The sequence below is a fragment of the Mixophyes fleayi genome, chromosome 11 (assembly GCF_038048845.1).
Source record: "Mixophyes fleayi isolate aMixFle1 chromosome 11, aMixFle1.hap1, whole genome shotgun sequence".
Classification (NCBI taxonomy): Eukaryota; Metazoa; Chordata; class Amphibia; order Anura; family Limnodynastidae; genus Mixophyes; species Mixophyes fleayi.
Genome location: NC_134412.1, coordinates 7,223,193 through 7,350,679, shown reverse-complemented (window position 1 = coordinate 7,350,679; position 127,487 = coordinate 7,223,193). Strand labels below are relative to the sequence as shown.

The 127,487-nt window shown below is 42.9% G+C and overlaps 1 protein-coding gene across 8 annotated transcripts; it reads left to right on the top strand.

Annotated features, from left to right (window-relative positions):
• Nucleotides 1-14,188: 14,188 nt before the first annotated feature.
• GRAMD1A (GRAM domain containing 1A) lies at nucleotides 14,189-120,240 on the top strand. Of its 8 annotated transcripts, none has more exons than XM_075191653.1 (20): nucleotides 14,189-14,361; nucleotides 26,923-28,002; nucleotides 81,967-82,234; nucleotides 82,650-82,670; nucleotides 83,827-83,911; nucleotides 84,000-84,103; nucleotides 87,057-87,152; nucleotides 88,028-88,108; nucleotides 96,393-96,508; nucleotides 98,497-98,629; nucleotides 99,806-100,007; nucleotides 103,134-103,289; nucleotides 104,145-104,263; nucleotides 105,348-105,484; nucleotides 107,255-107,358; nucleotides 109,212-109,388; nucleotides 111,356-111,440; nucleotides 112,455-112,562; nucleotides 114,034-114,154; nucleotides 115,615-120,240. In XM_075191653.1, the coding sequence occupies exons 2-20, from the start codon at nucleotides 27,710-27,712 to the stop codon at nucleotides 115,699-115,701; spliced, it is 2,493 nt and encodes an 830-aa protein (XP_075047754.1). In that variant the 5' UTR covers nucleotides 14,189-14,361; nucleotides 26,923-27,709; the 3' UTR covers nucleotides 115,702-120,240. The 8 variants fall into 8 exon arrangements, with proteins under 8 accessions (XP_075047754.1, XP_075047753.1, XP_075047759.1 ...); XM_075191652.1 differs by lacking the exon at nucleotides 14,189-14,361 and adding an exon at nucleotides 20,984-21,069; XM_075191654.1 differs by lacking the exon at nucleotides 14,189-14,361 and adding an exon at nucleotides 21,569-21,675 and having other exon boundaries at nucleotides 82,653-82,670.
• The last annotated feature ends 7,247 nt before the right edge of the window (nucleotides 120,241-127,487 follow it).

Below are 127,487 nucleotides of genomic sequence, written 5' to 3'. Positions count from 1 at the left end.
AGCTGGAGAAGAATTGAGTCCTGGAGGTAAATGTATCAAGCTGAGAGTTTTCCAGCGGGTTTGAAAAACCAATCAGATTCTAGCTATCATTTATTTAGTACATTCTACAAAATGACAGAATCTGATTGGTTGCTATAGGCAACATCACTATTCGAAACCGCTGGAAATCTCTCGGCTTGATACAATTACCCCCTGGAATTTCTGAGTTACAGGTTCCTGGTAGACCAGATATATACTGGGATTTTGTTGCTTTACTTTGAAGCTGAACCCTCCATTCATGATCGTTGGCCCAGCCCCTGCCACTTTCGGTTATCCATTGAAGAAACTGACCCTCTGGCAATTTATTAAAGAACACTGGGACGGTTTTCATGCTATACCGCTACTGTCAAATGGACTTAACTAAAAACCGGTAATGTCCCAGTAATTGCAATACGTGCTAAGCTTGTCCCCCCTAAACCCTTCCCTGTTTCACCAGTCCCTATATTAAATTAAATAATATAATCTCCCTTTTTTTTCCCCCCCTCTAAAAGCATTTATTGGCTGCAAATTCAATCATCTGCCCCTGGAGGAGATACAGTTAAAGTTTAGTCGCAAACTCCATATTTAGCAAAAAAATAGCCATATAGTGTCGTCATCGCAACCAGTGAATCCAAAATCTGCAATAATGGTGTGACTACACGAAATAAGAATACTAAGCAGGAAACTGATCCTTTGGATTCACCTTTCACAATATTTTAAAGAACACCATGCGAGTAATAAAGATTCTTGGGGGGAGATTCAAGTTCAGCGTGATGTGTCCACGAACAGTTTGCAGAGACACGTCACCTCGATGTTCAAGCTGAAATCTTTTTTTTTTTCTTCGCATTTAAGAGGTGAGCAAGAAAACAAGCGGAGATTCTTTAGCACAATAGGTGGTGTTTGGTGGCACCATGCACTGCATTGAATTTTCCTCTTCACTCTTGTGATTAGTTTAGCCATCAATGAGGCCAAAACAAGTAGCATAGGAGAAAATCTAAATAGTTTAAGGGATGATTCTAAAGCTGATGCGATGTCTAGACTAGCCCTGTGTTATTTGTTTCTTTCAAGTATTCTTCCCTGTAGCTCTTCTGATTGCGGAGGCAGCACTTGAAATATACCGGAGGGACCATATAGCTGCATATTCTAATGCAAAACCGAGGTTTTTATCACTGAGCATCTGAAGTGCTTCATAAATCAGGTCTAGTGTGTATAGGCGGTATCTCAACTCCGGTCTGCAAAAGCTTTCAAACTGTTCATGGTTTAAAGATTTCCCGCTGTGGAAAATATTTTGTTTATTATGGAACGCCAAATAAATTCACTAACCTATTTTTTGAAAAGTCCTGAAAACATGTCATGCCAGGGACGAAGTGGACATCCGGTACCAACGTGGTGAGTGTGTCATCCTTCATTTTCTGTCATTTCCTGTCATTTCAGTGCTATTTTTTTTTCTTCACTAACAAAGAGTCTTCCATGTCCCAGCATTGTTTTCTCCACAGAAGTATAGTGTACAGCCCGCTCTAGTCTCCAAAGGCAGCAAATGATGTCGCAGACATGAAGCAGGATAAATGGGTTGGGTATGAAATGTCGACATTCAAAATGTTGACCATCCTATTGTCTACATGTTCATAATGTCGACAAGAGAAATGTCCCCCCCCCCCCCCCCCCCAAAAAAAAAAAAACAGCTTTACCAACTCTGGTGCTGCTAGCAAATTTGGGGGGACAAAAAGCATGGGATCTCACAGATTTTACTGTTACCAACTCTAGACACGTGGCTGCATTTCCTAGGGAGGTCAGACCCTCCCCCTCCCTCCTAGGTTTAAACAGCCCACGTTCTGAAAGCACTAGAGCTGGTGGATGTGGGGTAATAATAATTGTTTAATTGTAAAAATCCATTGTGTCCCTGATGTGATGCACTGCAGGTCCCAACATGCCTAGCCTTTCATTAAGTGTTTGGGCATGTTGGCGCTATTGGCACTACAAGCACCAGCAAAACCCATGGCTGCCAGGGCATGCTGGCACTTAGTGAACCACAAGTATCAGCATGCCCTGGCATCTGTAGTGCATCAAAGTATAATGGAAATTAAACAGACACCAGTGTAAAAATAACTTTATTTGAATTAAAAACACCCCTACACACTACCGTCATTCACTCTGTTTATTTCTCACGTAGATCCAGGCTCTTCATCTGTAATACATCCAGGGATCTTTGTCTTGGCAAAATAAAAAACCCTCATACTTGACGCAATACTAGCTCCTAAGACCTCCTGGCGCAAATGACAGTGGGGATTTCCAACGTCCTGACCTCATGCACAGTGTTTTTTTGTTTGTTTTTTACGTGTCTTGCCATTTTGATATGTTTATATCAGTTTATGTCAACATTCTGAAAATCGACTTTAGAACCATGTCCACGTTTTCACTGTTGACATTATGACCCTGTAGACATTATGACTGCCGTCTTTCCAACTACACTCCGGATAAATGTAACCATACATTTAATAAATAGTGCAGTATATGTTATGGGGGTAAAAGACAGATCTTCTGGGATAATCTGCTCCCCAGTTAGTATCGTGCGCTATCATTTTATTGTCCTTCAGTCTGTCCTTCACTTAAACGATGACTGAAAATTGTTTTGAAGAAGTCAAGGCCAGTTTATATGCAGCCCAAATAGTTTAATTCCCAGTTCTCCCATCTGTTCCTTACGCTGGCACGTATTAAAAGGACTATTATGGAAAAAACGTTAATGGCTTAAATTTTTATGATCGTTTCCTGTAGTCAAGTTAATCTTTTCATCTCTGTATCATTGATTTGGGGATAGCACTGCGAGGGATCACTATGTGACTATAACTGCCTTGCTCTGCCAGGATTTAATTGATGGAATAAAAGTTTATTTTATAATTCATCTGGGACTTGCTGACCGCTCTTACATAAGGACTTAATTAGTTTGATGTTGCAGCCGTGTGAACGGAATTTTTCATCGGTCGTTCAGCATTCAAACAGCACAGGACAAGTGAAACAATCATTATTCCTGTTTTACATTGTATACCATTATAAACGTGTATTTATGTAGCGTCGGAGTAATCCACAGCGCTTTACAATTGGGAAAAAAACAGTAATAAACAAAACTGGGTATTAACAAACAGACAAAGAGGTACAATGTCTCTGCTCACCAGTTTACAATCTATGGTCCCCTTGGGATGTCTCTTGCTCCATTTCTTTCTTAGACTCAATGAGCTTGAGACCTTATTGTCAACGCCGACTACATATTGTTTTGGAGAACAACATTAAATGACAAGACATTGAGAACCAATAAACGCTACAGATGAAGCTCCACTGACACCTGGCGGATGATGGCGGAAAACGCTTTCTCAGCCGTCGTTCCAGAACATCCCATAAATTCTCAATTGGGTTTAGATTTGGTGAGTGACAGGACTATGGCCTATGGATAACAGCAGTGTCATGTTTATCAAACCATTGGGTGACCACACATGCTTTGTAGATGGGGTCATTGTCGTCCTGGAGGACACCCCTCCCATCAGGAAAGTAATGTTGCAACATGAACTGAAGATGATTACTCGGTACTATTAAGTAGCGGTAAGCAGTGGCCTTACCTTCTAGGGTAATTAATACGCCCAAACCAGCCAGGAAAATGCTTTGTGAAACCACCAGAACCCTTCACTGTTGGAGACCCATCCATTTGTCAAGAATAACTTGATGGATGATTCATTTGACCATATCTGTCCATTGCCACTTCTGTATCTCCCCTGCCCTTCACTTATAGCATCTGTGCCCCTCTGTGTCCACCTTTACACCAGCATCTAGCAAGCACCCAGTGTCTCCCCTACGCCCAACATCTCTTCTGTCCTTCATTGTCTTCCTGCTCCGCAGTGTCTCCCTTACGCCTACTGTCTCCCTACCCTTCATTGTGTGCCCAATGTTACCCCAGCCCCCAGTATTGCTCTGCCTCCAAATCTTTTCCATGGCCCCTCTATCTCCAGTTCTTATTTGCAACCCCTTGACTCTCTAGGTCTCCTCTGCCCCTTACCCTGTATCAATACGTCTCCACAGTGCATCTAGGATATCAGAAGCCCGATTTCTGGAATAAAGTATATGGAAGGATGACCTGACAGTCCAAGGTAGGCTTGAGGGAAGATATAGGGAGGGGGGGTTCACTAATGCTGCAGATAAACTGATATTTGACGTGGAGGGCCAGCTTGGAGGGGTGATTCTATCAGAACCCCCTCATATTTGCCATGACCTTTCACCCACACCCCCAGAACTTTATTTTCATGCCTATCCATATACTAAATCCATGACAAGCTCTGGGCAGCGTTACTTTTCCTGAGTGTGGAGTTGGTGAAGCGATGGCTGGAGGTTAGAGATGCATTTCAGCTAAAGAGCTACAGAATTGCCCAACCTCATTAAAACCGTCCTGTCAGCTCTGCAAAACATTGGTATAAAGCTCTTATATCACCATAACCTCTAGAGATTTGCCAGAGATGCGATAGGAAATATGCTTTATTGGCTGCTATAATGAAATTAGCTCTGATTACTTGTCTTCCAGCTAAAAACTGTCCAGAACTGTTCAGCGCTTGCAACTGAGTAAAGAAAGGTCTACGATGATCAGTATATTGTAGCTGGTTAGTTATCACATGCACAAAAGTATAGTAAACATCTGGGGCTATATTTACTAAACTTCGGGTTTAAAAAAGTGGAGATGTTGCCTTTAGCAACCAATCAGATTCTAGCTGTCATTTTGTAGAATGCACTAAATAAATGATAACTAGAATCTGATTGGTTGCTATAGGCAACATCTCCACTTTTTTAAACCCGCAATTTAGTAAATTTAGCCCATAGATTTTCTCATGGAAGCATTGGAAACACTTTAATTTGTACTATGCAAGAAAAAAGAGGAGAAAAGAATATGCATTTTTATGCAAGTTGATCAGCAGTAGAGATATATCCCTATGTGTATTGTCCTGATATTATAGGAATATGCACAAGTGAAGTATGTATATATTTTTTATTATTATTATTATTATTATTACTAATAAATGTTTAGTTTTATTATTGTATAAAGGTTAACACAAAATATTTGTGTTTCTTATTTATTTGTATACATGATTTTACATAGTTTCTCTCCATCTTGGAAGCACCCAGTGTTTATTTAATGAAGCCAGTAATGTTAAATTAATTACATCTTATATCTTGTTTTAACCTATGTTGGCTGAGTGTGTTATTGATGCCTAAGCTATGAGAGGTATCTGGCATCCTCTAGCATAATAGCAACAAATTTTTTTTATACCCTCTGATTAGTTGACCAATTAGCACAGATGTAGTGTATTCTGTAATCAGCCTCACTATATCTTAGCTTTCAATGTTAGTGGAGACTTGTGTGGGGTCTGACTTGTGTTTGTGCACTTGGAGATATACAGTTAACCAACATCTGAAGACTTCTAGGAACAACCTATATCTGCTGTATCCTAACTCTGCGCTACTTCTCTTACTGCACTGGACATTGCAACTAGGTATTTCTTTAAATTCCCACAAATTTGTTGCCTTTTACTCTTAAATTGCAATGTTTAACAAATTGCTCTTATTAATCTCCTTTCATGGCATTATCTCTAGGACTGTATCATCCTTCACCCTAACTCCTCCTGTTGCCAGAAAATAAAAGAACACACATTTTACTCTCACTCATTGCCTAATCCAGGTCCCCCACACTTCTCCCTTACACATATATTTGAATGCTACCGCAATCCAGCAAACCTCAAATGCATCCCCTGTCTCCCCTCTCTTCCAAAGTCCTTTAAATGTGCCCTTTGGAATGCACGCTCTGTTTGTAACAAACTTCCCTCCATACATGATCTCTTCCTCTCAAACAACCTCAACCTTATGACAATAACAGCAACATGGCTCATGCAATCAGACACTGCATCACCTGCAGCCCTTTCACATTGTGGCCTCCATCTCACCCACACCCCCAGACCGGGAGGCAGACAAGGAGGGGGCGTTGGACTACTGCTCTCCCCATAGTGCATGTTCACAGTTCTCCCAAATGTCACATCATACACATTCACATCTTTTGAAGTACGTGCTATTTGGATTTTTAACCCATTCTATATACGTGTTGCTGTCATCTATCTCCTCCCACCTTCTGGGGTGCACCAACTATTTCTTGAGGATTTCTCTGCATGACTCTCCCTTATCTTCAGATATCCCCACCATCATCCTGGGTGATTTCAACATCCCCATTGCTAATCCACTTTCCAATGCTGCTTCCAAATTGCTCTCTCTAACCTCCTCACTTGACCTCTCCCAGTGGATAGAATCATCTACTTGTCAGGATGGCCACTGTCTTGATCCTGTTTTTCTCTAGACCAGTGTTGGCTAACCTGTGACACTCCAGGTGCTGTGAAACTTCAAGTCCCAGCATACCCTGGCAGCAATAAGCTGCTATATATTGGCAAATCATGCTGGGACTTGTAGTTTCACAACACCTGGAGTGTCACAGGTTAGCCAACACTTCTCTAGACTATGCTCAGTTTCTACTCAGTTTCTGATTTCCTTAACACACCTTTCCCCCTCTCAGATCATCACCTTATTAGATACATGCTCCCCCCACTGCTCAAACCTCGCTGTCTAACTCTACTAAGCCTCCTCATACCCGCAGAAATCTTAACTCCATTAATTAACAGTTTTCCACCTCTCTCCAACCCCTTCTCTCCTCAATATCTACATTTTACTCTGCTGATATGACAGTACCTCATGTTCACCAAACCATAGTAACAGTCCTCAATCAAGTGGCTCCAGCGACACTACATCGACTTTGATGTCAGCCGTGGCACACTAAGGTAACAATCTTCAAATACTTTCCCATAAAGCAGAACGTCACTGGCGTAAATCTTGTACCTTTAATGATTTCTTCACATATATTTAACACTCCTATCAAAATGTTCTGGACACTGCAAAACAAACATACTTCCAATCTCTCATCTATGCTCAGGCTTCTAACCCCCAAAAGCCTTTTTAACACCTTTAAATCTCATCTGATTCCTCCCACCCCAAACCCTCCGACTACTATCAATGCCCAGGATCTTGCATCCTACTTCAAGGACAAGATTGATAAGATCAGACTAAAAATGGTATCCGCTTCTTCGACAAACAATCGTCTCAATTCCTTCCCAGCACCATCTGACACCCTCTCTTCATTTCATCCCACAAATATCTACTCCCTCATCTTCCTACTCTACCCTCCTGTCCTCTTGATCCCATACCCTCACAAATAGGAAGATCCCTGTCTCTTGTGCTCCTAGACAGTAGACTTGGCAATAGTGCTCAATGTCAAGCAGCAGCTGCAAGTGCAAACAAAGTATTGGCATGCATAAAAAGGGGCATAGATGCAAGGGAAGACAGTGTAATTTTGCCACTGTATAAATTGTTGGTAAGACCTCATCTTGAATATTCAGTACAGTTCTGGGCACCACTCTATAAAAAAGATAATTTGGAACTAGAAAGGGTTCAGAGAAGGCAGACAAAATTGATAAAGGGTATGGAGTCATTAAGTTATGAGGAAAGGTTAGCCAGTTTAGGCATGTTTACTTTAGAAAAGAGGTGTCTAAGGGGAGATATGATTACTATGTACAAATACATTAAGGGTCAATACAGAGATTTTTCATGGGAAATTTTTACCCCAAGGACTATACACAGGACACGTGGTCACCCCCTAAGGTTAGAGAAGAGGAAACTTCACAACCAGCAAAGGAAGGGGTTCCTTACAGTAAGGGCAGTCAAGATATAGAATTCACTGCCAGGGAAGGTTGTGATGGCAGATTCAATAGATATGTTTAAAAAAGGGCTAGACAAATTTTAGCGAAAAAGTGTATCCAAAGTTATGACTGTTAATTAAAATGAATTAATAGTAGTGGATATAGGGTAAAAATAGGACTGCAATATTGGGTCTGGGGGGAATTTTCACAATTGAAACAGATTGGCGGTTGCTTACTCTGGATCAATTTCAAATATAAGTGAAGGATTGCAGGAGATCCAAAAGAGGCTGGATGTGTGTGTGTGTGTGTGTGTGTGTGTGTGTGTGTGTGTGTGTGTTTTCCAACCTCATAAACTATGTTGCTAACTAAAATCTGTAATCTCTCGCTCTCTACTAGTATCTTCCCGTCATTATACAAGCATGCGATGACTACTCCTATTGTGAAAAAACAAAATTCTGACCCAAACGCTCTTTCAAGTTGCGTTGGGCTCCAAGCCCCAGTTTAGTTACGCTAATACCAGCTCGCGGCTCCTTCAGTTTTATTACCGTGACACAAGGGCTCTCCAGCCACGGAACCTTGGTGTTCGTGGAAAAGGCAAAATAATCTAAGATACAGATATTCACTCCTGAGGAAACGGCGGATAACGCAATGAAACGCGTTGAGTGGGTACTAACTGATGTGTATTCTTCCTTATTGGATAATATATTTTCTACTTTTGGAATGATCTCTGATGGCGCATAGAACAAGTTGGTTTGTGCTGCAACTTTTAGTTATTCTCTGGTGGCTAGGACTTGAACTCATGACCCCAGCGCTGTGAAGCAGCAATGCTAGCCACTGAGCAACTGTGCTGCACATATATATATATATATATATATATATATATTTAATATTACTGGGACTACAAATACACTTGTGTATGATACTATCAACATTAAAACACTTTACAAATGTTGTATACATGATGTGGAAATATTTAATATTTAAACTATAATATAATACATATTGATATGTTTTTATAGCAGTTTGTGACTTATAATATTTTTAACAGCCGGCTGAATTATACATTAAGGATTGCTTTAATTTATTGTATTTTGGGAATTGCATTCGGCACTGTTTACAGGAGTAAATTAATAAATATATCTTATCTTAGGAGTTGTCACAGTCTTCTTTAAAATGTAGACATCTCAGTGGGAGTTAATTATTCCTTTCACGAATAACGGGTAGTAATAATGAAGATGCTTCACACTTCTATACGTAGGAATATTTGCATCTAGATTCAAGTGAATCATGTTTATATAAAGGGACTTTTAGCTTTTGTGGTCCTTTAAACCCCCTGTCAAAATAAAATGTAAAGAGGGGGATGAAGGATACAATTTATTTTGCTTTGTCACCTACCGAATGTCGCATAATTCAGGACGAGCTTTCATTATAATATTACACACAATTGGGCCTGATTCACCAAGAGATGCATTTTGAGCGCAATGTGCGTCTTGTTTCAGAACACACGTAAAGCTCAACAAGAAGTGGATCTGAAGACACCTGCGCTGATGAATGTGGGTGTAGCTCTGTACTACTCTAGTACACAGGACACTGCAGTCCCCGTTCAATACCTGTGGATTATACATCTTCAAAAGAACGCACAGAAAAAAAGAGGTAATGTCACCTGTCAGTAATATAGGCAATAATGACAAAACATTAAGAAATTAAAAAAAAAAAAAAAAATTCTATGAAATACATTTATTAGGATGTTAAGTCTACTGTTCATAAAATACTTTCTCTACTTGCTGCTGCTTGCATCCACATGTTCTAGTAGGCATACACAGCCGTCATCCATAGTGATCGGCACATAGATTAGACTTGTAGCTGGAGAAAGAGATACGACTGAAAAACTTTTGGTACAACTTACTGATTACGACCAAACTCCCTTTCTCCGTCCGTTCCCTCCCTTAAATCGTAGGCTGTAAGAGGTGTCCTTTGTGTTTGAATGATTGATGGTGGCTGCGCTTTGTGGCGTATGGTCACTCACAAGTTATACATTTGCTGAATCGCCCCCAAGCAGTGCTCTCGCACCTGTGATCTGCCGCCACCTATTTAATTAGGGCATTGGGATCCCCCATATACTGGCACACAAGGCTCCTTGTTACACACAGGTTAGCAATGCACACACCAGCAATCAAACGGTTAACACAGCAAAACTGTTAAAAGTACATGCTGGGGCACACTAGTCTTGTTGGTCAAATGGCAATTAGCACACCAGCATTCAAAGGGTTAACATGGTCAAGAATTGCTATTCATAGAAAGCTAATGGATTTGTTAGAGTATAAAGGACAACACTTATTAAGTTTTAGATTTAATATACAAAGGTTCAGGGCATTTGGATATAACAAAAAACAGGTAACAAATGACATACAAATAATACATTCCATACAGTTGTAAACACAAACGGGATTAAATTACAGACAATAAATTTACAGATGGTAATTTGGATGCCTGGGGCAAACAGAATGAGATGGACGGTCCTTCAATTAGATTGAGACCCCAAGAGCTGACAATCTGCTCTCTCCCACACAGGGTTTTTAAGCAGGTTGCAATGGAACGGCATTCAGAGAGGCAGTGTATATGCTAATGGGGGGGGGGGAGGAGTCACCGTCCCCTGGGTGTCAACTATCGTTTGACCAAAAACAGTCCAAAAGTTTTGACCTTTCATAACTTTTCTCGGACAGGTCACGGAGACCTAACTCCCTATTCAATTAACCAGTCATAACCTCCCGCACATTTAAATATCCAATATGATGGTGTTACAACAATATCAAATCGCATTCCAAAAGATGTGACTACTGTGGTGTTCCGGTACATTTGGTATCTATACTTCACAACCCTTGTGCGGTTTCTGCCCCTAAAATACAGAGTGGCACTCTAATATCCTAAAATATGAAGCCATGTTCTTTGATGTTAATACTATATACCTGCATAGGTAGTGTTCATATTTTGCACGGTTCTCAACTAAAGGGCCGCTTTGTTTTTATAATGTCTTAATTAAACTGTCTACTCTTAGCAGGAAAAGGGGAATGTAGTATGAAAGGTGATCCCGGGCTGTGATCTGCGCATGTTACATTAGCTTCCTGAAAGAATGTCTGAGCTTAACCTCATTACCTCCCACTGGCTGACTGAGCAAATGATACAAAGACTTTTTCTCTGAGCGGAAATCATTTATATTCCTATTTCTCAGTTCAATGTTTTATTTAGGCCCTCACCCTGGCAATTCATGTTTAGTATGAATGAAACGGTGATATAGAAGTATTTTTCTCCTTGCCGTGAGAATATTTGACCCTTGTAGCATCGTCCACGTTTTCTCTGACGGCTACTGTACCTGTTACCTATTAAATTCAGCTAGGTCTAGTGCACCTGCCTTGTCTGCAGCTGAGTCTATGAATTCTTAGCTAGGTGCCTGGGAGCTACAGTGCTCATTTGCCACTAATGAGATGTTACAGGATATCTAACACTAAGGCTATTGTTCCAATCGAGATGCAATTAACTCTGTGTGTCATTGAACAGGAGGCTTCAATGTCGGACTCTAGAGGTGAGGTCCGTTTGAGAAGTCTCGCTGGAGCTGTAATTCCACTACAGCCGCTGCATGAGCTCTTGTGAGGGGGCACTAACGAGCACCGTTGTTTAACACATTTTATTTGGCAATATGTTTTTTTTTTTTTTGTGCAAACAAGTAACCAAATGTCAAACTGTCTTTGCGTATCCAGGGCGTTGTACGATATACATTGTGGGGCCCCTATCCTACTGAGGGCAGAGCTTCAGGAACTGTGTGCTAGGGCAGTTATTCTCAGGGATCTTCCGTTTCTGGGAAATGGGGAACGTGTTATTTGGGCGGGTTAAAAATGTTAATCAACCAAATATGTTTGCCAGATGGGCGTGTAGTGCCATGGACCAATAGGAAGCTGCAAGCTCTCGGCTTGCAACTTCCTATTGGCGGTGTCCTGCTTCAGTAATATGGGACTTGTAGTTGACCAGATCTGGTAATATCACAATAGCATACCTACCACCAGTCCTGAATTCCTCCTCCTTCATATCTACCCCTGTACCTCTGCAACCCCATCCATCTGCTTCACTCTGCAACCTGCCCCCCCCCCCCCCAAGCCCTCTGATTCCACTTCCCCCCCCCCCCCCTCCCACATTTGACCACACTATATCTCCTGTTCCCCAGTCTACCAAAGTCGAATATCCCTATCAGAGGAGAATCATCGGTTATATAAACTGCAAATAACTTGGGATAGGTTTGGGACAACTATAAAAGAGGCACAAGGAAGAAAAGAGGATATTAGCCGTGATAAAGACCCCAGCCAGCGGTAGAAACGCGTTGGCTTCTGATTGCTTTTCCGCTGGTCAGTTCTAGGACATGAGGAAGGAGCTCGTTCCATAGGAATGTGGTGAAACAGCTGAGTATCCTCTACATGCTTTTGAACTTATTTTTTGTGGTACAGGCATTATCCTCACATGTGGAAAATGTTATGTTTGTGGTTTTATTAAATTAAAAATTGTAATACACTATGTAGTATTGTTTTTGTTTTTATGATAATGGCTGAGAAGAGATTCATGTAAGGATCATCGGTATATATCTTATTCAGATTATACAATGCAAGTGTGAAAGAATCAATCTTGTAAGCATACACAATATAGGATTTCGACACTCAGGGTGTTGAAGAACGTGGATTTCCTCACTTCTCCTTTTGGGAACTTTTTGGGAACCCTATAAAATAAGAATAATTTGTTGTAATATACTACACTATATATTGCTTTTTCTTTGTATATGCCATTGGGTTGATGCAAGAAGAACTCAGTCCTTATATGAACATCTATGAGCACCTAATGTATGTATCAAGTAACATTCTGTGTTATAGTCCATCGATCACTACAATAAACGTTACGCCATCTACACCACAAGAAATGGTGGTAATTGGGTGTTTCAGACAGTGTGCCCAAATTCCACACCTATTGTGGTTCCTGTGTAGAAAGCTGTAATCATTATGGCCCTAATTCATTTGGGAGCGTAAATGCAGATGCATGCTGTGTTTTGTGTAAAATCACTCTGCGCGTGCGCAGCATCGAACCATACGTCAAAGACAGCAACAACATCCAATTCACCTTCGAGCGCAAAGGACCCTTACTGCAGCTTACGATTTCTTGGGTAGAATGGTGAGGGAACTGGGTGTATACACGTAGTCAATGTACAGTAAGGGCGTGCCAAGCTCGAGCATACGCAGCAGTGTCTGATTGGACATCTCTAAGGTACGTGGTTTTCAGTCGTATGACTTACGCCAGCTATAGGTTGGGTGTAAGTGCCGATTACTGGTGGTGATGATGGCTGTGGATGCCTGCTATAACATGTGTTTGCAATCAGGAGCAGCTGGCAAATGTGCACGTCTGGATCCAAGTCTTTTGATGCTCTCCTGGAAAAATCTGCGCCTGTATTTGCAGATGGACGGATACAGCAGAAAATTGTGCAAATAGGAGAAATGTCAGTTTAAACCCAAACTCCTTCCACTTAAGCACTTGGGTGAGATTTGCACTGGAAAAGCAGGAGTGATGTAATTCATTCTTCCAAGTACTGATGGAATCGCGAGTCCAGGACTCTCAGCGGATGATCACGGAGGACCGTCTGCTAATATTGATTATTCCATTACAGCCTGTGTGCAGATTGGTCCCAGGTTAGAGAACATGGCTCATGTCTCTATAGCAGCGACCTTTTTATATCATCCACACACCGGACTCCATCAACCTGATACTCACACAACACAACAGGTCTGTTCTGGTACAGTGACTACATCACATGACTGCTCACCTTGCGGATGGATTGCAGGGACCTGATTGGCCAGAGGCAGCAGTGACAGATGGGGCAGGTGATTTTATTATAGAATGAAAGGGACAAATGAACGGCGATAAAGAGAGAACAACACAGAGACAGTCCGCAGACAATGAGAGAAATTTAATAAGTAAACAGGAGGAAGGGGGTTGAGCAAGTGGAAACTTGGATGAATATAAGCGGCTCTAAGTAGATTCTACACAGAAAAGAAACCAAGAGAATGATGATTTTAAAGAGTTAAATGGTAGAGAGAAGACGCAATAAGTACTTTTCTGCTAAGTAGTATATATTGCAGGAAAAAGACACACACAGCGAGTGACAGAGGAGGAAGCAACAGGAAAAATAAATGCAATTATAGAGAGAGGGGAATAGCTGTTGATATATAGAGAGCAAGTGAAGGGAGGTTGGAGGAAGGGATAAATGACAGAGAAGAAGGAGGGGAGGGAGAGATAATAAGAGAAAGTGGAAGGAAGAGGGGGGAGCAAGTTTCAAAGACAGAACAAACAGATAAGAAAACGGAGAAACATAAAAAATACCACATTGCATTAAAGCTCCCTGGTGATCCACTCAGAGGAAATGTATACGCGGCAGGAGGGAGAACGGGAAGAGACGTGACAGGTGCGACAACAATGAGAGATACCTGAGAGAGAGCGAGCGTGCTGGATATCCCAACAGAACGACTGCTCCTTGCAGAGACGGAGACAGGTGAGAGATGCTCCTAATGATATGTTAGACAGAGGTTCCTTTAAAGGACTATTAAACTACAATTAGAAGTATAACGGGGCTACTTATGACAGACATATATATATAGCCAGAGCCGTAACTTAGAATTCTAGCGTCTGGGGCGAGAACGAAAAATGCCGCCCCCCTAGCCCTCAATTTTAACCAAATGAACCTGAAATATTCCTAAATTGCGCCCCCCTTCAGCGTTGCACCCTCGGTGGTCGCCCCTGTCGCACAGCCCTAGCTACGGCCCTGAGATGAGCAACATTTTCCGTTCCGCTTAATATCTGCCTCATTCCGCATTTATCGGCAGAATTCTACATGTTTCTCCTGTGAAACTTCCATGCAGACATCCCCCTATTTGTTTTGTCCAACCCCCCCTCCCCCCTTAGAGCTCTCCCTTATTATAACCAAACCCCAGAGCAGAATGAATTGTCCGCCTGAGCTCGATTTACAGAGTAGAAATGACCCTAAACGTGGAATTTACAACCACAGCGTGGGAGAAACGCAGAGCGCGACAATTGTATTGACGGATTTTCACACCGCTGCCACGTGGCTCTTTCGGACACCTTTTCAGTTTTTCTTTATTCGGATTTCAAGTCCCGCAGGTAGTGGGCCGTTTTGGTGAAGCAGTTAATTGATCTGGATTATATGTCTTCATCTGTGTCACAGCACCAAGTGGGGGCTTTAGTACTTTATATCTGTATGGACAGACTTCAGGAGCTTATCAGAACTGAAGATACTTTACATACAGGACTCATTCATTTCTGCCCCACTTGAGGGGATTTGGGAGGTACATCACAAGGGTGTGTGGGGTCCAAGCACCCCAGAGGCAGATTCAAGGGTGTTTTTATTTTGGGGGGGGGGGGGGGCAATCTAGTGTTTCTGGAAAATCTGGAATGCCGCCTTCCTCACCGTTTTGCGGGGGAAACGTTGGGAGCTGACGGTACACAGGTCACGCTACAGACAGATTCTTTAACTCCCTTTGTAGGAAAAGAAGCTGATAACGGAGAACAATAGCCGACACTCACCTGAACAAAAAGTCAAAGTTTAGGCACTCCTAGCGGTGGGATAGAGTATTACAAGGAAAAAACATTTATAAGGTTATTGTAGATTTGGGCCAACAATGGGCGACCGCCCAGACAAAAGAAAGAAGAGATAAGAGTACAAAAGAGAAAGGGTTAATACTATTCTGTAATAACCTCATCTTCTATTAACACATTAACTGCCAAGGATGTCTTTGTCACTTGAACACATTAACTGTTGTGCTAAAATGTAAGTACAGGTTGGGTTTTAATTAAGTGACATTAAATCCCCAAAACAATTACGCTGTACAGATCTGTTTGCTCAGATGTTCATTCAGAAGTTGCTCACTGCAAGCTGCTATATTTCTGCGATAATCCATCCCACGTCAAAACTCACTGGCTTGAATCAGCGTGTTTCCCTATGTGAGAGATCACACAGAGAATGATTAAGATTTCTGCTGATTTAAGGTAGAGTCCACCCTTCTTATCAAATGCCGTATTACATTTTTATATATGCATAATAGGCGCATACGTATATACAGTAATTGGCAAGTGCTTATAACAATGATACTGTATATAACAATTCTGCTTAGCACAACATTGGTGGCTGCATGCGCAGCGTAGTCCTGTTTGGCTGTAGGATCTGGTGATACCGATTCCACTGCTGCGTAGTGTACAAACTACGTTGTAACTAAAAGAGAGTCATCCAGGGTTTTTTGAAGGGTTGCGCCTCCTGGTGGTGTTTTGAAACTGTTGTCCTGTGCCCCTCTGCTCTGATATAGAGTTGAACGTGAAGATGTTCCGTTTGTGTATGAGCACGTCGTTCCTGCACACTTGTGTTTCCATGTTTTTAGAGTTGCAGGCATCCTAAGCAGGGGCAAACGCAGGATTTGTAGAGGGGGGTTCTGTAGAGGGGGTGTGACCAGCATGCATGGGGGCGTGGCTATAATTTTAGACAATGCTTGGCTGCTCTCCAACTCTTCTTATCCCCATAATATACACGGACAATGCTGCGTACACTACTGTTAGGTGCACACAGCTCTCCCTTTTCAAGCAGAGCCGTGTGAAGTGGGAGCAGGGTCCAGCCACCTCTATTATACAGTGCCCCAGGCTTGGAGGGGGGTTTCCAGGCACTAGGACCCACCCCTCCCCCCCCTCCCTCCTTGCCTATGCTAGGGTTCGGAAACTTTAAATCTAGATGTGTCTGGAGCAAAAATTCAACAATTCTCATCATGAACTCCAACTTTGCATCTGGTTTAGGTGCTACAATGTGACCAACGTTGGTCAAGATCCTCTCCAAACGCAAAGGGCCGCAAAGAGCAAGATACGTGCAACTCTAAATAGCTTTATATCTAAGAGCGAAAATGTTGCACAGAGACACATGTTTACAGCACGCAAAATGCACTTATGTTCTACTTGACATCACTGAAAACCTCATCTTCGGGAGATCCCGATGGGGAGGTCCTGTAGCAAGTGCAGGACGGTTGCGAAACTGTGGTGCAATGCTGAAAATCACATCGGGATCCAGGAGAGAGGCTTGCACTTCTGGGAGTTTCCAAGCATGACTTGTGTACAAGTCTAAACCAGGCCCTGTGTGTGCACTGTACATATTAGTCATCCTAAACATGTTAGGACAGATGTGTAAGACGAGTCTTGCACGTCACAGTGAAGCCAAACACGGGTACATAAAAGCTCCTCCACTTTCATTTGGGGCCCTGTCTTGAAGCTCTCGAAATCTTGAAACTCTCTGCATCTTCTGTTCACGTATCGGACATTGATTAACCCCTTTGTACTGTGAAGGGCTGCGTAAACTTGAGTCCCATCAAGTCAGCGACTAAGTCAGTTCTGTGTAGTCCGGATTCGCTTCTCAAGTACTAAAAAAATCTTTATTTAATCAAAAATAACCGCATTCTATCCCTTATTTACATAACAGAACTATCGCCTTAGCAACCTACAGATTCCACATGACAACAACACATTCCCGGCGGCAAAACTTTCAGTTTAACCCTGCATGTGCTGTAGAGACAATACTGAATGACTATTGTCTCTTAATAATTTATGCATAATAAATCACTATGAACTAAACATATAGTTTACCAACATATATATTGATACTGGCTTCTGCTCTATATTCTGCTAGCTAATGTTCTTTTTGCATTGTCAATACAATTATTGATTAAGATTGATATCTCCATCTTCAATCTCACGCTGGTATGAAGACAGGTTCCCAGCGTCTTCTGAATAGCTGGATGATTGATTTGGCCGTGCTAACATGTAATCTCTGTTTTGGTCAATCCAAACGAATCTGACAGTGATACCAACTGCTGAGTAAATAATAGAACGTAGAATTGTTTCATTCATATCCATGTTTCTTGCATGTGACCTATGCAAATCATATATAAACAAATTATTTGCATACTCATCTGTGCAACTCTATACCCAAACCCCCACTCTCTACACACACACACACCAGCTTCTTCCAAAAGTTGCACAGTACACACATGGTTGTCCAATTATTCTCCTGTAGCATATTTGATCTTCTGTTGTCCACATAACCGGTATGCAGGTAACTAGATTAAAAGGAAAAACCTGATTCGGGTGAAATTCGGTTACAATTTTGCCAAGTTTTACCAACTTTTAAAGCTGCAGTACCGCTACGGAAAACGTTTACTTAAGGCCCACCCAGTTGGTGGCTTGGATTACAAGTCCTGACGTTTACAAACCCCCCCCCCCCCTCGCCCAGAGAAACGACGGTGCTCCAGAAAATATGGCAGCATGTTTCCTTAGGGTTAGTACTGCTTTAAATTGGACTTGTCACATGGCGTAACCTATAAACATGTTTTACTTTCACTAAATTGTACCATTCTTCCAAAAATATCCACTTTCTACAGGTCTATATGACAGTCAGTGATGGGATCTGTATTCTAGAGTGGTGTAAGATGGGAAGAAATCTAACCCTATGTTTTAATTTTCTTTTTGTATGTGTCTAATATAAATATTAAATGATATGTCCATTTATTATTGACTGGCACTAACTACTATTATGTATCACTGCAAATCACAGTGATACATAAGGAAATTACGCTGCTAATTATCCTGCCAGAGCTGCAGTGAAAGCGAAGACCCCCGTCCTACACGAGCACTTTTTTCTCACCCCCCCGCAGCCAACACTACTGGAAAATAGAGGGAGTGATATTCAAATTTGTGATGAGCATAACAATTTGACCGTCTGGATCCTATATTAAAACCCAGTAACGCCACCCTGAGGTAGCGCTACGTTGCCACCAAATGCTTTGCTTTTGCCCGATACCCTTGTCCTGATAAAAGTTAATGGAGATCATGGTAAGCGCCAGTAAATAGGTGAAGGCCAGAGAAATGTTTGATTTTTTGATAAAAGTATAGGACAAGACCCAATCTTCATCCAGTGGCGGATCCAGAGGGGGCATTTGCCCCCCTGGCACGAGCAGGTGGTCTGATGGTCGAAGGTCGGGCAGAGGACCGTGCCTGACCACTCCAAATGTGTGTTAAGTACAATCAGAGCGACCGGGCAGCGTCCTCTGCCTGCTTCCGGCCCACCTGGCGCAGCCTATCCACCAATCAGAGCGAAGGAGGGAGCGTGACCAACCAATCGGAGTGAAGGAGACGGGAAGGTTCTGCTAAATCACCCTGACTGTAGAAGTACTTATTATATCTGTGTGTATGACATGATTTTTAGAGCTTTCTGAATAACGATTTTCAGGGTAAGTTACCTGTATATCAACATAAAGCGGATTTCTAAAGTTTTGGTCACACAAAGGGCTCCCAGGTGTTTATAATTTGCGGGCCTCAACTATGGGCCACCAAGTCTGTCACACCCCTGTAGACTGATAATGGCTCTGACATATAACAGGGGTATTCAATTGTTAGCGAGTGGTTTTTTTTGGGGTTTTTTGACCGCGTTAAGTCATTTTAATGCTGTTTATTTATAATTTTTGAGCAGGTTAACTTTACCCGCGCTTCAATTCCATTTTTAATGCTCAGTTTCTTTTCATGAAACAGTCCTCTCGTGCTCCAGTAGAAGGTCTACTGAAAGCAGTGGCGGATCCAGGGGGGGGGCGATCGGGGCATTCGCCCCCCCTAGCAGCAAAAAGCTAGGTCCCAGCCGCCGATCAAAATGGGAGGGGCGGGGCTAAGCGCGAGCGGAGGGCGGGGCTAAATGTGGGCCAGCCAATCAGAGTGGTCCCAGCCGGCGATCACAACGGGAGGTGGCGGGGCTAATCGCGGGCGGAAGGCGGGGTTTAACGCGAGCCAGCCAATCAGAGCAAAGGAGGGGCGTGATTATGCAAAATCGCCCCCCCCTAAACATAAAGTCTAGATCCGCCCCTGACTGAAAGTATAGGGTGTGGAGAGGCAGCCGCGTTAAAAGCTATTTAATTGTTTTTTAAAGTGGCGCTTTAAACAGGCCAATATGCTGTTTTATCTCGCACCTCTTTAGGGTGTGTTAAAAATAAAAAACCTCTGAAAAGTATTTGAAATCCTGTAATAATGTGAAAAAAAGTTAAACTTATGGTTATCACTAATGCCTAACATGTAAAAGTTGATTTTCTTGTGAAAAAAATAATAAAATAAACATAATAAAATCACTTATTATATTTATTTATGTTTTTGGTACAAATATGAATGTAGTAATGTGTTTTGACATGGTGTAGATGTTTCTATGGTTTTTTTTTGTGTTATACATGACCGCGTTAAAACTCCCCTAAAATCTCGCAAACACAATGATTAATGTGCGGGGGCAGCGTTCCGTCTTTTTCAACTGAATTGCACAAGTTTTTGCGCTGCACTAACTAAAAACGGTCACTATTGCAGTAAAAAACCCGCAAGAGATCTTAATTTTTTTACGCTGCGGAGGAAAAAAAAACTTGCGGACAATTGAATACCCCCCATAGGGGTCTATTTGTCATTGGTGGTAAGTGGGCAGCAGTGAGAATCATTTTATGATACAAAATGTCCTGCAGTTGGTACTTTTGAAGCCAGTGCACATTGGCAAACCCTGGAGTAGAAGTCTATGTGGGACTACAGTGACGGGAATAATCTCTGGTTTATACTACTTTAACCCCTTGATAAACTAAAAGTAGAGCTGGGACCTGCCTTGACTTGTCTCTCCATAGGCCATTCGTAGTCACTTATTGCACTTTAGAGCTACACTCCATTACTTTAACATTTCTGAAACTCAAACAGGACATCCCAAATCTGACTGCCCCTGCTGCAAACCCCCCCACCCTGCTCTAGTATCCCAGATGAGACTCAGAGCCCTGGAAACCTCAGCACACTGCTCTCCATTTAAATACATTGCAGGTCTTTCTTTCCCTGCAGAGAAGCTAATGGACCAGTGATCACAGACAAGCTACTTGGCCCGTGGGGGGGGGATGGTTTCTCCCTGTGTGAGCTGTAGTGGGCTTGTTAACCCCTGTGATGCTGGAGATACAGCAGCTATGTCCCAGCAGTGAAGGAGTTAAGATTTCCCCTGGGTGAGACTGACCATGAGAACGTCTCTTGTTTTTTTTAGCTGTCTTAATATTTTATCAGCTACAAGGTCAGTCAGTGCAAAACTTCCAGCCCTGGAAAGAGAGGAGGCCCCAGTTACCTCATTCCTTCAGCGGATAATTAACAGCTCTGCAGAGAGGTAGGTGATACAGGAGGGGAAGCTGGCTGGTCACATCGCAGCTCATGTAGGAGAGCAGTGCATGCAGAGGGTATGGGATGGGGGCCCCAATATTCCTGGGGGTGTGTCACAGGTTTGGGAGCTCTTCAAGGAAGGTGATCAGGATGGAGGGTAAGAAAGTATCACCTTACAGCTTCATTACACCCCCCCTAATCCTTTGCTGCACCCTAACTCTGCACACACCCTACTAGCACTGTATCACCCGCGTGTCTCATCATTCACACCCACTCTGCACAAGCCACAAGCATCTTCATTCTGCATCTTTAAGCAAAGTTAGGAGGTTTTCTTCTTCTTCTGCCTATTGCAGAGCTTAGCTGTAGTCCCAGAGATAATTGTCCCCCCCCCCCAGGACACTGCCCACGTCTGACTGGTTTGGATACAAATGTTGCATGTTGCATTCTACAACATGTAAACAGGAACAGACAAACTGATACAAAAGAGGAAGTGAAGAAATATTTGTCCTATGATTCATAGCTGTCAACATTTACTGTTAGATGTTATAATTACTGGACGTTGTGATGAGTTTCTAAGACCTGTGATTACTCTTCTGTCTTCTCCAGAGTCGGGGTAAGACTCGCTGTACATAATTATATATTCTACTAAAGTGTTAGTAATAAGTCGTGCATGCAGTGGGGAATATTTAAAACTAACGTAAACAATATTTAAACAGAATAGTTACCAGTACATCTTTGTGATCAATATCAGGCTTGATTGCATAGCATAGTATATGCTATAGACAATATATACATGTGTATTGCACTTAATTTAGCAATTATTTTGCCCCAGATATTAATGCACCTCATGTAACAAGCGCCACTAAAGTGTCATAACAATAGTATCATGCCAGATGTGTTCATATATATTGATGAGTTTGTTCCTTTTTTTTTTTTTTTTTTACAGATGTTTAATAATATGTTGGGTTTGTTATACATTATGTTTGTGTGGGGTTTTTCTGCACCGTATTATAGCATTATAATACCATTGTGGAGCTGGCGAGTTAAACACATTAATGTCACTGGTTTACCATTGCACCAAGTGCATTTCAGGATTTGCGTCAGGTGTTGTAAATGTCTGACAAGAGCAGGTTTTGGGCCAGATAGGATTTTAAAGCAGATGCTCAATTAGTTTTTTTTAGATCTTCTAATTGCTAAGATTATTTAGATACATTGACATTCATTTGCATGTTGTCTTATGTGATGTATCACTTTCGGCAGTTGTGCCATGTTCCATCTGGAGTGTTTCCTATACCCTAATAACACCCCTTCAATGTCACATGGACCAGTGACATTGAATGTTACGTCAGTCAAGTGGTCAAATCTCCAACTGCCCCCGGACCAGGCAGAAGTCCTGATACTCGGGGTGGTATGACAGTACCGACTCCCCGCAAACCTGGACTGTTTTGCCTAAATCGGACAGTTGAGAGATAAGGTCTGATATATGCATCCCACGGAAAGAAATTCCCTGGCTTATTGGGCAGTAAGGTGGCTCAGTGGTTAGCACTTCTCTCTCACAGCACTGGGGTCATGAGTTTGATTCCCAACCATGGCCTTATCTGTGTGCAGTTTGCATGTTCTCCCCGTGTTTGCGTGGGTTTCCTTCGTGTGCTCCGGTTTCCTCCCACACTCCAAAAACATACTGGTAGGTTAATTGGCTGCTATCAAATTGCCCTTAGTCTCTCTCTCTCTCTCTGTCTGTCTGTCTGTCTGTGTGTGTGTGTATAAGGGAATTTAGACTGTAAGCTCCAATGGGGCAGGGAATTATGTGAGTGAGTTCTCTGTACAGCGCTGTGGAATCAGTGGCTCTATATAAATAACTGATGTTGACTGTTCTGCAGAACATTGTTGCAGCAAAGTAGAAAACAAAAAAAAAATAGTCCTGACTACTTGACTAGAGAGGGAGAGAGAGAGCACAGACGCTATATTTTCAAACCTATTAGATACCTGCCCACTGCAATTTATAGCACAGAACTAGAGAATATTAGACTCGTTGCAAATCTTCGGCCCATCAACTAGTTACCCCAAGCACAAACATTCTACAGGTTGAGGTGCCAGAGCAGAGGTGATGGGTAGACGAGATTTTTCATTTTAAAGGAGCATAACAGGAAGCTTTTAGCAGTGGAAGATTTGGCTGCTGTAGAAGGAATATATACAGTATCTCAGGTATACAGGGCCCTTTGTCTGCTCAGTTGCTGTTTACAGAAACAGAATTCATAATATTGGACAAAACTTTGGTCTTTTGTAAACCAATAACAAGAATATCACAACAACAATAATAATAAATATTATTATTATACACAAGTGATGTGTGTCTGTATATATATATTTTTCCAGTTAATCGCATCTGTATAAATGGTGATTTCTTATTTGTTGATTAGAATCGATGTGTTTTGATAGCTTCACTTCAGGGGGTAAATGTATCAAGCTGCGAGTTTCTGGCGGGTTTGAAAAGTGGAGATGTTGCCTATGGCAACCAATCAGATTCTGGTTATTTATTTAGTGCATTCTACAAAAACGATAGCTGGAATCTGATTGGTTACATCATGAAATGGACAGCCCCTTAGCCAATACATCTTCCCTCCAAATACCCATGCTATGCAGGTATTACACCCTCCCAACTTTCCCAGCTGCAGGATAAACATGTTCCACAGAGAAAATTGTGATCTGTACTAATTAGGAAAACTTGTTTGGTATAAGGAATAATGTAGTCTCTAATTTAAAATATTATGGGTCTTAGAAGTCACCTTAGAAGTCAGAAATTCGTTCCATGATCAAAATCTAACATACTTATAATTTACAGTAAGGAGAACATTATTCTATCTATTAAACTTGCATATGTGCCTTTACTTAAAGCAGCATAGTACTTTTTTGCATGCATCTGATGTAGCAATTATCCTACAAATCATTATCTCCTTTTCAAAAGCTCTCTGTTTGACAAACAAAAAAGGCTGTCAGACACAGTCAATCTGGTAAACGGACACAGGCTCACAGCTCGTAGTATGTCATATGAAGGAAGGAGAGGGGAGAAATCGAATGTTACACAGCAGACAGAGCTCAGAGGGGCTTAATGAAACGTCTCTGCTCACTACGTCATGTGCCATGTGACTGTGGTTGTCTTGGTAATCTAGAATAATAAATCATTATTAACAGCCTCAAATAAAACACCAAAGGAAATGGTAAGTAACAATATTCCTCTTATAGCCTGAGTCAGTGATTTATGTTTTTCACCATAGACTGCAAACTCTCATGAGCAGCGACCTATTCCCTCTCGTTTTCCTCCTCTGATGCCACTCTGATCCTGCTTGCTGCGCCAACACTCCTGGGCACAGGCTCAAATTGTGCTAATTTCCTCCCCCTGCCTCTAGTCATTGTTAGAGACTGTTCTCCACCAAGCACTTCATTCCATGCTGGATTGGCTACTCGTTTGCTACGTATCATACCAGTTCATCTATTTTGTAGTGCACTGTTTTTGCCGTTACTCTAATATTGTACTGTTTCACTGTATTTTCTGTGTACTGCCATGTGTACCTTTTTTAGTGGCATCTTATAATTAAATAATGATCATTAATATTTAATTTATTTCATATAATTTTATTATCTTTGTATGTACAGTTGCACAGTACAACTTCCCTCATTTTGTGGGCTTGGTTCAGTTTGGTCTTTGTTCTATTTATGTATACTAGGTTAGTGGAAATGTATTACAGGTGATGTTTTTTTGGTCTCATCCGGTGGTCTTGATTGGTGGTCGGCCATTCTCTTGACAATTATTAATACAGCGATCATTCAGACACTTCTAATCAGTACAGTATATCATTCAGATCGATCACAGGGTCTCTTCTTTTCTTGTCGGGTATTATTTCCTGATGAATAGATGGCATCTGTCACATGAAGTGCCGCGGTTATTGCGTGCAGACAGCGATGGTTGTATTAATGAACGCGGCTCGTTCTCTTTTCAGCAGCTGACAACAGCGCACAGTCCCGACGACCTCCGTCACCTCATCCTGTCGAGAAGCTCAGGGAATATTTATTGCTGTTAATTAAAAAATTCCATTATTAGAACGACCTGCGGATTCCTGTTTTCTAATGAATGCCTCCGCTGGATAGTCTTGAGAAGAGGAAACTGCGAATAATTCACTTGAACGGCTTTCTATAAATACCAGCTGTGACTTGACTTTATCAGTGTCCTTGTCACAGGAGAATAATTTGGTGCCCACAGATTTAGGAGTAGAGTTGGCAAAAACCTTCTAAAAAGAAAATGTGGAGTCGTTGCCCATAGCAACCAATCAGATTCTAGCTCTCATTTTCTAGAGTGTACTAGATAAATGGTAGCTAGAATCTGATTGGTTGCTATGGGCAACGCCCCCATAAATGCACCCTCTCATATCTGTTAATGATCATTTTAATATCTCGTCCTACAAAACTAAATTTACAGCGCATTCAATTAAAAAGGGTCACGTGACGGACATCAATAGCGCTGCAGGTCCACAATTTTGCTGTTTGGCAGTGATCCTTACTGTTAGTAACAAACTGTGAGTAGATAATATTGGGGGGGGGGGGGGGGGGTCCTTGGCTATCTGGGTCCACGTCTATGTCATACTTGCCAACCTTTGTTTAGTTAACTCCGGGAGGTCCTGGGCAGGGGGCGTGGATGGAAGGCGGAAGGGGGCGAGGCGTGGTCAATCGTGTCATATTGTTCCCGCCCCCACGACAAAACCGTCATATTGTTCCAGCCCCCCACGACAAAATGACGGTTTTGTCATGGGGCAGGGTCAAAGCGACACGATTTACCGTGAATCGCATCATTATGGCAAATAAATTCCAGTATGCGTGAGACCTACCCGGATTTTGGGAGTCTCCCGGACATTCCAGGAGAGTTGGTAAGCATGGTCTATGTCCAGACCGATGATTTTATTTCTGTGGTGAATTGGGGAGGAAATCATTTCGTATTGCTATGGAAGCAGAACGGGAGATTGGTGTATGCCACCCACAGGACGGTGTGGGAGGACAATTTAGTGTACACCACTGGCAGCAAGATAAGAGACCATTCCCCCTCCCTCCCCCCCCCCCCCCCCCCAGCCGACTGTCCACTCATCCAGCAATCACCATTCGACTCCCCCACTCCCCAAATCATGTGAAGTGTTGCAGATCCACCATCAGGAGAGCTCCGTTCCCTAATAGAGAGCAGCGAAGGGATCCAATCAGTTGTCACTTTCACTGCACACCTCACTTAGACAACCTCCTGAAGCTTCCTCCTACCTGCTGGTCTTCATAGAGCTAATAAAATGTGATCGTTCTGGCACCAATTGGGGGATAAAAATGGAGACTGAGAATCCTCTGTAGCTTCGTCCATCAGGCAAACTCATATTTAAAGGGTTATCCACCTTCTGACAACTTTTAATTAATGGCTTCTAAATGCCAACTTGTACCACATACATTACTTTATCTTCCTGCATTCCATCTGTGTTTTTCAGGCATGTCTTTATATGAGCAAGTAGAGACGTTTAGAATCGTCCCCCTGGATGACAGGACAGACCTGCGCTTCCTGCATTGTACACAATTGGGTCTGGAGAGCAGTTATGTGTCGTAACCCAACACACAATCAACTTTGCCTTATGATATAAAGATATGATATCTAGTAGAATATCCAGGAGGGCCTGTAGTAGTCCTCTAAAGGTTTTCGAATTGCAACACTCAAATAAAATTGGATCAGAAGGGACCACCCATTATTTTAAAATAATTCAGCCTAACTTTAAATAAAAGTCATTAATGTAGGTCATTTTCATACATGTTTATATGTTTCTCTTGTGTCTTTTAACAGATAATGTGGGACTTCTCTCTGGAGTGTAACAATACAGAAATGGCAATCGCTCAAGTCTGTGGTAGAAGAGACAATTACTCCACAAGGCATTGTGCTTGGGACACGATGTAATATAGCACGAAGACACTAGAACTACCGAGACTGTTTAACTATTAGTTGCCTTCTTCAGCTATTCTGTAGAACATTCATGTGCTACTCACAGCTTGGAAAGAAAACCTCTACATTTCTGAAATGATGGAACACCCATATAAACTAGGCCACATTATTTGACCAAGTATTGGAAATATCTGTTCGCTCTGAATTTTTTTTCTGGTGACATGACAATAATCTGCTCTTCCCTCTGAATCTTCTTTGTAGAAGCAGACGAGCGTCAGTGAAGAACTTAAACTAAAGGCATACGTTTGCACTAACGCTAATTAAGATGTTCCCAAGTAATTGCTTTTCAGAGTGTTGGAGCCTTTCCCCTCCTAATACTAAGATTATTGCATCGACGTCCCGCACTTCACATCTAACGACGGTCGTTTGAAAATCAAAGCAAGATTGAGTTGAAGCCAAATGTGGACTTTTGTACTGGATGCAAAAGCTTAAATTAGTGAAAAAGTTGGATGATTTTGTGGTGTTTTTTGGATATATCATTTTATACGTATATATTGGAACGTACAATAGTGGAAATTCATATGATGTCAGTGGGTCAATATAATATCTGTTAGCCTGCAACTGGACGTCTACTCCAAGGAGTTTACAAATCCAGAGAAGATCTTGTCGGAGATGCGAAGCTTCTTTTACCATGGAAACCTTCAGACAACTGAAACCTCCCGAACTGTGGTCATGCTCATCAACGCCAAGCGCCAGACGTCGACGAGTCAAGACAAAAAAAGGTCAGAGGTCACCGGAGACTTGCACTAGGAGCAAGACAGAGGGTACCGTGCCTAGGGGGAAAACGCTGAAGCCCCCCGCCATAGAGGTGACCCCGTCTAGTGAAGATGAAGCCTGGTCCAACTGTTCCACACCAAGTGCTTCTCCAAAGAGGCGTAGAGGGCTGTGGAAGAAGTGGCTGAGACGGAGAGAAGGACAAGGATGGTGAGTTACAAGTAGTATCTGCAAACATGACTGTAATGTTCCTAGGATTTATTTGAATGATGTTGTAGCATTTCCCAGTTTGTAGGTGGTCTATAGAGAGTCTCTATGGTTTATACTAGCCACAGATGGCAATATCACACAGTGCCACCTAGAGTATGTGCAAAGGTACTGCATCTCATGGCTCAGTGGTTAGCACTTCTGCCTCACAGCACTGGGGTCATGAGTTCGATTCCCAACCATGGCCTTATCTGTGAGGAGTTTGTATGTTCTCCCTGTGTTTGCGTGGGTTTCCTCCAGGTGCTCCGGTTTCCTCCCAAACTCCAAAAACATACTGGTAGGTTAATTGGCTGATATTAAATTGCCCTTAGTCTCTCTCGGTCTGTGTGTGTGTTAGGGGATTTAGACTGTAAGCCCCAATGGGGCAGGGACTGATGTGAGTGAGTTCTCTGTACAGCGCTGCGGAATTAGTAGCGCTATATAAATAGATGATGAAAATCTCATGCAGTGAAATTTTCCCAACAGCTTCGCTGGCACTAAATTATATATATTCAGGCAACAGCAATGTATAGTTTTAAGACCTGGCCTATATATGCGATTCAATAAGGTATAATCACTAATGACATATTCCTAATGAGCAGCAGGTTGCCCTTTGCTGCTAAAAGACTGGAGTCTTTCTCACAGGGGAGGCAGCCTACATTCAGAATATAGTTTCACTAGGAAACTGTGATGTTACGGAGGCACGAGGCACAGAGACAGACCATTGGTGGCTCATACCGCAGTGATGATGCACCTGTCTCATGAGTATTGTTTCAGGAACGCCTCTATTGTTGCATGGCGCTAAGGCGCATCCCAACTCTCGTTATGGATGGATCTGAGGCTCTAATATAGAACTTGCACCTACTTTGTGTTGGTGCAAAATGTAGACCTGCAAAGTGCACATTGCAGACTTAACCCTAAATTACCTTTCCGCTTTACTAACTGTATGCAATAGCAATCGCATGATCGACAACGTTTTTGCAAGACAACCAGAGAAGAATACACTAATAGGCTACAAATATGTTTGAATCCAAATGTTTTAGAAGATGTATTTACATAACAAATAGTTTCCAACTTCCGGCCATGAATTGTTGCTACACGTGCACTCTCTTGCAGCAGTTCAGTTTCTGTGCCATAGGCGTGTAACACAATTAACTGTATTTTCTGTAGTACGCCTTCATTTAGTGCTGCTGTCTTTGCCCCCTAGTGGCGAAAGGGCCATACTACAGCACTGCATGAAAAGCTAAGCCTCCAGCAAGCATGGCTAATTTATCATGTCACAGCTTAATTGTTTAATGATTAGTTAAGAAACTTCTACAAACCTTTCCATTACAGATGCAAGATTTATTAATAGAGATATCTGTAAAGCATCGGTTGCTTATGTCATGTTTTTAAAAGCGGCACAGTGGTTAGCATTGCTGCGTCATAGCTCAGAGTCACGGGTTCGACCATACTTACCAAGTTTAGAATGTTGGTTTCCAGGAGCCTGCCGGGAGAGGTGGGCGTGATGGGGGGCGGGGCTCCAAAATGTGCGTCATTTTGGACCCGTCCCTGTGACGTAATGACGCAAACGCTAAATGCTGCGATTCACCGGGAATCGCGGCGTTTGGGACCTAATTCTGTCCACTTCGCTAGGAAGTGGGCAGATCTGGGAGATTGCCACACTCTCCCGGGAGTCCGTGAGACTCTCGCAAAATGCGGGAGTCTCCCGGACATTCTGGGAGAGTTGCCAAGTATGGGTTCGACTCCAACCAGGGTCCTATCTCTGCTGAACTTGTATATTCTCAGTGTGTTCGCGCAGATTTCCTCCCAGATACTGGTAGGTTAATTGGCTTTTCTCAAAAATGGATCCTAGTGTGTGGTAGAGGATTTAGACTGGAAGCTCCATTGGGGCATAGACTGAGATCATCACCATTTATTTATATAGCGCCACTAATTCCGCAGCGCTGTACAGAGAACTCATTCACATCAGTCCCTGCCCCATTGGAGCTTACAGTCTAAATTCCCTAACACACACACACACAGACAGACAGAGACTAGGGTCAATTTTGATAGCAGCCAATTAACTTACTTGTATGTTTTTGATGTGTGGGAGGAAACCAGAACACCCTGAGGAAAGCCATGCAAACACAGGGAGAACATGCAAACTCCTCACAGATAAGGCCATGGTCTGGAATTGAACTCATGATCCCATTACTGTGAGGCAGAAGTGCTAACCACTAAGCCACCGTGCTGCCCAATGGTAGAGATGGTAGAGAATCTGGGTTGAAATGAATTCTGCATATCCATAGAAATCATGTTCAGAAACAGCCCGGTCTCTTTGTTAGCGGATGACGTACCACTTCCTAGTTCTTAAAGGAGACCTGAGGATTGCACCAGCCTGCTCATTATCAAAATTCTCCAACGGAAAATTACATTAAACCCTCCTTCCTCTTATAGTCTCCCTCCCACTCTCTACCCCTTTGCTTCTTACCCCTCCCTTGTCACCTTTGGCTCCCCTCCCGGTCCTTTTATGGCCTGGGAATTACCATTTGCAGTGGGACTTGATTTACGGAACCCTTCTTGTATTAATACTTGTATTTGTCACCCAGACTTTTCAGTTCTACTTGTGCTATGTACATTTTTTTGAACAATTAATATATGATACCTGTGTCTGCCATATTTGTACTCCCGCCGTGCAGGGAGCTGCGAAACTTTGTTTCGCCCTATAAATAAATGCTAAATTTTAAGTAGCTCAGTTCCAGTTTGGAAGCTATTGTACAGTACAGCACAAATCGGGGAGCACAACCCCACCAAAAGAGGATTTCGAATTGCGCCTCTGCCCCAACGTAAAATAAGGTCAATTGCAGGCAGCTATTTATTCGGCTGCACACGAAGGCAGACGTTCACCAGGGAGCGCAGGGAGAATGTTTAAGTAAGGAAGGAAATGACTCTGCTTGTCTGCAAGTACATTTTATGGGATCTGGCAACGTTACTGGATATTATTTATTTTAATACAGTCATGTTTTATTTTTAGATTCTGTAAAATGATGTTTGACCACTAGGTGGCACCATAATTCTTTAGCACGGCATCACTGAGAATGAGCCCACGAAAGAAAGATCTTTGGTAAATGAAGAGAGCAATTGCTTTATACCGCAAACAGTTGCGTCTCTGTCTGCACGTGGCGGTCTATAATCGTCAGCTTCCAGGATTAGTTTGTTGCTTTGCAGCTACCTAGAGAAATGGAGCAAGATAATAGTTAAATATTATACAACAAAAAAATTAACCCCCATCTCCCCCAGTCCTGGTCCAGTGATTACAATGCAGGCCTTACTGGTGGCTAGTAGATAGTCTGAGCCCATTCTGGGCAATATACAAAAAAGACTTCAATCCGGTGACTAGAGTTGAAAGCAGACTTCAAATCTGTTCAGTAGAACCTCCAATCTTCTAGGACTTTTAAACTAGTGGCTAGGGCTATATATATATATATATATATATATATATATATATATATATATATACTGATGGCTAGTGTATGGCAGGATTATTAATTTGGTGGCTAGTTTTATGTTCATTTTATTGCTACCAATAAAGCTTGTCCAATGCGATTATTGTGGTTCCAACACACAAAGATATTTAATTTCAAAATATGGCAGGATTTACAGCAAGCCATGCTGGAGCATACAAGATATAACAATAAACAGGAAAGTATAAAAACAGAATACATTACATATAACGTGCGTGTATCTTGCAGCGTTACATATGCCCACAACTGCGGCTTTGTTAGTGAATTTGATATTCAGCTGCAATTGCATCCAGCACTGTTTCACCCCCGTGTTGTTTATTTAGGTGGGAGGGGCCTTGTGACATGATTACCCCGCCCACTTGATGCAATTCATTGTCAATTATAAGGATCTTAGCAGTGAGCTCAGTGTTCCGGCTTATAACTCCCATATGGCACTGTCTAGGCGTAACATGGGGCAATACATTAACAATGGTGATGTGGTTACTGAGCTTGGTGGTATATATTGCTTCTGCATTTAGTATTCTCTAATTTAACATTTATTCATCTATAATGTCCAGAGGAAACGAATACATAGTGTGAATTATCTCCACTGAACAGAATGAGGGCTCGTACTGTGCCGTTGGTCAGGGCTGAAAGTTAAGGACGTTTAAAGGACAAATCTATAAATCCTGTGACTGTCCCAGGAGCAGTTAGTAACTATAATAAAATACAGTATATAGTACTCGGTGTATTATGTCTGGACCTGCGCCATATACTGGGGATCTGTCCCTTTATATGTTAAGCCGTTGTCTTTTGTGTCAGTCTGTGCACAACTTGTTTATCTAGATACTGGCTGCTTGCCGGCAGCTACTGAAATCTGTGTGCCAAGTCCGTGCCAGCCTCAAATGGCCCCTCCCTCACCATCTGTGCACTGTCCACACACACAGGACCTGTCGTGTAACATACAGCACCCGAACGGTCCCCTTTTAAGAGTACCCAGCTCATCCCGTCCTCTGCATCAGTCTGATCTGCCAGCCTGCCCTCCGTATTTACACACAATGCGTGCCAATCCCTCTGTTCATATACAGTATAAGCCAACATAGACTGTCAGAGCCTGCCCTCCCCCCTCCTCCCCTTCCCCGCCGCCGGCCTCCCTCTGTGCCAGTTTGTCAAACCGTTATTGTGATTCTGGACCCTGGCTAATCTCGCCTTCCAGCATTGTTTTCACACCACTTGTAGCACGGATGGCAGAATCGGGCCGCCACGAGACTGACGCATTTTGCCACGGGACAACTGCAGCAAATAAGGTTTAAATTAGAGTGTTGTACTATGGTGCAGAGGAAGTCCTTTCTATGCTGTGCATGGTGCAGCCCAGTTGCATAACATGGAGCTAGATACAGCAGGATTGCATGAGAAAAATGAAATATTATCCAGGGCCCGATTCTGGTGACCGCAGTACACTGTGTATACATCTGATCTATAACTGCTGCCAAGCAGGACAGCCTTAGTTACATCGTACAGACTACCACACTTTAGGTTACAGAGATATTTACTCTCGGTGAAGGGAAAGGTCAGGGACATATTGTCCGTGTATCTATCACTGTTCTTCCTGACTGACGATTCCGGCCGTCGCTCTGCTGTTTCGTCCTTTTTCCGGACCCTTTGTTTCTCCTCTGAGGGGACTTCATTCTCACTGTTGCTGGGATGCTGAGCATGAAAGAAGCGGGGCCAGTATTGGGCCCTGGCACAGCCACGGAGGATGGGAGGGCGGAGGTCAGCTTGGGGCTGCTTCTGAAGCTGCCATCAGTCATCCGTTTGCCTCTTTGCCAAGCTAAAAGTGTTTGTCACGTGGAGTCCAGAGCTTAGATATTTTCTTGCAAGCTGTGACAAAGGTCGTTTCTCAAGGTCGATTTAGACGTGGTAAATAAAAAAAATAAGGCCATGCTGTTCTGGGCAAGCTCATCATTGCCAGCATTGAAGAGTTATTTCCAGGGAGACACTGGAAGAGACAGCTTTAAGTCCAGGCCCCACATCACAAAATAGGCCCCATCAAATGTAGCAGAGAGTAAAACTCTGAACTTTATCTCTTGTTAATTTTAAAGAAAGAAAAGAAATGCCAGTGCCTAGCCGAGAGGGTGATTCAATTATTTTAGTTTAACAAATCTGGCCACACCTCCTCCAATCTCATACCCCCAGCGAATGATGTCACATTTTCCTCAGTGTCTGGGCCTGTTTTCTCCTAATCAATGTGGGGGGGTGGGTTGCACAGAGGACCACAGTTTACTGTTTCCACTAGGGAAAGCTTAGTTTGGAGCTATTGAAGTACTGGTACTTTTTGTTTATTGTTCTGTACTGTTTTACCCTGTCTGTTTTCTGTACTATGCTGCGGAAATCTTGTGGTGCCCTATAAATACTACTACTGGTCAGCACGGTGGCTCAGTGGTTAGCACTTCTGCCTGACAGCACTGGGGTCATGAGTTCAATTCCCAATCATGGCCTTATCTGTGTGGAGTTTGTATGTTCTCCCCGTGTTTGCGTGGGTTTCCTCTGGGTGCTCCGGTTTCCTCACACACTCCAAAGACATAATGGTAGGTTAATTGGCTGCTATCAAATTGACCTTGGTCTCTGTGTGTGTGTGTGTGTGTGTGTGTATGTTAGGGAATTTAGACTGTAAGCTCCAATGGGGCAGGGACTGATGTGAGTGAGTTCTCTGTACAGCGCTGCGGAATTAGTGGCGCTATATAATTAGATGATGATACTACTACTAATAATAATAGACACACTAATTTCTTTGCTGAACTCATCGTTTATACTCTGTTGTATATTTATAAGCCTTACGGACAATTTTCGGAGCATATTGATGGGTTTGACCAACTTGAACAGGAAAGAAGGAAAGTGGGATTTGGGTTCCGTTAAGGACTTCTATTACCACCCTCTACACAGCTAACACAAGACAACAACCCTCTGACCAACATTGCCACACACACAGCCCACTCAATACTTTTACCTTTGCATTCTAGCTGGTCCAGTGTGCAATATGATGTAGCACATGTCCTTGTGTTTCAAACTCCCATTGTCCCATAGATTGTAAGCTTGCGAGCAGGGTTCTCTTACCTCTCTGTCTGTATGTATTACTCAGTATTGTCTTATTTATGTTTGTTCCCAATTGTAAAGTGCTACGGAATTTGCTGGCGCTATATAAATGATGATGATGATGATGACTTCTATATCCGGGTTGTATGGATACTATCAGACGACCAACCTGTATACAGGACAATGGTACATATCAGTATAACTGATCTGTGCTAGCGGACGGGGTTATTACATGTGACCCAGCTGCCAGAGAAGAGTTTGACGTCTGCCCTCTCCAGCACCCTGTTATCTAACCTCTCCCAGGGTAACTGGAGAGCACATTCAAGGTCTGTGTGTTGGAAAAAGGGTCACAGGGATCGTATGGTTCCTGGTATGACCGGCAATTACAATAGAAAGAATAGGTGCACACTAAATATAGCACATGAGAGGCCGCCGCATATGTAATACTGCTCTATCTGCAGGACGTCTAGGTGTGCACAGTGTTAGCAGTGGGGCAGTAGAAAGAGAATCGGGAAGAAAGTGAGGTTCTAGTGATAGCGTTCATATTCCCTTTTCCAAGTCTGGGCCGCCATCCCACCCCTGACTCCCCACACTCCCATCCCTTGTCTCACATGTAATTCGGGCACACGCACATCCATATTTAACTATGAGCGGATCGGAAGAAACGTCTCGTTGAATACGAGATTGAAGCACGCTCGGGTAGACAATAGTCACAGCAGAACGCACAGAAGTAATAAAGTAACAGAATTATTTAAAAAAATAAAAAGGTTGTTTGTTTTTTGTTTTTCATTTTTAGGAAATATATTTATTATGATGTTATTAATGTTTATTGTACTGTTGTACATAAAAAATGCATTTTTACAGTTGCTTCTGATTGCAAACACATGCTCTAGCATTAGATAGCACAGTGGCTCTGTGGTTAGCACTGCTACCGCACAGCGCTGAGGTCATGAGATTGTTCTCCCAACCAGGGCCTTATCTGCGTGGAGTATGTTTGATCTTCCCATGTTTTTCCTCCGGTTGCTCCAAAAACAGGCTAGTAGGTTAGTTGGCTGCTGATAAAAATCAACCTGTGTGTGTTAGGGGATTTAGATTGTAAGCTCCAAAGGCACAGGGACTGATGTGAGTGGCACATATACTCTGTAAAGCGCTGCAGATATAAATGATGGTGATAGCATGTGTGACCGTAATCACTTTCACTCGGCAGTTGTAGCTGGTGCAAGTGATACGACAGAAAAACACGTACGTTAGAGATGCCGAAAGCTTGAATCGGACGTTGCTGGGTGCGCTCCAGCTTGGCACGCCCTCACTGTACACTGACTACCTGCATACGCCCCTTCCTGCCCCATCCGCCAATGAAATTGTAGGCTGTAGTAAGGTCCTTTGCGCTTGAAGATGAATTGTACGTTGCCGAGTTCACTGGCGTATAGTCCGGTTCTGGGCGTACACAGTATGATTTTACACGACATACGGCACGTATCAGCATTTATATTTCTTTGTGCATCAGGCCCTGTGTACATACAAGTCTGTTATGTTTTCTTTTATACATTACATTGGTTTTTCTACACCTTTAACTGTTTGTTCCCATATAGAGTGTGTGTGGAGAGGACAAAAGACCTTTGAAAGCCTTGGCCAACAGCCAATCTCCGGCACCCTCGAGGACATGTAAATAAAGTAATTTTGTGGTTCTAAATAGTCTTTGGCGCCTCCTTATATGATCAGTCTTCACCCATTGAGGCTTATGTAAGTATCTCATCTCGTAACAGGAAATCTAAGTTTTCATGCGGATGCGGAGTTAGATGATTTTCTGCCTATCACCCGCATTCATATACCCCCCAACAGTCCCCGGCAGCGGGACAGGTGGGGCGTCTCCACATCATGTTGGGGGCGTGGCCACGTTACAATAGAGGCGTGGCCACGAAGCACCCAGGGGCTACCTTTAGAAATAGCAACATTTTGTACCCACAGTTGTTGACATCATGACACCTGAGTCCCTGCTTTTAAAACACGTGGGAACTGCACAGAGTGAGTCAGCCAACGCCAGTTTGCATAACATATCCTGAGTGAAATCGCCCTGCGCCCACACAGAAAAGTGGCTGCCCCCATAGTTGTCCTTGCAGATACTGACACTTGCGCCCGCAAGTGCCTGGAGAGGGGACAGTAAGGACCTGTTTGCACACTCATAAACAGGTGCAGAGCGTGATATACACCAGCACATTGTCAGGTGATCAAATAGTGGATGATGATGGTCGCCAGTAATGGCGAATACCTTGTAATTACGGGTTGGTCTCCCGGACTCCCAGGAGAGCAGGCAATTCTCCTGAGATGTGAGTCTCAATGACACGATTGGCGGGGAATCGCGTCATTTTGGCCACGCCCCCCCCCCCCCACGACAAAATGTCTTTCCTACCCCCAGCCACGCACCCTGCTCCGGGATCTCCCAGGGGTAAAAAATGAAAGTCAGCAAGCATGATGTATGTGTATTAGTCGCAAGGCGTATTGGGAAGATTTTCGATGCCTAATAGTGAATGTTTTTTGCAAACAAAGCAAATGGTTCTAAACATGGGCTTTAGGTGACGTATACCTGGGGATCCTCAGATCTGGGGCTCTAATGCGGCCAAGACTGCTTCACGTCCATTATGGCACAAATGAGGAAGAAGCTGAATCTGCTCTGTGAGTTCACAGTTTTCAGCTTTGAAAATAACTTTTTATGCATGTGTAATACTATCAGGTTGTGCGCGTTCTGGTTGTGTCGGGTTGTATGTATGTTTGTTAGTCTGTAGTAGGGACTGGAGATTCCTGTTTGTCGTATGATGGGAACTCTATGGCAGGAACACAAAACCTGTTTGAAAGTAAATTTTACTTACTGTATCTACGTATTTGCATTTATTTCCATGAGTGTGAGTTGCACCATAACATATTGTGGAGATCTCGGAGGGGAGATCAGTGCAGGAGCTGAGGGCATAGCTCCCTGCTCTCGGATTTGTATTTCTCCCAGACTCCCAGGAGAGCAGTGCTACCTCCCAAATCTGTCCACTTCTCGTGATAAGGGGTGGGGCCTAATGATGTGATTCACAGCGAATCGCGTCACCCTAGTCCCGCTCTCGGCAATATTCTCCCACGAATGAGCAGAGAGGGGCAGGGCCTAATGGTGCTCGGCCACGCCTCCTACACTCAGCAACAGGATCTCCCCCTCTCTGGGCGTATGGTGCCACATATCTTGTCAGTTTGGTCACCGTCCCCTAAGGGGAATGCTATAAGCGCATCATAGCACCATGAGAGACATGGCTAAAATTACTTGAGCTGCGATGACATCATCACACATTTCCCTGCGGGGTAGAGGGGCCAAAATGAAAAGATACGTGGCTCTAGCGAAGTGGGTGTGATCCAGGACAGAAGGAATAAGGCCCATAGTGGCCTCAGGTAGAACAGTCCTTTGGTCCTAAATTAAAGTTCTCTAGAAACAATAATATATATTGTCCACGTCTTTATATACTGTATAACCTATAATATATTATTGCATTCTGGGAATTATGATGGCTTAGCACTGCTGTCTCACAGCATTGGGGTCATGTGTTCGATAACCAGAGTCCTGTCCGTGTGTTGTATGTTCTCCCCGTTTTTCCGTGGGTTTCCTCCGGGTGCTCTGGTTTCCTTCCACACTCCAAAAACTTACTGGTAGGTCAATTAGCTGCTGACTAAAATGGTCCCTGGTCTGTGTGTGTTTGTATGTAGGAAACTTAGATTATAAACTCCACTGGAGCAGGGACTAATGTGAACGATTCCATATTCTCTGTACAGCGCTGCAGAATACTGTGGCGCTATATAAGTAAATGAATAATTGTATGTGTTTGAGCCATTTCACATAAATAGTGATATTAGATTCAACATCAAATTGTCATGTTGTGGTGTGAAGCGCCTACATTTTGCGTGATTGCGCTCGCGCGTAAGGGTCAGTGAATGGCTTAGCGCGGGTCTAGTTGGCGGTGACTGTATGAGCTCTCCTTCTGATGGGTATAGATGGGTAATTTGAAGATGAAAGACGGTCAGGCATGTTCTGTTGCAGCCAAATGCACAAATATGATTTTGCGTTGCGTCGTGGGATATTTACACGTACTTACGTAAATCATGGGGGCATTTCCGCAGATCCTTGTAGCTTACCACAAAACCACCTAGGGGTAAATGTATCAAGCTGAGAGTTTTCCGGCGGGTTTGAAAAACCAATCAGATTCTAGCTGTCATCTCTTTAGTACATTCTACAAAATGACAGCTAGAATCTGATTGGTTGCTATAGGCAACATCTCCACCTTATCAAATCCGCCGGAAAACTCTCAGCTTGATACATTTACCCCCTGGTATTTACACATAGGAGATACAAATATACATATAAATATACAAATGTAACACATTCTCACAAATGTATTTATGACTTGAATTTACCATATGTTATGAGAAAAAAGGAAATGTTTAATTGAATTTATGAGGTTGCCCAAAATTATAGCAACGAATTTGAGGTGATGTTTTTACTGTTACCAAAATGAGCATCTCCCCGCCCCTTAATGGCCCCCAAATGATCAAAGTGGGGTCATGCTCCTTACGCATTTTTGCAAAATGAGCCAAATCTACGGTCTACATTTTTACAGCCTCGTAAGCAGGGCCGGACTGGCCATCTGGCACTTCTGGCAAATGCCAGAAGGGCCGATGACTGGATGGGCCGGCCCCACTCCTCCCGTCATCTTGGTGGCTGGTTCCTTTCCAGGAACCAGCCACCTCTGCTGCGCTCCTCAGCTCCCTCCCCCCGTTATGCTGTGCAGTTACACTGGTGAGTTTCCTGGGTTGTTTTTTTTTACTGAAGGGGAGGTGCCCGCTATTTTTGCGGGGGTGCCGCGATTTCGGGGGGGGGGGGTCGCGTGGGTGCCCTCATTCTCGTGCGGGGGGGGGGGGGTCCAGAGTGTGGAAGAGCCATGGGGTGCTGGGAAAGGGGGTGAGATAGCCAGAGGGTGCTGGGAGAGGGGGTGAGAGCCACGGGGTGCTGAGAGAGGGGGTGAGAGAGCCGAAGGGGGTGCTGGGAGAGGGGGTGAGAGAGCCAAAGTGGAAGGGGGCGCTGGGAGAGGGGGTGAGAGAGCCAGGGGGAAGGGGGCGCTGGGAGAGGGGGTGAGAGAGCCAGGGTGGTAGGGGGTGCAGGAAGAGGAGTGAGAGAGCTCGGGGGGTAGAGGGTGCAGGAAGACGTGTGAGAGAGCCAGGGGAGTAGGTGGTACAGGAAGATGTGTGAGAGCCAGCGGAGAAGGTGGTGCAGGGGGTTAAGTGAGAGGGACAAAGGCGAAGATGGTGCAGGGGTATAGGTAAAAGAAAGTGTAAAGGGAGAGACATCTTAAGAATTCGAATGTCAGGGATGCAGCTATCATAAAACACAGGTACTAATGAAGAATGGAAATGCACAGAGAGGACAAGTGTTAAAAAAAATAACAAATCAAGCCTTCATACTCCATTCACTTATATTTTCTATACCCCCACTCCTAAATTTCTGCTTCGACCACTGCCCTCTATTCCTGCTCCCGACTGGCTGTGTGAGCTGACAGCTGCTGATCCCTCCTTGCCCAGCGCCCAGTAGGAGAACAGAACACAGGATGCCATAATCAGGTAAGTTCATATATTTTCTCGTGTGCAATATGTTTTTAACCATCCTTTCTTGAACTGGGAACACTACAGCGTATCCAATAATGTTTAACACTATGTATTGCTCATTATTGCGCTGTAATGTTTTTTGCATATTTATCTGTACAGAGATTTTTAATTAAGAGGAAAAAACATTGCTTGTCATAAATTTATCTGTAATTGTGTCAATATATCTATTTTTGTTTGCATTGTAAATGATGTATTAAGCTGCTCTTGGGACTCACACTCAGTATCTGATATGCTGTACCAATTTTTATTTGTGAATGAGTTTTTGTCTGAGCTTTACTAATGATTTGGGGGCACTACTATGGCATAATGTTATTTGGGGTCACTATTGTGGCATAATATGATTTGGAGGCACTGTTGTGACATAATATGATTTGTGGGCACTACTGTATGGTATATGTTTTGGGGGCACTACTATGCCATAATATGATTTGTGGGCACTTCTGCATGACCAAATATGAATTGAGGCTAATACTATGTGGCATAATATGACCTTGGGGCACTACGATGTGGCATAATATGAACTGGGCACACTACGGTGTGGCATCATATGAACTTCTGCCAAAGGCAAGTCTTTCATTGTTGAATATGATGGGAGCCCAAAGAAGTTGCTGTATCGGGGCCCAAAATTCCTCTTGTCAGCCCTGCCTGTGAGTCAAGGGGGTAGACGTCTCCAGGTAAATAATCTAAATGTTTCCTATCTAATCAAACTGATGGATCACATCCAATTATTTCTCACCCACCTCCTCTATCCCCCTTAATTTATATACTGTGTTATTTAAAATGAATAGAAAAAACGCATATCCAATTACTGTAGTAAAACAAAAATATTTTTCTCTGGCATTTTGCTGTAGATGGAAATACTTTTAATGCGGCCGTGTGGGTTCAACTGATCATTCAATAGTTATGTTTTTTTTAGATATATGTTAGTTTTATTTCATGTGGAATGATTCATGAAAATTCTGCCATTACTATTTAATTGAGGGAAAAGGGTACCTGTTACCTATATGTGTGTAAGTATTCTGTTCGTTGTTGCTATTTTGTGGGAGATTTGAAAAAAGCAAAACATTGTTTCCTACAGTGGCGTCTGTATAATTGGTGGTATTGCTGTAGTATGGGGTGGCGCGTGCTGGTGGCAATGTTGTAGTGTGTTTGGTGCTTAGTATTGCTAATAAGTAGGAGAGGGTATTGCTATAATGTGGGGGGTGATGCTGGACACTGTAATGTGGGGGGTGATGCTGGACACTGTAATGTGGGGGGTGACGCTGGACGCTGTAATGTGGGGGGTGATGCTGGACACTGTAATGTGGGGGGTGATGCTGGACACTGTAATGTGGGGGGTGATGCCGGTTGCTGTAATGTGGGGATGATTGATGTAGTATGAGTGTGTGTGGGGGGTTATTTATTGCTGTAATTTGGGTACTAATAATGTATTGTCATGGTATTTATTGATGTAATTGGGGTGCTAATAATGTAATGTAATGGGCCTGTGTGCTTTAAATGTCAGGGCTGATTTTTAGTCCCAGTCCGGCCCTGCTCGTAAGTAACCCTTAGAATGTTCTGCAGATTGCATAATTGGGGCAGCACAGTGGCCTAGTGGTTAGCACTTCTGCCTCACAGCACTGGGGTCATGAGTTAAATTCCCGACCATGGCCTTATCTGTGAGGAGTTTCTATGTTCTCCTCGTGTTTGCGTGGGTTTCCTCCGGGTGCTCTGGTTTCCTCCCTCACTCCAAAAACATATTAGTAGGTCAATTGGCTGCTATCAAAATTGACCCTAGTCTCTCTGTCTGTCTGTGTGTGTCTATATTAGGGAATTTAGTCTGTAAGCTCCAGTGGGGGAGGGACTGATGTGAATGAGTTCTCTGTACAGCGCTGCGGAATTAGTGGTGCTATATAAATAAATGATGATGATGATAATGAACAGCAAAGAAATAAAAATAAACTGTCAAGTACAATCTATGTAACCTATTTTTTTTAAGTAATTGCATAGAGGTTATTAATCAATTTCAACATTGTATAAATGAGTGGTCAATATGTGCTTTATGTAAACATAAATTTACATATAATTGCTTTTCAAAAGAGTCGCTCCAGATTTTTGAACTGTTTATTTATGAACATTTATTTACATAGCTGAGCTTTGCAATTGGGAACAAACGCAGTGATAAAACAAGACCTGAGTATTGACAAACAGACGAAAAGCTGACAATCCACAGGACTGTGAGCTTGGAGAACTGTTGGAAATTCCAGAGTCGGCGGCTTTGACCTTGAGCTTTGGGTAATGAAGGCCCATGAATCTGATGCAGGGCTCTCTGTATATACATAAATATTACAGCTGACCGGCTGAGCTGTACACAGTGTGAATCATTGCACAAGGCGGTCTGCATCCCATGCACTGCAGATCATCTTGTGCATCATTACAGAGTGACGCCCAGTCCTGGGCTACGTAACATCCTAGGGACCCTGGCTTGGATATTGCAGAATCTGGGCTGTGACACGGTCTGCCAGTTGCATTATTCCTCTTTCCTCATTTCCCATCCCCTTGTACAGAAGGGGAGGGGAGAGGAGACTAACAGCGCTGGGGGGAGGCCTGGTGTCAAATTTCGGAGTCCTTAGATGCTGAAGGAAAGAGAGAGAGAGAGAGAGAGGGATCCATACAGGCAGCTGGGAAGGGGGAACAGAAACAGCCACACAAAGACCGACTAAGAAAAGAGACAAGATGGGTACTCAAAGGTTTGGATACAGATAGAAGCCGGCAGATGTGGAGGCCAGACACACACAGACACACAAAGGAAGCAGATGTGGACAGTTAGACACACAGTGTAGTCACACACACCGAGACAGCCAGAGAAAGGATGAAAAGGAGAGGGACTGTTTCCGTGCCAAGAAAATTGTGACAGGAAGGATACAACAATTAAGCACACACAACACGGCGACCCCAAATCACACGCTTGCCCCCTGGCCAGAGACCGGCAAGCCTGCACACACACACACACACACACAAAATAAATCAAAGAGAGGATGACATGATACACAGTGACACACCGATAGAGAGACGCACACAACCGACACTCTGCAACAACGCTGCACAGACACATCTACGGGCGCTGGAGCTCGCCCGCCGAGAGAGCCATGTATCCGATATCTGCAGATGCTCCGACGTGGACGTTGGCTTGAAAAACCGGGACTGCGAGGGACATGCGGAGCCCCCCACTATGATTGAGTGAGTCTGAACCCCCCCCCCCCCCCCTCCCCCCCACTTCCTCTGTGTTTACAGCCGGTCTGCTCAGCATACAATGGGGCCTGGGTCGTTCATGCATTTTGCTACCATTGTGGAATTAGACTTTCTGTCACCTCTGTTACTGTGAGATACAGAACAGGAAACACATTGTGTCAAAGGAGCAGATCTATGGTGCAAGCAGCTGCTTTTATCTCTATGGTCGGGCATGTTGATTTCTGATAGCGAATGAATGGGAATCGCTAGCAGTACACACGTATCTGCTGGTGGCCACCGAGGTTGGCTTTGTCCTGACGGTGCCCGCACAGGGCACACGTGCACAGTGTCTCGGGGATACAATATTGCAATTGTTTAGTGTTGAAACGTGGCAGCAGCAGTATGAATAAGACATACACAAGTCTGCCTCTGATTCCTGCAGAGCTCTACGCAGAAAGGTTTGTTTCTCAGCCTGCGTCAATTCAGTGTAAAGCAGATTATTCTCTGAAAATGAAAGTATTGCACAGGGAGCAATAGAAAAAACTATGCTTATGGTTCTGTAACTTGGTTTAGGAAGTGTCAGCAAATTGCACTGTACAATGTGACTATTAGTCTCCAAACGTGACTGCAGCTTACCGGGGAGGATAGTTTGTGGCCTGGAGTACCAGGGCCCCCCAATATTATGTGACCATTGTTATAATGTATTTTATCTAATAACTCGCTGTCTGTACAGAATAAGAATGCCAAGTATTGTATGCAGACAGCTTAAATACAAGTATAGAGAGGTAGTACTAAGCAGCTGATCATGAATGTAGAACAAGCTGTCAGAACAAGAGAACTGGTACTGTACATTTGTCCTACATACTGAATTAGAACATATACTGAGAATTACATGCAGGGAAGTGATACTGTATGGTTTGTCCTACATACTAAATTAGAACATATACTGAGAATTACATGCAGGGAAGTGATAGTGTACATTTGTCCTACATACTGAATAAGAAGATATACTGAGGATTACATGCAGAACAAGATAATTGGCACTGCATGTTTGTCCTACAATCTAAATATGAACTTGAAATGCTGAACTTGATTTACATGACTTGTTTCATTCTACCTAACTCTGTAACATATACTAAGAATAACACACAGAACATGAGAAGTAGTAGTGTCCAATAGTCTTTGCATACAGAACACAAACAACCACTGAGATTTGCAGACAGAACTAGAGAGGTAATAGAATGTATTTGACCATAAAGGAAGAACCAACTTTCAGGACAAAAGAAGTGATACTGTACATTTAAATATACGTACTGAATCAGAATAGATACTGAGAATTACATGCAAAGCGATAGAAGTGGTCCTTTGCAGCAAATTACTACTATATTATACTTTTATCTATAAAACACTTCAATCACTCACATCATTCCTTGCACCAGGGGAGCTTACAGTCTAAATTCTCTACAACACACACTAATGTTAACCTACTAGTATGTTTCTGGAGTGTGGGAGGAAATTGGAGCACCTGGAGGAAACTCACAGAAACACGGGAGAACATACAGACTCCAGACAGATAGCGCCCTGGTCTGAATTGAACCCATGACCCCAGTGCTGAGAATCAGCAATGCTAACCTCTGTGTTACCGTGCTGTATAGGACCCCACTCTATGCCGTTGTTTCCTCTGTGGACCACTTTTGAGTATAAATATTTGTTATAAAACACAGCAAGTATCTTGCAGTAACCACAACGGAACATCTCGGAGGCTCGTTTTGGTCCCTATTTTTCGATATTGGGCCATACGAAAGATTTTTCTACGGCTGCTTATCCCAGCAAAATTTTCTATCGCCCAATTAAACAAGAAGAGGCCCCCGGAGCGATGCCCAGCTCACCGTCGATATTGGCTGGCAGTGGAGTCTCTCTTATCGCTCGCCAGTCTGGTTCATGTCAGGATCCCTTTGCGCAAATAATAATAAAGTTTTGAAAAAAAATAGAAAACAATAACTTTATTTAAAATAAACGCATACAATGTACTAGGGAGGCATTTTATGCTTAAAGTACCCTCCGGCTATCACCATCCTGAGATCACGAGAGGAGGAAAGCAGCGGTACGGACCTGGGGAAAGCGATAGCCGGGGAAATGTAAGACCAGCACGGAGATCTTCCTCAATAGAAAGAAGACCAAAATCCAGCAGAAACTCCAGATTTAGGGCTTTTCTCTGTTTGGAAATCTAGAATAGCGCTGAACCATGGTAAATAGGCCTAAGAATTGCATCACAAAGAGAAGTCCTACTGTGCAATTAGACAAAATAGGGTCACTATAAAAAAATAGGTAAGACAGTCGGCTGGTAATGATAAGTCAGCTCTATGAAGTTTGAATCTTGTCTCCTAATTGAATGTTCTTGTCCAGGTATTAATGTGTGTTTGTCTGGTACGAGCAGCACTGTGGCTCAGTGGTTAGCACTTCTGCCTCACAGCACTGGGGTCATGAGTTCAATTCCCGACCATTGCCTTATCTGTGTAGAGTTTCTATGTTCTCCCTGTGTTTGCGTGGGTTTCCTCCGGGTGCTCTGGTTTCCTCCCACACTCCAAAAACATATTGGTAGGTTAATTGGCTGATGTGAATGAATTCTCTGTGCAGCGCTGCGGAATTGGTGGCGCTATATAAATAAATAAATAGATGATGATGATGGTATACAATAGCAGAGTAGGTTGATACGTTTTAGTAACAATAATGAGTAATACTAATAGGCACCAGGGGATAATACTGGCATTTAGTTATGTAACATATTGTTCCTCCAGTACAGCGTTCCGCAGTCACATTTATTATTATTATTATTATTATTATTATTATTATTATTATTATTATTTTTATCTATACAGATTTATAGTGGGGTTCTTTCGGGAGATGAAGTAACAGATCTGGAAGTCGCCAAGTTAGATAAACCGATCAGAAACCCATTAGAGGGGTGATGGGTGGGGGAATAACAAACTAAAAGCTTTGTATATTAAGCAGCGTGATACAGACCACTGTAAGGAAAGCGATTCAGTGACCGTCAGAGAGGTTAGCCGGAAGAATAACCCCGGTTACCGTCTGCAGTGGGAGAGACAGGTCGCAGAATAGACGGCGTGCGGCTGGCAGGCAAATCTGACACTGACTACGCTTCAAACTCAATAATCGTCCTGCTGTCAGATCAGCAAGAGGAGACATGTCTTATAATCAAACAGGTTTGGTTCTTTATTGTGACGTGTCTGTGTGTAAGTCATGTATGTACGTGTCTGTATGATTGCATGGCTAACGTGGGGTTTGGGTAAGCTTAAGGATATCATATATCCTGGGGAAGCATCGGGAGGTGGTGTGACTATAGTGGTCTGGTATGTAACCACTCCTCCTCCTACGCACACAAACCAGATATATAGTATGTAATAAAATGTGCCAAAAATATCTAGCACATGAGAAGGAATTTCGCTGGCCCCTCTTTGCAGATTTGTGCGATTTGTAGACACTTCCAAGGCAGGATATCTATACATAGTGCATGCACACTGTACTATATACATTTACAGAGTATGTGAAGGATAAGCGTAAGCACTCCACTAGGTCTGTGGCTTTCAATAAACGTATTTATGAACAGTGATTTATACATGCTTATGTACTGTTGACCTGCTGGAAAACACATTACATAGAATAAAAGGTTTATGCACCAATATATAGAACACAATTAGATTTGTTGTATCCCTCTGCCGGATACACACAACAATACTGGAACTACGTATACCCCACACCCTTTCTAAAAATCCCAAGTTTGCCTCTGCATATGCGTATGTGTGCAACGCTACACAATTACAATTTATAATAGCATTCAGTATTTAGGTAAGCACAATAGGGGAAAGGAGAATACAGATAGAACCTACAAACAAGCAAATAGGTGCAAGATCAAAATTGACCGCAGTCTCGCTCTGTATGTGTGTGTGTTAGGGAATTTAGACTGTAAGCTCCAATGGGGCAGGGACTGATGTGAATGAGTTCTCTGTACAGCGTTGCGGAATCAGTGGCGCTATATAAATAAATGGTGATGATGATGATGAAAGTCTGCATGGCTCTGAGACCGTGTCTGCAGGGGGACAAAATGACGCGATTCTCGGTGAATCGCGTCATTTTGACAAGGGAGTTTTGGAATGCTTGAGAAGTGCCGGCTCTCGCGGGAGCCCGGGAGACTGACCCGAATTTCGGGAGTCTCCAGGACTTTCCAGGAGAGTTGGCAAGTATGATTTATATCATCCAGGGTATGAACATTGCAGATAATATGTGCACGATGTATCAAAACGTGATTAAAATCAGTTAATAAAACCTCAACGCAATAGTTGTTCATTTAACGAGAGAACGCTAAACACACAGGACGTAGACCAGTGTTCCAGCAAGTTCTTGTAATGTAATCTGTTTTGGACTACTAAAATGATCAGAACAGAGGCACGACTTCGAAGCTGCAGAGGGGAATCTGTTACTCAGAGTGAAGCACTGGGCAACAGTCATTCCCAGGCTCACAATCTAAAATATGTGCCCCCCCCCCCTCTCTCATGTCTCTTGAAGGGCCTACCCACACACCGTACCTAGCAACCCAGTAATAAGCTATACAACAGGATTCTTACAGCACTTTACAACATTGATGTTCTGTCAATTCGTTTTAATTGTTTTATTGTGTATATATGTTGTTTTTATTGGTCATTCCCTCTTTGCTGGGAGTAATCTGTGTCTGAAAGATGTCACCTGAGGTTGCGATGCTTTAACTTCCTGTCCTGCTTACTTGATTTCACCGGGCTTGTGTATACTATTTCCATCGGGCTTTAATGAGGGATTTATTTTTAACATTGTGCTACAATGCGATCACCCTGTTGCTGAACTTCCGTATTTAGGTGTAGGAATTGCTGATTGTGTAGCTGTTGTGTATCTCCTGTAGTTTATTAATATATTGCATAAAGCAAATACTATAATATTTAATATATTGCTAGTACTTCTCTCTATGTGTTTAAATGATTTAATGAGCAGAACGGTTGTTCTGGCCATTGCAGTGTGAACCAGAATGTATGTTTAACAACAATTCTATTGGATTATTACTCGTGCTACTCCTGTGGATAGGCATGAATGATCTAGCAACCAATCAGAGTCTTGCATTCATTTTCTAGAATGTACTAGATAAATGCTAGTTAGTGATTGGTTGCTATGAGCAACACCTCCCCTTATAGCTGGGGAACGTGTCCTAGCTCGTATCTAAATCGCAGTGTGCAAAACGTAAGTTGACCAGTGTATGCGTGCTGCATGCAAAAATAAAATTGCATTCACACCCCTTGCATTGTATCCCCTAGGGGTCCGTGCACAGTCAGTGTGGCTGGCGCTGGAACGGTTAACGGCACGGGGTGGTCTTGGGCGAGGAAGCGACTGGGACGTCGGAGCTGCTGAATCGCCCTTTGATATCGAGAGCTCAGCGGTTTTTTCAGGCCAAACACACAAGTACGAGTTATTAACAGGTTTAATGGTCTGTTGAGCAGATTAACAGAGAGAGAACAGAAATAGGCATTTTTCCATGTGCTATAAGCTCCTTCTCCTGACTCTTCTGTAATAAGCAGCTGAGGACTTAGGATTTCTACTCGATAACCATTTCTGATTGGTTTAGCATCACACTGTATAGTAGAATATTCACACGTGAGGCTCCAGCGGATACTGGGTGACCCCGAATCCTGCAGTTCCCCACAAGTTGTGCAATGGATTGTGGACGATTTGGAGACAACCCCATCAGAATTAGAGCAGTACCCATGACTCTACTCCAGTAAGTAGACTGGTAAGAGATGGACAATCTGCCTCCCACTGTCCTTTATGTTGACAGGGTGACATATCTTGTTGACGGTAGATCATTAATGACTGTCTAAACAGACAAGAAGCATCTTAAAGGATTTCTATACAAACCTGTTTCTGTGGGGAAGTGAGCAACTCACCTCAGGCGGCATTTCCTCAGGGGCGTCATGGAAAAGCATTAATTATCACTTTATAATTGAATAGAAATATCTTAAATACTATTTTGAATTGTCAATAGATGTGACTTTGGCAAACCTCCGACGCACCAAATTTTACGTGACACTAAATTGTGAGATTCAAATGAACTTGTGTATAACTGTAATCCGAGACAATGGTCTATAAATTGTCCTCTAAAATAGTGTTCAAATCACATTGACGAATACATAAGTGCTGACAATATTTGTGGTTATTATTTTTAGTTTCCACATTGTATTCAGTGCAGGGGTCTTTCAGATACCTGTATCCCTCCCCAAAACTACATCTAAGCACCATCTGTTGTTTGGTTTGATGAGTGTCAATCCGTAAGTAAGTCAGTCGTCCCCACGGTTAGAATATGGGGCATATTTATAAAAAAAAAAAGACAGCGTAAGCTGCATTAATAGATTGGGCAAAGAATGGAGAGGACAAGGGTAAAATCGCATAGTGTAATTGTTCATTTATTAGTGTATGTGTAGTAAAGAAAGACCAATTTGGATCCAAAAACCAATTACCAATAATCATTGATCACCTTTCCGTTCTGTGTATGTAGCGTATATCCAAAATCGTGAGATTCACCAGTACTCCCTGATACTTCTCATGCTCAACGCTTTTGTCAAATAGAAATAATCATCATCATTTATTTATATAGCACCACTAATTCTGCAGCGCTGTACAGAGAACTCCTTCACATCAGTCCCTGCCCCATTGGGGCTTGCAGTCTAAATTCCCTAACATACACACACAGACACACACACACACACACACACACACAGAGAGACAAGGGTCAATTTTAAAGCAGCCAATTAACCTACTGATATGTTTTTAGAGTGTGGGAGGAAACCGGAGCACACCCACACTAACACAAGGAGAACATGCAAACTCCACACAGATAAGGCCATGGTCAGGAATTGAACTCATGACCCCAGTGCTGTGAGGCAGAAGTGCCAACCACTAAGCCACCGTGCTGCCAGTAAGTGTGAATTCACAAGCAAGCAATATCGGTGATCATCTTCAGATCGCGGTACTTTATGTGTGTACTCACAGACGATCCGACCCAAAGCTGACTCTTAACGGTCTTTTAACAATTATGGAATCTCCATGTGTATCCCTAAGGCTTCTTCTTAACTGGTTTCACGTAATTAAAAGGAAATTATATTCACTACTGGATGCCAATCATCTGAGTGGTGGGAAGGACTATCCTGTATCCCCTGACTATTAAGACAGAACAGAAAATAAAATTTTAATTGGGGCAAACCATTCTAAAGCGTGCAGGGGGCTTTACACCTTTACAACTATAATCAGTATTCTATGTGTATTCATTTGCTAGATACATTCTCTAGCAGATCGTATCCAGCGCTTATCTGAAATTCAGATATCTTACAGCAATCTTTTTGAATAAAACAATGGAATTCTCATACCTGTGTTTTCTCAGTATATTACAAATACTTCTCTACCAATAATTCTTGGACTTTTTTCCTAAAAAAAAAAAATTTAGTCACTGGGGTATTTATCCATAGGCACTTCAACCACTATATAGAAAGGTAGCTTAGTGGCTAGCACTTCTGCCTCACAGCACTGTGATGATAATTCCCGATCGTGGCCTTATCTGTGTGGAGTTTGTATGTTCTCCCTGTATCTGTGTGGGTTTCCTCCGGATGCTCTGGTTTCCTCCCACATTCCAAATACTAGTAGGTTAATTGGCTGCTACCAAATTGACCCTAGTCTCTGTGTGTGTGTGTTAGGAAATTTAGACTGTAAGCTCCAACGGGGCAGAGACTGATGTGAGTTCTCTGTACAGCGCTGCGGAAGTAGTGGCGCTATATAAATATCTGATGATGATCTACTTGTAGAATCAAATATTTAAAACGTAAGGTACCAATGGAGATGTGGCAATCTTGCTTCCCTTGTTTGGTCAGCTGTGTTCATAATGATGTTCCAGGTATAGGGCTTTATTTTGTTGTTATCCTCATCGTGATGAAAAGTTTATTTATTTGATCACTGCGGTAGAAGAAAATGCTCAGACCGATAAGGGTTAGTAATCACTGCAGGCTGTTGTTCAGCTCTGCTGAGCAAAACGCGTGGGTCAGAACATGTGTTACTGGAAGCTCATTTGAAAAGAAAAGAAAAAGAAAAAATGATATATATCTATATCTAACATAGTAGTTATAATAACCCCTTTGATGTATAGGGCTAATACAGTCCTGTTGCCAGTTGTAACTAAAAAAAAGTCCTTTTCACCCTTTGATAAATAACGTTCATTGCTGGGAATGGAGGGACTGTGGGTTTTTACGGAAGACATCAGGAATGACTAACAGTTAGTATTCTATTTATAGTTATGTAGTTAGGAAATGACAGAGTGTTAAACATGGACTATTCGTAAACAAATTGTCTCCAGGACGGCTCTGGGAATCCATAACATTTGTTATTTTGCACAGTGTATTCTCCCCATAGATGAAATATCAAATGTTATATTTGCAGAGCTGGTCTTCTGCTCTCATATATAGACAATATGTCATTGACAGCTGTAGCTCGAGCTCCGACAGTCTGTTGCTGTTATAAATTGCACAATTCTGCTCCTGTGCTATTGTAATATTGTAATGCTGAATGCTTTGTATATAGTACAGTTCTGTATCACAGATTTACTGCAATCCTGACGCGTTTCTCTTTCAAGTCTGTGTCCTCCACTCTCTGAGAGCCATGATATTGTTTATGATGGCTTACAGCGATTAAAATTCCTCTACGGCTGCTCGTCAAGTGAACTTAAATTCTTGAACACAAGGTATTCTTTCCATCTGTATCGCTGATTAATTACGGATAGCCTATAAATGCTAAAATTTGGGTTTGAACCCGGATTGTTACGTTCACTGAAATAGTTGCACCAAAAATATTATCTTACGCCGGGGAAAATTTTAGGAGCATAGACGTCATTCATGCATCAATGTAAACTAGACTTCTTGTCTGACAGTCTATTATAGGACACTTGGGGGAGCCACTGTGAGCCTAAGATGGCTGATTAGAGAGGATAGCGGCTTTGTGACAAGTTTAGACAGAATTGCAATCATTTATATTCTAGCATAGTATGGAAACTTGTACATTTATATGTTGGATGTTATGAGCAATTTATAAAATCTTGGACACTTTTTAGTTTAAACAATGCACCTTTCTATTATACTTATTCATAGCAGACGGCTGTTTCTACAGGAACCCTGCAACAGGGTTTGCCATTACTATGCAATTAAGAAATAATATGAATTATCATTGCATTATGTGGTAATACAGAAGTAATCTCCCTATGCAGTGTTCCATTATATGATTAGAGCATTAAACCAGGATCGGTGTAATAGTTAAATAAATAATTCCTATCTACGTAGTTTCATTTCTTGGTTCACACTACAGAACATTTCTCCCGATTCGATATTATGGACGATTTTACCAACCACTGAAAATCCCGCTCCGCAGCCGATTCCTGTGTACACACTGTACACGTTTTACACAATTTACCGTCCGATCTGTGCTCTTCATCTGTCATCACCATCGGCTGAAAAGATCCTGACTCTGCACACCCCATAGAGATCTATGGACACTGCCGGTCCTGAATGCTTACACACTGCAGGATTGGGACGACATCGTTCCACCGTTGAACGAGATTTCTAATCCGGTTTTACAATGAGCTTTGGAACGATGATTATTCATCGTTGGAGCGTACACACTAAAGTGATATTGGACCGTACAGTCGTTTATTGTGCGATTGGCCGGATAATTGGTTGAAAAACCTGTAGTATGTACCCAGCCTAACTCTGAAATTAGCCAGACTGAGAATATCACTTATCACTTCATCTTTAACTAGTGACATCTACCTAGTGGATTTATAGGTTGTCTTCTCCGGAATGTCTTGTGAATATTGCAACAAGTGTCGTTTAAGAGATTAATGTAAAATTCTGACCCCCATCTGTGGTTATGTTATCACTGTTGTTTATTGTCAGGTTGGATACATTGTCAGTTTTGTAACATGCTGTTATTTGTCATGGTGGGAGTATTATAGGGCATTATATTACATGCTAGTGAAAGAGAGATGAAGTAGGGGCTATTTAATAACAGTTAGCTTTGAAAGGTCCATTGCATGTTATACTATTAAACCTGTTGCGATAGGTTACATTCATTTGTTGCTGTGAATCTAGTACATACTTGCCTACTATCTTCAGCTCCCTTTCGGGAGCCAGGCAGGGGAGGGGAGCGGGACGGCCATAATTGCGTCATTTTGGCCCCACTCCCTGTGATATCATGACGCGTCATTTGCCAGCGGCGAGGGGCGGGGCCAAACGCAGCGATTCACCGGGAATCGCAGCGTTTGGGATCTAATTCTGCCCACTTCACTAGGAAGTGGGGCACTTCCTAGTGAAGTAGGCAGAATTTGGGAGATTGCCACACTCGCCTGGGAGTCCGGGAGACTCTCGCAAAATGCGGGAGTCTCCCGGACATTCCGGGAGAGTTGGCAAGTATGATCTAGTAAATAACACGCACCGTGCACGCAGTTGCCAGACTTCAGTACATTTACTGACCGTCAGTAAAAAATTACTGAAATTATTATTACTTGGCAGTGGGGGCGGGTTAAAATGATGTGATTCGCTGCCAATCACGCCGTTGTGGTCCTTGTCCAGCCCACTTCACTGGGAAGCGAGCAGGATGCAGGAGGCGGGACTACCCAGAATTTCTGGACTCTTGAGTACATTAGTACTGTCCTGGCGAACCTGTGGCTCTCCAGGTGTTGTAAAAACTACAAGTCCCAGCATGCCCTGACAGCTAATGGCTGGTTGTTTACTGGCAAAGCATGCTGGGGTTTGTAGTTTCACAAACCTCTGGAGAGCCACAAGTGCGCCAGGTCTACTTTAGTACTACAATCTCTCTCTGTTTTTATTGAGATGGGTGGGCGGCCATGATGACTTATGTCACAGTGGACGGTACTGAGCTGTGTATAAGGAGAGCAATTCTTTATTTTTCTTTAAAAAGTGTGATCTGTAAATAATTAAAAACAAATTGCTAAAGCAAATAATCATTAAACTGCAGCTAACTGTGCAGTTTAATGATTACTGACAGGAATACTGTGATCCTGTCAGCGAGGGCTAAAGAAAATATTTTGTCATCAACAATATTCTGACATTACAGCAAAGGTACGCGGCGCATTTCACCCTCTAGTACCTGGAAGAAAACAGCAACTTCATCTTCAGGTCCATTTCCCTGTAGCCTAGTGGTCTGCTGGTTCTAATTTCCAGGGACAGTCCCGCTTTTAAATACTTGTCCCTATTTTTCAGATGCACAGTAACATCCCTCTTTGTTTTTTTTTTCTTTTTGCATGTTAAATGCTAAATTTTTGCCATGTGTTCCCTGATTCACCGGGCTTTATAACCTAATATTTGTTGAGGAGACGTTATTTAAAATGCAAATAAGAAAAAAACTATATTCAAATTCAGTAAAAATCTCATGATGGGAACTGTCTACAGCAGTGTTTACTAATCTGTGACACTCCAGGTGTTTGTGAAACTACAAGTCCCAGCATGCTTTGCCAATATATAGCCACTTATTGCTGGAAGGGTATGCTGGGACTTGTAGTTTCACAACCCCTGGGGTGTCACAGGTTGGCCAAGACTGGTCTACAGCCTGACAAGACGACATAGTGCTTGAAGTGTTACACAACCAGCTCAGCTGTAAACTGTGCTTTATGGGGATAACTTGGTTACAGGAATAGAAAACATCTGGAGAGCCACAGGTCCCATGTTTATACCTAGAAATACTAATCACGGCTTCATGCCGTTATATTGATTATATTCTCCTATCATTGTCTGCTTTAGGAGCCTCATCCCTCTGCACAATTACTTTACTTTGAGGCACACTAGCTGATATATCTGATAAAGAAATTACAATTAAAAAAATGACTTTATTACAAAAATTGTCTGTTCTGTTATCTCTGGGGAAAGATAATTCTGTGGCAGACACTGATCTCTGATTACACCCGTTATTCAGCGGTCAGGGGTCCCTTATGCTGCATCTATCCAAACAAATGTCTGATTAGAATGTTAAGTTTTTATTTCTGCAGTAATGAAGGGGAGGGGTGCAGATTGAGGTGTGTGTGTGTGTGTGGGAGGGGGGGGGGGGGGGGTTAGCACATACAGAAGGTCTTGTCTAAATAATAGCAAGACAATTGTTGGTGCACCAGCTCGATTATCCCAGGAGTCCTGGAGGACTGGCCACATCCAGCTGGGGGCGTGGTCATGTCCTGTTGGGGGTGTGGTCATGTCCTGATGGGGGGCTTGGTCACTCCCCCAGAGGGCAGCCTAGCCTTGTAAAGCACTAGGCTGCCCATCAGACGCCTCCCTTCCTCCAACATTCCCACCCAAGGGATAAACATTCCCCTGGGCAGGAAAGCAGGACAGAGCCCTTAAATCGGGACTAACCCACTGAAATCAGGACATTTGGGAGGTATGAGATGTGGTCACTGCATCACACAGTCACTTGGCCATGGCTATTGGGGGCATACCCATAGTCCTCTTCCCTTCCCCTAAAAAGAAATCGCACCCCCTTCCATGCTGCGCCCACCTGCAGCTGGTACTCCTGGAGTGAAGGGACAGCCCCTGGTGGCATACATCTCCCAACTGTCCGGGAATCAGGACAAAGGACTTGATACGCGGGAACGCCGCAATGTCCACTCAAATCGGGACTATAGGTCATAGGTATGGGGGGGGTTCTTGTATATTTTAAACAATTAAAATGTATCTTCGTGCTGGTATAGATAGATCATACTTGCCAACTTTCCCTGAATGTCAGGGAGACTCCCTGAAATAGGGGTGATCTCCCTCACTCCCTGAAGAGTCTGGCATTCTCCCTGATGCTGAGCCAGTACAAGACGTGGTTGGCTTCGCCATCTGTGGCATGATGACACTGTTCAGAACTTGTGTCCTATGTCCATGTATTGATGCCTATGGAGGTGGCCATTTTCATGGAGACCAAGATTTAATCAAAGACTGACAGATAAGACAACATGACTTCAGTAATGGAGACAGAAATGTAAAAGACACTTCACTCTTTAGAGATTCATTAGCTGCTTTTCTTTAATGCATAGTTGCCTACTCTCCCGGAATGCCTGGGAGACTCCCGCACTCCCGGGAGAGCAGGGCAAATATCGCATCCTCTTAGCCCCGCTCCCTGCTGTAATTGGCCAAAATTGTGAGAGTCGTTTAGGGGGCGGTGCCAAAATGATGCGATTCATCAAGCCCCGACCCGCATTCCCACCCTGAGGCCAACGAGGAAAAGTTGGCAGGTGTGAGATAAAGGTTGATGTAGAGCCTTATCTGTGTGGAGTTTGTATGTTCTCCTCATGTTTGCGTGGGTTTCCTCTGGGTGCTCTGGTTTCCTCCCACAATCCAAAAACATACTTGTAGGTTAATTGGCTGCTATCAAAAATTGACCTTAGTCTCTCTGTCTGTCTGTGTGTGTGTGTGTTAGGGAATTTAGACTGTAAGCTCCAATGGGGCAGGGACTGATGTGAGTGAGTTCTCTGTACAGCGCTGCAGAATTGGTAGCGCTATATAATACCTGATGATGATAGAGGGTACTATACAGCTGTAACACACAGTAAATATAAAGTGTACCTTATTTAAATATTTATGTATACTGCCCCCTTTAGGTAAGCTCCTGCCTAGTGGCCAGCTGTCCATTTCTCTTGCTAATGCTCCTGGATGTACCACTTCTCTGCTTCTGTATGCTATCCGTTATCCTATTGTACTGTGTAGGCTGTACAGATTAAAATGTATTAATGGCAAGTGTTTAAAACACAGCAAAATTGTTCTCGGGTTATATCCGATGGGCAATAATCTACCACACATGACATATATAGATCCCCCGGCCAGAGGCAAACTATCCCTGCAAAACGTTGCCAACCGCTCTCATGCTTAGTATGCCAGTGGGTAGAATTATCTTGCTTTTCCTTGAACCATTCTGTCCAGCATTGATTGATTTCCCAGGAAGTGTTTCGGCCCCATTAGATTGAATAGTGCTGTGTGATTTCCAAGCAAGCAGTCCTCTGTTCGCTTGTCTATGGTTATTGATTAAGTCTCCAATTCCTTAGTCAGCGCCGTCAATGCTTAATGCTTCATCTCATCAGCCATTCTCGCCCTATTACACCAGCACAATTCACCCTCTTTCTTCCTTGTTTGCTTTCTCTTTCCTAAGAACCCACCACCCCCCCTCCTGTATTCCTTCGCTCTCTCTCTCTCTGTCGCCTGAGCATTGTAGGACCTCATCCAAGTTTAGTATTTGCCAGTTGCGTCTCCTGTTTTACCGGCTGGCTTCGCTGGGTTGGTCCAGACAAGGAAAAAAGAGAGAGATTGTCTGGGACTTGGGAAATTGTCAAACAGAGCGTGTAAGAAATGTTCATCATGCACTGCAGGAAACCTGTGACATAAAGTGACTTTCTCTGTTGATGGTTTTGTCACTGTAAAGAGAAAAAGTACACACATTTCAGGCAATGCAGGGGGTAAGTCTCAGACCTATTTTAACCCCTACAAACTGTTTTCTATTTTCTTACTTATGAGTAACCTGGGCTCCATCAATGGTTAAAAAATCCCCCTCTGATACAGGTTTGATTGGCTTTGCAGTAGTAAATTATGAGTCAGGTCCGGGAACAGAGTATTTTTGTACAGGGTAGAAGGGGGTCGTAATTTTTTAGGAGGGGAATTTGCGTTTTAGGTCTAGCGGTCTTTTACCTAGTGACACCAAATACAGATCTGAAAAGGCAAATTAATTGTTCACTGGGAGCCAAACTAATCCCAAGGAAGATCACACGCATTATTAGTAAGAGTATTTCCTCTTCAGCCAGGACTGGAGTGGAAATAGTCCCCAGTGATTATCTTGGCATTGGTATGGGATGTACTGTGGGGCAGCGAGGACGGTGGACTTTGGAATGGTGTGGGATGTACTGTGGAGCGGTGTGGAAGGTGGCCTCTGGAATGGTGTGGGATGTGCTGTGTTGAGCAGTGTGGGCGGTTGTCTCTGGAATGGTGTGGGATGTACTGTGGAGAGTTGTGGGCGGTGGACTCTGAAATGGTGTGGGATATACTGTGCAGAGTTGTGGGCAGTGGACTTTGGAATGGTGTGGGATGTACTGTGGAGCAGTGTGGGCAGTGGACTTTGGAATGGTGTGGGATGTACTGTGGAGCGGTGTGGGAGGTAGGCTCTGGAATGGTATGTTACTAAGTGCCCCCAAAGTTCTAGTTAAACCCCTGTGAAGAGAGGAACCTTGTTTTGGCAATAAAAGAATCCATTTTGCCCGATGATATAAAAACGTGACTCAAAACCACAGACGAATGTTCGAAAAGACGTTGCACTCAAACCTCATATTAACTTTTACAGATATCACCTTTACATACCACTGTGAATAGGAAAAATAGAACTAGTGAGGTTGCTGACACAGACAGTCATATTCTGTCTCCTTCTCTCCATGGTTGTGTCCATCTGACAGGCCGTGGACTGTGGTTACATAAAACTCCTTCTTGGCTGAAAAATAACAGCACTCGTGTTTGTCTATAATTTTGCACCATTTTTAGACTTTATAGCTTCTTTATAGACTAGAGAAACACGTTGCACCCTCAAGCTGTAAGGTTCCATATTGTAGATATGAAATACACTTACAAAATAGACTCACTGGAATTACTCTATTACTAATTGTCCTCTCAGTACAAGTTGTGTAGTTTGCATCTGAACTAATTCCACTGAAGCCAAGTGTGACGTGTGAGCTGACAATCCTTCCGACCCCCGGACCAGCTCTGTAGGTCGTGCTAGCTTATCGAAGAGATCAGCGCCTTCGAAGAGAACATTTATTCGCTCGCAATTGAGTACAGTTCGGTGTAACAAATATCACTTGACTCTTCCCACCTCGAAGGACAGGTATCACCCGCCGTTCCAAAAACAAAAGGGCTCTTTGAGCCACAAGCGCTGAATCTAAACTCGACTGGGTAGTGTTGCTCTGACAAAAAGCCAGTGACATTCCCAACGTAAGAGGTGCACTCTCTGAATCCTTAAATCAGGCTGCAGCCCCCTTCCCCCTTCTGCCTGCGTTTTGGCAGTGAAAACAATTCCTGTCAAGATGATATTAAAAGGTATCAACACAAGGACAGAGTTTTCCAATTCGGATGTTTGGCGGATGACTGCAGAAAATGTTTGGTTATCGGAAGGGAACATACGTAGAGTAACCAACAGCAGAATCTATGCTGTGTCTTGGTATATTTGTTTCGGAGAACAAAATCAGGTAGGAGTCAGTCAGTTAAATCCAGTAGGATCTATTAAAGAGCATGGAAAATCTATATCAATTACTTGTATTTATTTTACATAACTACTGTATTATTAGTATTAGTAGTACTTTAATATTAACAGCAATATTATTGTTGATGGCGGCTGGGCGGGCATTCTGGGACTTGTAGTTTCACAACACCTGGAGAGCCACAGGTTGGCCAAGACTGAACCAGGGCTTACATAATCAGAAATTAACCTTCCAGGATTGCTGGCTATACACGCTTTGGATATTGCAGCCGATACGATCGGGATAACGATCAAATCGAAAATCATAGATGACCCCAAGTACCTCTATCGTCCTGTGTGTGTAGTCACGTTCCGACCTACCGGGCCCGGATGATGCTGGAAGTGACCTAGGGGTATATTTACTAAACTGCAGGTTTAAAAAAAAGGAATGGAGATGTTGCCTATAGCAACCAATCAGATTCTAGCTGTCATTTTGTAGAATGTACTAAATAAATGACAGCTAGAATCTGATTGGTTGCTATAGGCAACATCTCCACTTTCTCAAACCCGCAGTTTAGTAAATATACCCCCTGGACTCTCAGAACAACTGGGATTTGTCCAATTTGGACTCCTGTCTGTGTGTGTGGCTTGATTGGACATTAATCCTGGTTTACCCATTGTGCGTCCGGCTTATGTCTTTAGACCATAGACGAAAACCAGAGTTACTTTGATTTTCCACCTGAAATGTGTTAGTTCTGTTGGCATTATCATATGCATCTCATTTAAGGGTCGTTATACTGTATTTAGAATGGAACATTTATTTTAAGATTGCATCCTCAAGCGTGTTAAATAAAACCACTTTGAATGGCTGATATGGTCGCCCTACGTCGAGCTCCCCGGTAGCTGTTATGCATGTTATGTGAACGATACATTGAGTGCGTCATGTATACTTGATGAGTGTCTGTTTCAGGTGCTGATCCATGTATTGAAGTGCGTTGTGCTCTTGAGAAGCCCCTCATTGTATACAGCTCTGTGCCGGGCGTATTTGGTTACGGACATCGGGGACAGTTTGTTTCTACACGTTATGGTGCCTAGAAGTGACTGTATGTGGGAAGGTTTCTCTAGGGACGGGTCGCCTCGCCCCTCTTTATAATTGATGAATGCTGAACAGTGTCATCGTACGTGACTTCATTCACGCGCTTCGTTTTATCAAACGGATCGTTTAGCAAGATAAGAACGAATGTTCTGGGATAGTTAGGTCAACATTGCAAGAGGATGTGCTTTATGGAGGTCAGATATGTCGACCAATCCCTGATCAGTATTGATACATTGATCAATTGATAGCTTCTAAAGGAGATAGAGAATTAGGTTAGGTACACGATGAAGAATTTTCCAACTGACGTGTTATCTCAAACAATTGTACCTTCGACTGAAGGTCCGATTAATCTGATGATTCATACATACACACTGACACGATTTACCTTCAGATCTGTGCTCTTCATCTGGTCCTCTAGTCTTCAGAGAATGACAGCACAATATTCATTCATTCATTATAGTCACATTGTCACACTGATTAAAACCACCTTGTTATAGCTATCCACATGTCCTAACAAATTTTGTTGTCTTCTATGGCTCTGAAACTAAACATTCTGTCTCAGAACAAACAAATGAATTATTCCTTCTACAGCACTCTCTACATTTATTCAACGGGACATTCATCTCTGGCATCGGCTGAAAAGAGCCCAACTCTATGGAGATCGTTAGTGCATACACACTACATGATCGTTAGGTGATTGGTCGGAAAATATTAAACACTACGACCAACCAAACGAGCCGACAATCGACTTTCGAACATCGCGTCACTATACGCACTAACCCGACTTCCGACCGAACGGTGGTATGTCGGCTGATTTGCCCGATTATTGGACAAATCTGCTCCAGTGTGTACCTGGACTTAAAGAACTAATCTGGACACCTAGTGTTAGAGTCTAAAACCTTCTAGAAAGGAAACGTTGAGGTGTTTAGCATAGCAACCAATCAGATAATAGCTATCATTTTATAAAATGTACTAGTAAATGATAGCTAGAATCCGATTGGTTGCTATCGTTTATCTAGTACATTCTATAAAATGAAAGCTATTATCTGATTGGTTGCTATTGGCAACATCTCCACTTCTATTTTAGAAAGTTTAGTTAATCTAATCCTTAGTCTGAGGGGATGAATGTCCCGGATGGCATCCAATTTCACAAAAATAATGTTATTTTAAATCCACTCCCCACCCCACAAGTTATTTTTATTTTTTTTGAAGGTGGTTTTCTAACAGGGTCAGCAAAACAAGGATTTACTGAAGAGGGGTCCGATATTTTGGGGCAGTGGTCCAAGCGCAGATCACTAGGATGATATTTATATCTAGAGGTCTCTTGTGTACGGAAGTGATATATGAAACTGAGGACATTAATAACTTCTCGGAAGGGACTGAGTGGCGAGAAGCTTAGCTGCTAAGACGGGAGGTTGTCCAGGAATGTTTTTCAGTTTGGGGTTTGTGTGCAGACGTCGATCTTATTCTATATATTTAGTTTTCTATTTATAGTACATTCAATTTTATTATGTACAGAATTGACCAGGCATGCTTCCCTGACCAACTGAGCTTACAATCTAGCTGTTCAAGCCTGGGACAATAGAGCCGATGTTGGTATTCCATCCAGCAAATCTCTGTGTCCTTTTCATACGGTTCACTTCCTTAAATCGCTGGACTCCTGTCTAGTTATTATTTTCTTTCATTGCACTTTCATTCATTTGGTTAAGCAGCAAAACACGTTGATGAAAATAGCAAATTTCTGTTTTTTAGGGAAAAGATGTCACTTCTGGATGAGGACTGTTGCTGATTACACAGAGTAGTGACCGATGCAGAGCAGAGACTCTGTTTGGCCGGGTGTCACTTCACACAGACAGCTCAGACAGAAGCCGACTTGGCAGACTGCAACAGCTGAGACGAGATAGCTGAGGGAATCTTGGTAACATCTGAAAATGAACGTACCGTGGAAATGTGATGTTGGTGCAGACAGCCACAAATCTTGGGGACACGTGTATCCTCCGCAGGCTTACAGAACAGCAACAGGAGAGGGCGCGTGTCTCATGTGACTGTAGAAATGTTAAGACAGAGGCAAAACCTTCTCCTCTGTCCAGGCCACGCGGGAGTTTTCGAAGTGCGTCCATTAACGCGTCTCAAAGCTCCGCTGCAGCGCAGTGTAATATTTAATGAACGCTCCCGTAGAGCTTCATTGTGTTTTACAGAGCGCTTAGCTCATACTTACCAACTTTCTGAAGTTGGTTTCTGGGAGCCTGCTGGAGGAGGGGGGCGGGGCTCCAAAAATCGCATCATTTTGGACCCGCGGGCCCGAGGCCAAATGCCGCGATTCAGAATCGCAGAATTTTTGGACCAGATTCTGCCCACTTCACTAGGAAGTGGGCAGAATTCGGGAGATTGCCATACTCTCCTGGGAGTCCGTGAGACTCGCCCAAAATGCAGGAGTCTCCCGGACATTCCGGGAGAGTTGGCAAGTATGCGCTAGCTCTTCTGAAATGTCAAAATTGACACAATTTGAACGCTTGTCAAAAGAAGTGTGCCTATAGGTCCTTCAGATCCAGAGCAGATATTAAACATTTTGAAATAACATCCGTGTGTATGAGGCCTTAGACACATAAGTGGCACTTAGCGGCCATCACTACTTATCCACGTACGGTAAGGGCCTAGGTTAGCTCAGTGTTATTTAGGTAACTCCGCACCTCAACTTTATTTTCGTTGTTTACAGGTATTTATTTAAGCTGTTCATAGGGTCCTATATATGAACAACCGACAATAATGTTTTTGTTTTTTTATCGCGGTAATAAAAAAAAATCTGTTAGCATCGTAATTTATTAACTCTTTATCAAAATCTCGCTGAGACGCGGAGCGATACTCCGCTGCCTCTGCAATACTGGGCAAATCTTGAGCTTTCAGTTCCACTAGCTACATTTTTTTTAAAAAAATAGTTAAAAATAGATTTAATTCTTTTTAAAAAAAAACCCAAACAAAACATTTTGTAAAACTATCAACCATTGAAGAAAAATTCTCTAATAATGGCCATTTTCCCAAATGCATATTATACATATAGCATATTAAATACCTGGAATGGCATGTAGTCTTTATTATAAATTATATTAATTTTAATTATTTATAATCTGACATTGTTTTCTTTTTAATTTTTACAATGTTATACTTTCCCAGGGGCCTTATGTGGCCCCCGTATACACCTGTCTTGACCAGAGGAGTTTCAGCTCTTCCTGATGAAGCCTCTGTAGCATACTGTCCCTTACTCCTCAATTTTCAGCTCTAAAAGGGCTGTGGCCTATTGGAGAGTAATGTTGGGTGGATCTAGGTGGGGTCTGAGCAGCTCATGGACAGGGCTAAGTTTGTCCTTATTTTGGTTAGTCCATGAGGGTATCTGAAAATACGATCTGATGCCTTAATACAAACTATACGGATTTGTGGCCCCCTTATACATCCAAGGGCCACTTGTAAAGCCCTCCAAAAGTATCCACCCTCCACCCATCGTACAATGAGGAGTTGACAAACCCAAACACATATGAAACATTCAAACTGCCCTGGAGGTAATTAATTCGCAGACACCAGGGGGTATATTTACTAAACTGCGGGTTTGAAAAAGTGGAGATGTTGACTATAGCAACCAATCAGATTCTAGTTATCATTTATTTAGTACATTCTACAAAATGACAGCTAGAATCTGATTGGTTGCTATAGGCAACATCTCCACTTTTTCAAAACCCTCTGTTTTAATTAAATCTTGCCCCAGGGCTTATACAATGCACCAGTCTGAATTGCAAAGCAGCAAATACCTTTTAAATGCGAAAAGGGATGAATAACCTTATACAATATACAGTATATATTGTAGGTACAATGTAAGCGTAATATCTCTTTAAATGGCTAAACCAACAACCCAAGCAAATAGATAGTTAGAAAACTAATTATACAGGCAGTAAAATCTGTGCAGAAAACAGCCAGTCTGACATTTAGATTCTACTTATAGTAAATCACAGGGCTGCTGACCGCTAAATGTGCCGGATCTAAACCCACCAATCAGCGCAGTCATCCTGCCCTGACAGGGCTGACTGTGTCCCCGTTCCTTGCAGCCATCGTGCCTGTTCACAGCCTGTTCTCTGTAGACCTAACGGCTTCCATGAACATCTAATGACCGGTAAGACCTTTCTGTTTTTATAGAATTATTACTCTACAAAACATCTGCCTCCCCTGTGTGTAGGTGACAGACTGGCTTTAGAACACTTAATGCACAATTTAGAATAACATATCTTCAGCGTTGTTAAAATCTCCTGGTGCAAGAAACAAGTTGTTGTCTCTCACTAGCCTGGTGCAAATAAGACTAAGGAATAATAATTGGTTCTATATCGTGCTTTTTAGTGACCATTTGGCACAGAATTTCCTCTCCCCGCACCGCATTAAAATAAGATATGTATATGTGGTTGTTTAAATATTTGGGAAGATTTGCAGGAGTGTTTGCACAGCAAAGAGCATATGCAAAGATGTCTGTGAGATTGTGTAACTATGAGCTGATGTAGAGATTAGATCCTGCAGCTCAGGCCGTTACTGAGACCTTTGCTTGTGTCTTCCGTTTCTTTTTTGGACAAATGAGGTGAAACTTTTGATGGATACTTTTTAAGCAGTTTAGAGAGGTAGATACAGGAGGTGACTATTGGCAAACATAAAATCTGATATTTTCACATAAAATCAGCACTTACTAGAGGTTTGCTTTATACAGAGAAGTCTTTGCGATGAGGTACAGGTTGCAGAAAATGCTGAGGGGCTGATTCCGGAGTGAATCCAGCTACTGGGTGTAAAATCTGCACCAGGAGAAAACCCATTTTGTGCTTGAGGAGAGGGGTATAAAATATACAATCTGATTTAGAGTTGTGAGGTGGGGGTAACGGATACTTGTCACCTTTTCCTCATTCGCTTCAGGGAGATCCCGGGGGAGGTGGGCGTGCAGGGGCGGGCCTTGACGAATCTCATCTTTTTGCCCATTAAGCCCCCCCAAACTTATATATTGCGGGGGTGAGACCCGGGAGGTTGCCCTGCTGTTACGGTCTCCCAGAAATGTGGGAGTCTCCCGGACAATTTGGGAGAGTAGGAAACTATGCGTTAAAGAAAAGCAGCTAATGAATCTCTAGAGACTGGAGTGTCTTTTACATTTCTGTCTCCATTACTGAAGTCATGTTGTCTTACCTGTCAGTCTTTGATTAAATCTTAGTCTCCATGAAAATGGCCACCTCCATAGGCATCAATACATGGACATAGGACACAATTTCTGAACTGTCATCATGCCACAGATGGCGAAGCCAACCACGTCTTGTACTGGCTCAGCATCAGGGAGAATGCCAGACTCTTCAGGGAGTGAGGGAGATCACCCCTATTTCAGGGAGTCTCCCTGACATTCAGGGAGAGTTGGCAAGTATGGGGTAATTTTAAAATGCATTGCTAAACTAGAGCTGACATATGGGCCTGAACTTACACCGGTTTTCATGTATGCCAGAGAAGACTTGAGCGTTTCTGGCCTCTTTACAGTTGGAGAGCCGTGAATGGGGGAGGGACGGGCGGTCTAACGTAGGTAAAGTGCAATAAACTCGTTCATGCAGACGTGGCTCATACAGACCCGCGGAAACACGCATACACGCCTGTTAGGGGCCGCGTCTTCTGCAACTACTAGAGGGCAGGTACAAATACTTGGTTAATGTGATGACTTGACTTAAACCAGCCACACAGGCCGCCGATGCGGAGCCATACGCTACTCAAAATGTGCATAGTTCTGCATATAGGCGGAAATATGCAATTTCTGTTGTGTAATTTATGACCAAACAACTCTGCATCTGGCATCTGGTCCTGTGTGTCTGCAGCATGCAATTTTTATTTTTACTATTGCATCTCTTGCTCTTACATACCTCCTGACTTTTAAAATGCCTAAAATGGCGTATGGCCATGCCTCCTGCAATAGGGGGCGTGGTTGCATCACATTAGGGGCGTGCCCATCTCACAGTGGCTTCTGGGGCACTAGGTCTGCCCCCAAACCTTGGCAAAACATCCTTGAAATGTTGGTGGCATCTGAAACGTGGCTGCTATTCACCACGGTATCTACCTCCCAATAGGTTAATTCTATATATTAAAAAAAACATTGATAAATATGACATTGATTGATGTATATCAATCAGTCGAGGTAAGTATCTTGCACTAGAAAGTGTCACACTAATTGAATAGACATGTATATGCTTGTGATTGTAAGCTTTTCTTCAAAATACGTCTTTTTTTGTTTTTGTTTCTTTTGTTTTTGTTTTTTTGTTTGTTGTTTGTTTTTGTCTGTTTTGGTGATATCCCTATCGCCACTACTTTTCAGTGACATCAGCATCTTATGTCATTTGCACGTTTTCTATCTTCCAGTCTCACGCTGGGGTCTCTTGGTACCATATGGGAGGATGGGGGTGGGGGGTCTAATATTACTGTGAGTGTTTGACCCTCTGGGGTGTTGTGTTTTTTTTATATGGGAACTAAAAGTCAAATAGAGCGATAGAAAGCACCCCCCTCGCTCAGCGTTATTATCCGTATAACTGAATGTCTGGATAATGTCCACATTATCCAGTGTGAATTCATCGGTGGCAAACGTACCACTCCCTCTGCATTAAATCATTTTTTGTTTTTTATTTTGGAAGTGGGAAGAGGGTCTTTTCTAATGGTTATTCTGACCTCCCCTGAGACCTGAAGTTCCCATTCAATTCAGCCAGGATCTGTCTGTATTTGTTTAATTAAATGTAGGTTTGGTAAAACAAAAATAAGAAGTGAACTGCACCAGCAATCTTCTGCTTCCTGCTTCCCCCGGTCCCAGATATATATATATATATATATATATATATATAATGTACGTCTGTGAGGTCCAGATGGGGACCGAGTTAGTTTACAGACTCCTTAAGATGACATGCACTCCTTTGTATGACAGCGCTACCAATAACATTTAAAAATATATGTCCAGACGTTCCTGGATCCTGTCAGTGGAATCGGGACGTTGTTTTTCTATACAAGATTGATTTTCTGTTGTACGTATATAGTACCGTTTTAAAGGACGATACAACGAGCCTGAAATTAAAAATGCGCTTCTCAAGTTAACCCGACGCCTCCATTCCTGGGCCAGGAAGCCTTAGGGTGTCACAAACCAGCCTGGATTTGTGGAAAGGAATGAAATATAAGCCACAGGCAGCAATGCAGATTGACTTTTTTTCTTCATTTATAAAGTCTATGGTGTTTTTTTTTTTTTTTTTGATCAGGTTGTAATTCCCAGGGACATGAGACTAAAAATGAAACCTTTGCAAAATGAAATAGTTTTATATCTGTAAACGGAAAACTACACTCAAAAATAAAGAATTTAATTTTCAGTGACGTTTAGGGTCACATTTACCAACAGCTGCATAAAATGAAAAATAGTTTTCAACCCTAATCGCATTGATAAGGATTGAACTATTTCTCATATTTAGGAAAAAACTTCAGCAGGGACAGCGGTCACGATAAACTGCTGTCCCTGTGAAGTTAAAAACGTACCTTTTCACTGCCGCTTGGTTCCCGAAGCTGCTTTGCGATCCGCAGCAGCCTTGTGCGCAGGCTCCGTCTGAAAACTTCGGCCAGGCGCACAAGAATCTATGGGGACTGCTATGTATGTTTTTCCCAACTTCCTTTGGTGGGCAGATTTCCAAACAACAGGATCCATATCAAACTTGGCCACAGAAGTGGATGCCAAAGACTGGTAGCTCGCCGATCTCCACTCTAATCTCCCTCTTCACACTGTTGGAAACAAGCCAGGTGGTTGTCGATGCCCCTCCCCTTAGAATTTCACATTTAGGTCTATTCGCTAAACAAACTTTCACTTATTATTTGACTCCAAAACATATTTTGTTTTTAAAACTCCTTCTGAACGGGAGTCCGCACCTCCCTGACACATTATATGTGCGTCTATTGAACAGAACGTAATGACCCTTTTGTCGTTCTCTGGAATCATATATTTTTTTAGGACAGAATAAACCAGCGTAAGCCCAGTGCATTGTGTGAACGACCGCTGAAGACGCTGCCCGTGCCTAGCTTGATTATACTGATGATGTCGCTAAATTGGTGCCGTGTCTGAGACCATATTGCCCCAAAGTAATCACTGTGGTCAATATAATTGTTTTCAAGCACGCTGACAAAGCCAATCAACTACTGGCCGCTATCTAGTGGCGTTTGCAGTCATCTGTCAACTGTAACAACCCCCAAGACTCAATCTGTCCAGTTTTTGGCATCCACTTCTGTGGCCAAGTTTGATATGGATCCTGTTGTTTGGTCCTCGGGCCAAATGACGATACGGTTCGGGTTTGTGGCCATTTTAATGATGAATGATGGTAAGAATGACTCAGAATCCTTATCCTTAGTAGAGATCTGTGGTTTATGATTCTCCAGAAAATTATATTTAGCTCTTATACTTACAGAGTAGATATATCCTGAGATTTATTTGCAAGTTTTTTGCAGACTCCCAAATTACGACAAAGTGCAGAACATGATTCAGTTCATTTTACTATTCTGTAGGACATTCATGTGCACTAAGATTCTCACGGGGAGATTTTTTTGAACCTTCTAAAAAGGAAAAGTGTTGCCCATAGCAACCAATCAGATTCCAGCTATGGTGTTCTAGATTGTACTTGATAAATAGTAGCTAGAATCTGAATGGTTGCTATGGGCAACATCTCTTCTCTTTTGAGAATGTTTGATAACTCTACCCCTCAGACTTCTAAGCCACATCTCTTCCATCTAGTAATTTTAAAAGCACCCTGAAAATATCTAGTAATAAAAGTTTTATAAAAATTAAAAATATTTAGCCAATTTCATAGGTCGTTGTTAGATTCTTGTAATAGACCAGAGAGGGGTGTTAATAGGCATTGTGAACGTGTATTACTGCATTTAGGAGATGTAATAATAATAGGATTTAGCCATTGTGACTAGTGACTAATGTCCTTAGAAACATCATGATTGATGATGTCAAATTTCCTCTGCCCAGTTTGTCTAAAAAAAGGAACTTGGGAAAATCAGACAGTGGATAAAATTCACAGAGTTTCATAACGAAGGCCGTGATGTAAATGCAGCCAGATCAGACGCTTGGTAGGAATACAGATTGGGCAACGGCAATAGCTCTCGAGAGGGAAATAATAGGGGTGATAAGTGAAAGGGAAGGTAGGCGTGATATTAAATTACCTCTCTCCCGTCTAGTGCAGACTGTGATTCCACAATGACGCCGAACTCCGAGTTGACTGCCAAGGAATAGCTGTGATTGCATTAAGCATTGTTTACCTGCTTATCTCTTGCTAAACTGTTCTGCTCACAGCAATCAATCTCCATTGGCTGAAAGCCCAGGAGCAGCTGCAGGGGCAAATGTTTAAAACCCTCTAAACATTTGGAGGTGCTGATAGCAACCAATCAGATTCTAGCTATCATTTATCTAGTACATTTTACACAATGCTAGTATCTGGTTGCTATGGGCAACCACACATCCACTTTTCATGACAGCTTGATACATTAAGTCTACTTTCAAGGGGGATTCCACTTTCAGATGACTTATTATTGGCTTCTATATATGTCCTTTCTGCAACATTTATATACATAAAAATTATTATTATTATTTATGAAATGCGTTATAGTTCTACCTTTCTCTGTGCTTTTCAACCATTTATTTATAACATTGGGTCTTTATTTCCATTGCCCTGGGATGTGACAGAACGTTTGTATGCAGAGAGCAGCTTTGTTCTTTGTCCATGGATGCAAAAGTCGCAGGAGGACACGTACGAGTCAGTAAATTATAATAATATTATAATTATATAACTTTATATTATATAAATATAAAATTATATAACTAATAAAGTTATCGATGGGGAATAACACTTTAACTCTTAATTATTGACTCGGGAATAGTTGTCCTGATCGTTTGCTTTGATCTGTTACTGTGTCAGCACTTAGCTTAGGACGCAGGCTGTCCTGATTTTCTGTGGCTCGTCATCCATGTACTAAACAGACCACGCTTGTGCCACTATGGGATCATTGTCCGTTATCTGCAGGTTTGTAGCCAGAGAATAAGGTTATTTTTATATAATATTATTATTATTATTATTATATAATATTATTATTTTTTATATAATAATTGTACAGTGGTCATGCCAAGTGTGAGATCATACGGTGCTATTTTTTTTGGACTCGTGAGGTTGAGTTATAAAGGCACTTGCGATTCATCGCCCCATTTCTGTGTACTCTGAACTGTCATCGTCTCGCTGCCTTACGGTTTTTTGTCATTTCTTGTTCCTATGTGTTGGTCAACATCTGTTATTGAATGCCGTACGCATTTATATCAATTGTTCTATAAGTTAGACAAGTTTATTCTTAACTGTGTTTAACCAGGGATAATAGAACAATATATCAGATTTAATCAATTAGCATATGCAGATATAATACTATCAACCTTTCATGTTTAGCCAACCAGGTCATTGTAGACTGTACCCTAGATTAGACTCCTAGGCACCTTCTACACAAGCGTCCCCCCCACCAACCATGGGGGAGGACGCTCAGAGATAAGTCTTATCATTTAACCACCTATCACAATTCTGGCCTAATCTGCCCCTCACTAACTCCACCACCGTGGGAATAATGAAAGGGGATATGACCTGTGTTTGGGATTGCTGAAGGGTGTTCGTGGATTGGTGTCTAGGAATCGCGCTTCATCACATGTGTATGCTGCGCCCGCGAGGAATCGCATCTGTCTGGTGATTGTCTGTTTGTATCGCCATCCACGGAATAAACTGCGCTTTGGTTGCAACAATCTACCTAGCGGATTTCAAAGAACCCACTAAGACGTGCGGTCTGCCCACCAAGCAACTGCATCTCGGTGAGCCGCTTAATCCTGATCGATGTTACCAACAGGTAAATGGATTTTGTCCAACATTAACAGCGTTATTCATTTCAAAAGCAAACTACAACAAACTGCAGCACCCCTCCCCACAGTGAAGCTTGCATTTCCCAAAAAGACAGATCAGGAACCTGTCATATTTCAAGAGGCAGCAGATATTTTCTTTGTACGTTTTTATCCTTTTAATGTCCTTGTTGCAGCATGGCCACTACTGATCACCTATTTATTTTGTGAAATAATCAAGGGCTGCATTAGAAGGACATGAGGCTGGTGGGGTTCACAAAGTCTTATTTAGGGAGCAGCCCCTGACAATGCCTAGGGCAGCATCACCTCTGGGGGGCGTGTTGTATATGAAAGGTGGCGTGAGCAGATTCTCCAATCACGCTGGCTTCGGGGAGAGCCCCCCTCCCTGCTAAATTCCTATGGTTTACACTAGTGTCAAAAATGAAGTGTAGGAGCCCTTGAGAGGTCTATTAACGCATATAGAGGAATGCAGGGTGTAACTTTACAAACTTTGTATTAATAATAGTCAAATACTAAGTGATAGATTTTTAAAAAGCTGAAGATAGGATGGTTTCTCTTTAAAATGTTCTTTTTGAATGTATGCACAGTATAAGTCTAGTGCAGCCAGGGTTTGCACAGTGCAGTAAACACACAGAATGCTGTGTGGGTGCTTTGCAGCGTTAATGTGCGAGTGGGTGTATCTGTGGGATGATATATAAATATCATATAGAAACTGCCTCTGTGTGAGTTTTCAGTTTGCTTTTTTTAACACCTTTGTAGCTTCATAAATGACAGTACTGTGAAAATCTTATCCAAGAGACTGCAGTGGATGTTTTAGTGATAAATGTTATGTTTTTTTTTAATTTACTGTTAATTATAACACTTCTGATTATGCTCACCCGCGTAAAAAAAAAAACTACAATGATGGCATATGGAGAAGTGATACTTTTTGGGGTTTTAAAACCAAAGGCAGAAACGAAACTACAATGAAATGGAATTGCCCTCTTCAACATATCAGGCACTGTCCCCGCAAGGTGCATAGATGCTGGGGACTGACACCTGTCTCTCTGCACCATTCACAGTCCCGTTAGCAATGGGACGTACTTGCGGTCCGCACATGCGCAGTAGGGCTTGCGTCCCATTGCCTAGCAACGGGACGCTTCTTTCTTCTGTGTTTGCCGGCAGTCAGGTGTTCCTGACTTCAGGTGTTCCTGACTGCCTCGGTATACTCTTCAATCAGGGGCTTGGTTAGGGTTCTTAAGGCACTTTGTCCCACACACTTGTGCCAGAGTATTGGTTCACCTACTCCAGCGTGCTTTATCCTGCTCCTATTGTTGCTTTCTGGTTCCTGACCTCGGCTTGTTCCTGACCTCTCTCTGTCTTGCGATTTGGGATTCTGACCTCTGGATCACCCTCGTGTACTGCGCTATCGTTTGACAAACTGACCCGAACTGTGCGACCATTCCTGCTCTCTCCCGCCGCACTGTTAACTACCTCGGAGATCCGTGATCTGCGCACCTCATCCAGCCAAGCCCATGCACCTTTGCGGGAGTCACTGGTGAACACTGGGGGTTGCGTTAGACTCCGTGCCTCCCTGTCTAGTGGTGTAAAAATCAGTCAGTGGCATCTGAGAAAGTCATTATCGTGACACAACATAGTATCTCTCGTTCACCTCACAATTGTAATCTACTGATCTATTCGTATGCGGAACGCTTTGTCCGTACACATGGATTCGTGTTCGGCCGTAAGTCCGTTGGCGTGCCGTATATTGTGTGAAATAGCTGTACGCATGCTCTGGAACGGCCCTGGAACGCCAAATGCACGCAATTCATGTCCGATAACGAATTACCTTTGCCTAAGGGCTTGGGAGGCGGAATGGGAGAGGAAATTGGCCCGTGAGCGTAGGCCATGCGCAGTACAGGCGTGCCAACGCAGAGGCAGGCGATTCGAGTCCTGGGTTTGTCGTTCGTGCGCTTGTTTCAGCCGTATCCTTTGCACCAGCTACAGAGCAGGTGTAAGAGCCGACTGATAGTGATGACTGATACGGCATAGTCTTTGTATTACAAACTACACATCGTGTGCCACTAGATAGCACAGAACATGTGTATGCAACTAAGATGGATTTTAAAAATGCATTGTATGTACAGTACACATAAGCATGCTCATTTAATGTAAAAAAAACACGTATTTTTTTTTTTTTTTTGTGTGTTTTGACCTTGTATTGAACAGACGCTCGTGTGTATCCTACAGTCTGTTCTGGCTGTCTACATATGGCACACAACGTTTAGTCACAGCGTACTTCCACCCAGATTCCAATGGAAACGTATCTTGAGTTCATCTTTGCATACTGTTGGAACTACGCACTAAGTTCCGTGCCCCAAAAATAGAATATGTTGCATTTCAGGGTCCCCGGTGCGGACAATTGCACCGTACGTATATCCAGCCGCTTGTATATATCCTAGCTCCCTACAATAGATGTTTGTTTCCCTGAACTTAGGTCATGTCTCCTCTCTTGTGCGATTGGGGAGACAGGTGGAACAAGCAGCCTCAGTGTTTCCTCAGCTGTTCCTTGTACCACACAATGAGGGACGGGGGAGGGTTTTTTTAGATACTTTTTTTTTTTTGTGTGTGTTTCCTGTACATGTTGCTGACACTCCATCCCCCCTCCGTCTCTGTCAGACATTTATTTGTGCTTCTTCAGCATGGATGTCCTACATCTCCACAGCCTGACTCTCTCACAGGAGTTTAGAGGGGTGAAGTATCAATATTTTGCTCTTGACAAAACTGTTTTTGTTATATTATGTTGCAGAAGGTAAACATTGAGGCCTGGGGGAGGAAATATCAATCTAGATTTATATACATAGTGTCACTGCAACATGAAAGCGAAACTGAAATATTATTGCAAAACTGCAACAGAGTTTATTCAAATAGTTCAGTTGCAAAATAAAACTTGTGTGTTGCTCTCAGGCAAAAATACTTTCATTCATCTATAGTTTAGCACTTATCGATTCAAAGCCCGACGGTTTCTTTAATGTATTTGGGTCATGTTTATTAAAATGTGCAAATTAAGGGAAGAATCTTACTATTTTTATTTAAAGGCTTGAATCCGGTTAAAATAATTTTAACGTTGCTGCAGATTTTATTTATTTGTATTTCTTAGTGCATTCATTCATTCATTCAGAATAAATCAAGTTTACTTTAAACAATGCAAACAGTAAATTAGTCATAAGACACTGGTCCATTTCATTTAAACTGTCATAAATTGTTGTTTTGATTAAAAGCCAGTGTGATTGATGCAAGTTTAGCTTCACAAGAGTGAAGGGGGGGGTTAATTCCTGGCCCCCAAAAACGGTAATTGAATAAAATTCCCCAGATCAATCATGTCCTGTGCCAATTATAGCTACAGATGTAAGAAATACGTCATTTATTCACAACAGATTACCCCTATTCCTCTGTGTGGTCCTTTTGTAGGGCAGGTTTGTTAGACAAATCTTTGTGTTGACCTTGGATCTGTTTATAAATATTAAAGTTGTCGCCTCTAAGGTGCCTTTTCCTTTGAAGTTAACAGCCCTAGTTTCAGAGTGAGGGGTTGCAGTAATATTCTGTCCTGTCTTAGACATTACAGAATGCATTACTGTGTTTTGTCCACCGGAGGCAGCATTGGGTCCTAGCTGGCATCTGTCACTCTGTTCTATTAGAGCCATCTGTCAGATCTCACAGAGAGAACCTTGGGGAGGGGGGAGGCAGCTGGTCTTTGACACCTGCTGTAGTATGTGCAGGCTTTAGCATATGAGGGAATTAAGGGTTAAAAAGAGACGATCTGGACCCTTAGGGTCTTAGACGGAGACCGCAGGAGAGAGGGTTTGTAAGTTTCTTTTTATTTTCTATCATTCTGAAGACGCTCTTATAGCATAAGGATATATATATATACTCTATATTGTACTTTTATGTCATGTATGTTATTGTCATTATAGCCGTCTGTTCTCATCATGGTAAGTTCTAGAGTGTAAGCTCTTTGGGTCAAAGAGAATGCTTTATAATATACAGCCATCTTTTTGTGGATCAGTCTCCGACCTGGGGGTATAGTTACTAAACTGCAGGTTTGAAAAAGTGGAGATGTTGCCTATAGCAACCAATCAGATTCTAGCTGTCGTTTTGTAGAATGTACTAAATAAGTGATAACCAGAATCTGATTGGTTGCTATAGGCAACATCTCCACATTTTTTGTTTTTTAACGCTAGTGAAAGCACATGTCAAATGCAAAACCGGTTTGACACTTGTTTGTTGCTGGCGTTTTCACAAATGTTTGGAGCTCTTTCCCGCTTTAAACGTATGCGGATAGAACGAGGTGCGTTCTGAAGCGGTAGTGTGTATCTTGACACTAGAAACAATCATTCCTGGTGGGATTCCTAGTGTTACAAAACGATTGTTTAACACATGTAGTTTGTATGTTCTCCCCGTGTTTGTGTGGGTTTCCTCCGGGTGCTCCGGTTTCCTCCTACACTCCAAAAAACATACTGGTAGGTTAATTGGCAGCTATTAAATTGACCCTAGTGTCTCTCTCTATCTGTGTGTATGTTAGAGAATTTAGACTGTAATCTCCAATGGGGCAGGGACTGATGTGAATGAGTTCGCTGTACAGCGCTGCGGAATTAGTGGCGCTATATAAATAAATGGTGATGATGATGATGTAATTAATGCCGGTGACTATGAGGCTTTAATGTTTTGCAGCGCGCACCAACATTGTTGCAACAAAGTAACAAAACTAACAACAGTTAGGGCTGCCTGACAAGTTCATTTGTAGGGGAGAACGAATGGAGTGGGGTATGTCGGAGCCCTCGCTTCCACCCTTTGGAATTTATAAACATCAGCTGAAATCTCCAACTTACAAGTACATAGGTTAGAAATATTTTTTTTTTCTTTTATATCAAAAGTGCAGTCAATAAATTAACAACCATCAGCTGGGAGATATTACTACTTTTTTTTATCTGTGTGTCCTTTTATATACAATGAAGCTGCAGGTTTAGTGCGCGGCGTGATAGGAGTTAATGTAGTTCTGTGGCGCGCGGTGACGGCTTTGATAAGAGAATCAGGATGAAGGGTTCCTGTTGGCTCCGTTTCCTTCCTCCAGCTCTCAGTATGACAATGATTTGTTATAAACAAAGCGTCCACTGCTAGGACAGGCTCCGTCGGCCTCCATACTAAGCAACTTTAAAGTGGAGATTGTGTTTGCAGTTGGCATGTCGAGCCTGGTATACACAGGCGGTCACTGTACCTGGCGGGTCTGTGTAAACAGCTCTCTGACCATTACATGGAAGGTGCTGCAGGCGTGTGCTTTACCATATAATCTATATACTTATACAAGTCTGATGTGGGTGTAACACTGGTGCTCACCCTGTATTATTTAATTACCCCAAGTGTCAGCGTGCCGTTGTCATGGGACCCCCCGAGTGTCAGCGATGCCGTTGTCGTGGGACCCCCCCGAGTGTCAGCATGCCGTTGCTGTGGGACCGCCCCCTGAGTGTCAGCGTGCCGTTGCTGTGGGACCGCCCCCTGAGTGTCAGCGTGCCGTTGTCCTGGGACCCCCCCCCAGTGTCGGTGTGCCGTTGTCCTGGGACCCCCCCCCCAGTGTCGGTGTGCCTTTGTCCTGGGATCCCCCCCCCCAGTGTCAGCGTGCCGTTGTCCTGGGACCCCCCCCCCAGTGTCAGCGTGCCGTTGTCCTGGGACCCCCCCCCCTAGTGTCAGCGTGCCGTTGTCCTGGGACCCCCCCCCCAGTGTCAGCGTGCCGTTGTCCTGGGACCCCCCCCCCCCCCAGTGTCAGCGTGCCGTTGTCCTGGGACCCCCCCCCAGTGTCAGCGTGCCGTTGTCCTGGGACCCCCCCCCCCCCCCAGTGTCAGCGTGCCGTTGTCCTGGGATTCCTAGACAGGCAGTTGCCAGTAAAATTTGAATAGAATAGATTTATATCTGTCAATCGTGGAACCCCAAAAACAATTCTGCCACTTTTAATTGGTATCCCCATCTCACAAGTTTTACATCTTTGATTCAAGATTTTAGTTATTTTAGAAGCTGAAAACAAATGCACCTGTAATGATATTTACTATTGTTTTACTGTCAGTGTAGAACTTATACTCGGAGCACAGACTTCTTAAGCTCGGCCTTTACAAAAGACATGCCATGTGAAATATCTTCTGTCAATGTATGTAAACTTTTCTATATCCAATCAGCAGTTGTGACAAAGTCAGTTACAGGTTGTAAAAATGAAGAAGCACGATCACCATGAAATTAAATATGTGTTCATTTCGTTACAAAACCAATGCAGACGTTTGATTTCCAGTTGTTATGTTGAGCTTTTCAATGCAGTGTGTTTAGTTGGTGCAACAATCTGTGGACAGTAATTGCCATAATGGACATCTGTGACTATCATACTGACGAGTAAAATCATTACATGGGAAGATTCCAGAAGTCCGGCAGCCAATGCACCTTATAAAGCGTTATTCCTAAATTTTGGGAGTCTTGTCTATTGCAGGGGCAAACGCAGGATTTGTAGAGGGGGTTTTCCACACCACGCCACCAGTGGGCGTGACCAGCATGCATGGGGGCGTGGCTATAATATTACACAGTGATTGGCTGTTCTCCAACGCTTCCTATCCCCATAATGTACATAGGCAATGCTGCGTGCACTACTGTTAGGTGCACACAGGTCTCCCTTTTCAAGCAGAGCCGTGTGAAGCGAGGGCAGGGTCCAGCCACCTGAATTGGAGGGGGGGGGGGTTCCAGGTACTAGGCACCCCCCCCTCGGTTTGCCTATGTAGATATCAATGCATGCACAGCTTCCCTTCCTCCTAAAGATCCTTTTGGCTTCTAGATTTTCTGGACTCCATTTCTATATTGTGCACATTATTTTGTCCATCTGATATACAGTAGGATAACTCTCACTTCTCATCCACCTGGGGTCTGTTCCACTACATGACATTTGGAACCAAGATCATCAATCCCTAGGTAGAATGTACACACAGTATTTATTACAAATGACATTTATTCTGAGTTTGTTCTGCTGCTAAGCACAGCTCTGGCAGAACAATCCACTGTCACAAGATGAGCGCTGTGTGTACATAGCTTAATAGTGTGAACAAAGAGGTTATGTCATTGTATCCTGGAAGAAAACTTATTACAAAAAATGTCTTGGATCAATAATTCCTCTGTTTTCTTCTCTCCGTTAAATTGCATTGAATTCTAATACTTCTAACAGCATTAGAGTTTGCAAATACATACTTAAGACATACAAAAATAGAGGGGAGAGGGGCAAGTTGGGGAGATGCAAAGGACAAAAAATTATTTGCAATTGTACATGAGATGAGAATACGGTAAATGTTGATAGGAGCAGCTCACTCAGGTTGGTGCAAGAGGAATTCTCCCTCATCCGCTGCAGCATCCTCCATGGGACGTAGTTCATTGATTCGGGCAGTAATATGTCCTCCAATTACCTTGTGATTTCCATGTATAATTAAATCTGTAGAAATAACACTCTGTCTGGCTGGCTAATTTAGCAGCTTTGTATAGAACACTAACAAAAATAAACAAAAATATTAGCTGCCGGGCACCGCTGGTAAACCCCATGTCTGAGCATTATTTAGCTCTGTTGTTTAATTCTGCACTGTTCACCTTCGCACCTCTCTGTCTATTATCTTTTCACAACTAATTGTTACTGGTTAGGTAACATCTATCAGCTTGTTAATGGGTAGCCAGGTATCTGCTCCTTACTGTGTAATAGATATTTGAATTGAGTTTAGAGGACTGTTATAGCTCTGAGATTGGACTGTCACATCCCAGCAGTGGCCACTAGAGGGCGGGTTTGGTGCAGGAACATTCTTAGTAACCTGGTGCTAATGGCACAGTGGTGCTGTATCCCATAGCAACCAGACCCTGCTTCTTCCACTATATAACTCTCAGTCTTTGCTGCCTCCATTACCCTTTTCACATCTGTCACTGCCATGCAGCCCTGTCCTCACCAATACATCATTCATCTCCTGATATACTCTGTGCTGCTGGAGGACCCTGCTCCTTCCACTATATAACTCTCAGTCTGTGGCTTCCTGCTGCCTCCATTCCCCTCCTCACATCATGTCGCTGCCCCTGTCACATGCAGCCCTGTCCTCACTAACACATCACTCATCTCCTGATATACTCTGTGCTGCTGGGGACCCTGCTCCTCCCACTATATAACTCTCAGTCTGTGGCTTCCTGCTGCCTCCATTCCCCTGCTCACATCATATCACTGCCCCTGTCACATGCAGCCCTGTCCTCACTAACACATCACTAATCTCCTGATATACTATGTGCTGCTGGAGGACCCTGCTCCTTCCACTATATAACTCTGTCTGTGGCTTCCTACTTCAAGATCACTAAGTATAGGGTATAAAAAGTGGGTTCAGCTTAAGGGGATTTGCCAGATATTGAATAATATTGTATAAAGATGCCTGCAAGACTGCACAGTAGCACCTGCGTCAGTAAATTTAGCATATTAGCACTTTTGCAATACTTGCGGAGCTTATGCCAAATGCTAGGTGAAGCCTATTAGTCCAATTTGCTAGTGCAGCTTAGAAAACTAATGCAATCATCTGGTTGTCATGGGGAACACAAGCGTTTCTTTGATTTCACAGACGCCCCCATATATAATATCAACCTTCTCAGCACCACTGTAATAAACACCAGGCACAGGGCAAATTATGTACATAACACAGTTGCTAAATTCTCATTTTAAGAGCCCTTATGCCTCTCCTGGTGGGTCTTACAGTTAATGCTAACTCCGTTAGTTACACAATACCCTGCCACAATGGCCTGTGATTACATAAAGAAGACTCTGACACAACAAGGAAACGGCCAGTTGTGATCCACTTAGAGTGTTGGCGTGAGGTGACTGAATAAACAGAAGACTTAAGAAATGCAGATGACATGCTAATTCTCCCCAGGATTACTAAAGCTGAGTGCTGGCCTTATACTCAGTCTAAGAGCTGTTTATAGCTGCTGAGCAGACATGACCAGCGCAGAGCCCGAATTGCTGTGTTGGTGTTGCTGAGGTTTTTTTTGTGTTACTGGTGGTGAATTCCTCATATGATCACCCAGGTAGGTGGGATACACCCAGAGGTGGGTGGTTATGTTGTATATTAACTTAACAAAGCTTTGAAAGTTGCATAGTTGCAGTTTTTGTCAAAGGGAAACCTTTGTTTTTTGCAAAAACGGATTTTCCTTGAGAATCGCAAGTCTTGGATCTCAATGGTTCAAGTTGACTTCCTAAGTATCCGATGATGCGGCGAAGAGTAGCTGCTACAGGGAAATGTTCTTCCACTCTCAGAGAGTTTATTATATTTGCAATCTGCAGATTGTTAGCAGATAACAGTGTCCGGTGTGTAACAGAGGAAGCGTCAGTCTTCTGGTGGGATGTTGCAAGTTGCATTCTGTTGTGTTGATACCAACATGTACCCCTGGAGTGTGTGAGGAACAATCTTTGTTGGCTCGTTGAGTCGATTGTTTCGTAGACTGTACCAGCGGCTGGTTTTCGTCTCCTCAAAATTTTAAGTTTCTCTTAATGTGACCTAAGAAGTACGAGCAATTTTACATTGATGACCTATGTTTTTTTATGTTGGACTTTTGAGAGGCATTGGAAGATTGTTTTTTTTTTTTTTTTTAAATTATATGCAGCAAATCTGTTCATCCAATCAACTGATACATCAACGAGGGTCCTAACCATACAGCATAGATGTGATCTGTGATCCGGTCGTTGAGCAGTATTTGTCCAGTTTGGCGCATTATATTGAATATAAATATAATGCGCCAAACTATAAATAAACTGGACTAAAAAGATTGCATTTTAGTCCGGTATATGACAAGTTGCCAGTTGTATTCCTAGGTTAAGATACGAACTATAGTACCATTAATACAATATGTAGTCTGGAAGTGATTTTTAAATGAAAGCATGTTTATGTAACTTAAAATGTTTACAAATAAAATATTAATTCCTTAATCATTATAAATGTGACATTTTAGAATACATAAATGTCTGTGTAGACTAATGTTGGTGATTTCTCTTTTAACAGCTCCGGTAGTATCACCCCACGCAGCACACCCAGTAACTCCCCCGCTTTGAGGAAGCGCCTGACCAGCAACGAGTTGGAAAACATGGTGGAGAAGGGATCGGATGGCTCCTTCGAGAAGACGCCCAACGCGCAAACCCCCACTTCCCCTCCGCCAGGAGCACTGCTCGGGAACCAGAACAACGCCCAGCTGCCTACCCAAACCAACTCCCTGCCCGGAACCCCGCTCCCTCCGCAGCTCAGCGGGCGCGGGTCTATATGGAACAGCAAGGTGAGCAGGTTGCTGATTTGTGTGCCCTGAACAGTGGTTGAAAGGATAAGGGTCCGTTTTGCAAATGCAAATCCTCTGCGTCTGTTACTGTGGTTAGATCCATTCTCTAGAAAAGAGAATAATGCATTTTATCAGGCTGTTTTCAGTAGGAATAAGATCAGCAGTTATCTGCCTACGCTAACACCCACTGTCCTGTCATTTCAGAATAACTCTTTTTTTCCTTTTACATTATCATTTTAATCTGTATACCATATGCATTTGTGAACTCTGTTCTGTATAATAGACTGAACATGTATTTATACAAAGGTATTAGTTATATTACAGCCACCTCTGGGGCCCCCTGCTGCCATCTTTGTGTAGTGCGTGTCCGGTATATTTTTCCTCTAGTGACTGCATGTTTTGCTTTTTTTTACAGAAGATCCAGAGCTTCTACAGCGTAAGTATCTGTATGTTCTTTGTAATTCTTCTCTCTTACTGCCCCCCCTCTCCATATTTGTCTGTCTTTCAGTCTTTTTGGTTTTTTAAAAAAAATTATTACCCCCCCCATTTTTTTTTATTGGTTTCCATAAGACTGTAACAGGCTCATACATACAAGTGATTTTTCCTTACCTGCACGTCTGCGTTACTCCACTGGTAATCCGGCATCTAGCTGCTTCAAGGCTCCTCCATACGGGCAGCACAGTGGCCTAGTGGTTAGCACTTCTGCCTCACAGCACTGGGGTCATGAGTTAGATTCCCGACCATGGTCTTATCTGTGTGGAGTTTGTATGTTCTCCCCGTGATTGCGTGGGTTTCCTCCCACACTCCAAAAACATACTAGTTGGTTAATTGGCTGCAATCAAAATTAACCTTAGCCTCTCTCTCTGTTTCTCTGTGTGTGTGTGTTAGGGAATTTAGACTGTAAGCTTCAATGGGGCAGGGACTGATGTGAGTGAGTTCTCTGTACAGCGCTGCAGAATAAGTGGCGCTCTATAAATAAATGATGATGATGATTGTAAGCTGGCGAGCAAGTCCCTTTAACTTCTTTGTCTTTGGCTAATTACCAGTCATCTTTCATTGCCGTGTCTCTTCCGCATTGCAAAGCGCTGCGGCTTATGTTGGCGCTATATAAATAAATGTTGATGGCAATAATGATGGTACAGAGTTAGAACGCGCAGCAATTATACGCCGATAAGATTGTGTATTCAAACATATATGTCAACCGACTATAGCGCCAAAGACCACAGCACAACCATTTCTTTCTCGCAGATCAATTTCCTTCTTATTTTGGGGTTCGTGGGGAGTAGCAGATGGCATGAAAGTTACTAAGACCTTTCCTATTTATTCTCAGGGGTTCAGTTATGACCTTGAGGTGTGATGCTTCCTATGTATGCCAATGACCTTGAGATCTCCTTGCTGCGTAGCTTACTGTTCTATTAGTACACTAGGGAGAAGGGATTTGCCGTGGGCGCTAATGGAAATTCTAACTCCGATGTTGCCTAGAGTTGATATGATAAAAATACATATTTTTTCCTTCATGTGAGATCTGAAAGAAGTAATGGAAGTGGAGGTCCTTGGGTTTGCTCCTCTCACGTCTCTGTGTCTTTTCTCAGATGCTGAGCCCCAATTACAAGCAGCGCAACGAAGACTTCCGCAAGATTTTCAAGAAGTTGCCCGACTCGGAGCGTCTCATCGTGGGTGAGTGCGGCAGAACGCTGTGCTGAAAATAACCGCGCTCTGTGCAGCCGGTCTCCTTCCTTCACACCTCTCCTCTCTGCCTCATCAGATTACTCCTGTGCTCTGCAAAAAGATATTCTGCTTCAGGGAAGACTCTACTTATCGGAAAACTGGATCTGTTTCCATAGCAACATATTCCGCTGGGAAACCACCGTGAGTGCACTTTTGGTTTTTTTTTTCCCTGACTTTGTAAAAACTGTTTTAAAGCAACAAATGGTGAGATTTACCTAGTAGATATCAAACTAAGGATAAACATAAAACCTTGAGTTCTAGTCTAGAAATCTGGTTTGTAGAGGTTGAAATTGTTTGTGTAGATAAGATCTGGAAGTGTGATCTTTTTAGAAAGGTTGAAGAAGTCTAGCCAGTTGTCACCGGTGAGGCTGGAAGGTTGAATACAATCTGGGGAATTCAAGAAGTTGATGCAGCGCTGTTATACAGAAAACATACGAAATATGGGTTGTTGTTAATAATGTTTGTATTTGTGTATATATATGTATTAATTACAGGAGATTCATAGGCAAACCAATGGGGGTTTCCTAGTGCCTGGAAACCCCCCTTCAAGTCTGGGGCACTGTATAATTGAGGTGGCTGGACCCTGCCCCCCTTTCACATGGCTCTGCCTGAAAAGGGAGAGCTGTGTGCACCCAACAGTAGTGCAGGCAGCATTGCCCATGTATATTATGGGGGTAGGAAGAGTTGGAGAGCAGCCAAGCACTGTCTAAAATTATAGCCACGCCTCCATGCATGCTGGTCACGCCCACTGGTGGCGTGGTGTGAAAACACCCCTCTCTACAAGTTCATGGTTACTATTATCCAATTTTACATAAAACAGTTCATCCAATAGGAGTTGGTAGATGCCGATTGGATTAGATGTATTTAAGCAAAGTCAGTGGTAAGTATCCTGTCCTGATAGGATTGTAATTATGGAAAAGCAGACTTTACTTGGGATTCGTTGGCCGGCTTCCTTGCAGTGACGGGTAGATGAAGAGCAGAGCGAGAAATTCCGAAAATTCGCGTGTGTTCCACCCTGGAACGCATGCGTCAGTGGTGACTTCCTGTTTTGAGTGTGGGCGTTCCGACGCGTTTCTGGTGACTTTTTCAAGGGAAAGTATTGGCAATTGCAGTCTGTCTGGGTCTTATAGTGCCACGTTCATGACATAATTCGGATTTATTTATGTGTACATAAATAAACCATGTGGAATTGGCTAATACATGACTGAATAAACTTAAAAATACATAACCAAGATTGTCCTGTCCACATTAGGTGCAGATATATTACATTACATTTTTCTATAAGTTTTTGTAGATATAATTGCGGAATATTATAATAGAAGACACATCATATAACATAAAGGAAGGACTTGGCCTGTATACAGATTATACCTATAGTGACTTATTACTTTCTGTTAGGTCATTGTCTTAGACCGTTTTTTCTAATTATTGTGATGGACTAGTATCCGAGTAATCTGCTTTTCCATAATTACAATCATATCAGGACAGGATACTTACCACGGACTTTGCTTAAATACATATAATCCAGTCGGCATCTTCCAACTCCTATTGGATAAACTGTTTTATGTAGAATTGGATAATCGTAACCATGAACTCTGAGTATTAGCGTGTTCGCCTCTCTAACAAGTTTCTATTAATCTGCTACATGTTATATATGTTTTGAATTCGACTTTTATTGTCTTTTATCTATGATGTTTCACAGCTGTTTTTAACCATCAGGCACATGAAAATAAACCTTACTTTTAGACACTCAATCTCCCATAATTAATACATACATACATACATACATACACTCCACATTAACAACAAACCATATTTCATATCTTTTCTTTTATCTTTTCTTTTATATCTTTTATCTTTTTCATATCTTTTTTGTATAACATGAGCGCTGGATCAACCTTTTGAATCCTCTATAATAACAACAGGTTAGGATCGCCTGCAAGATACTTAGCTGGTAGTTATACAGGAGTTATGTGCACCTCTCATATTTTTTACATGAATACAATCTGGGGAAAATGTCTCCCAATGCGATATCTTTAACGATTTTACCAATGACTGAAAGTCCCGCTCAGCAGCCGATTCCTCTGTACACACTGTACACGTTTTACAAGGTCTACCTTCAGACCTGTGATCTTCATCTGTCATAACCATCGGCTGAAAAGATGGTGACTCTGCACACACCATAGAGATCTATGGACACTGCCGGTCCTGAGTGCATACACACTGCACTTTTAAGCCGATTTAAGAATGAAATCAAACGATACGATGGGCTTTGGAACGATGATCGTTCATCATTGGAGGGTACACACTAATGCGATATCGGGCCGAACGGTCGATTATCGTGTGATTATCACAGTAATCGGGTGAAAAACCTGTAGTGTGTACCCAGCTTTAGTGTGGAGACTCTGATCTTTACACATATTAATTGGATTTATCACCATCTATTTGTCCAACTGTCCATCAATTGTATAACCACACAATTTTCAGAAAGTGGACAAAATGTCCACCCATAGCCTGGGTGAAGGGGGGGGGGGGTACCTCTAAAACAAGCTTGTATTGTATCTCCCCATGTCTTAGGAACAGAGGAAGAATCTCCACTTTTAAACAAGTTGCTTGATTTAGGTGAGGCTTGGTCCCATTAAAGTAAAAAAATAAAGTTAATTGTGAGTTAGAACTCTAATCCTTGGGGAGGTGGGGGATTCAGTTAGCCGCAAAGTGTTTCCGAAATGTCTGTGACAAGGGAAAATGAGTAAAGATTTCTGCCGTTATTGCCGGCAACGTCCTTGGGCCAAATTAGTGCAATTGAATTCCCCCCCTTTATATTGGCCTTAATGTTTCATTCAGAATTTAAACCCTTCGGAGCTTCAACCTTTGACCAAACCCTAGATCAATCATAAGTTCAAGAATCCCAAATACTACTTCAAGCAGAAGTCCGAACTATAACTATGGACTATGTAACATGTTTATCATTAACAGAGAAGCTCTAGATCGGTAACTCTAATAAACGGACCAGCTCAGACCTTTAACGACATTGGCTCGCTGTTAGTTACGTAGGAAATTCATGGTGTTCATAAGATATTTTCCTACTTTCCAGATCACTATCCAGCTGAAAGAGATACGATGCATTAAAAAGGAGAAAACAGCGAAGGTGATTCCTAACGCCATCCAAGTGTGCACCGAGAGCGACAAGGTGGGAACACGTCCAATCACATCTAATTACGGTGTGGGGGGGGGGGGGGGGGTATTTTCTGCACATATTGACATTTCCATTGTTAATTTGCAACAACATATAAGGAATTAGAGTCTTAGAACTGTTCATATGGGTAGATAATCCTGTAGCCAATCAGAACATTCACCGGCTAGACTGTAGCCAATCCGAGCTTACTGGTCGATCAGTTGACTGAGATTCATGGAAGCCAGCTGTAGATTTGCAGCTGCAGTAAGCTCATAGTCCAGTATGTAACGGTTTGTGTCCTGGAGAAAACCAGTGTGTCTCACCAGTCTAAACTCTTCAATAAATGTCCCGAAACCAGTCTGAGATGTTCTAGGCTCGGTCCCTGTGCCCTTCAGGTCAGACCTCTTACCTGCTCACTCCTGGAATAAACCGGTGGATATACACTGCCGTTCCCCGCTATTATCAGCCCGAGTGACACAATCGATCATTGTTATCACTGAGCTTCTTGAACTTTGGCCTCATTGTAGCTCTCAGAGCAGCGTTATCAGTACAATTAAGTCCACGATTTCTACCTGAGCTGTCATAGACCTGGCAGCTCACACAAAGACCGTCTTTCATTTCTCTCCTGACTTCCGACATGTAACTCCTCTGCGTTGTGTATGTCCTCAGTGTCCTGTCTGCTTGTAGAGATGTTGCGTGTCCCGTGTATGTGCACTGGGTAAGATTTATATGTGCCGGGTGTTTTGTCAGGGTAACACATGGGTACAATGTTCTACGCTGTGCGTGGAGACCTATTCTCTATCTGTCTCGGTCAGGATACCTCTGTCCATGTATTTATGATTTAATCCCTTAATTCTATTTAAAATCTCTTGTCTGTCCCCCGTTTTTAGCATTTCTTCACCTCTTTCGGGGCCCGGGACCGCTCCTTCCTGCTCATCTTTAGGCTGTGGCAGAATGCTCTGTTAGATAAGGTAAGAGGATATACTGTCCTGGATCTTGTTGGTACTAACAACAGCTGAATTGAACATTAAAGGTCACCTACACAAAGTAGGCAGACATTTTTCTCTGGGATGAATCCATATTCGGAGTGTGCTGCCGCTCCATTTATTGGGAAATAGGGACATTACTGAGTTTGTACACGGTCAAATCCTGTAGATTGTAAGCTTTTGGGCAGCGCCCTCGTACCGTTTTGTCCATACCGGGTCTTGGTAGATTACTGTGTTTGTAATGTTCTGCGGAGTGGGCATGAATACAAATGAATGTTAATGACAATAGTTATTGTGCCTGAGCCGTTATCTATAAGTGTCATTTGCCAGCCAGTCAATGTACAGTCCAAACTGGCTGATCTAGAAGCAGGAGAGTTAATTTAATGAGAGCTCCACTCTGACAGGCTGCCTCAGAATCCGCTGTTCAGTGCAACACTGCATTTTCTCCCCTAACAACCTTTATGGGGAAAAAGGCACAAGACTAACACTGTAAATGACCAGATTTAGCTCAACAGTGACTACTTAAAAATGTGTCCTCTGTACAGATACAAAGAATAGAGTTGGGGGTTTCTGAATCTGAATGACACCTGGGGGGTAAATTTACTAAACTGTGGGTTCGAAAATGTGGAGATGTTGCCTATAGCAACCAATCAGATTATAGTTATCATTTATTTAATACATTCTACAAAATGACAGCTAGAATCTGATTGGTTGCTATATGGTACAAAGTGACAGGACCTGGGCTACCCTTGGGGGCTTGGCCTGGGTCATAATGGTGGAGACTGATAGTCCCCCAGCCTCATCTGGGCCATATTGTGGGTGGGTGAAAGTGTCTGTACAGACCAATAGCTTCCTGTCGGCTAAATAGTTCTAATACATCCACTTAATGTGCCACGCCTGTGTGTGAGGGAGAAAAGTCACATTGATAACAACTGCAGCACTTAGACTTTTGTGTAAAAGTGACATCCACATAAATACATATCTATTTCCTCCTTAAAGAGTTATAGTTGTATTACAGATTGTCCTGATGATGCCACTATTTTTAAAGCTGTAATTAAATAGATGTTGTTGTGATGTCTTTTGCCACAACACTGTATTGTGATACCATATACTGCGGTAGGTATACAGCTACTGATACCTGGGTAGGTATACAGCTGAGGGGGCACCGGGCACTGTGACAGGGCCATAACTAGGGCTGTGCAACAGGGGCGGCCGCCCAGGGAGCAGCGCTGAAGGGGGGCGCAATTTAGGAATATTTTAGGTTAATTTGGTTAAAATTGAGGGCTAGGGGGGCGGCATTTGTTTTTCTCACCCTAGGCGCTAGTTATGGCTCTGCGCTGTGATATATTACGTGTTAGTCAGCAGAGGGGGTATTGGGGTAATTATACGTCGTGCACAGCTGTCAGTGGAAGCACGGAGACAACGGGGTGTGACGTGTATTTGAGCCACTTCTAGACCCGTTCTTATCTCTGTTGAATCTCGTGATTTATGTTCAACTTGCAGGAGCCGCTTCCACAGACTGCCGTCTGGGTGTTTACCTTTCTCAGATGGCAAAGATACGACACCTATATGTCCAACATGTGCTCCCTGAAACCAGTTTCATTACACCCTAAATACCGGGAACCCCCAATATGTCACATGACCCAGCCAGCTAGCGTCTCACAACTTGGGATAGATTTACTAAAACCTTCTGAAAAGGAGAAGTAGAGATGTTGCCCATAGCAACCAATCAGATTCTAGCTCTCATTTATTGAGTACATTCTATAAAATGAGATCTGGAATCTGATTGGTTGCTATGGGCATCGCCTCAGCTTTTCCTTTTTAGAAGGTTTTAGTAAATCTTCCCCCTAGAGCTACTTTGTATGGAGCAAAGTGGTTGATTTCAGGAGCCACAAACAAGTCAGAGTTTAATGTGGCTCGGTCGTAATCACCCAGTTAGTGATTAACATATTGATTAGTGATTGACATATTGTGCTTAGAACTAGGGATGTGCACCGGCGACTTTTGGTGTCTCGTGTTTTGTGTTTTGGATTCGGATTTGCTTGAGGTTTTGGGTTCGGATTTGTCTCGCAAAACACCTGCCGAAAGGTTTTGGTTCGGATTTAAGGTTTTGTATTCGGATTTTTTTTGAAAAAAGCATAAAAAGTTCAAAAATCAAGTTTTTGGGCTTATTTTCACTCCTACGCTATTATTAACCTCAATAACATTCAATAACAATCATTTCCACTAATTTACAGTGTATTCTGAACACCTCACAATATTGTTATTAGTCCAAAACGTTGCAACGAGGTAACTTTCTGGACTGCGTAGTGGAGTGGTCCCCACAATTTAATAAGAAAACCATCAACTGGTCTTAATCGCACCAATAAATGTATCTGGACTGCGTAGAGGAGTGGTCACCACAATATAATTTAAAAACCCTGAACTTGTATGAATCGCACCAAATAATGTACCTGGACTGCGTAGAGGAGTGGTCACCACAATATAATTAATAAAAAACCCTCCACGGGTCTGAATTCCCCCCAAAAAAATTCTGGACTGCGTAGTGGGGTGGCCCCGGTACCCAATTTGATACAGGGGCCACAATATAATTAATACACCCTCAACTGGTCAGAATTCCACCAAACAAGTATCTGGACTGCGTAGTGGGGTGGCCCCGGTACTAAATTTGCTACCGGGGCCACAATATCTCCTCCAAGTTCCAAGTGTAGTGTTTATAACGTATTTACACTACACTAATTCTAGCACGTCAATACCTCTTGTTTTAAATAATGACAGGGCATTTAACTTTTGATTTAATTTTTTGAATTTGTTGACATTTAATTTTACTTTTTGAACATGGCAAACGACTGTTGAATGGTCATAATGCCAAAAAAAGAGTTGCAAAATGGAATTGTCCTTGGGCCTTCCCACCCACCCTTATGTTGTTGAAATAGGACATGCACACTTTAACAAACCAATCATTTCAGCGACAGGGCCTACCAAACAACTGTGGCTGAAATGATTTGTTTGTTTGGGCCCCCACACCAAAAAAACAATTCATCTCTCCCTGTACAGACTAAACAGGCTCTACTGAGGAAAGATGTCGTCCTCATCCTCAACCTCTGATTCCTCTCCCCCTACAGTGTGTACTTCCTCCTCCTCACACATTATCAATTCGTCCCCGCTGGATTCCACAACCACAGGTCCCTCTGTACTATCTGGAGGGCAGTGCTGTACTTCATTGAGGAATTGATTATTCATTTTTATAAACATCATTTTTTCAACGTTGTGAGGAAGCAACCTCCTTCGCCGCTCACTGACCAGGTTCCCCGCTGCACTAAAAACTCTTTCCGAGTACACACTGGAGGGGGGACAACTCAGGTAAAATACAGCCAGTTTGTACAGGGGCTTCCAAACTGCCTTTTTTTCCTGCCAGTAACAATATGGACTGTCTGACATGTCTATTTGGATGGTGTCAGCAAAGTAATCCTCCACCATTTTTTCAATTGTGACAGCATTCAATGCAGCAACAGTAGACATGTCTGCAATGATTGGCAGGTCCTTCAGTCCGGGCCAGATGTTATCAGCATCCCCGCCAGCGGGTCTTTTAGGAAAACTGAGCTTTTTCCTCGCAGCTTTATCCTCCAAATTTTTGTTTTCCATTATATGTAGCACAAGAGAGCGTACCCCTAAGCCACACACACTCGGCAAAGCCTTTAAAAATTATATGCGGCACAGGAGAGTACCACTGGACTTATACTGCAGAATCAGTGAACTTTGTAATATTGCAGTACCACTGGACTTATACTGCAGGATTGTTTTTGGATATTTTTTTTTAATTTCTTTTTTATAATTTTTTTTTTTATAACTTTTTTTTAAAAAAGTTATAAAAAAAACTTTATAACTTGGGAATAATGGGGAAATAACAATGCCCTTAGAAGGACAGAGCACAGGACACAGCACCACTGGACTGAACAGGACACAGCACAGGACCCAGCAGCACCACTGAACTCAGAAGGACAGAGCACAGGACACAGCACCACTGGACTGAACAGGACACAGCACAGGACCCAGCAGCACCACTGAACTCAGAAGGACAGAGCACAGGACACAGCACCACTGGACTGAGCAGAGCACAGCACAGCACAGAATATAGCAGGGCAGAGGACCACCTTACACAACCTCCCTCTACCCTGATCAATGCCTGAGTGAAGATGGCGGCGGCCAGCGGGGAATTTATAGAATCCGAGTATCGCGAGATCCGACAACGGGATTATGACTCGGAGCCTCGCTTTCAGTTTTGCAATTGGCGGGAATACCCGGATCTGTCTCGGATCCGGCTCGGATCGCCAAGGTTCGGGTGGGCTCGGAATTTTAGATATCCGAGCCCACTCATCCCTACTTAGAACGGGGCCTGACAACAGCAAACAGTGACGGCAGCGATTTTGTGAGCTCTACCAATATTCATAAAAATGCAGTCTGTCTACTTACTAAGGACCCAGTGGCATTAATGTGTCCTGCCCAACCATCCAGAGGACATTTGTCCTGATTCCAGTATGCCCTGTATACCACCTGCATTGAAGGTGTGCTTTTAATGGAGGGGCCGGGGGCCCTCAATAACGATTTGTATTTTTCACATCTCCAAAATGCAACAGGTTAATTTGCTGCTAATTTCTTTGCACAAAATGTACCAAAAATCATAGTTTTCTTTTTGCACGCTCCTGACATGTCATTGTCCGTTATCTGGATAACCCTCTTTTACAACAAAAACTGAGACCAAAGGTGCTTTAAAATGGCCGCCACCCCTTCTGTTCTAATGTTATAGGGGGCTGAGGAGCACGTAATCGAATATTAATAATCCCTAACAACTGTCAGGCAGTGTTTAATCATCGCTTTCAGATCTTATCGCCACATAAATGAAATCAGTGTTTGTTTAAAGGCAGACGGTTTAATTTCATTACCAGGGTTGTGTTCCTAATTACACACATCACCCTGTGAATAGCTAATTACTATCTGCAGCAGGAGCAAACGGTTTTTTATTTTTAACCCCTTAGGGACATCTCTGAGTCTGCACGTTTGTTGAACATTGTCCTCGATAGGTTTTGTTTTTGCAATCATTTACAATAACCCACTAGAGATTCTCGAATCGGTTTGACAAATCTGGAAAAAAAAAGAGCTAAATATGAAAAAGTTGAACACAATGGAGTCTTCTCAAGCAGAATTTGATGCATTTTGGCAGTTTTTTCTCTTTAAAAAATTGTAACAGTAATTTTCACGCAAACGATGTATATGATTGGTGAAACGATGAAAAGTGAACGCTAGACCGGTCTTCGAAATCTCTGTATAACCAATGATATGTCTGAAAGATATTTTCTGCAAAGGTTATGGTGGCCATACTTACTGCAGTATTACTGCTAATACCGGGCAATTGGTGGGCATGTATAGCCGGAAAACAACATGTGATACCCAATAAAGGATTATAAATAGATTGATAGAGTCGTTATCGGACATGTTCAGACATGTGGGCTGTGTACGCTTCAGGATTGGCCAGTATTTGTTGGGTTTTATTGCTCAATAAAGACAAGTGAAAGTCAATATTTCTTGGTAATTTTCCCACTAGGGGGCAGTGTTCAGTTTTATTATGACAGTTTATTATGTATTTGCACAGCTTACGGAAGCTGTCTTTTATGAACATGGGTGTTTATTTAGCTTTTATGTCTATTTATTGAGTAATATCCGGAATGCAATAATATTTTTGCCTCCCAACATACAATAATGTGAGAGCTAATTGCTTCCTACAGGGGCTGTTTGTAACTTGGTTGCCCAGGGACATGTCTGTGACTGCTGCTCTCAGTTTACCCCCCAATGTTTGCGTATGATAGGCGCATCCTTGCGCTGACAATACAGCGCAGTCGCTTATCGTGAACTGTTCTCGTGGTCAATGTTTCCTGATGAATTGATAAGTTATTGGTACAGATCACATAAACTGCCTCTGTTATGTGTATATAACATGTTGCCTTTAAAGGGGGATCTACGTCTTCATATAATTCTATTTTATCAAGGCAGATTTGTTTGTTTTCGTGGCTCTTTGATATGAGAACTGGTCTACTGTATAGATTACGATATCTCCTAAAGCACAGACCTCGGTGATGATTACCACTAGACAAATCTATATGGACCATAAGCTCACGATTGACGTCTAGATCACTATGCACAGAGAACACCCTGAGCCTCATCAAAGGCGCACCCCGTTTTGCCTTCTAAATACCAGATTAGTGACCTAGAAAGCAAGACATTGACTTCACAAACAAGGCAGAAACTTAGGCTGGGTACACATTATACCAAATTTCTCCGGATACGATATCCGTAACGATTTTACTGACGACTGACAGTCCCGATCAGCAGCCGATTCCTGTGTACACACTATAGACGTTTTACATGATTTGCCTTTAGATCGGTGCTCTTTATCTGTCATAACTATCGGCCGAAAAGATCGTGACTCTGTAAACTCCATAGAGATCTATGGACACTGCTGGTGCTGAGTGCTTACACACTGCAGAATTGGAACGACATTGTTGAACAAGATTTTTAGTCCGGTTTAAAATATTAAATTAAACGATACGATGTGCTTTGGAACGATATTCGTTCACCGTTGGAGCGTACACACTAATGTGATATCGGGCCAAGCGGTTGTGTGATTCGCACAATAATCGGGTGAAGACCCTGTAGTGTGTACCCAGCCTAAGAATGCTGCATCTCTACAACATTTAGAACCCTGTTAATATCATAGTACAAATATTTTATAGAAGGACGTATGTAATATAGAATACTGTTATATCTATTAAGTGAGGATTTCTAATATTCATGGAAAATGCACTTGGTAAAGGAACTTTGAACATTTCTGATAAGATAATTTCATTATCTGAGTGTGCTCCAGAGCTGCAATTCTGCCGATGTCAGCTGCCCTTTAAATGATTACCACCCACACAGATCAGACCTATCTATTCCCCTCCCTGGGACCGGCTGACTCTGTGTCATCCTGATTGTGCCTCTCTCATCACATATATTTGATGCATCTCTTTTTGTATAAACAGAACAAGCCATAAAGCCCAATGATGGTGCAAGACTTGGAGAGAGAACTCTTGTAAGATCGAAATATAATGAATACTCAGATACTCTGTGGCTTAATTATATATATATATATATATATATATATATATATATATATATATTTATATATATATGTGTCACAATAGTTATTTTATCATACACGGTTAGTAATTTGTGTATTTAGCAGTACCAGAAATTCTGTTTATTAGCGTAGGCTGTTACTGATTAGTAATACAGTGTATATATATATATATATATATATATATATATATATATATATATATATATATATATATATTATATATATATATCTATCTATTCGGTGTTTGGTTTCTGCCTATCGTCATAGTTTGGCCACTGGGTGGCACTGTTGCTCCCCCCCCCCCACCCTATTTTCTATTTTTAAGACTGGAAGTCGGAGCTTTATTAAAGTTCCTCTGTCTGACTGTGAGATGTTGTTACATGGTAGAGCTAATAAGGTGGCTATTTAAACTAAGTTTGATTACTGTATTGGATTAAATGACTATGTTCTGTAACTCGTTGTGGCAATATGTCTGTTTTTTACCATTGCTGGATGTATAGAGATCACAGAGTCCATAGGCAAACTGAGGTGGGTGGAGGGGTTCCTAGTGCCTGGAAACCCCCCCCCCCCTCCAAGCCTGGGGCACTGTATAATTGAGTGGCTGGACCCTGCCCCCTGCTTGAAAAGAGAGAGCTGCGTGCACATAACAGTAGTACAGGCAGCATTGCCCATGTATATTATGGGGATAGGAAGAGTTGGAGAGCAGCCAAGCACTGTCTAAAATTATAGCTACGACCCCATGCATGATGGTCACGCCCACTGGTGGCGTGGTGTGGAAACCCCCCTCTACAAATCCTGCGTTTGCCCCTGGAGTCCTCCCTCCCCCCGTTCCCCTTCAGTTGACCCGTTCCACGCACTGCAGGTCAATACATGGATATACAGGGCCTGTGGCTTGTACAGTGTTCTCCTTAGTCACTTGGGTCTTGTGTCATTTTGTTATATATAGAAATTGTCGCTCTGGGAAAAAAAGATGATTTTCCACCATTACTTATACATTGGTGGCTTTGAACGACCGACGATCATAAGGTTCAGAGCAAAAACAACAGGGGATGGGTTAAAATCGTTGTCAAACTCTTGTCGTTTTCTCTCGGGCAGACGCTGTCCCCCCAGGAACTGTGGCACATCGTTCACCAATGCTATGGTACCGAGCTGGGACTGACGAGTGAGGACGAGGATTACGTATCTCCGCGGGAGTTGCTCAACGGTCTGGGGTGAGCGGCACCAGAGCTGGTCTGTTCTTGACCACCTATAGAACTCTACAATGCATTATTAATGTAACAGCCCTTTCATGGATGGTTAATAATTAATAAGGGGTCACATAATCAAAAGTTCAACTATATAGATATATATTCTATATATCTATATATAGCTTTCACAATATATATGCAGAACTTTTAGGTACTTGTCGGAACTAAAGGTATTTGAGATAAAATGCAATAGTAAGCTTTGTATGTATATACACCAGGTGTCCTTGGTTTATAGAGTTTATCCAGCTAAAACTAAAGATGATATGTGCATAGCCTGTAGGCAGTATGTATTGAAATATTGGGTCTCACGCCTTGAGGCCAACCGGGCTGACTCTACACCCAAAGGCCGTCTTCTGTCTCTGTTCACACAGCTATTTATACTCTAAGCTACAATTAGATGTCCAGCTTCTGTACAGAGCCCAGAGAATAGTCCAGGCTGTGCATAGAGGGCTGGGAGTCCACAATTGGTTCTTTTTGCATTCACACAAACTTCAGTGAGATAAGAGCCGCCTGAATTTTAGGCATGGGACCATGCCTACAATGTGGGGGACAGGTACCCTCTATAGCTCTATACCAAGCGGTCATGCAGGGCATAGTTCATTTTCAGCTTTAGGGGAAGCCCCTTTAAGATTCTCAAAGGACACGGCAGGGATCCTTGTAGAACCTGGATCAGGGGAAAGGCCACAAGACTACGGTGGTAAAATCTAAAGGGAGTCTTCAGTTGTCCGTTATTTCACCCTCATTCTAGCTGTTTTGTTTTTTTACTGTGTACCTGTCCTCATAAATTTACTTCTATGATTCATATAATCATTTTATATAGATGAGATTTGACTGATAGGGTGTTTGGGATTCTGTGGTGATGGGGAGAAGGACGAGGTAGTTGTTTAGTTGCTATAGTGAACTTTATTTTCCTTTCCAGCTGTTTTAATTAAATGTTCTCCAATGATGATGAGTGTAGGGATGACGATGAGGAGGAGTGTAGGGTTGACGGTGAGGAGGAGTGTAGGGTTGACGGTGAGGAGGAGTGTAGGGTTGACGGTGAGGAGGAGTGTAGGGTTGACGGTGAGGAGGAGTGTAGGGTTGACGGTGAGGAGGAGTGTAGGGTTGACGGTGAGGAGGAGTTGAGGAGGAGTGCAGGGACGACGGTGAAGAGGAGGAGTGCAGGGACGACGGTGAAGAGGAGGAGTGCAGGGACGACAGTGAAGAGGAGGAGTGCAGGGACGACGGTGAGAAGGAGTTGAGGAGGAGTGCAGGGACGACGGTGAGGAGGAGGAGTGCAGGGACGACGGTGAGGAGGAGGAGTGCAGGGACGACGGTGAGGAGGAGGAGTGCAGGGACAACGGTGAGGAGGAGGAGTGCAGGGACGACGGTGAGGAGGAGGAGTGCAGGGACGACGGTGAGAAGGAGTTGAGGAGGAGTGTAGGGATGACTGTGAGGAGGAGGAGTGGTGGGACGACGGTGAGGAGGAGTGTAGGGATGATCGTGAGGAGGAGTTGAGGAGGAGTGTAGGGACGACGGTGAGGAAGAGTGTAGGGATGATCATGAGGAGGAGTTGAGGAGGAGTGTAGGGACGACTGTGAGGAGGATTGTAGGGATGACGGTGAGGAGGAGTTGAGGAAGAGTGCAGGGACGACTGTGAGGAGGAGGAGTGCAGGGACGACGGTGAGGAGAAGGAGTGCAGGGAGGACGGTGAGGAGGAGGAGTGCAGGGAGGACGGTGAGGAGGAGTGCAGGGACGACTGTGAGGAGGAGTTGAGGAGGAGTGCAGGGACGACGGTGAGGAGGAGGAGTGCAGGGATGATGAGGACGAGTGTAATTTTCATATTCATCTATACTGACCCTTTAACACTTGCACATAAAACAAATGTTGAAACCACTTTTGTACGTTCTGTCATGTGACACAAGTGGGAGGAGCTAGTGAGTATTCAAATAGAACTGAATTATTCCTTTTAGTGTCAGCGAGGAGTTTCCTGAAGGAACAGATCTGAGCGACACGTCCTCCCGAGACACAAAGCTGAGCACCAGCCCCAAGCTGCCATCCAACGACTCCTTCGCCTCACTTGCCGGCAGCGAAGGGATGATAGTGGTAAGACCCTCATTCCTGCAACCACACCATAGAAACTACCAACGCTGGATTTGGGGGGGGGGGAAGGGTGGCTCAGGGCAAAGCAGCTGAGTTATAACATCTCTTAACATTTTTTTTCCCATGAGACAAGAAGTTCTTTGTTACCAACAAGAGGTAACATGGTCGGGGTCCTACCTGGACTTCCTGCTCCATGGCTTAAAGTAAATAAATGTGTTTTTTGTAAACGTGCATTATTGATATAAACCTCATTGAGCCTTGCAGCCCTCTGCCCCAAGGGTATTCAAGCCTTTCATGATCAGAGCTACTTCATACCTTATCACCCAGACCAGATTTAACTAGAGATGTTCACTGTGTTCTGTTTTTAGTTTTGGATCTGAATTAACTTCGTGTTTTGGTTTTGGTGTTTGGATCCCGATTCCCCCTCCCCCTCCCCCTCCCCCTCTAAAATCCCTATTTTTTTTTTGCTAAAATCACATATTTTTGCTTTCCCCCCCCTACATTATTATTAACCTTAATAATACAAATTTCAAGTCATTTGCAGTCAATTTTGACCACCTCACGGGTCACAATATTATTTTAATACACTTTCAAACAAAGACTGCAGATTTAGAAGACCAAGCCTGCCAGACCTATTCAGCAATGACAATTAGCAATGGAGCAATGGAGCTCTCCTCTTTGTGTGTTACCTATATAACACAGTACAATGTGACTGCAGATTTAGAAGACCAAGCCTGCCAGACCTATTATTTGTATTTCAGCAATAACAATTAGCAATGGAGCAATGGAGCTCTCCTGAATGTCACTGTAGACTTTGAAGAACACTGCTACCCCTCCTCTTTCTATTCTACCTATGACGCTGCCCAACTGCAGTAGAGACTGCCAAGAACTGTGCTACCCCTTCTGTGTCCCTCTGTGAAATGGCGCTAGATCGCCATGGAGGGCGGAGCTTATAGAATCCAAAACTCGTGAGATCCGAGATCTGATGACATAACGATGACGTTTTGCATCGTTTTCAATTTCCGAGGGTGCGTGAAAGTACTGAGCCGGCTCGGTTCGGTTCTCGGATCGGCTAAATTCGGTTCTCGGGGAACCGAGCTGAGCATCTTTAGATTTAACATGCTGCTGATTTAGTGACGCCATCGTTACATGTAGTGATGATATAATATTACCTTTCAGCCAGCAGAAGACATGACCGGGCAGTCAGACGCTCTGTCGGACTCTCAGCTGGACGGCTCCTCCAGTCAGACAGTGACTCCTCTCTCGGAGATGGCCAGCTCCGGCCTGCTGGACTCTCTCCCTGCCCTGGACATCCTTCCCAGCGAAGAGCTGCCCACTGACGCAAGCAACAACTCCACCCCTAGTTCCACCCAGGACGAAGGTCAGTCTGCTCATTATAGTGTTATAATTAGCATCACTTGTGCATTATATGTATAATCTCCTGTAAAATATATATCTGCATAAATGGTGAGTTATGTCATCACTGCAGTGCTCAGTTGTGCACTATAAGTAATAATACCTACTGTGTATTATTATTATTACAGATATTAGAAGTCACTTTGGAGATGAATGACCTTTATAAAAGCACTCAGCTGTGGTTTCAGAATTCTTCGTCGAGTTATAAGATCCGTGTTATTAACAGTGGAGGGTGCGTTATCCTATATATAATATGGTCATACTGAACAAATCATCTCCTCCAGAAACTCCGTATTGCATATACTATGATATTTCTTGCTGTAAGCTATATAGGATCTAATGTACCAGTGCTGTAAGTGATAAGGATATAAGAAGAGAGAATCCTGTATATGACCATATGAAGACATTAGATCACAGACATAATGCGTTTATAAAGGGCACCGAACTCAGAAATGACTTTGAATATTCTATTATTCAATGGATTGCTGAACTCGCCAGTGGTATCAGAGTCATCGGGGCGCCACTTTTCTTTGTTGGGTATTTATAAATGTAGACCAAACAAATTCAGAGTGAAAGGAAAAGACAACAGTGTTGGAATAAAAGATACAAAGTAACAGATCAAGCCAAACCACAAAAGAGGTTTTGCTTAAAGGGGAACTCCGCCTTCCAAGAAATCTATTGTGCAGACATACCTGTTTGGTTTTGAAGCCCTTAGATACGACAGTAGTTCTGCTAGATACAGCTAAATCCAGTGTGCAGGGATTAGCTTATCTATTGTAGTAACCAATGGCAACGAGAGTAAACAAATCTGCCTGGACAATCTCTGAAGGTGGAGTTCCCCTTTAATACTGAATGCCTGTAGCCGAGTCAGAGGACCCAGAGGGAACAAAACAAAGCAATCAAAGGTAGGGGAGGAAGCCGTAAAAGAATTTCAAAGAGCGCAAGTGGAAACCATTCGTAGAAGAACCAGCAACCTGAAGTCTTAATCCAGCGGGGTAATAAATAATCACATTCACCCCCTGAGTAAGTTCAGGTTGATGGCCAATTGGATTGCAACCAGCACTGAATATGATTTACTTTTATTTTGGGAATAATATTTATTTAGAGATTGGACCATCCCCATATCCCAAACCAAACCGAGAGCAAATCGTAAGGCATAGGCAAACCGAGGGGGTTTTCTAGTGCCTGGAAACCCCCCATTCAAGCCTGGGGCACTGTATAATTGAGGTGGCTGGACCCTGTCCCCGCTTCACACGGCTCTGCTTGAAAAGTAGTGCACGCAGCATTGCCCATGTATATTATAGGGATAGGAAGAGTTGGAGAGCAGCCAAGCACTGTCTAATATTATTGACACTCCCCCATGCATGCTGGTCACACCCACTGGTGACATGGTCTGGAAACCCCCCTCTACAAATCCTGCGTTTGCCCCCTGTAAGGGGCGGTCCCAATGGTTTTAACTCTTATCTCTCCATACAAAAACTTTGCACTGTTGATATTTTATTACAAGCGAAAGGTTAAAGTCTGCGGGTTACATTTATCAAACCTTCTAAAAAGCAAAACTGGAGATGTTGCCCATAGCGACCAATCAGATTATATACAATTTATCTTGTACATTCTCGACTCACAAAGTACATAAAGATTCAGGTCTATGAAGTCATACGATCACTGTATTCAAACTGAGCGGTTTGTGGATTTATGATCAAGCACCCGGAAAGGTGACAATAGACGCGTATATTCTATCCTATCGCCTATTTCCTCCATGTCTGTGCATATTACTTAGTGCTCGCTTTTCCTAGATGAAATCAACCAGAAAAGGTCACCTCCGAAGGTGCAACAAACAAATTCTGCCCCTAGCGCAAATGTTGTTTTTGCAACATCAGGATCCTGTTTTCCCACTATGGCGCCCAGTTCTCAGCGCGCAGGATAAGCGCGCTGAGAATGTGGTGATTAGAGAGACGCAAAATTAAATAGAAACAGAATTTGAGTGTATTTTTTTGTGTGTGTGTTATTTTGTTTTGTTCAGTATGTTTTCTGATTGTTAACAACATCAATATGTTTGTCTGATAAATTTAATGACCTTTTTTATTGTATGAGTCCCCACAACTGCTGGGGAGACCATTCGGTGAGTCTATGCACCTGTATATAATGGGTAGGGGGGCACAGTACAGCGCTGGGTACAACCGCAGTGTAAGATAGGATCCGTCTGATTAGTCTCGCAGCCTTCAGTTATGGTTTCACCCACAACATCTGGCGCTGGATAACGAGGCCGGCTGGGGAGATGGCGGCATGTATCTGTTCCCTGCCTTCCGTACCATCTAGCTGATCGCTGTCACAGTAAGCAGACACTATACCCAGCAATGAGACCACGGGGTAGATACAGATCTCGTTAGCAGTATCCTGATAATTGACGAATAGCCTCCAACTGTGAAAACTGATTTGTGTTACCTAGCGACATCTTAATAGCAAATGTAGAAAACCTCGTACTTACTGGACAAATCTATAATGAGAAATGTAATGTGTATGTTTAAAATACCACTAAACTCCTCATATTCAGGTTTTCAGATATGTATGTAATATGAATTGTTCAGTGTTAACCTGCCGTTACACAGCCGCTAAGATTCAAAAGGTAACGTAATACCTGCGCGCTCCAGTACACTGCTGGATCCCCTCCTACAGCCAAATGGGGTCTGTTACAGGTCCAAAAGCTGAGACGGCAGTCGTTTGAGCTGCTGTGATATCACCGACTGCAGAAAAAAAGATAACTGTGGGGAAAAATAGAAACAAAAATGAAAATTAAGTACTGCTTAAATATGAATTCTATATAATATTAATGAGTGTGCCTTTAAATGTTTGAAGGTCCGTTTTAAGGGACAGATTCAATTTAGCGCCGCCGGATATCGCATTGATTTACAGTATGAAAATCTCTGCTGATTTTCCCTTTCATTACAATAGACATGTGAGGGAAAACGAGAGGAAATTTTAGTAAAATCGCCGCCGCTATGTGTCTCTGCGGACTGTTTCTGAGACACATCGTATATCGAGCTGTATGTTCTCATCTAACCATTGGCACGTTCTTCCCCTCTCATTTCAGACGCCAACAGTCTCCCTAAAGACGCCATCTCTTCAGACCTACCAGGCCGACTTCACATCAACGCCGTGTATCACATCGCAGCGGAGCGCTTGCAGCAAGCGCTGACCTCTGACACCCGCTTTATGAGCGAATTCTTTGAGCAGAGAAAATTCACAGGTCAGACATCAACCTTTGTCGTCTTCTCTCCCGCTGTACCCAGGGGCGGATCTAGACAATTGGTTTACCCCGGGCGATCTTAGGGGAAGCGATTTAGGCCCCGCCCCCTTTCTGATTTCTAAGGCTGCCGGCGGCTGCACACTATGTGCAGGTCCGCTCGGCAGTGACAGTGTGCTGTCCAGCTGCTCTGATTGTGTTTAAAACACAATCAGAGCAGCCGGACAGCACATTATCACTGCCGAACGGACCTGCACAGTGTGCAGCTGCCGGCAGCAAGCCCCTGCTAGGGGGGGCGATCGCCCCGATCGCCCCCCCCTGGATCCGCCACTGGCTGTACCGAGCGTTTCTACATTTTTATTTACGGTCTTTTTTTGTGTATACTGTACTTTATATACTTTATGTACTTTACTGCAACTCGTCTCTCGTGACCACCTCTCACTCCCACATACAAGGCTTCTTACGAAATCTTGACATCCCATCTCTTTATTAGATCTTACCCTACCCACTAATACACCCTCACAACTGTCCCAATCTCCACTCTAAGCCACACTCGCTCCTCTTGTTTCAGCTGTACCCTCCTCCCTTTAGAATGTAAGCTCTCTAATGATCAGGGTCCTCCATACCCTGTGTTTTCATGTCTGCATTTATTTTGTCTACCCTGTAGGTCCCTGTTTTATAAATGCCCTGTTAATCCCACTGTCCGGCACTGCGGAGCAATGTGGCTCCTTACATATCAACTATAATAATATTAATACTCCCCCCTCTTACATTACTTCTAGTCTTGTCAATTTTACCAATATCTGTCTATAGTTTTACTTGTTCTCCTTATGAACTGCTCTCTTCCGCCCCCTACAGACGTCGTAGTGAACCCCTGGGAGATCGAGAGCAGCAGCAAACAGTCTAGAGTTGTCAACTACACTATTCCCATCAATAACCCGTTGGGGCCAAAGACGGCCCCCGTGGTGGAGACCCAGGTGAGACGGAAACTAGATCCGAACTTTTATACTAAAATAAAACACATTTTAATGGTGTCACAGTTTCTCCTTCATTAAACATTTCTAATTAATACTTCACTTTTTGTAATAAAATATTTAACGTTTCAACTAACCTAAAATGTGGGGCTGCCTGTGTGAAAATGTTAATTACTCGATTACCCTTTGCTTGGCGTTTGGTGATTGGTGGAATGCTTCCTATGGGAGCAGTGGCCCAACCCACAAGCATGTCGGTCTATGCTAATCAAGCAGATGGTTGGTATGCAAATTAGTTAAAACAATCTATTTTGCTATAATATACGTATTATTTTTTCAATTTTCTGATGGTACCTCTTTAAAAAGGGATCTAAATTACAAAAATATTTTGTTGTACAAGCTGAACTGTAGCGGCTTGCCTTTGTTCGAATGTAAACACTTTTTATTCACAAGTTGCACTCTTCATGCTGCCACAATTCTGTGAAAGTCCATCTCTCATCTGAAGGACTGGGGTAAAAGGTGTACACTGCTGGCAATGTATACAGCATATTGCCACCCACTGTGATAGATGTAGTCAGAACAGACTCCAGTCAGCACTATATATATAACTATATATCATTCTGAGGTTAATAATGTCCCATTGTCACTTTGAAATGTATCAAAAAAATTGTTACATTTAGTAATAAAATAGATTTGTTTTAATTTTTATGTGTATTTTATTAGGGTCTGGGCACCTGGCATTTCAAGGTTATTATATATGTTCTTCAAAAGTGAATACACACAAACATGGTGGAGATGAAGTAGGCAGGTTAAATCTATAGCCAATTAGAGCAGTAGAAGTTTACCAGCAGCACAGAATATTTCAGCTCAGTCAACTCCTGAGTGTCCATGTTTAGGCAGATTATAGTGGGACTGTCAAGGTCAGCAAGTAGCCATTCCGAGCTGGTCAACCTTCTGAAGCTTCTGTCACTTTTATATGCAACAAAGTCCGTACATCCAGCTTTTTGAATCCCATCTTCAGTTTCTGTTACCTGCCCGTTAACGCGCCAATCCCCCATCTCACCTCCTTTCTCCTAAATGTCTCCCGCAGACTCTCTACAAACTGAAGAGGTCGGTGTGCGTTCTAGACACTCAAGTCGTCACCCAAGGGATCCCGTACCAGGATTATTTTTACACCGCCCACCGGTACTGCATCTCCAGCGTGGCGAAGAACAAAGCGCGTCTCAGGTACCGGCTAGAACGCCCTCTCCTCGTGGTTGGGTCCGTGTGATGCTCATTTCACTGTTTTTTTCTGATTGCTAGATAAGTGCCCACTCACCGCTCCTACTCGGAGTGACTCATCTTCTACGCCCCCGCATTGTCACCTACCCCCAATGTGACTGACAGCTTAGCGCCCACCTCGTGATAGAGATACATACTCATCAGCATTAAGTTGTTTTTTTTATTTTAAGTATCATTTGATATTTTTGTCACTTAACTTATTTTTTTTTTTTAATATGTTTCGTTGCATTTTTTTCTAGCAATGTAATGGACTGGCTGTTTTTGTTTTTTGTTTCTTTTTTATGTTTCTTTTTTAAAACTTAGGTCCTTATGATAGTGTTCTATTTGCCTCCCCCCTGCAATACTAATTTTTTACTCTCTTAGTTCTACTACCTCTGCCTGGGGACAGTTCTGTGGTTTGTATCTAGCTTTCGGTAAAAATAAATATTATAAAAATTAAAACCCCACCCTCCAGGGGCAATATTCACCTTCTTACCTCTGCTGTCCGACAGCCACGGCCGATCGCTCTGGGTATTTTTATGCACTGATGCTTCCATAGGCAGCCCGGGAATATTTACAGGTCACCTGTGTGATATCCGGGCTTCCTTCAGGAAGGAGATGCTGGGACATCGCGCAGGTGGTTTGAAATTATTGTAGTTTTACTACTCAGGCGCTCCTGTTGAGTAACCTTGTTGGTTATGGGTCATAGCAGACAGACCACGGAGGTCAGAAATGAATACAGGCGGCTGTGTGTACTACACAGAACCAGAATATATGGATGACCGGGCAGAAACTGCAGAAACTAAGTTTGAAAATCCCTTTAAGGTGTTGTCTAGTGAATTGATGAGTTGTCTTATCTGGATTATTGGCTCAGGGCACTATGGGCTTGGTTCAGACTGAGACGTATGTCCGTCTACGTAGCGTATCTTTGCGTCTTTTCCCCCGCACTTAAAGTGAACGTTGGCAGCGGCGGCTATCCACAGCTGCAACTTTTTGGCACTTAAGATTCCTTGTGCCTGACGAGGCACGATGGGTAAGGGATAGGGTGTTGTTAGGGATTGGTCGAGTAATTGGCTACAGATTCAGACTGGAATGTAGTCACAGATGCGGTTGAAAAAGCGGATTTATTTGCGGGTGGGCAGAGGCTGGTGTAAGTAGCGGATGATGACGCTGATTGAAACCTGAACTAGAGAACCGCTTGTAATTAGAGGTTTGTGAATGATTGACAGGTGGTTATTTAGACTTTAGTATTCGGTTATAGATTAGGATTTGCAGAGCATGTTGTAGCAAAGATGCACAAATTTTCTTTCTTTTTTTTTTTTTTGTGCAAGTTGGTAAATTGTTAATGCGGTGTTAGCTAGATTATACAAATTTTAATGATGGTCATAGCAATTGCGTGCTTAAAATAAAAGTTTTATGCAAATATTCACCAGTTGGACAAAAGTGTTTGTTTGTCAAGCGGACGAATCTGTCCCTCAGTCAGACCTGTCTCTTCCTCTCTGAACATGGCGTTCATACACATAGAATTGCGTTTCACCAAATCAGATCCAACATGTCTGGCGCCACAATAAGTTGCGATATGTTTGTTCCTTTCTCCCCTTGACTTCCTCCATATTCTGTTTGCCGCAAAAATAAAATAATGAGCATTTAAACTGTATTTTATGTCTATATGTTTTAGGGGATCTATCTTCGTCTGTGTTTTTCTAACGCTCTGTCCCATTGATCGCTCTGTTATAGGGTCTCCTCCGAGATCTGTTACAGGAAACAGCCGTGGAGTCTGGTACGAAGCATCATCGAGAAGAACTCCTGGAACGGGATGGAGGAGCACTTTAGACAGTTGGGTACGTTCAGATCCGCCGGCTTATGAGAATAATAGACACTGTCTTGGGCCGGTTTGGAAGTTGACTTATTGATTCATTAAATGGAATTTGAAGATGGAAATTATTACAGATTATATGAAGCACAGACTGTATTTCCTTTCTCATCTTTAACAAAGCAGCAGTAGACCTAAAAATAATTAGTTTAAATGCACTGCTGCTTCAAAACGTTTCTTTGGAATGGACGAACATAACTTACCTAGGGCGGCAAACAGACCATTTAGAGCAGGTCTGTCCAACCTGCGGCCCTCCAGATGTTGTGAAACTACAAGTCCCAGCATGCCCTTCCAGCTATCAACTACTGGCAAAGCATGCTGGGGCTTGTAGTTTCACAACATCTGGAGGGCCGCAGGTTGGACAGGCCTGATTTAGAGGATAAATGAGACTTTGACAGACAGCACTTCACTATCTCTGCGCCTAGTGGGTCAGTGGGTTGGTGAGTTACGTTTGGACCACACAAATCCGTCCAGATCGAGCGAAAAGCCGGGAGCTCAGAGTCAAAATTTCCACGCAGAAAAGCCACACCCCTCAACGAGTATATTGTTATTCACTCGTTCCTTTACAAATGCTTTTATAATAAAATAAGTTATATTCTCTTTAACAAAGGAAAGAGACTCAAATGGATTCATCATCAGTCATTCGTTAATTAGTGGCGGTGAACTCCAGCCGGCAGAGTGAGGCACAAATGGAGCAAAAAGCACAAGTTTAAAATGAAGTTCATCAATATGCAATACCTGTGATCGCACCGTCCACTTTTTAAAGGCCACGTTAATGTAAAACCAAGCCATTATGGCCAGTGAGCAATAAACTGATGTTGATTCAAATAAATATTACAGATTTTCCCATTGAATAAATGGCGTAATAAAGAAATAAATGTATAGGGTTTCAGTAGCTCCTGCGAAAGTGCCTGCAACAAACGCCCTATTAAAACACAACCATTGTTCTTTTTTGTCTTTTCAGATAAGATCACCTTCTCCTATATATGTCTGCTAAAAAGTCCTACCCCCCTCTCTACCTGCACCATTCCCCTTGTCTGCTGTAGGTGGAATTGCTTGATTTTCTTAATGTACAGGTGTTGCCCAAAGCAGCCAATCAGACTCTAGCTATCATTAGTAGAATGTACTGGATAAATGATAGCTAGGATATGATTGGTCGCTATGGGCAACATCTCCACCTTTTTCTTTTTAGAATGTTGGATAAATCTACCCCGGAATGTCTTTATGCAAAGATAGAATGTAAAACAGACATTAAGTTTCCTACACACAAAACATTTAAAGAGGGAGAAAATATAGATTGGCGGTCGTATATGTGTATATGACAAAATCACGGTAGTAATTTAATTTTTTATTTTCTTTATTTTGGAAGTTTCTGAATAACAATTTTCTGTATATGAGATATCTATGTAGTCATACCCATGACTGGCCAGCAGGGGGAACCACTGTTGATTGGCTATCTCTACAGTCTCCCCCATAATGGGCTGTTGTTGTAAACATGTGGGTTATACTACAGTGCCGTGGGTCACTCACTTGCTCTGGCCTAATTGGAAAAAGAACAAACCCACAGGCTTTGATGTATTATTAATGTCCATTAGTAGGGTTACGACTGCACTGGGCTATAGGATGGTTTATCCCTTGTAAAAACTGTATTAATATATGCAGCATGGGAAGCTGTATTTGAAAGATTCCAGTGAATCTCCCTTTTGTTCTCTTTCCATTATTCACCGATCTGCTGACCAGTTCTGACCTTGTACGTTGTACATCCGTCTTGTCCTCTTCTCCCAAATGATTTGCTTCTTCTCTTCTTTTGCCCGCTCTCAGCAGAGGCAGTGGTACAGTTGGAGCAGTCTTGCGTGGAGGAGCTGGGGGTCCGAGAAAAGCCAACTCTACGGCGACGTAAACGGACGCTGAGCTGGAAGACGCATCACGTGGACCCGCTGAACGCGGTCTCTCCCCCAATGGAGAGCGCCAGGGGGAGCCATCACTCCAGAACTTCAGGTACGAGTAGAAAAACAGTCGGTTTGTTATCAGAGGTCATGAAAAATTGTATTCTTTCACGTACAATGTGATCCTGAGTGAGGGGACCTGCTCTAAATTCCGCTCTGATTTCTCTATACCATAGAAAATTTTGAACATGGCCATAAAATCCAGTGGTTGGTGCCATGTGAAGGCATCTCAAGATGTTGAGCCTTCTGTTGTCCGTGCAGATTGTATGGTTTTTTTTCGTTTTTGTTTTGGAAACGACAACCTATCAATTAGCTTATCTGTATTTGATGTAGTTTACAAAGCAGATCTGTTGTCGTAGCGAAAGGCAATGCAAGTTAATAAACTTGCCCAGACAATAGACTTCTTTAAAGGTGGAAGTGCCCTTTAAAAATGCCCATACATAAGGACGATTATTAGGTAGCTCAATCTGACCGCTGAAGTGCCAGATCTATACACTTCCAGGTCAGATGGGTCGTTGTCCGAACGTATTTATCATCCATCCTGGCATCGTTTGGGCCCACGATCAGATGTTGGTCAGGATCAACAGTCTTTTGGACCTTACACGTTCTGCAATTTGCAGATCCGTGTATATTGGCATTAAGGTCACGTGGGTCTTCTGTACCATAAAGCAAGATGGCGGCTTATCTCCTACAGCTCCGGCACATTTGAATTCCAACAGCTTTATTAAACAGTCACAAAAACAAATAAAACGAGTTCCTATGGTCTGCACGGATATTCTAGACCCTCCTGTACAGTAAAAACAGACGGAATAGCTGATTTAGGTCTTCTAAAAACTTCAATATAATCATAAAGCAAATTTATATAGCGCATATTAATAAATGAAGCCCCCAAGCAACACACCACTGTCATATCGCCATCATATCCACCTCAACTGATTTCTGAAATGCCCCCTGTTTAAGCATTTGTATCAGTAACTGTCTGGGGGAGTTTACAGTCAACATTCCCTAACACACAAATACACATCCACAATAATATCATAGGTAACAAAGGGGATTTAATGAAACATTTATTTAAAGTAGAAAACCCCCTTTAAGTAACACAAAAATACTGAAAACAGCTTTCCGTTTCTTCTACTGATGCCAGCACTTGGTAAGCAGGAAGTAGTACGTGCTTTTTTCTGCAGATTAGTGCTGGGTTTCATAATTGTTGGAGATAATCTCTTTTATTTATAAATCTAATTATCATGGAGCTATAGGAAGTAAGAAATACAATTACTGCTTGTTGTAGTTACTGTTTCCAGGTCAACATTTAGGAGACAGCGCCCACTGATGACTGCTGCTAATATAGACTTTCTGTTCTTATTCTGGCCTCTGATGAGTTAGTTCAGGCGTGAATTTATGTGGCACCCAAAGAAAGGAGATAAAATATATATATATATATATATATATATATATATTATATATTATAATACAGCACGGTGGCTTAGTAGTTAGCACTTCTGCTTTCACGGCGGTGGGGTCATGAGTTCGATTCCTGACCATGGCCTTATCTGTGTGGAGTTTGTATGTTCTCTCTGTGTTTACTTGGGAATCCTCCGGGTGCTCCGGTTTCTTCCCACACTCCGAAAACATACTGGTAGGTTATTTGGCTGCTATTAAATTGCCCTTAGTCTCTCTTGGTCTGAGGGAATATTATAAGCTTCCTCCATGGTGGTTCTGATCCCTAGTGGCAGTAAGAATCGCCACATGTTGTTGTGTGCTGTAGTGGAGCACAGTGGTGATATTGGGGGTATAGGGGGGTATGTCATGCCGCCACTCCTACTGCCGTCATTAAAACTCTCGAATTCCATTCACTTACATTTTTCATATCGCCACTTCTAAATTTCCACTTCGACCGCTGGATGTAGACCAGAGTGCTATATGTAAAATATAATTGACAAGATTACATTGTGCTCTGATGCTGACGTAGATACTGTGCCGGATGTTCTCACCGTCTCCCACCCTCTCTCTGTTCCGCAGGCAGCATCTCCTCTCAGCTCTCCCACCTGTCTGACCGAAGCTCTATTCACAACATCCCCACCGCTCTCTTCATCATCAGCATTGTGTGAGTAACCCGTCCACCTACCTGATACCTACACACAGTATGTCTGTTGTCTCACTTAGATACATAGATTGCGTGCACGTTACTGCATCCTCACCAAGACACAGAATCACCTGACGTTTGTTGTATCGCAAGGAGAGGGCGCTGAGGTGGCCGTTTTAATCATTATACTTATTATGCTGCCACATCGTGCTTTTAGTGATGTCGTTATTAGCAGTAATAGAGCTGGAACTGTCAATCAACTTAGAGCCTACAGGGGGCGGGGTATATGAGCAGCCTGAATGTGGCGATCTCTGGCGACCATGGCAAACGTTACCAGAGCAGGGAACGGCTGGGAAAAATATAGAAAATTGAGGCTTATCTTTAATCACTTCTGTATAAGGCTGCATAGAATTTAAGTTTTTGTAGAACATAAGCCCAACCTTTTCGTCAATAGAACACTATATTTGATTTTGATTTGAGGGCAGTATTTTGGGACCGCAAGGTGGCACAGTGGTTAACTTTGCTGCCTCACAGCGCTGGTGTCATGAGTTAGATTCCCGAACAGGGCCCTATCTGTGTGGAGTTTGTATATTCTCCCCGTGTTTATATGGGTTTTCTCCCACGCTCCAAAAACATACTAGTAGGTTAAAAAAAATTGACCCTTGTTGGTGTCTGTACAGTGCTTCATAAAATGATTGGTGGTACGATCATATTGCATTTGCAACTATGAGATTGTAACCTTTGTAATATTTAGGGTCACTTCACCGCAGATGCGCACCAACATTGGGTAAGGATCTCAAGTGGGATCCATGAATCTATGTTTAAGTTCCCTTGACTGTCGGATATGCAATACATTTTGTTAGGAACAATCTCTTTTGGGGTCTCGAAACAGTGGCATACTGACACTTGGAGTATCAGGGCAATGATACTCTTAAACTTGGGGTCTCAGCTGAGAAAAAGTAAATAGGAAATAGTAAAATAATGGTTACATCCTTAAACCTGATCTCTGAGCCTTATGTCCTTGTTTCATCATAGCTTGTTGGTCCTGGTGTTTCTGAATATGATGCTTTTCTACCGCTTGTGGTCTCTGGAGCACACCGCTCGGACATTCCAGACATGGCAGAATTACGCTGTGTCCCAAGGGTAACTATCTGTTCTCATCATCCGCATGTCGTACAAAAATCCTCTACAGTCTTCCATATATCTCCCATACATCATCATGCACAAATCATCTCTAGTCTTCCATATATCTCCCATACATCATCATGCACAAATCCTCTACGGTCTTCCATATATCTCCCATACATAATCATGGACAAATCCTCTACAGTCTTCCATATATCTCGCATACATCATCATGCACAGATCCTCTACAGTCTTCCATATATCTCCCATACATCATCATGCACAAATCCTCTACAGTCTTCCATATATCTCCCATACATCATCATGCACAGATCCTCTACAGTCTTCCATATATCTCCCATACATCATCATGCACAGATCCTCTACAGTCTTCCATATATCTCCCATACATCATCATGCACAGATCCTCTACAGTCTTCCATATATCTCCCATACATCATCATGCACAAATCCTCTACAGTCTTCCATATATCTCCCATACATCATCATGCACAGATCCTCTACAGTCTTTCATATATCTCGCATACATCATCATGCACAAATCATCTATAGTCTTCCATATATCTCCCATACATCATCATGCACAAATCCTCTACAGTCTTCCATATATCTCCCATACATCGGCCATGGATTCTCTGATTCAGAGATGGGAGGAAGTTCTCTTCCCTAGCTAAATTCTGTGTTCATATGTTTTCTTACAAAGCAAAGAAAGTAAATCTAAGCGCTTCAAATCTAATGAAGGGAAATATGATACACACAGCAATACTTAATTAGAACCACAATATATCTCGACTGTATAACAGACTGCAGAAATGGACATAGTAATTATCCAATCCTGAAATGAAACCCTTATATATGGTTACTTATAATGTTTTAAGCCATTTAAAAGCACATATCAGGCACATAGCGGTTTCAAGTGAATAAATACAGGTTTCTCAAATGTTCAGTCTGCTCTGATTATTTTCCAGCTCGCTCTGCCAAATGATTCACAGTGGTGTTGCCTGAAAGCAGACGAAAAACTGATTATATGTACATGCTCCCTAAAGGGGTGCACCCCTTAGTTGAATTAACTCTAAGTGGTCTATTTATCGTCCAATCTATGAAGGGATTTAAAATGTGAAAGCACTGCTAGCACCAGGGGTAACTCCCGCCAATTTAAGATTCACCATCCCTTACAGCGATAGCGTCTTCTGAGCTGCATGGGAGCGATTTTACTGATTATTCGTTTCTGTAAGCATTGGAAACCAGCCCTGTCGCCATGTTTTCGTATATAGATCCATTGGTGAGGCCCCCATCTCCGTTTATACCTGGGTAATTAAAATAACGAGGACTGGACATTGCTTTTCCGCCCTTTTGTATTTGCATTAATATTTGCGTTCCAGTACAATCTATTCTGGTTAGTGACTTGCTCCAGTCCGTAGTCTCTCTGTGTCTTTGTTGAGAGCTGACGCTCCCTCTGCTTTCCCAGGAGGTTTCCGCAGACGTCCGCGGATTGGGCGGAGATACTGGAGCTGCAGAAACGTTTTCACAACACAGAGGTGCAGAAATGGAAACAGACGCTGCGGACGTCCGTTCAGCTGCTGGATGAGGTGAGTGCATGGTCAGGCTTATTTCTAAATACGAAGGATGAAGGCCATGATATGGTTTATATTTGTGGTATGATCTGTAGCAGAGGTGTCCAAGTTCAGTCCTCAAGGGCTACCAACAGGTCATGTTTTCAGGATTTCTGTCTGTAGAAACAGGTGCGATAATTACTGACCCAGCCAAATAGATTAACTCACCTGTGCATGATTAAAGAAATGCTGAAAACATGACCTGTTCATAGCCCTTGAGAACTAAACTTGGACACCTCTGATCTGTAGTTTTCATGTCTCGCCTTGTAAGGGAGCGATCTACAGCAAAAGAAATAGGTTTTTTTTTGTTTTTTTTAGGTAGAAAGCAAAAACCTACAAATTAATTCACCTTATCTTAAACCATCATAATCTAGGTAGCACTTAGAAGGTACAGTCTGGCAAATAGATTCTAACATACTCCGATAATAGTCTTTTAATTTGCTGTATGTTATCATGCACACAGAGGGGGGGTTATTTAATGTTGGGCGCAAGTGAATTTGCGTGTCGTAGTTTTTATGCGTCACGCATGTGCGCAACTTGCACCAGTAGTGTGACCTGCACGCAACAGTTGCTACCTGTGGTCTTTTGAGCAGTTTGTGTTTTATTTTAGGTTACACCTATATTTGAATACTTTTCTATCTAAAGCGTGAATTCTGCGCCTGCACAACATGGGGTCGGTTTTAAAGTTGATGATGATTGTCAGAGGTTTGCTCCAGATAGAGCTATATGCTAGATTTATGGTTGCATGTGTCTTAAGATGAGTGTTACTCAAAATACAGCTGTGGAAATGTAAGTGGTGGAGAAGCAAAGGGCAATTTTTTGTAAGTCATCTGTAAACCACTCCCAGCATTACACATTTTAAAAAATTGTGTTTACTCTTTAAATGCAGTTTACTTAACTGTAACACATGGGTGTAGTACCTATTAACGGTACTGACTGCCTCGACAGAGAATACAACAACATGAAGAGTCTGATTCAATAGTAGACCGGCCTGCAAAAAAGATTACTTACCGGAATGCAGATTACTTCAGATCACGACTCGCTCTCTTGCCGACTGTAGAAAATGATGTCATCACCAACCGCGACTTAGCGCAAAGCGATGATGGACGGACCCGCCTGTCATTTATGTCATGTAAATACTATTTTAGGGGTATTAGGGCTAGGAGTAAGGGTTAACCCTAACCTTAACCCCTAAAATCTAACCCCAAATCGCGGTTGGTGATGACGTAATTTTCTACAGTCGGCAAGAGAGCAAGTCCTGATCTGAAGTAATCTGCATTCCGGTAAGTAGTTTTTTTTTAGCAGGTCGGTCTACTATTGAATCGGACTCCTCATGTCGTTGTCTTTTCTGCCGGGGTAGTCAGCACTGTGAAACTAACCACCACCGGTAACACATTATAGGGTTAATCTGTTTAAAATCCCTCTTTGTTTTCCAGATGAGATCATCTCTGCAACGACTGCAGCAGGGGGTCTTGGTGAGTGACCCTACAACAGATTCTCACGAGGAAGACGCTCTGTCATGACAAATAACCTCTGCTAATAATTCCGAGGGGTCATTTCTGCAGAGGAGAAAACAAGTCACTGGCCAGGACCAGGGAGAGGACGGGCTCTCGGACGGGAGGACGACAACCTGAGCACCTGTACAGATTTGAGTGCTGAGCACCGACACCTGTGGGGAACAGACTGCTGGTTATTGGCTCCATTGATAAAGCGCTACCAGGATACAAACCTAAATGATCTTAATGATACGGAATAAGCCGCAGTGTAAGATCCATTACTCCCAAGGATGGGAGTGCATTGTTTTCTAACGGCTACAAAGGATGAAATAAGAAATGATCAAAAGGAGAATTTTTTTTTTTGTGTCTCAGAAATGTTAACCCCTTTCTCTTTTGGAGAGCGGTCATGCCGTTCCAAGTACGGACTCGTGGTAGTGTTCCGATGACCAATTAGGAAGTTTGACCTCTGTGTGACCTCTGACATGGAGCGCCATGGAACAATATGGAGATTTGTGATTGCTATGGGGCGGGTTTCCCATAACGCAAATATGACATTCCTGTAAAACGGAGCAGCGAGACTACCCCGAATCTTGCCATTTCAGGCTTTTTTTCCATAGTACAAGTCTTTAGTGATACTTTTAACATGGGCGTGCCCTTTCACTGAGGTTCCGAGGCACCTTTAACTAACGTAACGATTAAGCTTTATCATTAAGTTCTCAGATTTTCAGATTTTGTCATTCTAGAAGTCGATTGAGAGACACTAGTTGCAGTTTGGCCCATGGGGAGTGAGATTAGTTCTGAACCAGTACTGTGATTCTGCCCCTTTTTTGATTTTGAACACCTACCTGGCCAGAAAACCACAGTGTCCCCTTTCTATGCTGCAATGGAATGTAGAATTTCACCCAGGTATTACTTGTAGAAAGCACTTTTTTGGTTTATTCTGAGAGCTGAATCCAACGCCTCCTTTGCATACAGTGAACTATGAATGTTAGCCCAGAGGTGTTCTGCCTTCCTATGCCCGCCCAGGGGGCACTTGTACACTGCTAGCCCCCCACCATACTGTCAACTCTCTGCATGAACGAGCATGTTGACTCACAAGGCTGCAGGAGATGGGGCACTAGAGGTATAACACTCCTCTCCGTTTTGTCCCTACACCTCATACTCCATCTCCTTAACTCTAATACTCTCTCTTCCTCTTTTATCCCTACTCCTCTCTCTCTGTCGGTCATGGCACCAGAGTGATTGCATCAGAAAATGACTTGTCATCCTGCATTTCTCCTGCAGTCAATTACTGCAGAGCACCCACTAACCAGAGTATCAGGGGAGGTGGAGAGAGGCACGTTAGGGTTCAGGAGATGGGATGAGGTCTCCGTCTCAGCCGCCCCCAGAGATGGAGTCACCGGAGACGAAGTTCTTACCTTATGAGCGGAACAGCCCTTGGAGTAGCTTACTCTATTTCATACACTCCAGAGCAAACAACTTTTTATGATATATTCGCTATTATTTATTTTATTTTAATGAGATGAGATGAACTCTTCACCAGCAGAAGAGATGTCTTTTGTTAGCCATGTTATAAGCTCCTCCCCTCTCTTGCCAAAATGTTAAAGTGTACCTGTTGCCTATCACCAACTGGAGGCTGTCTTTGTTGAGTTGAACCAATATTCAGGCCAATGCAGCCAGTCCATTACATGCAATGACAGCATAGGTTGAAAAAAAGAAGAATTAATTAAGCTGAAAATTGCTGCTTCCACTTGAAATCTTTTGTGATACACACTGGATGCGCAGCGCGAAACGCGTTGGTTGTGCATGATTGTGTGTAGATTGTGCCACCCTGCACACAGCAAAGAGGTGCGCTGCGCAAAAGGAGAAGCGTCAAATCGCGTCTAGCCTCCTTCAGCCTTATAAAACCCCTCCCTTTCCTAAAAGGGGACATTGGGATTGCTTTTATTCTACGTCTTTGAAAACTTGTTTTACACTGGGCTAAGTGCAACTAGAAATTCGCTTCGCCACCAAAGTACGTCTGCAATTATCAAAATGCGTCGCGGTAACAGTTGAGGACAAGACACCTTCTCTGCCAGTTCAAAGTTGTTGCAAAGAAAGTCCTTTCACAGAGTGAAGGAGGTTATGCGCGCGCCTCCATCTCTTCATAATAATTTTGTTCCACTAAATTAAATCTCTCTTTTGCGCTGCTCTGTGAAATGAACTGCGTTATATCCAAACTCTGTATGTTACTCCACCCAACTCTGATGCAAATCTCTGCTGCCGTCTTGCTCGTTAAACCCATGAGCTTTAGCAGAAGTGTAGAAGCATTAGGGCAAATATAGGGTGCACGGCAACACCAAAGACCTTTCTGGCGCTGCTCCTCGCGGTGTGTATGCAATGGTTACACTTTAAATCTTGGGCTTGAGACTTTAATTTAAAACCATTTGATTGTTGATTTATCCCCCTCCATGTATTACGTAGACCAATTAACTGTTAATTTATTTTGCTAGGAGTCGAATGACATTTTGTGTTTTAATTTATTATTCCTGTCAAAGGCCTGCAAAGTATTTTGTGATCAACGCCATCTCTAATGCATTTTTCCCTGCAGGCTCAATACGTTTTTTGGGGTCCTCCGGCTGAGCTGCAGAATTTATATTTCACTGCCAGTATCCCCCCAAATCATGTATGAGTAGTTATTGCACTAGACAGAGGCCTTGCAAACACGGAAGGAGATGTGAAAATGGGCCGGACCCATTGAGATAACGATGCGTAAAATACCTCACCAGGCTCTGTCAGTTTGTTGTAAATATCCAAGAACGGAATGGACGGTTTGACCTGTGTGCTAGATCCTTGGGCAGAGGCCACGGTCCCTTCTTTTAACGATGCATGGAGCAGCAGACGGGATAGGAGACCCATAGGCCTTTTTATTTTAGTGTTTTGTCTATGAATGTAATAACTTCTTCAATTCCTGTGCTGTTGTATTATTGGCACAGCTGAATTTCATGTGACTTATTTCGGCACACAATCCTCTGCCCAGAATATAAGCCCCCTACCCCAAGGCCTGGCAGGCAGTTGAGATGGGACCTCAACCCAGCTTCCTCCCAGCAAAGACCTCCCTGGAAATAGGTACAAGTCACGTCATGGCCTTTAACAACCGTCTGTGGTGCCGATGGCGCCAACCAACCCTTCCCAGCTATGTTGTGATGCGCTCGTCGTACAGACAGCCAGCGGAGACCGCTAATCGTTAAAACAGTGAGGAAGTGGCGTTCCGCTTTAAACAGGACCATAAAAGAAAAAAATAAAAGTCTGTGCGATGAGACCGTGATGGTCGATAAGGTGACATTTCATTAAGTATTGCTGCTGGGTGCTGTCACGGCTCGGCTTTGAGTAGGAGGAATGTACATGCCAATTTGTACTTGAACTGTTAATGCGCTAACGGATGAGCGTTGTGGAAGTCCTACCGCCTTATAGAGCAGAAATACAGATGCGCTGTATTCAATAGGAACCGAGGTTCCATCGTTGGACGATAGAGCATTATTATTTGGAATGGAGAAGTAAAGGGTTCTGAGATGTCGGTTTGACATTACTTCTTCCTACTAAAATCTGACTGTTTTGTTCATTGCATTTCACATTGTTTGGTGTTTTGTTCCACTTAGCCAACGACCATGGAGTTTTCACCCCTGGTTTTTGCGAAGAAATTGTGTTAAAGGGAAAAACGTTGGGACTCTACACATACTCTACTTGTAGGGCCTCTCTAGCGTTGGGTTTGTTGACGGTGGGAAGAGGGTGCAGTGGGCTATCCCTGCCATCCCATACCCAACATCTCAGCTCCTCCACACACTGTATTAAGTTATTTTGCACAAGTCCATGTACTGTCACTTTAAATGAATTCCTCTGAATATAATGAGAGGTGCGTCTGTATACGGATGGGTTGAGAAGGGAAGGGTCTAGTTTGGGTGTGTTCTGCACTGTCTGGGGCACGATGTGGTCATCTGGATAAACTGCAGTCTTTATTTCTTTTGGACTCTGTAAGTATTACTTATGCTGAGTTTGTTTGGTATTTCCGTCGTCAAGCTCCGATAATTACCCCAGGGTTATTATTTGCCTGATTTGCTAGAGGCGGAGGACTGGGGTAAAGGGCTGATCTCTCCTCTGGGATTCTTCACTACAAGAGCAGCCGACAGTAGCTCTGCATTGTCTGCCCAGGGAGAGGTTACAGAGATCAGAGCCTTGGGTGTGGGGGCGATAGATAGCAGGGTGGTCGGGGGTCGGACAGACCACCACCTGGTCATAGTGTAAAACCGATAACAATGGACAGTACAGTCCCTGTAGTCAGCGCCTCCTCCCTGTACAACGGGCTGGATCCTGGTGAATGAGGGGAATATACTGAGGATATTTTTGCCCCCCCCCCCCCCCCCCAATTTTCCTCCTACTAAGAGGACACCTTGATAAACCTTTTTCTCATACAATTTAGTACAGTCTATTTTCTAGCCACTGGCAATGCAGGTTTAGATAGACTTGAAGACACTGTGTGTGTGAATGTGTGTCAACCGCTAATATTTATTAAAAACCATCTGAAACTTTTGCTGTTGTTTGTGGTATTTTGTTTTTGTTTTTTAAAAGTTGTTGATATGTGCGACTTTTATGTGTAAAATTTGGTGAGTATAGCTTGTTTTTGTAAACTTCTTATATTTTTCCTTTCCCTTTATTTCTCTATACACCCAGAACACTGGTGTGACACTTCTGGTCCACACTGTAATGCACACTGGGATGGCACTGCTGCTTCACACTGTAATACACACGGTGATGACACTGCTGGTCCACACTGGTATGACACTGCTGGTCCACACTGTAATGCACACTGGGATGGCACTGCTGGTCCACACTGGGATGACACTGCTGGTCCACACTGTAATGCACACTGGGATGGCACTGCTGCTTCACACTGTAATACACACGGTGATGACACTGCTGGTCCACACTGGTATGACACTGCTGGTCCACACTGTAATGCACACTGGGATGGCACTGCTGGTCCACACTGGGATGGCACTGCTGCTTCACACTGTAATACACACGGTGATGACACTGCTGGTCCACACTGGTATGACACTGCTGGTCCACACTGTAATGCACACTGGGATGGCACTGCTGGTCCACACCGGGATGACACTGCTGGTCCACACTGTAATACACACTGGGATGACACTGCTGGTCCACACTGTAAAACACACTGGGATGACACTGCTGGTCCACACTGTAATACACACTGGGATGGCACTGCTGGTCCACACAGTAATACACACTGGGATGACACTGCTGGTCCACACTGTAAAATACACTGGGATGGCACTGCTGGTCCACACGGTAATACACACTGGGTTGACACTGCTGGTCCACACGGTAATACACACTGGGATGACACTGCTGGTCCACACTGTAATATATACTGGGATGGCATTGTGGGACTGTACAGTGACACCCCCCACAACTGGGACCCCCACTGTAATACACACTGAGCTTGTTTTTTCTGAAAAAATTGTATTTATTAAAAATATGAAATATTTTCTTTAGGATGATAACGTTTTTCAGATAAGGTGTTTATATATTACCAACCTTTATCTCTCAAAAATGTTTCCTAAATAACTATGTAATAGAAACATTTTTGTAACACTATAATATTGATTCAAACAATGATTACAATTCCTGTAGACTACAATTCCCAAATGGAAGTGCTCGATTAATTCCGTCACCTGGGGTGCTGCCACTCCCGCACCTAGAAGAAAGGTTTTGTACCTTCCTTATGTATGGATTTTTCTCTATCGTCTTTTCCTCTGGCTAACACTTTGTTAGAGGTCAGAAATGAGCCGCCTATTGCCCTGATTGTTTAAACGCCTCCAGAGGGAGGAGATAAGTGTAAATGCTGCATTCACCTGTCCCTGTGAGCTTACGGTCCAAATAAACTGAAATCAGTATATTTTCATATTGAAAGGTAAGCGCTACCTTGACTTGAATTGAGTATAATACAATTACGTTGGCTTTCAGTACAGATTTATAACCAATTTATTCATAATTAAACCATACCTCCCAACATTTGAAAACTGAAAAGAGCGACAATTGTCCGTGGGTGTGCAGGAGGGGGGATGGGGCGTGTCTTGCACCGTCCAGTGGTTGTGTGTTTTGTGGAAAGTGGGTGTGTCTGGCCAGTTCACCCCAAAACACCCACATTTACCCCAATCACCTCTAGCCAACCCCTGCTAACCCCCCATCACTTCTACTTACCACCTAAACACACACACCTCAAATGTCTTATGCCCACAAAATACCCAGGCAGCCTAAATACCCCAGGCAATCACAAATACACACAGTACACCACATATTCTCTCTCACTTACCCCAAAACAACCACTCCGTCGCCCTGCACCATTATTACCCCAACATTATGCATTCAGGACCATGGTTCCCAATTTTGGAGCTTCACAAAATGGTGGGAACGTGACTTTGTCACGATAGAGGTGTGGCCACACTCTCAGGGTGTAACACTTGTTAAACACTAGATTGCGCTTCACCCCCCCCTCCTAACACTCACGTATTGGCTGCTGTTTACCGCTGCGCTCCGGACAAACCGCTCAACTTCCTGACGTGGGGCAAAGAGCCCTCAAATTGCCACTCTCGTGTCTACATGGGGGCTGGTGGGAGGTATGCCTTACTAAATTTCCACATTTTGTAGATTGCTGTTTATAGCAATATAGTCTTGTGGGATTCATTATAACTAGAGATGCTCAGGTTCAGTTTCCTGAGAACCGAATATACTCGAACTTGGGGGATCCGAGTACCGAGCCGGCTCGGTACCTTCACGCTTTTTCGGATTTGAAAACGAGGCAAAACGTCATCGTGACGACGTCGGATCTCGCAAGTTTTGGATTCCTTTTTAAGATCCAACATAACGGGGGGTGGGACAGAGGGCGGACCCCCATTTATCTTTTCTGCCACTGCTGTATGCCAATGTGTCCTAGATGTGCTAGGAACTGCCGTGTGTTTTTTCTAAAAAACCCAAAACCAAAACACACGAGGGCGGTTTTGGCAAAACCAAAACACGAAGCTAATCCAGATCCAAAACCAGTTCACGGGGGTCAGTGAGCATCTCTAATTATAACAACGTTCACATTGACAGGAAGCTTTTAGGCCGTCGTACTCTTTGCCCAGCGGATATTGTTTGAAGAAACCTTTTTTCAGAGTCTAAATATGGATATGTAATGTAATTTATCCTAGGAAGGCTCAAAGAGGCCCTGTGTCTTGCAGTACTTCTGTATGTATAGAGAGATTGGATCATAGGGATAATATCATCTCAGCCAGTTTGACTACAGAAGCATTGAAACAGGAGAGAGCATACGGCAGAGTATATCAGTAGTAATGTATATTGAAGCCCTGGGGAAGATTGGGAAGGATAAAGAATTAGTTTAGCTGACAATGCAAGCAGGGGGCAGGTTTCCTGGCAGGGCGGCCGTCCTCGTAGTACATGGCTCTTTGTGTTGTGTTCATTATGATACATTAAAGGCTCACATTAATCTAACGGTATGTAAGTTACCCATGCCATGCATTTTAAATGAACACATAATCCCCCGACTGCCAGCCACACGCCCCCTTCCCTCCACCTCATTATTAAGACCTTGTGTTAAACCGTTGCTGTGTTTACATGCGGCTGGAAATTGAACTCCTCTCATCCTGTGGTTTACATTCCATACGCAGCAGAGTAGAATGGAATCACATTCCTGGTCGTGTGTCTGAATATTCTGCATCCGTCCAGCAGCTGTGATGTAGGGATTAGATGAGGGATTCCTGCCATGAAAGGTGTAACAGGACACCAAGCTGCAGCAGATTAGATTCATTTACATACCTAAATAATGGTCTGAACTCCTTTATGTGGGATGGGGGTAGTGGTCCAATATTGCTGTAGTATGTTGGAGGGTAATGTGTGGCTGATATAGCCACACTCAGGGCCGTAACAAAGGGCTGTGAGGGAGGGGAAGCCGTCCGGGGCGGAAATATGAAGAAAGGCACTTGGAATGATTATTTTAAGTTAATTTGGTTAAAATTGAGTATTTCCTACTTGCCCCAGGCACTAACTTTATTAGTTATGGCTATGGCCATAGTTGTCTAGTTTTGGGACTGCCAAATACTAGTCAATACACCACACCGTCAACCCCCCCCCCCTTTCCTTCCTTTCCCTTGCGATGACGGATGCATCATCACGCAGCAGTGAGCAGGGCCCTGACCATGCGAATCGTCAAGTCCGGCCTGATGACACAAATCTTATAATGTGTGTGGGGATTGTAAGGGGGTGCTAATAATGTAATGTTGGGGGTCATTAGTGGAAGTAGGGGCCTATTTCTTAATTATATTGATTTAATGTTGGAGCTGGTTGGGGGCTTCAGAGTGTTTACCAGTTGCTCGGCTTTCCTGGATGTGAATAGTATTTATCTCTTTTTCCCATGCAGCGCCAATATTCCATGATCCGGCCAAGCAGCAACTGAGCTGGAGACACCAGCAGGTAGTAAAGGCTGCAAGAACAGGTAGGAGAGGCCGCCAACTTTCTGTATTGTGGTGGGACCGTCTTGCTCTCTTTGCCCCGGCTACATGGTGACACCCACCGACTCCTTTTAGCTTGACCCCGCCTTCTGACAAGTTAGCCACACCTACCATGCTAAGAATATTTTCAAGGGCCATTTTAAATGCCCAATCTGCCCCTCATAGCAAGTGAAATGAAACTGGCATGGGAGATTATAATGGTTATTACAGCAATAGAGTGTAGATCCCATGGGCTAAACCTCCTTCCTAATAGCATCATAAAGTTGGACACTCTGATAATATTATTTGTTCTTCATTAGATCTTGTGCAACCCTATAAAATATAATTATATTGTAGCTGCAGTCTTGAAGAAGAAAATCATGGAACTAATAAAATGCTCAAGCTCAACAAGCGATAATTTGAGGATGTTAAAGTATCCGTAAGTGAAAGGGACGCAGTACTTGTTGACAATGTCCCCTGTGCTCAGCAATCACTGCATCTTCTGTCAGCCTTACCTGATCTTATGGCCCAGATGAAAGCTGCTGTTCAGGATCTAAGTGTCAGTTTCCACATATAGAAGAAAGAACTTTAGTAACAGAGGGGAAGAATTTTGCTGTCAGTCAAATAATGTGCACGAGATCTGGGTCCAAAATGTAAAAGACGACGTTGTGATAGCATTTCAATTGCATTTGATCTCATTATGAAACGTGTAGGGTTGGATGTTGGAAAGGAACTTTAAAATGTTGCAGAATACAAGACATCTTCAGGTGTTTGGTCCAGGACTGCAGTCTGGGCCTAGCATAACTCTCCTGCAACTTGGCGGCAAGGCCTCTGAGTGATGCAGCTTCTGACGCCTCTTGCGTGTCTTGTGCTTCAGCTTCTGCAGCATGGAATTACCTCATTGGTAACTGTAGGCACATCCTTTATATGTAAAACAGCCTCTGTAGTACTGTCACAGACCAGCCACATACACCAGTTCTCAGGTTAGTTTATAATCTCTTCCCTTCAGTTGAATAGTCTCATGCCCTTGTTTTATCTCTCCTGGCTGCTAAAACCAACCTGGCAGACTGTGTAGATAAGAAGTTGGATTTAACCCCTAGGCACATGTCTATGGTGCCTAATGCTGAAATCCAGGCTTACTGATGGCTACTTACCTACCTTTCATCATCTTTCTTCATACAGTATCATATAGACACATGAACAGCAGGATGAAAACAAATGTATATTTGGCCATTACTGGTTTCCACAGTATTGTTGTTCCACGATACCCTATAGGTAGAAATGAAGAAAGTAACAATCTCTTTTACTGACTTCAAATTCCCTCCCTGAACTTCTGGCTCGTATAGATACTTGTCCTGGGCCACAGTTGCTAAAGAGATTTACACAGTAGCTCCATGAAATAAAAAAAAATCCATAGAAATTAGGGGAATGTTACCAGGAACATTTGGTGCAAATATTTGGTGCACCATCATTGCATTTTCCCGGTAGCCATCCTAAATACTTTTCCCCAACAGTGCCAGACGGAGCTGTGCAGGTCCCACTAGTAAATCCTTTTATAAGGGACCAACAAGGAGCTGAAAACACATCTTATCTTATTTCCATATTTTCCTATCACAAATATTCATCTGAGACCATGGAGCTAAATGCACTTAGAACCCCCAGGTAACTTTTTAATGGGGTTGTTCACCTTTGGACACCACCGTCCATGCTAAGCAACTCCTCAGAGTCATCAATCAACGTCAGTGTGGTTCACTGCTCAGCGATCGTGAAGAGGAGGAAGCGCTGCTGCCTTTTGATATAGAAGACTGGGTAGGAGGGTAGCGGTATTATAATGGCACTGCCCAAGTGCTACAGACTCTCTCTAGCTTCTTTGGTATCTAACCAAGGAGAAAGTCCCCCATCTGTTCATTGTTGCTCAGAAGTGGTTGGTAGAATGGTGGTGGTGATAGGAGGTGATCCTCACCGACGTACTACACAGGGGAGATATTTATAAAAAAAAAAAGGAGGGACTGCCAGACTAAACACATTGAGGGGTCAAGAAAGGGTCTCTCCTGGCTTCATCCTCAGTCCTTCCAGTGTCACCACCGCGCTCAAATCTCCTTCACCATCAAAACAGAATTTTCTAAGCATCGTAATCCCGCTGCCTTGGTGTCACACTTGACTCCACCCTCTGCTTTTTTCCTTACAACCAGTCTCTCTCCCAGTCCTGTTGACTTCACTTTAGAAATATTGTCAGAATACGCCCTTGTCTTACCCAATATGATACCAAAACTCTTATCCAGTCTCTCATCGTCTCCCGTCTTGACTACTGCAACATTCTCCTATCTGGCATTCCCCACATCCATGTTTCCCACTTCAATCCATACTTAATGCCGCATCAAGACTGATCTTTCTCTTTCGCCACTCCACATCTGCTGCACCACTCAAATCCCTCCAGTGTCCTCTAGAATCTAATTAAAATTACTCTTACCTACAAAGCCCTCAACAACAACCCCTTCAAACATCTTAAATCTCATATCAAAATACTATCTCTCTACTGCATCAAGATGACAGTGGATTGAGTACTACGGGGAATTGGCTCTTAGCTATTTTATTAATCCCTTTAAATCTTAACTAATCTTTGGCCCATCCCCCATTCCTTTTAATCCTATCAGGGAGTTACATTACCCATCAAATCCAGTGTCCTATCCATCTTTAGTTCATAAGGAACCCGGTATCTCTGATAACAATATTTCTACAACCTGTGATGGACTTATATCTATAACAGTGGAGTGCAAAATTAGCACTTGCGAAGCATATCCTGTATTTCCCATGCGTGTCTTCCTGGAATATCCCTGGAATATGAAACGCCACCAGAAGTACAGTATATTACACACCCCATTTTAAATAATCTCGGCCTAGTAAGTTAGTATGAGCCACCACAAGTAGAAGAAAGAATGTCTAGAATGAGCCAATATTAAATTCTGCCGGTGTGTTCAAGGGAAATTTGTGCACTTCTCCTGTAACCTCTACAACTAATATATAGATATATATATTATATAAATATATATATATATATATCTGGCTGTCCTTGTCTAAGAAAGAGAAACAAAATGAATTAATACCAGATAAAACACATTTTTTTCTTTACTTTTGGTTCTTATCATTTGTCAACCAGACTTTAGACCTTAATTTATTTACTTATGTACCCATTCAATGGCAGCAAATGTTATATCTTGGTGTTAGTTTATTTCTAGTCTTTTGTCACTTACGTCACTTTCTTGT

Bases quoted from the DNA above. Each gene is read 5' to 3' on its own strand.
- GRAMD1A (XM_075191653.1), top strand. From the start codon at position 27,710: ATGGAAACCTTCAGACAACTGAAACCTCCCGAACTGTGGTCATGCTCA. The intron at 82,671-83,826 runs GTAAGTATCTGT...GTCTTTTCTCAG, and splicing joins AGATCCAGAGCTTCTACAGC to ATGCTGAGCCCCAATTACAA. The intron at 107,359-109,211 runs GTACGTTCAGAT...GCCCGCTCTCAG, and splicing joins GGAGCACTTTAGACAGTTGG to CAGAGGCAGTGGTACAGTTG.